Source organism: Heteronotia binoei, chromosome 13 (assembly GCF_032191835.1).
Source record: "Heteronotia binoei isolate CCM8104 ecotype False Entrance Well chromosome 13, APGP_CSIRO_Hbin_v1, whole genome shotgun sequence".
In the NCBI taxonomy this organism is placed as follows: domain Eukaryota; kingdom Metazoa; phylum Chordata; class Lepidosauria; order Squamata; family Gekkonidae; genus Heteronotia; species Heteronotia binoei.
Genome location: NC_083235.1, coordinates 12,357,905 through 12,464,704, shown reverse-complemented (window position 1 = coordinate 12,464,704; position 106,800 = coordinate 12,357,905). Strand labels below are relative to the sequence as shown.

At 50.5% G+C, this 106,800-nt stretch overlaps 2 protein-coding genes across 3 annotated transcripts; one reads left to right on the top strand and one right to left on the bottom strand.

The window, feature by feature from the left end:
- Positions 1-9,348: 9,348 nt before the first annotated feature.
- Positions 9,349-59,218, top strand: LOC132581369 (semaphorin-3F-like). Of its 2 annotated transcripts, none has more exons than XM_060252595.1 (17): positions 9,349-9,469; positions 27,236-27,396; positions 30,571-30,633; positions 31,109-31,228; positions 34,487-34,580; positions 35,698-35,817; positions 40,791-40,930; positions 43,511-43,625; positions 44,868-44,937; positions 45,045-45,189; positions 46,738-46,960; positions 48,949-49,037; positions 49,569-49,610; positions 51,455-51,612; positions 55,669-55,736; positions 56,817-56,947; positions 58,338-59,218. In XM_060252595.1, exons 1-17 carry the CDS (start codon positions 9,367-9,369, stop codon positions 58,773-58,775), a joined length of 2,280 nt encoding a protein of 759 aa, XP_060108578.1. In that variant the 5' UTR covers positions 9,349-9,366; the 3' UTR covers positions 58,776-59,218. The 2 variants fall into 2 exon arrangements, with proteins under 2 accessions (XP_060108578.1, XP_060108577.1); XM_060252594.1 differs by having other exon boundaries at positions 56,814-56,947.
- Positions 59,219-69,641: 10,423 nt separating this feature from the next.
- KDM5C (lysine demethylase 5C) lies at positions 69,642-102,040 on the bottom strand. The gene is made up of 28 exons (XM_060253259.1): positions 101,531-102,040; positions 97,830-97,907; positions 95,700-95,822; positions 95,283-95,453; positions 94,821-94,952; positions 93,131-93,199; positions 92,572-92,695; positions 92,305-92,486; positions 90,085-90,243; positions 88,250-88,369; positions 87,901-88,059; positions 87,576-87,757; positions 86,139-86,301; positions 85,900-86,019; positions 85,522-85,716; positions 84,522-84,703; positions 83,316-83,440; positions 82,207-82,354; positions 80,588-80,684; positions 80,074-80,432; positions 78,609-78,747; positions 78,318-78,497; positions 77,458-77,598; positions 76,062-76,598; positions 73,239-73,296; positions 72,816-73,015; positions 71,259-71,462; positions 69,642-70,534 (listed from the first exon to the last, which is right to left on the bottom strand). Exons 1-28 carry the CDS (start codon positions 102,038-102,040, stop codon positions 70,529-70,531), a joined length of 4,863 nt encoding a protein of 1,620 aa, XP_060109242.1. The 3' UTR covers positions 69,642-70,528.
- Positions 102,041-106,800: the final 4,760 nt, after the last annotated feature.

The following is a 106,800-nucleotide window of genomic DNA, read 5'->3' as shown; positions in this document are numbered from 1 at the left end:
ATGGCTGACCCAAGGCCATTCCAGTAGGTGCAAGTGGAGGAGTGGGGAATCAAACCCGGTTCTCCCAGATAAAAGTCAGCATACTTCACCACTACACCAAACTGGCTGTCTCCACTACACCAAACTAGCTCTCTTGATTGGCTGTGCAGGAACAGAAAAACCAGTTGTTATTCTGCTACTTGCAACAGAAGAAACTAACAAATCCCCCCCTTCCACTTTTATATAAGTTCACCCCTCTCCCCAGGACAGGACTCTATAGCAGGGGTGGCCAACGGTAGCTCTCCAGATTTTTTTTGCTTACAACTCCCATCAGCCCCAGCCAGAATGGCTGATGGCTGGGGCTGATGGGAGCTGTAGGCAAAAAACATCTGGAGAGCTACTGCTGGCCACCCCTGCTCTATAGATTCAAACAAAAGTTTGAAATCTGAACCCATGGCCACAAACTCGACTTTGCTCTGCGCCATGACTAGAAGACCTCCGTTTTCGCTCAGCAACCGACTTTTAAGGAATTCCGGTGAGCTCAACGTTTTTCTCACTGCTTTGTAGTAAAAAGTATTTTTTGACTGTTTCTTTTGGAATTTGTCTAGCAGATCCCTGCAGCTACATGCCCCTGAAACCTCCACTGTGTTACTCGGAAATCAACATCCTTTTATGTGTTAAAGAGAAAACATGATCACACAGGAATTGGAAGCTATTTGAGTGAACTAGCCTCCCATTATGTGTCAGTTAGCCAAACGCTTTTGGCGTGAACGATATTTATATCTCTCCAAACCGGATCCTGGGTGAAGGTCTGGCGTACTGTATTTTTACACACACGCACACCCCGCTACGTGCCTGTATTGTCCGCCACTAAATATATTTAATGGGAGTCTTAACGGGGCTTGGAAGGGCGACAGATTTGTGTTCAAACATCGGTTGAGGCTCAGGGTCACGAAACCTTATGCTGACTGAAAAACCTGATCCTCTTTAAGGCAGGGGTGTACGCCCTGCGGCTCAGGACAGAATCAAAGATATCACTTTGAAAAAAAGAACAAGAATTCTTTCCACAAAGGTACAGTGAAGAGGTAAGCGTGCAGCTGGAAGAAGCAGCGTGCGAAGGGAACAGGAAGCACCAATAAGGCTTTAAGGGATGCTTTACAGACAAAGAGGGAGAAACAGCTGCCAGCAATCCAAATAGATAGATCCAGGTGGGCAGCCGTGTTGGTTTGAAGCAGGGATGGCCAAACTGTGGCTTGTGAGCCACACGTGGCTCTTTCACACACGTTGTGTGGCTCTCGAAGCCCCCACTGCCCCATTGCCCGGCTCAGAGAAGGCATTGTTTCTTTAAAAATCACTTCTCCAAGCCAAACCAGCTGGCGGCTTGAAGAATGCATTTAAAATTAAAGTTGCTTTCTTTCCACTTCTCCCTCTCCTCCCTCCCGTCCTGTTTTCCTTCCTTCCTTCTTGCTCTCAAACACGACGCTCATGTCTTGTGGCTCTCAAACATCTGACATTTATTCTGCGTGGCTCTTACGTTAAGCAAGTTTGGCCACCCCCGGTCTGAAGCAATAGAACTAAGTTGGGAATCCAGGGGCACCTTTAAAACCAACAGAGTTTTATTTGCCATGTAAGCTTCCATGTGTTAAAAGATGCATTGTTCACTATTTTGCATACTAGTTCACTGCCCACTCTTTATATATGTAGGTCTGGTCTGCTAATTCCATCCCATACTGTTGTCTGATGTGAGTTTCTAGCACACGAAAGCTTACATTGTGAATAAAACTTTGTTGGTCTTAAAGGTGCCACTGGACTCCCAGCAGGAGGTGATGGGAAAGACTTTGGCCTGAGACCCTGGCTCAGTGGCAGAGCCTCTGCTTGGCATACAGAAGGTCCCAGGTTCAATCCCCGGCATCTCCGTTCAAAGGACCAGGCAGGAGGGGATGGGAAAGACCTCGACCTGAGATCCTGGCTCAGTGGCAGAGCCTCTGCTTGGCATACAGAAGGTCCCAGGTTCAAGCCCCGGCATCTCCGTTCAAAGGACCAGGCAGGAGGAGATGGGAAAGACCTCAGCCTGAGACCCTGGAAAGCTAAGGAGGGGGGCTGTGGCTCTGTGGTTGAGCATCTGTTTGGCATGCAGAAGGTCCCAGGTTCAATCCCTGGCATCTCCATTTAAAAGGACCAGGCAGGAGGTGATGAGAAAGACCTTGACCTGAGACTTTACTTAGTGGAAGAGCTTTTGCTTGGCACGCAGAAGGTCCCAGGTTCAATCCCTGGTATCTCAAGTTAAAAGGACCAGGCAGGAGGTGATGGGAAAGACCTTGGCCTGAGACCCTGGCTCAGTGGAAGAACCTCTGCTTGACATGCAGAAGGTCCCAGGTTCAAGCCCCGGCATCTCCTGTTAAAAGGACCAGACTGGAGGTGATGGGAAAGACCTCTGAGACCCTGGAGAGCTGCTTCCAGTCTGAGTAGACAAAACTGACCTTGATAAACTGAGGACAGTAGTGGCCTAACTTCCTTAATGTCAGAGTCACACAGAATAAATGTCAGATGTTTGAAAGCTGCAAGACATGAATGTCAGATGTTCAAGACTTGCAAGACAGCAAGGGAAGGAAGGAAGGAAGGAAGGAAGGAAGGAAGGAAGGAAGGAAGGAAGGAAGGAAGGAAGGAAGGAAGGAAGGAAATAGATGGGGGAGGAAAAGCTGGAAAGAAAGCAACTTTAACTTTAAATGCATTCTTCAAGCTGCCAGCAGGCTTGGCTGGGAGAAGTGATTTAAAGAGAGAAAAGCTTTCTCCAAGCCGGGCAGTAGGGTGGCGGGGCTTTGGGAGGCGCACAATATGTGTGAACAGGACATTTTTTTTGTAGGAAAAAGCCCAGCAGGAACTCATTTGCCTATTAGGCCACACCCCCTGACACCAAGCCAGCCAGAACTGTGTTCTTGTGCATTCCTGCTAAAAAAAAAAAAAGGCCGTTTGTGAAACAGCCACATGTGGCTTCCAAGCCACAATCTGGCCACCCCGAGCCAGGATCTGATTCAATAGAACAGGGATGGCCAACGGTAGCTCTCCAGATGTGTTTTGCCTACAACTCCCATCAGCCCCAGCCATTGGCCATGCTGGCTGGGGCTGATGGGAGTTGTAGGCAAAAAGCATCTGGAGAGCTACCGTTGGCCATCCCTGCAATAGAAGGCAGCTTTGTGTTCAGGTGGCGTGCCAAAGGAAGGGGGAAAGCCACTTCTGAGGCCAAACCTGTCAGCAGGACTGGCCCTAGACTATCTGGCACCCCGGGCAAGGCTAACTTCTACCCCTCCTCCCCCCACACTGATAACCGGCTTTCAAAAACAGGTGGAATTGTGGGGAAAATGAAAAGCAGAAAACTTGAAATTGCTCCCTGACCTGGACAGCCCGGGTCACTGAGTCATGGGAGGGGGGACGACACCCAATTTGGTGCCCCCAGAAGGCCGGTGCCCTAGACCATCACCTAGTTTGCCTAGTGGTAGGCCCTGCCTGTGACAAAGAGGCCAGTGTGCACCTGAGATTGCCCTAAATCAGGGGTGCCAAACATGCAGTTCAGGGGCCAGATGAGGCCCCCAGAGGCTCCTTTCAGGCTCTCGAGCAACTGGCTGTCATCTGCTTCCTTCTCCCTCTCTCTTGCTTCCTTCTCCCCCTCTCTTGCTTCCTTCTCCCTCTCTTGCTTCCTTCTCCCTCTCGCTTCCTTCTCCCTCTCTTGCTTCCTTCCCCCTCTTGCTTCCTTCTCCCCCTCTCTTGCTTCCTTCTCCCTCTCTCTTGCTTCCTTCTCCCTCTCGCTTGCTTCCTTCTGCATCTCAACTTGCTTTGCCAGGCTCTCTTAATCGCACAGCAGAGCTACTAGGCCAAGTCTCTCTTCCCTTTGTTGGCTGAGGCTCCTCCCCCTCCTGGTCCCCTGGGGAAGGAAGGAAAGAGCCAGAGCTTCCTTGGCCCAGTTCCCTGGATCCCATGGGAGAGATACAACGAAAGCACTTTTAAGAGTGCTAACGTTTTAACCATGTTTTTTTAAAATGTATTTGTGTTTGTGTTCTTTTTAAAATTTTTATCTCCGCTACTTAATCTTAAATAGGAAGACACATGGTCCTGCCCGACATGGCCTAGCCCACCAAAGTCTCATTTAAGTCAGATCCGGCCCTCATAACAAATGAGTTCGAACCAATGGGGTTGCAAACACAGAAGAAGACAGAAACAGGATACAGGATGACCTTGACAGGATGGAAAACTGGGCTAAAATCAATAAAATGAATTTTAACAGGGATAAACGTAGTGTTCTGCATTTAGGTAGGAAATATACCCTTACATGGTTATAGGATGGGGGAGACTTGTATTAGCGGTAGTTTGTGCGAAAAGGATCTAGGGGTCCTAGTGGACCATACGCTGAACATGAGTCAACAGTGTGATGCAGTGGTTAAAAAGGCAGATGCAATTTAGGGCTGTGTCAACAGAAGTATAGTGTCCAGATCACGCAATGCGATGGTATCACTTTACTCTGCTCTGGTAAGACCTCACCTGGAGTATTGTGTTCAGTTTTGGGCACCACATTTTAAGAAGGATATAGACAAGCTGGAACGGGTCCAGAGGAGGGTGACAAAGATGGTGAGAGGTCTGGAGACCAAGTCCTATGAGGAAAGATTGAAGGAGCTGGGGATGTTTAGCCTGGAGAGGAGGCGGCTGAGAGGTGATATGATCACCATCTTCAAGTATTTGAAGGGCTGTCATAGAGAGGATGGTGTGGAATTGTTTTCTGTGGCCCCAGAAGGTAGGACCAGCACCAATGGGTTGAAATTAAATCAAAAGAGTTTCCGGTTCAACATGAGGAAGAACTTCCTGACTGTTAGAGCGGTTCCTCAGTGGAACAGGCTTCCTCTGGAGGTGGTGGGCTCTGCTTCCTTGGAGGTTTTTCAACAGTGGCTAGATGACCCGCCCCCCCCCCCCCCCCCAGCCACCTGCGACAGATGCCCAAGCTGAGCTGGAATCCCTTGGCACTGCAGTTTCAGCTCCCAGGTGAGCGGAGCCAACTGGAACTGCGTCAAGGTGCCTTTCTCCCCACTTCCTGCTGCCGGATCTGCCCTGGGCGGGCACCACCACTTCACACCCTGCCTTCCCTGGCACGGCTGCCAGTGCCACCGACCCCCCCCCTCCTGGCCCCACCCCACAGGTGACGCCTTCCTCCCGCTCCTTGTTGGGGAAACTCCCAAGGTGCATTTGGTTGCTTGGTTGGCTGCAACAGTCACTTTCCACACACACACATATACACACCCGTGCCACCACCTTGGCTTCGGAGCGGCCCCTGCCCTGCTGCAGTCATGCCAACCTCCAGGGGAAGCCTGGAGATCTCCCAGAATTTCAACTGCTCTCCAGACTACACAAACCCTGAACTCCTGTCAAATCCCCAGGGGTTTCTCCACCTGGAGTTGGCATCCCTGTCTGAGCAATCCAGGATAATCCCCTCCCCAACACCAACCAGCCCCCCCCCCAGCCATGAAATCAAGAGCTTCTCTTCATCTTGCCTCCCAGCCTGTAATCTAGCTGCGCCGTGGGGCCACCCCGGGAGGCTAGCTCTGGCCCCAGGTATTTTCATACACAGACCTGACAACCCTACCCACCCTAGACATAAAGACATCAGAGAAGCCATGTTGGATCAGGTCAATGGCCCATCCATTCCAACACTCTGTGCCACAAAGTGGCAAAAAAAAAAAACCCAGGCGCCACCTGGAGGTCCATCAGTGGGGCCAGGACACTAGAAGCCCTCCCACTGTTGCCCCCCAAGCACCCAGAATACAGAGCATCACTGCCCCAGACATAAGAGAAGCCATGTTGGGTCAGGCCAATGGCCCATCCAGTCCAACCCTCTGTGTCACACTGTGGCCAAAAAACCCAAGTGCCAAGTGCCATCAGGAGGTCCATCAGTGGGGTCAGGACACTAGAAGCCCTTCCACTGTTGCCCGTCCCAAGCACCAAGAACACAGAGCATCACTTCCCCAGTCATAAGAACATCAGAGAAGCCATGTTGGATCAGGCCAATGGCCCATCCAGTCCAACAATCATAGAATCATAGAGTTGGAAGGGACCTCCAGGGTCATCTAGTCCAACCCCCTGCACAATGCAGAAAACTCACAGACACCTCCCCTTAAAATCATAGGATCTTAACAGATGGCCATCCAGCCTCTGTTTAAAAACCTCCAAGGAAGGAGAGCCCTTGGAGTGTTAAGGTTGCCAAGTCTAATTCAAGAAATATCTGGGGACTTTGGGGGTGGAGCCAGGAGACACTGGGGGTGGAGCTAGGAGCAAGGGTGTGACAAGCATAATTGAACTCCAAAGGGAGTTCTGGCCATCACATTTAAAGGGACCACATACCTTTTAAATGCTTTCCTTCCATAGGAAATAATGGATAGGGGCACCTTATTTTGGGGCTCATAGAATTGGACCCCCTGGTCCAATTTTTTTTGAAACTTGGGGGGTATTTTGGGAAGAGGCACTGGATGCTATGCTGAAAATTTGGTGCCTCTACCTCAAAAAACAGCCCCCCCCAACCCCAGATACCCGCGGATCAATTCTCCATTATTTTCTCTGAGAATAAGTCTCCTTAGGGAATAATAGAGTTCCCAGCAGACATTTCCCTCCCCGCCCGCCCCCCCCCCCGCTTTCTGATGACCCTGAAGGGGGGGGAGGGCCTCCAAACCGGGAGATCCCCTGCCCCCACCTGGGGATTGGCAACCCTAATCTGTGTCACACAGTGGCCAAAAAAAACCCAACCACCCAGGCGCCATCACGAGGTCCATCAGCGGGGCCAGGACACCAGAAGCCCTTCCACTGTGCCCCCACACCCTCCGAGCACCAAGAATATATGACAGCAAGAGCTAGGCTGCCTCTTAGCTCGTAATCCAGCGGCGAGCGGGGCGTCCCTTGGAGGCTAGCTCCGAGAAGCAGCGAAGGGGTTAAGCCGTCGCCGCACGTCTCGGGGGAGGCCGGCGCTGCTTATCTGCGGCAGGAGAGCCAGGGAGGAGGAGGAGGCGGCGGCACTCGCAAGCCGATTAACTTTTTTGCGCCTGGGGAAAGTTGGCCGCGCCCGCTGGCCCTTTCCAACCCCCCCCCCCCCCCAGGCACAAAACCAGAGCCGGGATCTTCTGGGCCGGTGGGGGGAGGAGACGAAGGCGATGTCCCTCCTCGCTCGTCGCCTGCGCTCGCCCTGGTGGAGGAAGAAGAAGCCCGCTGAGAGACGCTTCCCCCGGCCCCGACCCAGCGGCAGGGGCCGGCTCTAACCTCTCCCGGATCGCGCCCTGCCAGTTGCACCTCGCCGCAGGGTATGTCTGCTTGGCCGGGCTCCCTCCGGGCCCAAAAGCGCAGCTAGGATCTTGTCTTCCTTCCCCCCCAAGCCGACGATTGTGGGGGGGAGGCCTGGGGGGGGGTCGTCTCCTTTTCTCCACCTGCGCTTTGCTGAATCGCCCCTTCCCCCCGATTGCAACCCGGGGCGTCGTGCAACTTTGCAAAAGTCTCCAGTCCTCCTGTTTGCAAAAAAGCCTCCTTCTGTTTGCAACGTTCCCTCCGCCGCGCCTGTTGACTCGGAAGGAGCCCCGCTGACGTCCACGGGACGGGCTCCAAAAAGGTAAAAGCGGGCACGGGATCGCGGGTCCCGTTTGCCTTTTTTTGCAAGGCCCGGGGATAGCAGCCCGCTTTGGAGAGAGACGAGCGGCGCCCCGGGGAACCCCGGAGAGCCGCGCGCCCCGGAGCAGAAAAGACCCCGGGGGAAAAGAAAACAAATCCCGGGCAAAGCGGCGGCTTCCAGTTTGCATGCTCTTTGCAAGGAGCACCGATTGCTCCCGCCGCCGCCAGGCCCCCTCGGTGCAGTTGAGAGGTTTGCATGCAAAAAAAAAAGGGGGGGGGGGGGTCCCATACAGTATTCCTTTTAAGCTGAGTTAGTGTGAGTTGGCTCACTGGTTTTGGGCCTGCGACTCACACATTTTTGTCTTAGGAAAAAGGGCCCCAGAGCAAAGCAATTTATGCAGGAGCTCACAATCGGATTGCCGGTCGCTCGCAACTTTATTCCAGTAGCTCACAAAGCAGAATTTTTGCTCACAAGACTCCCAACAGCTTAGAGGGAACGCTGGTCCCCGACGAAGACACCCTGTGGAGTCTTGCGAGAGAAACTTTTAACTTTGTGAGCTCCTGGCATTAAAGTTGTGAGCTCCCGCATAGCTGACTTTGCCCCGGGGCCCTTTTTCCTGACCTAAGACGAAAAGGTGTGAGCTGGAGGCTAAAAAAACTGAGCTAGCGCGCGCGCGCTTTGGGGTTGTGAGCCGCCCTGAGCCTGTCTCGGCGGCGAGGGCGGGATAGAAAGCCAAGAAACTTAACATTTAAACCCTGCTCCGGACTCTCCCCAGTTTTTTTTTTTTTTTAATTTGCAGAGCCGGAGGGAAGAAAGGTGTGTGCGCGCGCGCCCCACACCTGGCTGGGGCCGTGCGGGGACTCCATGCCCCAGCATGCACCTCTTCCCCTTACCTGGTGCAGGTATGGAAGCGGCAGGTCGCGGCACGTTGCAGCGCCGGGGAAGGGAAACGGAGCAGAAAAAGGAGCCCGCAATGGGGGGGAGAGGGGGGGCAGTGTGGCAGGCGGGCAGATCAAAGAGGCCCGGGGGTCTTGTTGGCACCCAGTCTTGAGCCAGGCTGGTTTGTAAAGGGGGGGCTGGGCTGCTGCTGCTGGCATTGTCCCCTGGCACCTGTTTCTGTGGCATGGGGAAGATTAGAGCCAGGCTGGGGAGGGGGGGGAGAGAGATTGCTGCCGTGCCTACCCCCCCACTCCCACCTCCCTTGGCGGAGAGTGATGGCGGCAGGAGGCCAAGGCCCCTGGCCAGAAGGGTGGGCAGCGCCCTCTGCAAGAAACCTGGGGGGGGGGGGGGCAGAAGACCCTCCTCCTGTAGATCCAGGGGACCCCCAGCAGGGGGCGCCACAGCCAAGGGGCTTAAGGTCGGTGGGGTTGGAGACAGGAGCCCCCCCTCCCTGGGGACTCCCCCTCTCTGTCACCCCCTCAGCTTCAAAGTGCCGCTGGCCTGGGGGGGGGCAGTGGGGACCAAGGGGAGGAGGGAGCGTCTCAGGAGTTGGCAGCGCCTTTGAAGTGCCCATCAGCCGCTGAGTCCGCTCGGGTTACAGTGGCTTGGCCGGGTGCCCGGCGGGACGGGCCGAGGAAGCGGGCTTTGATCTCCGTTACTCCCTTGCAGCGCCTTCTTGCTAGCAGCCTGCAGTGGAGCGCCCGGCCGTGTACGTCTCCCCTGGCCTGTGCACCACGGCGTAAAGTATTCTGGGTGTTCCCCCACAAGTTCCCCCACATCTCTCTCTTCTCCTAGGTGTCTCCCGGACTCCTTTCGCCATGGTCCCTTGGGCAACTCTCTTCCTGCTGTGCTTGCCCGTCTTCTCTTGGTTGTGCCACGGCAGCCTCAGCGGTGCCCCCCGGGTCTACCTGTCCTACAAAGGTAAGGGAGGCTCGGCGACTCAGGTGAGTCCTTGGGAATGGGGGGAACAGATGCTGGCCAGGTGTCCAGGTCTCGGTCTGAAGAGTCTTCGGGACGTTTGGAAACTGACAAGGTGTTCTTTCGATGTAAAGGTTCGTGGACTGAAATAACGTCCTGGTCATTTTGGATTTGGTCCTTTTTTGATTTGGCTGCGATGAATTAGCATGGAATTAAAACTCTAGGACGGAAAAGCTGAGAAGTGGCGCATGAGTTATGCCTCTGTGTTTTGTGTACGCTAAAATTTGTGTCTTGCGGCGGAACGATAAGATTTTATTCTGACAAACGGACATGCCAATAAAACGGCAAACGTGCTAAAACTGTCCCTCCGTTGGATATGTTTTAGCTGATGAATTGCATGCTAGAACCGATTAAAGTGATGCAGATTTTCATATAAATAAAGCAGGAGTTCTGAAAGATGGTTTTTGGATTATGCGTATGTGACTCAACCTACACGCTCTCTAGAAGTAATTTCAGATGGGTAGCTTTGTCCGTCCACAGTAGAAGAGCTAGATTCGAATCTAGGAATATCGTCAGTCTTAAGAGACCAGCAAGATTTGGGCCAGGGGAGTGGGAATCTGAACTTTTGAGAGTCAGTGCTCCATAAATCAGACACCTGGACTCGAATCTAGCATCTTTGGAGAGGCGTTTCCTTTGGTATGAAAATCGAGGAAGACTGCCCCTTTGAAGATGGCACATCGTTTTCTAGAACTCACTATAAGCTTTATTGATTGTTTTGTAAACTTTTTAAACAATGGAAAAGCTGCCCCCAATGAATCATGCAAGAGATTTTTTTAAAAAATGTTGATTTAAAAAATAGTTTTATCAATAAAATACCTAACTAGACAGACGTATAATTGTTTTATTTAAAATTTTTCTGGGCAGCCTTATGAACAGGTGCTTGTGTGTATGTGAGAGAGTTTTATCCAGGGGTGGCCAAACTTGCTTAATGTATGAGCCACATAGAATAAATGTCAGAGAGCCACAAGACATGACGACAGATGTTTGAGAGCAGGAAGGAAAGAAAATAGATGGGGAGGAGGGAGGGAGAGGTGGAAAGAAAGCAACTTTAAGTGCATCTTCTAAGCTGCCAGCTGGCTTGGAGAAGTGGTTTAAAGTGACAGATGTTTTTTCCAAGGTGCCCGACAGGGCGGTGAGAGTTTCAAGAGCCACAGAATATGTGTGAAAGAGCCACATGTGGCTCCCGAGCCACAGTTTGGCCACCCCTGGTCTTATCCTATTTGCAGTTGCGATTGTCTGGATTATCTCTGGAGTACCCCAGCTGGTTTCTCTATAATGCTGATATGTATCCAGGTGGGCAGCCATGTTGGTCTGAAGTAAGAGAACAAAGTTAGTGCCACCTTTAAGATCAACATAGTTTTACAAAGCTCGTACCTTGGCCTTAAACAGCCAGTTTGGTGTAATAGTTAAGTGCGCGGACTTTTATCTGGGAGAACCAGGTTTGATTCCCCCCTCCTCCATTTGCACCTGCTGGGATGGCCTTGGGTCAGCCACAGCCCTTGCAGAGGTTGTCCCTGAAAGGGCAGCTGCTGTGGAGCCCTCTCCAGCCCCACCCACCTCACAGGGTGTCTGTTGTGAGGGGAGAAAATATAGGAGATTGTAAGCTGCTCTGAGACTCTGTCCTTGAAAGGGCAGCTGCTGGGAGAGCTCTCTCAGACCCACCCACCTCACAGGGTGTCTGTTGTGGGGAGAGAAGATATAGCAGATTGTGAGCCGCTCTGAGACTCTGATTCAGAGAGAAGGGCGGGGTATAAATCTGCAGTCTTCTTCTTCTGCTTCAGAGTGCCACTGGACTTTAACTTTGTTTCATGTATGTTTGTGAGCCAAACCAGGCTTCATTTTGGACAGGAGCTCACAGGAGCAGAGCTCTGGGACCTCTAAATGTTATTGTGCTCTTTCTTACCCCCACCCCAATTTTTTTTTAATTGTTTCTGGGCTCCACTGTTCAAACCCCTGTGAGAATTTTGCTGCACTCTAAGATTTGACAAACTTTCTATTAGTTCCCCCCCCCCCAAAAAAATGGGGAAATAACCAAAACGTATCAAGCAGACATGGAAATCTTCCTCATGCCACTGTGGCCACAGAGGAGAAAGTAATTTAAATAAGGAGAAAGGAGTAAGCTTTTATTACAACAATTATCGTTCAAGAAACATTTTAAGGTAGATGCTGAGCTGATATAATTTAGCACACCTTCTGGTGCTGCCAGGGATCTGCAGCATATGCAAATGAGTTGTGCTAATCAGCTTTGGCACCTCTTTTTCTACAAAATGACCCCTGAGCCAAACCAATAGCTGTTCAGTGACTGTTGATTTGTGAGCATTATTGTGTAGCCTGGTTTGCTCAGGCTAGCCAGACCTCAGCAACTTAATCAGGAATTGGAAGGATGACCTCCAAGGAATACCAGGGCCGTATGAAGCAGAGGCAGGCAATGGCAAACCACCTCTGAAACATCTCTTGTCTTAAAAAAAAAAAAAGTCAAGCTCGCCACCTAGTGGTGTGTAACGGTAACAAAGCTAGAACTTTCGGCTGCCGGACAATCTTTGGATCTCCCGACTATATTATATACAAGACTGTATGATAAATATTATTACTACTATGTAGTTGCACTGGGGAGGGGGCTGTTGGCCTTGCAATGAGTGGTTTATGTAGTTCAATGGCAACTTGGAAATAGGGGCCACGCTTTGTTGGACCTCGTGGAAACTTAGAATCATAGAGTTGGAAGAGACCTCCAGGGCCATCTAGTCCAACCCCCTGCACAATGCAGGAAACTCACAAATGCCTCCCCCTAAATTCACAGGATCTTCATTGCTGTCAGATGGCCATCTAGCCTCTGTTTAAAAGTCTCCATATTTGTTATCTATAGGTGGAGGCAAGGATCTCTAAGCCAGAGGTGTCAGGCTGATTTGTTGTGAGGGCTGGATCTAACGTATATGAGACCTTGTCAGGCCGTGTGTCATAAAATGCAATGCCAGGTAGCAGAGATATAAACTTTACAGGGCACGAACACAATTGAAAGATTTTTTTAAAACTTAAAACATGCTTGAAATATTAGCACTCTTGGCATATTTTGTTTATTTATCTCTTTTAACTCACCCTCTTGCTTTGAATTATTGCATCAAAATCCAGAGACAATGTCTGTGCTGTTGCAATCTTGAGTATGCTGTTCAGGTGTGTATCCGTAAGTTGCAACGCTCCTTTTAATTTACTGACATTCATTCCAGAAATCTCATGGGCAATGCTTTGAGCCTAAGACCCAGAGGAAAACATGAAACGGTTGGACATTGTGAACTTTTGTACATTAGGTGCTTCATGTGCTGGTCAGCCAATGGAGAAAATAGAGGCTTTGCTCTGTAGCTCCTGTGCGATTGAGCAAGCCTAGCAAAGCAAGCTGTGATGCAGAAGGAAGCAAGAGAGAGGGAGAAGGAAGCAGACGACAGCCAGTCGCTTGGGGACCTGTTAGGAGCCCTCCGGGGACCTGATATGGCCCATGGGCCTCATGTTTGACACCCATGGTCTAAGTGCTGACGCATACAAAGCTCGAAAACAATAATCTCGTACTTCTGGCTGAGCATACCTGTCCAAGCATATCCACGAAGCATTTGTGCATTTGAATCTGCCTATGTAGCTATATATACCTGTCCCAGAACCAACAGGCAGGTGTTCTGCAAAATATGCACATTTCCCGCCTACATACATTACACGTGCAGCGCTCGAGGCGGAGGGGAGACCATTTAGATGCGGCTGTGAGCGTGCTTGCTGAGAGTTGTCAGGTAGAACGCAGGAGTTTCCACGTCAGTTGGGGATGAGGTCAAAGTCTGCTTTGTCTGAACGAGCTGCCAGATGGCTCCAGGAGGTTTGGCGGCAACGGGAGATGAAACGCACCCGCCGTGACTCCTCGTACAGTCGCTGGTTTAACCGCGCAGGTTGAACATCTGCTCGCCAACAGCTAGTGGCCGCTGACAGCTCCTCGTTTCCCATATGTGCATTTAATCCCTTTTCCCCGAAAGCCTTTTATTTATACTAGCATACGTAAAACGGAATTGTTCGGGGCGGGGTGGGGGGGGGAGCATTTTTGTCGAGGAAATAGGGTATACGTCAGTCCTTATATAGGATTTCTCCTATATACAACTTTAAACCAGTATATACAACTGTCAGCGTCAATTCTGGAGGGAAGAAATTGGTGTTGATAGTTGTATATACTGGTTTAAAGTTGGATATAGGAAAAATCATATATAAAGACTGAAGTATACTCATTGTTTTTCAGTGGTATTCTATCTGCTTTGACTTTACACTGAGACCCTTTCTCCTGTGGTAGAGGAAATAGGGTGGCAGGGGGGAAAAGTGAAGTGTTAAGGGAAACGGAATTGTTCGAGAGGGCCCCTTTCAGAAGAGAAATGAGATGGCCATTTAGACGTCTGAACATTTTAGAAACCGCCCTCCTGGTGTTTGTTTGTTTGTATGTATTGTGTGCTTTTTTAGCTCATCGTTCTCTGGTTTTGTAATCTGCTCTTGTTGCATTATTCGCCGCGCAATTGATGCAGGTCTTTGTCGCCTCATTTTCAAATTCCGCCGTCCGCTTGGAGTCTCTGTGACAAAGGCAGGCTATGGAATGAAGTGAAGGACAGGTTCTATAGCAGGGGTGGCCAAACTTGCTTAATGTAAGAGCCACATAGAATAAATGTCAGATGTTTGAGAGCCGCAAGACAGGAATGTGAGAGGTTTGAGGGCAGGCAGGCAGGCAGGAAGGAAAATAGATGGGAGGAAGAGAGAGGTGGAAAGAAAGCAACTTTAAGTGCATCTTTCAAGTTGCTAGCAGGCTTGGAGAAGTGGTTTAAAGAGACAGGTGTCTTCTCCAGGGTGGCCTAAGGGCGGTGGGAGCTTCTAGAGCCACAGAATGTGTGTTAAAGAGCCACATGTGGCTCCTGAGCCACAGTTTGACCACCCCTAGATTGGGAGGGAAAAGAGAGGTGGGAAGAAAGCAACTTTAAACACATTCTTTAAGCCAGGGGCGGCCAAACTTGCTTAATGTAAGAGCCACATAGAATAAATATCAGATGTTTGAGGGCCACAAGACATGAACGTCAGATGTTTGAGAGCTAGAAGGAAGGAAAATAGATGGAGGAGAGAGGGAGAGGTGGGAATAAAGCAACTTTAACTTTAAACATATTCTTTAAGCATGGCTCGGCTTGGAGAAGTGATTTAAAGAGAGAAATGCCTTCTCCACGCTGGCTGACGGGGCGCTGGGGGCTCTGAGAGCCACACAGTTATGTGTGAAAGAGCCACAGTTTGGCAAAACCCCCCCCTGCGATCAGCGCTCCCAGTGCCGAGCAGTGTGCCTGTTGTTGGTGGTGTTTTGTTTGGTGTGCAGACCTCCGTTAGGGAACAAACAGTCACACCCAGTTCGTGTGCGAATGACATACACGCACTTTACGGTCAGCCGTTTCACGCCACGCCTCTGGTAAAGGGCAGGAAAGGATGCCTGGATTCTGTCCTTGCGGGGAGGGGGGTTGTGGCTTTGCACAGGTGTGGACGTGTGCGTTTGTTTCCCTCCCCCCCCCCCCCGAAGGCACGTGCCATCCGGCCTGCGGGTTCCCGTGCTGCTTCTCTCTCTCTCTCTCGCCCTCCCCCCACCCCCCCATATCTCTCCCGGTGACCTTGCCGGGTTCCCCCCTTTGCTTTCTGTTCTGGGGGATTCCAGGATCTGGTTACTTGCCAGCCACAAGGGGGAAGGATTTCCCAGAAGGGCTTAAAATACTCGAGATGCCATACAGTGTAGGGCCTGGAGCACGCTTGGACGGATTCCCCCTTTCAGAATACATTGTGGGGAAGGCAGAGGACTGGGGGGGGTGGGGAGAAGAGAAGAGACCATTTAATGTCCGGGGGGGCACACATGCCACTCCCTGGTTACGGACACCCTACCCACTTCGGTCATTGTAGCCGCTGTTCTATCCTTTCCTTGAACTGAGGCTGTTAGAGGATAGCGCGGCCCTTGAAGTTAGTTAGCTAGTGTGCGTGTGTGTGTTTGTGTGAGCGTGTTTCTTGGCCAAAGGACAATTCATTCCTTTTGGCAGTGGCAGGCTGGCTATAAAAGGCAAAGCCTGGGAAATCACTCCCCCCCCCTTCCATGCGTGTCGGTGCGCGCGCATGTGTGTGTCGGTTAATGTTTGTGTGAACACTTTGCAAACATAAGCCATCGTGCATGAGCAGGCACTGAGAATGAACGCCCTGAAAATTCATGGGGCGGAAGTGTTACTTGGGCCATGGGTTTTGTAGAACAGGGATCCCCAACCCCCGGTCCGTGGACCAGTACTGGTCCGTGACCTGTTAGCAACCAGGCCATGAGTTGTATAATTATTTTATTATATATTACAATGTAAGAAGATGATGATGATGACATTGGATTTATATCCCTCCCTTCACTCTGAATCTCAGAGTGGCTTACAACCTCCTTTATCTCCGTCCCCTACAACAGACACTCTGTAAGGCAGGTGGGGCTGAGAGAGCTCGGACAGAAGCTGCCCTTTCAAGGACAACTGTGTGAGAGCTATGGTTGACCCAAGGCCATTCCAGCATTCACGTGGAGGAGTGGGGAATCAAACCTAGTTCTCCCAGATAAAAGTCTGCACACTTAACTATTATACCAAACTAGCAGAAATAAAGTGCACAATTGTATCATCCCAAAACCATTGCCCCCCACCCCCCCCCAGTCCGTGGAAAAATTGTCTTCCACAAAATCAGTCCCTGGTGCCAAAAAGGTTGGGGACCGCTTTCGTAGCGGGAGAGCAGGGTAGCGCGAACCATGCGTGGTCAAATGTTCGCGTTGCAGCCCGTGAGAATGAATTTCTTGAAAATTCACGGGGAGGAGGTGTTCTTTGGGTCATGGGTTTCGGAGAGGGAGAGCAGGGTAGCGCAAACCATGTGTGGTCGGATGTTCGCGTTGCAGCCACTGAGAACGAATTTCTTGAAAATTCGCAGGGAGGAGGTTTCATGGGTTTCGTAGAGGGAGCACAGGGTAGCGCGAACCACGTGCGGTTGGATGTTCGTGTTGCAGCCACTGAAAACGAATTTCTTGAAAATTCACAGGGTGGAGGTGTTTGTGTCACACGTTTCACAGAGGGAGAACAGGGTAGCGTGAGCTGTGTGCGGTTGGACGTTTGTGTGGTGCGAAGCGTGTCTTCCCGCCGCTGCACGCGCACTGAAGTCTTTTGCATGTGTGGTTGTGTTGTGGACTTGGCCACGGGATGGCAAGGTGCTGTGTTCTGTGTGGCTCATCTGAAGAGCCAGTGTGGTGTCGTGCTTAGAGGGCTGGACTAGGGAGACTCGGGTTCGAATCCTGGCTTTGCCGGGGAAACTTGCTAGGTGTCTTGGGCCAGCTATGCAGTCCTACCCTTACCTACCTTGCAGGGTTGTTGCGATGATAAGAATTGAGGAGAGAAGAACAACGAAAGCTGCATTGGGTCTCCAGCAGGGAGAAAGGCAGGGTATAAATGAAGATGTTGGTATTAATCATATTAATAATAGTAGTAGTAGATTGGATTAGTAGTAGTAGATTATACCCCACCATTCACTCAGAGTCTGGAAGCATCTTACAGTCTCCTTCTCTTCCTCTCCCCATAACAGACACCGATTCCCTGTGAGACAGGTGGGGCTGAGAGAGCTCTGTGAGAGCTGCTCTTGAGAGAACAGCTCTGTGAGGACTGTGACTGACCCAAGGTCACCCAGCTGGCTGCATGTGGAGGAGGAGTGGGGAATCAAACCCGGTTCTCCCAGTTGCAGCTCTCCAGGGTCTCAGGCAGAGGTCTTTGTTATCACTTCTTGCCTGATCCTTTCAACTGGAGATGCCGGGGATTGAACCTGGGACCTTCTGCGTGCCAAGCTGAGCCATGGCCCTTCCCTCACAACATTTCTTGAAAAGTAATAGGGTTGTCCCCAAATTAGAGAGTGTGTGTGTATCTGTGTGTGTTGTGGTTGTGATGTAGTGACCTCTCAGGGGCCATCACCTGGTTAGTTTGGGTTAGTTTTGGAGTAGAACCTGTTTCCAGACAGAGGTTTTATTCCTTTGTTTCGGGGGTGTCCACGTGACGCCCTGTTTCTGTGCTTTCCCCCTGCTTTCTTGCAACGGTTCCTAAACCTGGTTCAGTACCAACTTTTTGGAAAGGTTGCAGTCAATGCAGATGAGACAGAGTACATTTTTTGAGGTCCTGCCCGCATCAGCACTGTTTTCCTTGCTAAGATCACAGCAATCCATTGCTGCAATCTGCTAGTTGTCACGTTCATTTGTTTAAAAAAAAACCCACCAGAACTGTGACCCTTTTTGTTGTGGAGATATAAAGGGAAATGTGCACCCTGTGCCTTTCCCCTTATAGTCTTTGGAACGAAATAGGAGTGGAGCTTTTCTGTTTTAAATGAAACCTGGAAACCATTAACTGTGGCAATATGACATCATGATGTTGTAACACTGCATTTATCTAGCAATTCCTAATTTCTTTTTTTTTTTTAAGAAGAGCTCCGTGGCGCAGAATGGTAACGCTGCAGTACTGCAGTTGGAGCCCTCTCTCATGACCTCAGTTTGATCCCAGCGGAAGCTGGGTTCAGGTCACTGGCTCATGGTTGACTCAGCCTTCCATCCTTCCGAGGTCGGTCAAATGAGGACCAAGCTTGCTGGGGGGAAAGTGTAAAAGACTGGGGAGGGCAATGGCAAACCACCCCGTAAAAAGTCTGCCGTGAAGACATTGCGATGTGACGTTACCCCAGAGTCGGAAACGACTGGTGCTTGCACAGGGGACTACCATGACCTTTTAAAATTTCTTTTTAGAAACCCCAGAGGAGGGGGGTGGGTGTCTTGAGACAAGGAAACTGCAGGGAAAACTTTTGTTGTGGATGTTTTCCGGCCATTACAAATCCCTCGACAGTCGCAACAGCAACAGGAGCTGTATATTGGATCATCCCTTTGTGGACATAGTCCCAAAAAGTCCTTCTGGCTCCACAGCCCAGTTGCTGATCCACTGGATTATCCTGGTTCCTGGCAATATACTTTATTGTTATAAATATTTTCATCTGTGGTGTGCAGCTAATGCTCCAGCTGATATACAGAACACAGTGAAGCCGGTAGCTAAAACGGGGAAAGGAGAGAGGTAGGGGAAGTGTCAGGGCTTTTTTTGTAGCAGGAACACCTTTGCATATTAGGCCACACACCCCCTGATGTAGCCAATCTTCCTGGAGCTTACCGTAGGCCCTGTACGAAGAGCCCTGTAAGCTCTCGGAGGATTGGCTGCATCAGGGGGGCGTGGCCTAATGTGCAAAGGGAGTTCCTGCTAAAAAAAAAAAAGCCCTGGAAGTGATAATGATGGGAAAGTGATAGGATCCATCACAAGTAAAGTTGGGAAATCCCTGGAGATTTGGGGGCGGAACCTGGGGTGGGTGGAGTTAGGGTTAGTTCGGGGCAGGGACACCTCAGAGGGGTATAATGGCATTGCATCCGCTCTCCAAAGCAGCCATTTTATCTAGGAGAATAGGTCTGATAAGAACATCAGAAGAGCCTTGCTATATTAGACCAATAGTCTATTTAGACCATCATCCCACCTCAACACAGCGGCCAACCAGTTCCTCTGGAGAGCCAGCAACAGGGCAAAGAGGCCGAGGCCTTCATAAGAACACAAGAAGAGCCCTGTTGGATCAGACCAGTGGTCCATCCAGTCCAGTATCCTGTCTCACACAGTGGCCAACCAGCTCCTCTGGAGAGCCAACTACAGGGCAGAGAGACGAAGGCCTTCCCTGATAAGAACATCAGAAGTGCCCTGCTGGATCATACCAGTGGTCCATCTAGTCCAGCATTCTGTCTCACACAGTGGCCAGCCAGTTCCTCTGGAGGGCCAGCAACAGGGCAGAGAGGCTAAGGCCTTCCCCCAACCCCCACAACAGGAACATAAGAAGAGCCCTGCTGGATCAGACCAGTGGTCCAGCTAGTCCAGGGTGACAAAACTTGCTTAATGTAAGAACCGCATAGAATAAATGCCAGATCTTTGAGAGCCACAAGACATGAGCATCAGATGTTTGAGAGGCGGGCAGGCAGGCAGGCAGGCAAGTGGATTGGGGAAGGGAGCAGTGAGGGAGAGATGGAAAGAAAGCAACTTCAAATGCATTCCCCAAGCCGGCTGACAGGTTGGTAGGGGTTTGAGAGCTACACGATTTGAGCTTCAATTTGGCCACCCCTGATCTAGTCCAACACCCTATCTCACCCACTGGCCAACCAATTCCTTTGGACAGCCAACAACAGGGCAGAGAGGCTGAGGCTTTCCCCTGAGGTTGCCTCTTGGCTTTGGGATTCAGAGGTTTAGTGCCTCAGAATGTGGGGGTTCCCTTAGTCACCGTGGCTTTTAGCCATTGACAGACTTGTCCTACATGAATCTATCTAATTGTGTTTGAAAGCTGAGAGAAACCTCTGGAGATTAGCCGTAATTTTGGGAGATCTCTAGGCCCCACCTGGTGGTTATTAACCCTAATCACAAGTGTGATGCCATTCTCTGGGCACCTTTTCCCATGGGACGTTTGTGTTCTGAGAGTGGCTGATCCTCCTTTGAAGGGTAACCGCCACCGGTGTTCCCTCTAAGCCGAGTTAGTGTGAGCCTGCTCACAGTATTTTTTTGCCTCTGGCTCACACGTTTTTGTCTTAGCTCAGGAAAAATGGCCCCAGAGCAAACTAATCGACGCAGCGGCTCACAACTTCAATGCCATATATCCAAGTAGGCAGCCATGTTGGTCTGAAGCAGTAGAACAAAATAGGAGTCAATTGCACCTTTAAGACCAACTTAGTTTCATTCAGAACGTAAGCTTTCGTGTGCATGCACACTTCTTCAGACGAGGAATGAGGTACATTTAATGCCAGTCAGTCACGAAACAGAATTTCTGCTCACTGGACTCCACAGCTTAGAGGGTGTATTGGTCACCACTCCAGAAGTGTCCTTTGAAAGGCACAGAGGCCGTTTCAAAGAGCGCTTCTTGCCAAGACTTGTCAACGGTCAAAGTTCTAGCCTTTCCTTTATACACGGTGAGCTCCTTCAACCGGAGGTCTTGAGTAGTTCGATAAAATCACGGTACAAAGATCAGTAACAACATACAGAATGATTAATGGAAGAAAATTAAGCCACTTGTAAAAGGGCGAGATTGTCACGTTCATGCTCATCAGGAGAGTGTGTCAGAGATATTATAACAGAAAAGAATTTGGCTACAGATTGTGTAACTGTGGGACTGTCACCAGCCAACGAAAAGGGAAGTACCTGAGGGATCGATCAGTGGCGAGTGTGAAAAATGGCGGGAAATCCAGAGTTCTTGCAGTGAAGACCAGTGGTCACCAAATAACAGAACTTGATCGATGCTCTCAGTCATGCCCAAGGCACAATGACAAAGGCATTCAGAGACTGGAATATTAGCATAATCTTACTGGGCCCTTTATTAGGTTTGGTGCATGGCCAGCCCCCTGCCACTAGGCAATAGTCTAGGGCAGGGGTGTCAAGCATGCAGCCTGGGGGCTGAATCAGGCCCTTGGAGGGCTCCTGTCAGGCCCCCGAGCAACTGGCTGTCATCTGCTTCCTTCTCCTTCTCTCTTGCTTCCTTCTGCATAACAGCTTGCTTTGCCAGGCTTGCTCAATCGCACAGGAGTTACAGAGCAAAGCCTCTATCTTCTCCATTGGCTGAGGCTCCTCCCTTGAGGAAGAAGGCGGGGAGGCAGAGCTTGCTTCGCCAGGCTCTCTCAATTGCACAGCAGAGCTACTGAGCCAAGCCTTTCTTCTTTCCGTTGGCTGAGGCCTGGGGAAGGAAGGAAAGAGCTTCGTTTGCCCAGTTCCCTGGAACCCATGGGAGAAATACAAAGAAAGCACCTTTAAGACTAGCAAGTGCTAATGTTTTAAGCATGTTTTAAGTCCCCCCCCCCAAATCTTTGATTTTGTCCTTTAGAAAGCTTATATCTCTGCTACCTAATCTTAACTGCACACATGGCCCAGCCTGACATGGCGTGGCCTGACAAGGTCTCATTTATGTCAGATTCGGCCTTCATAACAATATGAGCTCAACAACCCTAGTCTCGGGTGCCGGCCTTCCAGGGGGCGCCAATTTGGGCACTCTCCCCATGTGACTTGGTGACATTATCGGGGGGGGGGGAGCACCAGAATTTAGCCTTCTCTAGGGTGTCAGACAGTCTAGGGCCGGCCCTGGTTTGGTGACATTTTGGTACTTTCCCCGTGTGATATCTGGGCGCATACTTCAGGAAATCCTTCTATATCTGGCAAGATACCCGTTGACTGGCAGTGCAACACACTGCTGCCCTACAGAAGAAGACAGAAGATACTGGATTTATATCCCGCCCTATACTCTGAATCTCAGAGTCTCAGAGCGGCTCACAATCTCCTTTACCTTCCTCCCCGCTCCACACACACAACAGACACCCTGTGAGGTGGGTGGGCCTGAGAGTAGAGATGTGAAGGCATGGAAAAAAACCGGAAAAATTCAGGGGGAAAACAGTTTTTTTCCTGAAGCCTTTTTTGTTTTGTTTTTCTGAAAAATTGGAAACATTGAAAAAAGAAAAGAAAAGAAATTGATTAGGGAACATTTTATTTTAACATGGTGAATAAAATATTTTAAGACAAGGTGTTCAAATAGTAAAACAGTTCAGGAGATTGTTGCTCCATTTGTTACAATTACAAATAGATATTATTTAAAAAGTAAATTCTGTTTATAATATTTGGATACACTATATTTTTAATAAGCTAGTTGTGATAATTTCATGCCAAGTAAAATTGTTTGTAGTCATATTTTATGTTCCTAAAGCAAAAGAATGACTTTCAATCTGAAAAAGAAAAAAGAAGTGCTAACGTAGCATTTTTTTCAATTTTTCCGAAAATTTCCATTTTTTGAGGGGGGGGAATTCAGAATTTCCAGAAATTTTACAACTCTAGCTGAGAGAGCTCTCACAGAGAAGCAGCCCTTTCAAGGACAACTTTTGCGAGAGCTATGGCTGACCCAAGGCCATGCCAGCAGGTGCAAGTGGAGGAGTGGGGAATCAAACCCGGTTCTTCCAGATAAGAGTCCACACGCTTCTTCACCACTACAAACTGGCTCTCGGTGTACACTACTGAGACTAGTTGCCCACTCACCTTACGCCGGTCTCATGTTCCTTTTCAGCGGGGCTTCCTTCCGATTTCACACTATCTGCCCCGGGGCTGCAAGTAACATCGGCGTTTTCGCGCAGCAAACAGAAACTGGTTTTTAGAGGTTTCTGTTTGCTGTGCGAAACCACTGACGTCACTTGCAGCCCTGGGGCAGATAGCGTGAAATCGAAAGGAAGCCCTGCTAAGAAGGGGAACGTGAGAGCTGCGTAAGGTGAGTGGGAAATCGGTGTGTTTTTTGCTGATTGTGATTTTGTGGGCAGGTGGCAGAGTTCCTGACAAATGTACTCAGAGGACAAGAAAAAGTGGAAAGAAAAGAGGGAAGGGCAGGAAGAGTGAGTGAGAGAGATGGTGTATCTATGGTTCCTCTTTGGATGGTTAGGCTTTTTACTGTAACCGTTTTAAGTACTCTAATATTTGAGATTACTGTTCCAAACTTTTACCATTTTGTCGTGTTATTATTTTATTATTATATTTAACTGTGCCCCGTGGCTCAGAGTGTTAAAGCTGCGGTACTGCAGTCCTAAGCTCTGCTCACGACCTGAGTTTGATCCTCGGTGGAAGCTGGGTTTTCAGGTAGCCGGCTCGAGGATGACTCAGCCTTCCATCCTTCTGAGGTCAGTAAAATGAGTACCCAGCTTACTGGGGGGAAAGCATAGATGACTGGGGAAGGCAATGGCAAACCACCCTGTAAAAAGTCTGCTGTGAAACTTTGTGAAAGCAACGTCACCCCAGAGTCGGAAACAACTGGTGCTTGCACAGGGGACCTTTCCTTTCCTTCTTTTCCTATTATTATTACTGTACCTAATGTTACAAATTGTTGTACTTTGATTGCTTCTCCTTTTGTTGGCATATAGGCTGATTTGTACTGCTATTTTTTTAATTGTTATGCAAATAAAGGTTTTTGGAATTGGAATTGGATTCTGTGGGTATTGATGGTAAATGGCACTCTCACAAGATGAGGGCATGTTTCCCCAGCATTCCTTGTATTTTTGTGGTTATGTGCCAGATGCCATCAGTCTTCTGACGTGGGTGAAGTCGGGGAGCTAGGATAGAAGGGATCTGCCTGGCCTTTGACTATTTGAGCAGGCTTAACAGCTGGGACTAAGCCACACTTGAAAGTGAAAGCAGGGTCAGTTGTGGTTAATACTTGGATGGGAGACCACCAAGGAAGATCATGGTTGTGGAGGAAGGCAATAGCAAACCATCTCTGCTCATTGCTTGCAGCTAAGCAGGATCCGCCCTGGTTAGTACTTGGATGGGAGACCACCAAGGAAGTTCAGGGTTGCTATGCAGAGGTAGGAAATGGCAAACTATATTTGCTCATAACTTGCCTTGACCTCAGTGACCTAGGGACAGTGATTCTCTGTATTCTTGGTGCTGGAGGGAGGCAACAGTGGGAGGGCTTCTGGAGTTCTGGCCCTGCGGTTGGACCTCCTGATGGGTTTTGGCCACTGTGTGACACAGAGCATTGGACTGGATGGGCCATTGGCCTGATCCAACATGGCTTCTCTTACGTTCCTATGCCTGGGGCAGTGATGTTCTGTCTTCTTGGTGCTTGGGGGGCAACAGTGGGAGGGCTTCTGGAGTTCTGGCCCTGCTGGTGGACCTCCTGATGGCCCCTGGGTTTTGGCCACTGTGTGACACAAAGCATTGGACTGGATGGGCCATTGGCCTGATCCAACATGGCTTCTCTTACATTCTTATGCCTGGGGCAGTGATGTTCTGTCTTCTTGGTGCTTGGGGGGGGCAACAGTGAGAGGGCTTCTGGAGTTCTGGCCCCACTGGTGGACCTCCTGATGGCCCCTGGGTTTTGGCCACTGTGTGACAAGAGTGTTGGACTGGCCTGATCCAATATGGTTTCTCTTATGTTCTTATGTACCACCCCAGGGCATCTTACATGACTTTTATGGAGCAGTGGTTTAAGACAAAGAAACTCAGTGCACGGGCAGTAATTTAAAAGTATCTCAATGGGAAAAAAACACATTCTGGGGTGAGTTTTTTGTTTACAGATAGGAAATTGGGGGGGGGGGAGTAGAACCTGAAGGGGTGGAGTTTGGGGAGGGACATCAATGGACTACGAATACATAAGAACGTAAGAGAAGCCATGTTGGATCAGGTCATCAGGTTCAACACTCTGTGTCATACAGTGGCCAAAAACCCTCCAGGTGCCATCAGGAGGTCCATCAGTGGGGCCAGGACACTAGAAGCCCTCCCACTGTTGCCCCCCCCCCCCAGCACCAAGAATACAGAGCGTCACTGCCCCAGACAGAGTTCACTGTACTGCTTGTGTTCCGTGTATGTTGAATGCATGATTTCTGTTTAGTAAGAAATGAAGTCCTTCTTCACCCAAAGGGGTGATTCACACGTGGAATTCACTGCCGTAGGAAGTGGCAGCAGCTACAAGCACAGGCAGCTTCAAGAGGGGGTTGGATCAACATCTGGAGCAGAAGGTCCATCAGTGGTTATTTTTTGTTGTTATTATTTCAAATAAATGGGATTTGGCTAGGGGCAGAAATAGACCCCCCCAATGCAATAGAACAAAGTTCGTGTCCAGTGGCACCTTTAAGACCGACGAAGTTTAATTCTGGGTATATACGTGTGCATGCAATGTTAAGAAATGTGCATGCGCAAGAAAATTTACACCCAAAATTAAACAGTGGTTCTTAAAGTCGCCACTTGGACTCAAGGTTTGTTCTGTTGCTTCAGACCAACACGGCTGCCCTGGATCTACTCGAATGCAATACGTGTAAGGTCCCCCCCCCCCCCAAGGTTAGTTTGAAGTTAATTTGCATGTACGTTATCTTCCCCTTCTGATGGGCAGTTCTGTGTATGTCCGAACATGCAAAACCTCTTCCACGAATTCTCTGTAGTTGTTTAGACCGATAATCCCAGGTTGATCCGTCGCTTACACATTCCTGAAAGGGAGTTAGCAATTCAGCAGATGATATATCTTCGGTGTTATATGTTATATAATCATCATTTACATTCAGTCAGGGTATGCGGGATACACCCTTCTATTGGGCAGTCTGCCACGAAGCTGCCTACCATTTGGTATTTTTGGGGAGGGGTGAGTTTTGAGGGTCCCACCTGCTCGAGCGAAGTCTTGTGGAATTTCATCTGGTTTCCCCGAGTTCGGTACTCTCTCGTGGACAAGGGAGGTAGGGACCGAACCGGAGCAGAGCCCGCAGAACAGAAGCACGGTGCCTAGATACCTCAGCTCCAGTTCCTGGATTTCTTTTTTTAACGAGTCTCAATTCCCCTTTCGTCCGTTTGGACTAACTCGGCCCCCAACTGTTCTCAACGAAGATCCTCGGAAATCTACTCTTCTCCCAGGCTTTAGGCCACTTATCCGGAAGGATTAGGCCAATTTCGGTCGCCGGCCTCTGAATTCTTGCCCAGAGTTGTCTGCAGGGCTTTATAGGGCCTGACTGGGCCACAGCGCTGGTGCCCGCTGTCCTCTGGCCCCGTCCCAAGGTCACCACAGGTGGGAAACGCACCACGCAACTCTCTGATCTGGGCCCGAGGAATGTGGCCGAGGGGATTGCTCGGGATTTAGGCTCTTTGCTGTACCAGCCACCGAGGCCCCCCCCTCCACGCCCACGTCAGCTCCGCCTTGGCCACTTCATGGGACTAAAATACCCCTTGAGCTCAGCCCCAGCCGGCCCAACCCTGGCTGCTGCATGGATTAACATGCTCCAGCTGCTGCCCTTTTGGCAAGAAAAGAGGACGGTTAGGTCTTCTGGGCCTTCTCCTTTTGGAGAAGGCCAGCAGGCCAGGTTGCCAGTCTCCAGATGGTGGCTGGAGACCTCCCACTATCGCAGCTGATCTCTGGGGAACGAGAAGATCAGTTCCTCTGGAGAAAATGGCTACTTTGGAAGATGGACTCTGCCCCTCTCCAAACTCCATACCCCTCTTCCCAATTTTCAGGTATTTTCCAACCCCCAGAGCTGGCAAGACAACCTTCAGGTGACAGAGATCAGTTCCTTTGGAGAAAATGGCTGCTTTGGAAGGTGGACTCTATGACTTTGTAGCCCGTTGAAGTTCTTCCCCAAACTCTGCCCCCCTCAGGTTCTACCCCCCCCCCCCCTAATTTCCAGGTATTTCCCAACCTAGAGTTGGCAAAACTATCTCCAGGTAACAGAGATCAGTTCTCCTGGAGAAAATGGCTGCTCTAGAAGGGGGACTCTATGGATTTATGCCCCACTGGAGTCCTGCCCCTCCCCAAACTCTGTCCCCTCAGTCTCAACCTCTCCTCCAGTCTCCAGGTGTTTCCCAATCCAGAGCAAGCAAGACTATCTCCACATGAGAGAGATCAGTTCCCCTGGACAAAATGGCTGCTTTGGAAGGTGGGCTCTGTGGCATTGCGCCCCATCGAAGTCCCACCTCTCCCCAAACCCCGCCCTCGGGCTCCACCCCTAATCTCCAGGTCTTTCCCAGCCTGAAGCTGGTGACCCTGGTAGGTCAGAGGCGTGATGGAGGCAAGTAGGCCTCCCAGGCGAGAGGTCATGGCTTTGGGCCCTGACTCGGAGTGTCTCTTTCCTCTCAGAGCTGCTGGAGACGCGCACCGCTCGCCCTTTCAGCTTTGCCTTCAACACGAGCGACTATCGGATCTTGCTGATGGACCAGGACCAAGAGCGGCTCTACCTGGGTGCCCGAGACTACCTGGTGGCGTTGGACCTCCACAATATCAACAAGGAGCCCCTCATTGTAAGCGGCAAGGAGACGGAGAAGAATCCTGCCGGAGAATCTGCTCTTCGGTTTCAGCTGCAGCTAGTCACATGGCGTTGGGCTTGGGGAGAGGCTTCTGATACAGGGTTGCCAGCTTTCAGGTGGAGCGTGGGGATTTCCTGGAATGACGACTGATCTCCAAGCCACAGAGATTGGTTCCCCTGCAGGAAATGGCTGTTTGGGAGGTGGGGATGCCAGCCTCCAGGTGGGGCCTGGAGATCTCCCAGAATTCCAGCTCCTCTCCAGACTACAGAGATCAGTTCCCCTGAAGGAAATGGCTACTTTGGAGGGGGGACTCTGTGGCCTTGTGCCCCACTGAAGTTCAGGGATGCCAGCCTCCAGGTGGGACCTGGGGATCCCCCGGAATTCCAGCTCTTCTCCAGACTTCAGAGATCAGTTCCCCTGGAGGAAAGGGCTGCTTTGGAGGGGGGACTCTGTGGCCTTGTGCCCCACTGAGGTTCAGGGATGCCAGCCTCCAGGTGGGACCTGGGGATCCCCCGGAATTCCAGCTCTTCTCCAGACTTCAGAGATCAGTTCCCCTGGAGGAAAGGGCTGCTTTGGAGGGGGGGGGGGCTCTGTGGCCTTGTGGCCCACTGAGATTCAGGGATGCCAGCCTCCAGATGGGACCTGGGGATCCCCTGGAATTCCAGCTCTTCTCCAGACTGCAGAGATCAGTTCCCCTGGAGGAAAGGGTTGCTTTGGAGGGGGAACTCTGTGGCGTGCCCCACTGAGGTTCAGGGATGCCAGCCTCCAGGTGGGACCTGGGGATCCCCTGGAATTACAGCTCCTCCCCAGACTGCAGAGATCAGTTCCCCTGGAGGAAAGGGCTGCTTTGGAGGGGGGACTCATTGGCCTTGTGCCCCACTGAGGTTCAGGGATGCCAGTCTCCAGGTGGGACCTGGGGATCCCCCGGAATTCCAGCTCTTCTCCAGACTTCAGAGATCAGTTCCCCTGGAGGAAAGGGCTGCTTTGGAGGGGGGACTCATTGGCCTTGTGCCCCACTGAGGTTCAGGGATGCCAGTCTCCAGGTGGGACCTGGGGATCCCCCGGAATTCCAGCTCTTCTCCAGACTTCAGAGATCAGTTCCCCTGGAGGAAAGGGCTGCTTTGGAGGGGGGGGGGGCTCTGTGGCCTTGTGGCCCACTGAGGTTCAGGGATGCCAGTCTCCAGGTGGGACCTGGGGATCCCCTGGAATTCCAGCTCCTCTCCAGACTGCAGAGATCAGTTCCCCTGGAGGAAATGGCTGTTTTGGAGGGGACGTACTGTATGGCTTTGTAGCCTACTGAGGTCCCTTTCCTCCCCAGGCTCCATCCCCAAATCTCCAGGAGTTTCCCAGCATGCAACTGTACCTCCCATCCCCTGCTGGCAGCCAGGGGTCCTGCCAACCATATTTGGAGGACAGTCGGCAATGCTCCCTCTAAGCTGTGGAATCTAGTGAGCAAAAATTCGACTTCATCAGCTCCTGGCATTAAAGTTGTGAACTGTTGCATAACTTAGTTTGCTCTGGGGCCATTTTTCCTGAGCTGAGACAAAAATGTGCGAGCCAGAGGGCTAAAAAACTGTGAGCTAGCTCACACTCACTCAGCTTAAAGGGAACACTGGTGGCCGGTATGGCATTATAACCCGCTGAGGTCCCTCTTAGGGTTTCCAGCCTTCACGCGAGGCGAGAGAAGAGGGCGAGCACCGAAAGCTATACAACCGTCGGAATCGTGTAATAACAATTATAAATAATTTATTATATCCTTTGCAACTTTACTTTACTTTATTTGATTTATGTCCCACCCTCCCCGCTGAAGCAGGCTCAGGGCAGCTCACAGCAGTAAAACCACAACAATCCATTAAAATTTCACAGCATTAACACATCCATTTAAAAACAATCTGGTGCTAATATTATCTGTAATTGTTCCACTTCCGATGGCTTCAGTATTCTTACATTTTCTCCTACCATAATGGTAACTCTAATCAGTTAAAGGCCAACCAGAAGAGTGTGGTTTTACAGGCCTTGCAAAACTGGGCGAGGTCCCGCAAGGCCCTCACGTCCTCCGGCAGCTGGTTCCACCAGTCGGGGGCTGCTACCGAGAAGGCCCTCTCTCTGGTGGATTTTAGTTTTGCCTCCCTCGGCCCAGGGATCACTAATAAGTTTTGGGATCCAAATCTAAGTACTCTCTGGGGAACGTGTGGGGCGATACGGTCCCTAAGGACCACTGAAGCACATCCATCAAACATTCAAGTTCCTTAGTCATACTAATATCATGGAAATATTAACTTCATCTGTTTATATTTTTAAAAAGCATATAAATATAAATACTCAAAGGTGCTAATTTCAGTTATTAGCATTCATGAGCATTTATATACTTTTTAGATGTTATCTAGCTTGATTGACCGTGAGTTTTCTGTTCCACACATTTAATATTGGTGGAATTGATTGTAAACTGATGAAATTGTTAGCATTTCTGAGTAATGCTTTTTGGATGTGATACCATGAATTCTTTATAATAGGTGTTATATGATTTTGACGGTTGTATATTTTTCGTTGTTTACCTGCTTCTCTCATTGCTTTATTCACCGAGAAGCCCATCTAGTTTATTTCCCCCCAGCCTTCGCTTGGGGGCTGGGGATCTCCCAGAATTACAACTGAATTCCAAGACCGCATTGGTCGCTTGTTTATCTAAAATATTTATTCCACTTCTGAAGAATATGGTTGCTTTGGAAGGTGGACTGTATGACATTAAGCCCTACTGAATCCCCTCCAGGTATTTCTGAACCTGGAATTGGCAGCCCTAGTACCGCCCCAAGCTCCACCCCCAAATAGCCAGGAATTTCCTATTCTGAAGTTGGCAACCACATAGGGCAGGGGTGGCTAACGGTAGCTCTCCATATATTTTTTTTTGCCTACAACTGCCATCAGCCCCAGCCAGCATGGCCAATGGCTGGGGCTGATGGGAGTTGTAGGCAAAAAAACGTCTGGAGAGCTACCATTGGCCGCCCCTGATATAGGGTAAGATGGGAATGAAACACAGTGGGCCAGGGTCGGAGGTCAATCCTTGGGAGTCAGGGCTCCTTAGAAGGGGCAAGAAAAGGGAAGGAAGTTCTAGGGAAGGAAGGTGCAAAGGGGAACCGCTTTGGCTCTTCTAAGCCTGCCTTTCCTCTCCAGATCCATTGGCCTGCGCTGCCGACCCATCGGAACGAATGCCGCCTGGCTGGGAAGGGCCAGTGGGTGAGTGGCAGTCGCTTGAACCTCCTCGATCCGTAGACCTTGTTATGTATCTTCCAGGACTGTAAACTCTTGGGGTGGCTAAGCTGATGCTGCAGTTTGGTGTAGTGGTTAAGAGCAGTGGACTCTAATCTGGAGAACCAGGTTTGATTTCCCCACTCTTCCTCCACATGGAGCCAGCTGGGTGACATTGGGCAAGTCCCAGTTCTGTCAGAGCTGTTCTCTCAAGAGCAGTTCTCTCAGAGCTCTCTCAGCCCCAGCTGCGTCACAGGGCATCTGTTGTGGGGAGAGGAAGAGATTGTAAACTGCTCTGAGACTCCGAGTGAAAGGCAGGGTATAAATCCAGTCTCTTTGGTCGTGGCCTTCTCTCAGAGGTGGCTCTTGGGGGCGAAGGGCAGGGCAAGAAAGAAAAGGGTTGTATCCAAGATCTTTCTGAGAATTGGAACTCATCATAGCTTGCTTTCTCCCTCCTTTCCAGGGCGAATGTTTCAATTACATCCGGCTTATGCAACCCCTGAACCGCACGCATCTCTACGCCTGTGGAACCAGCGCCTACCATCCGGTCTGTGCCCTCATCAACCGCGGCTGGCGCTCTGAGGTAAACTGGGGCACCTGAGGATGGGTGGGGAACGGAGACTGGGAAGCAACTGTTGAGATTCGGGGGACAGAGGCAGGGGACGGTGGCATTTGGGGAGGGTAGGAGCCTCAGCAGGCACAATGCCATAGAGCAGGGGTGTCAAACATGCAGCCCAGGGGCCAAATCAGGCCCCTGGAGGGTTCCTATGAGGCCTCCAAGCAACTGGCTGCCATCTGCTTCCTTCTCCCTCTCTCTTGCTTCCTTCTGCATCACAGCTTGCTTTGGAGACTTGCACAGGAACTACAGAGCAGAGCCTCTATTTTCTCCATTGGCTGAGGCTCCTCCCTTGGGGAGGGATAGCTTGAAGACCACTATAGATTTATACCCCTCCCAGAGTCTCAGAGCAGCTTACAATCTCCTTTAACTTCTTCTCCCACAACAGACACCCTGTGAGCAATACTCAATCACACAGCAGAGCTACTGAGCCAAGCCTCTCTTCCTTCTATTGGCTGAGGCTCCTCTCCCTCCTCATCCCCTGAGGAAGGAAGGAAAGAGCCAGAGTTTCCTTTGTCCAGTTCCCTGGACCCCATGGGAGAAATACAAAGAAAGCAACTTTTAAGACCAACAAGTGCTAATGTTTTAAGCATGTTTAAAGGTTTTTTTTAAAAAAAACACCTTTAATTGTGGTTGTCTGTGTCCTTTATAAAGTTTTATCTCTGCTACCTAATCTTAAATAGGTACACATGTGGCCTGATCCAGCCCAATATGGCTTGGCCTGACCTGACAAGGTCTCATTTATGTCAGATCCAGCCCCAGTTTGACACCCTTGGCATGAACATATGAACGTATATGAACGTATGAAGCTGCCTTATACTGAATCAGACCCTCCTGGGTCCATCAAAGTCAGTATTGTCTTCTCAGACTGGCAGCGGCTCTCCAGGATCTCAAGCTGAAGTTTTTCACACCTACTTTCCTGGACCCTTTTTAGTTGGAGATGCTGGGGATTAAAACATAGGACCTTCTGCTTACCAAGCAGATGCTCTACCACTGAGCCACCATCCCTCCCCAAAGAGTCCACCCTCCAAAGCAGCCATTTCCTTCAGGTGAACCAATCTCTGCCACCTGGGAGATCTTCAGGCCCCACCAGGAGGTTATGACAAAGCGCCATGTACACTCAATAATAAACACTTTCTTGACAGACTCTGAATTATCTTAATTATCGTGCAAAAAGCAGTGCAACACAGTGTGCAAAATTGTATGGAATCTCACAGAATACGAATTTATATCAAGAATTTATATCAAGTTTCTATATATAGAAGAATATGGATCTCTCATTGCCTTGCAAGCTTCTTGTTTATTTTTGTTTTATCAAATTTATATCCCGCCCTCCCCTAATGGGCTCAGATACAGTTTAAAGAGATACAGTTGTGTTGTGATATTTGTAATAGAAACTTGATGTAGATTCTGTGGTACTGTGTATAAAAAGAAGACCACCATGGATTTATACCCCCTCCCAGAGTCTCAGAGCAGCTTACAATCTCCTTTAACTTCTTCTCCCACAACAGACAGTCTGTGAGCAATACTCCCTCTAAGCTGTGGAGTCTTGTGAGCAAAATTCTACTTTGTGAGCTACTGCATAAATTAGGCTGTTTTGAGACCATTTTTCCTGGAGCTAAGACAAAAATGTGTGAGCTGGAGGCTAAAAAAACTGAGCTAGCTCACACTAACTCAGCTTAGAGGGAACACTGCCTGTGAGCAGGGCTGGCTCTCCCACTAGGCAAACTAGGTGGTTGCCTAGGGCGCTGGGAGGGTGAGGGTGACAAATTGGGTTCCCACCCCCCTCGCGGTGCCCCAGGCAAGCACCTAGTTTGCCTGCCTCCCCCACCACCTGCTGCTACTGCCACCCATCACCACCGCTGCAGCCCCTTGCCCCTCTATTCTCCTCCATTTCCTTCGCCTCCCCCCTCCCTGCCGCGGCTTCGTGGCCTGCCACGCCTCCCCCCCTCCCCGCCATGCCTCCTCCTCCCTCCCTCTGAACCCTTTCCCATTCTGTGCCAATTTCAATGCCGGAACTGGCTCCAGTGCCACGTTCTGCCTCTCTAAAGCCCTCCCTCCCGGGCCAAACACTCGAAACGCGGCTAAAACCGCGCCACGGGGCCAGGGCGCACTCACCGTCCCTCAGGAAGAGCGTCCGGAAGGGCGACCCCTGCTGCCACTGACTCCTCTCCTCCCCACTTCCTAGATGGGAGAGGAGTCAGTGGCAGCAGGGGTTGCCCTTTCAGGACACTCTTCCTGAAGGACGGTGAGTGCACCCCTGCCCTGCGGGGTGTGGTTTTAGCCGCGTTTTGAGTGTTTGGCCTGGGAGGGGGGTCTTTAGAGAGCCAGTTTGGTGTAGTGGTTAAGTGTGCAGACTCTTATCTGGGAAAACCGGGTTTGATTCCCCTCTCCTCCACTTGCAGCTGCTAGCATGGCCTTGGGTCAGCCATAGCTCTGGCAGAGGTTGTCCTTGAAAAGGCAGCTGCTGTGAGAGCTCTCTCCAGCCCCACCCACCTCACAGGGTGTCTGTTGTGGGGGAGGAAGGTAAAGGAGATTGTGAGCCGCTCTGAGACTCTTCGGCGTGGAGGGCGGGATATAAATCCAATATCATCTTCATCATCTTTAGAGAGCCAGAATATGCTGCTAGAGCCGGTTCCAGCGTTGAAATTGGCACGGAGTGGGAAAGGGTCCTAAGGGAGGGGGGAGGCATGGGGGTGCTTGGGGGGCATCAGGCAGCTAGTCTGCCTAGGGCGCCATGGGGCGTCGGGTCGCCCCTGCCTGTGAGGTAGGTGGGGCTGAGAGAGCTCTCCCAGAAGCTACCCTTTCAAGGACAACCTCTGCGAGAACTATAGCTGACCCAAGGCCATTCCAGCAGGTGCAAGTGGAGGAGTGGGGAATCAAACCCGGTTCTCCCAGATAAGAGTCCGCGCACTTCACCACTGCACCAAACAAACAGGCTCAGTACGTTTACATATTGTGTCATGCCGTTTTTTCCTCAATAATTAAGATAAATCAAAGAGCCTTCATTCCAAGAAATTGTTTATTATTGACCGTACACAGTGCTTCAACATTTTTCATAGTTCTCTACACCATGATCTTTCTGTGGTTTTTTGCACTTGGAGGTTGGCAACCCTAGACTGGGATGAGGAGTGAAATAACGTGGGGCTGAGATAGAGCCTAGCAAACTCGAGCTCTGCGTTAAGTTTCCATGCTGATGCCCAAACTCTATTCTCTCCCTGCAAGGAGTACCTCTTCCGAATGGTGCCTCGATCGGTGGAACCGGGAAAGGGGAAATGCCCTTACGACCCACGACAACACAGCATGGCCATCCTTGTCAGTAAGTGCCCTCGTGGCAGTGCCCGTGGCCCTGAATGCAAATCCTCCGCTGTTCAGGACGTCTGCAGACGTGGGGCTGGTCCATGGTAACCGGTGCCGGATTAAACCTTGTGGAGGCCCTTGGGCGGTCACAATCTTGGGGGCCCCTCGCAAATTATCTCAGAGTTGGAGTGCCCACCCCACTGCTTGCAGCCCCAGCTGCAGCCTTCTCAAAAGCCCCTTTGACAAAGCTGCAGAGAGAGGCAAACTTGGCGATGACGCCCAGGGCTGGCTCCCCCGCTAGGCAAACTAGGTGGTTACCTAGGGCACTGACAGAGCAGGGGCAACAAATTCGGCCTTCTCCCCTAGACAAACGCCTAGTTTGCCTGCTCCCCAGCGGCCTCCCCCTCCCTTCCCCACCCCACATCGATTTCAATGCCGGGACGGGCTCTAGTGCCGCGTTCCCGGCTATCCAAAGGGGTGCCGCCCCCCCACACACAGATCAGGTGATCCGATCGGCGGGTAAAACTGCACCGCCTCATTCCATGTCCGTCAGGACTAGTGTCCTGAAAGGGCAGCCCCACTACCGCTGACTCCTCCCCTCCCCACTTCCTGGATGGGAGAGGAGTCAGCTGTAGTGGGGCCGTCCTTTCAGGACGCTGATCCTGACAGAAAGGAAGTGTGGCGGCGCTTCTGGAGTTCTGGCGCTGCAGGTGGACCTCTTGATGGCCCCTGGGTTTTGGCCGCTGTGCGACACAGTGTAGGACCGGATGGGCCATTGGCCTGATCTAACATGGTTTCTCTTACGTTTGGGGCAGTGATGCCCTGCATTTTTGGTGCTTGGGGACAACAGTGGAAGGACTTCTGGAGTTCTGGCCCTGCAGGTGGACCTCCTGATGCCCCTTGGGTTTTGGCCACTGTGTGAGAGAGAGTGTTGGACTGGATGGGCCATTGGCCTGATAAAACATGGCTTTTCTTATGTTCTTAATAGGAGAACTGCTATTGTTCTGAGCCATCTGACACCCACCCCCCTCCCATGGTGCTGTCAGCCCAGCCCAGTTGGCAAAGCGAGGCTACTTTTTGTGCCCATGTAACACTTGATTCAGGCTTTCAGTGACTCTCTTTTCCCCTCTCCTTAGATACCACTCTGTATGCCGGTGTGCACGTGGATTTCATGGGCACTGATGCCGCCTTATTTCGCACCATGGGGCCCCGACCAGCTGTGCGCACCGAGCAGCATGATTCCCGTTGGCTCTATGGTAAGACTCTTTGATGCATACCACCTGGTATCGAAGGGCAAGGTTGCTAACTGATGCAAAACTCTGTGAACATTAAAGCCACAATAGAGAATTCTGTGTGGAGAAACACCATTTTAGGCCTGTGCTTGTCTGGGAGTTGGCTAGAGGCGTCTATAAAACTCTAGGCAAGGCTTTGGCCTAGACTATTCCTCCTTCTCCCTCCCCTCCTGTCTGGAAGCAGCACTTCTGAGGAGGCCTCCTAGAGAGACAGGAAGTCTTTCAGGCTGGTCTCCCAGAAGGCTGCAGGAGGGAAAATTATATTAGAGGTTTTTGGAGGGTTTTATATTAGAGGTTTTTGGAGGGAAACAGGCAGTTAAAAGTTGTCAGGGGAAGCTGACAGTCAGTTGAGTTTTGATTTGAGTCTTGGTGACTGGTGAGTCGGTTCTGGATGGTATGGTCAGGGCCAGTTATATATTAGGGAAAGAAGGAGCGTTTATCCCTGCTTTCATTTATTGCTTCTGTTCACCCTGCATTTAAAAATTCCTGTAAATAGTTATAAATTTTAAATAAATATTTTGTCTGTTTAAAAAGGTAGTCCCTCTGTACCACAGGTTCCCCAACCACCTTAGGCCACGCTACTGCAAGAGGGGAGTCCAGGGAAGGGGGAAGGCACACAGTTGGCAAGGATACCAATCCTCCAGGGGTCTCCCAAAGAAGGACTTTGGTCTCTGTGTTAACCAGGTGCTGGGTTGGCAGAGGACTTTGAGGCCACAGAATTGGCAAGGGGGATTGGGAGTCCTGTTCCTCTCAGTCAGGAACCCCGAAATTGAACAGGTGGTGGCAGCGTGTCCTAGTGGTGGGAAGAAGAGCTTATCTTGAACAGGAGCTGGCGACTCAAAAGGGAGTTGACGGGACCGGGTCTGAAGGCAGAATCGGGCTGGTTCCATCACAGTCTGTTTAAGTAATTTTGAAGGAGTTCTTCAGTTACCTTTGAGACATGAGGTAATTTTATTGTGGTGCAAGCTTTCATGGGCTAGAGTCCATCAGAAGGCAAGAATTTGCCAACACTGGGCGATAGAAAGTGCTGTTGAGGGGCAGCCAGCTTATAGTGATCCTGCAGGGTTCTCGAGGTAAGAGACGTTCAGAGGTGGTTTCCCATTGCCTGCCTCTGCGTAGCAACCCTGGACTTCCCTGGTGGCCACTCATCCAAATACTATCGAGGGCCGCCCCTGCATAGCTTCCAAGATCTGACGAGATCAGGCTAACCTGGGCCGTCCAGGTCAAGGCAAGGGACCTTTCAGAGGTGGTTTGTGCCATTGCCTGCCTCTGCGTAGCAACCCTGGATGTCCTTGGTGGTCTCCCATCCAAATACTAGCCGGGGCCAACCCTGCTTAGCTTCTCAGATCTGATGGGATTGGGCTAGCCTGGGCCATCTAGATCAGGGCAGAGACGTTCAGAGGTGATTTGCCATCGCCTGCCTCTGCAGAGCAACCCTGGACTTCCTTGTGGGTCACCCATCCAAGTACTATATGGCCGAGGACCTGCCTACCTTAGGGACCGTCTCTCCCCGTATGAACCCCAGAGAGCACTGATGTTAGGGTAACTGCTCTCAAAATGAGATTGGGGAATTAGATTGAGAGACAGCTGGCCCAATAGGAATCTTTGTTATCTGTGTATACCAGGCTCAACCATTCAGATAGTCAATGCTCAATGAACTGGACTCTAATTTAATAAAATCAATTGTAATTTATTTGAAACAATAGTTCTTTCACACAAGGTACAAAAACAATCACACATTCACACAGGTCTAAAGAAATATAGAGAGATCGATAGGGGTACATAAAAGGATGGACATACAGGGTGATACTACCTCTCGCAGACTCCAAGGAAGACTCCGATGGCGACGAATGAGGGAATGGGGGATGGACCCGAAACTGATCAGGAATCGGGGATGGATCTATACAGCGGGATAAGGGGGTTGCTGAATAGAGAGCACACATGAGTGGAGTTGGGTCAGAGGTTAAATAGGCTCCCTCAGACCCTTCAGGGGCTGGGAGGTCTTGGGGAGGAGCAGGGGGAGGCTCTGCGATGACCAAGAAGGCTGGACATCCCTTGCTGACACCTAATTGGATGCCAGTTTTGACCAATGAACTTCACCTTAGTCTGGTGAACCTGGAAATTTCCAAGCTGCAATGCTGCCTGGGGCGGCTCCAAGGTATTAGACTGGGGTGAGAATGGGAATGGCTGGATACTTAAGGTTAAATGGGATTAGCTGGGAAGGTGACAATAGGGAATCAAATACATGGCCTAGGTACCACCCGGGTAAGACAAAAGACTTGATGAAGACAGGAGATGTCCTTCCTCTTATCTCATCTTCTGCTGGGCAAGATTTATTGTTCTGGTATTGCTGAGCAATTAGGATCAACAGTGGAGCTATTAATCCATTCATGAGGTAAATGAGTTGCTTGCAGGCTCAGGGTGTGTACGTGTGACTTTCCCACTAAGAAGGAATGAGTCCAGCCTGGCAGGGTATGCTTGGATCAGGAAAGCAAGATGGATTCTGCTGTTGTTAGCCTTAGGTCCATGGAGCCAGGCTGGAAACATGGTGGCCTGGCTTCTTCCACTGCAGTGGCCAAGACTGGGCACACAAGGAGCAGCTGGAGCATGTCTGTAGTTCTGGCTAACACTCTTCAGAGATGTAGAATGCAAAGCTGCCATATAAGCCTTAGAAACTGTAAGCAAAGTCCACTTCTTAGAGCAGATGTGTGAGAGTTAAATCTCCAGGCACCCTGGCAACCACACTGGCGATCACGATGTCCACATGTATGAAAAGTAGGGGGCTTTTCCTCACACTGAGGTCAGCAGGGAAGAACCTGCTGACTATCCCCGGGCCAAAGGAGGTAAGACTCCAGCGTACCCGTACTCGGGCTTTCTCTGTTATGGCTCCACAGCTGTGGAATCAGCTTCCAGAAGAAATGCAGGCCCTGCGGGACTTTGAACAGTTCCGCAGGGCCTGCAAGACCATCTTGTTCCAAACGGCCTTCACCAGCTGAAACTACTAAACTACCTAGTAAACTTGCCAGCGGTGATAGCACTAAATGCATTGATGTTTTTAGAATTTTAATGGATTTTAATTAATTGTAGTTAAATGTTATTTATTGTACAATGTATGTATTGAGTTTTTGCTGTTAGCCGCCCTGAGCCACTTTGGTTGGGGAGGGCGGGATACAAATAAAATGTGACTGACTGACTGACTGACTGACTGACTGACTGACTGACTGACTGACTGACTGACTGACTGACCAGGGCAGACCCTGCTTAGCTTCTGAGGTCATGGTTGACTGGCCTACTCAGGTCAAGGCCTCCAAAGGCAACGTTACAGTTAATTTGAGCATGCTTAAGATACCAGAAGACTCTGTCTTTCTCTTTCTCTCTCTTTTCTCTCTCGCTGCCTACCACTACCAGGGCCATCTTTCTGGAATTTCCTTTTTGTAAGTTGCTTTTTTAAAAGTGAAGAAAAAAATCTCATGTTGCAAAGATAAACGCCACGCCAGGTCCACAGACCCTATGGGGTGGCACCCGGGTATCGGGTGCATGGGCCTGGCTAGCTGAAACCACCCCTAGACGCAAGGGTGGGATACTGGGTATAGATTGGCTTAGGTCCACCAGGAATTTCTGCAAGCAGAAAGGATTTCCATCCAAAGAGCGAGACTTCCTGGCTTCCCACTGCAGTTAAGAATAACTTCCCTGTCAGCCACTTCAGGGAAAGGCTTTCCCAGGAACAGCGTTTACGTGGGGAAGTCAGGGATCTGAAGTGGGAAGAGGACATCCATGGGAATCATCCCCCACATCCATGGGAATCATCCAGTGGATCAAAGCCGCTGTTGGTAGTGGGGATGCCAGCAACCAGGCGGGACTTGGGGATCCCCTGGAATTACAGCGCATCTCCAGACTAGGGGAGACCAGTTCCCCTGGAGAAAATGGCTGCTTGTTTCAAACAATTTTATTAGTAACATATGGCAATATATTCAATTTCTTATATCATTAATAAGTACTTTTTTTTCTCTATCCCATATATTACTTTCTACCTCCCCCTCCCCCCATTACTTGACCCCCGCCGGTGTACTATGTTCAAAACATCATTATAAAAGGTACCCCTAATTAATAAGAACCAAAATTCATATGCTCCTCCCACTTACACTTAATCGTTATCAAAAATTGTCCAGTGTCCTTTTAAGAAAATGGCTGCTTTAGAGGGGGGACTCTGTGACATTGTACCCTGCTGAGTCCACCCCCCGTCTAGGGAGGCCTACTTCTCACTCCCTCCCCTTCTGTAGTTCCCCTCATAAGAACAGAAGAGAAGCCATGTTGGATCAGGCCAATGGCCCATCCAGTCCAACACTCTGTGTCACACAGTGGCCAAAAAAACCAGGGGCCATCAGTGGGGCTAAGACACTAGAAGCCCTCCCACTGCTGGCCCCCAAGCACCAAGAATATAGAGCATCAGTGCCCCAGACAGAGAGTTCCAACAATACCCTGCGGCTAAGAGCCACTGATGGACCTCTGCTCCATATGTTTATCCAATCGCCTCCCCTTCTAGGGATGCCAGCCTCCAGGTGGGACCTGGAGATCCTCTGGAATTACAGCTCATCTCCCGACTACAGTTCCCCTGGAGAAAATGGATGCTTTGGAGGGGGCGCTCTGTGGCACTGCACCCCACTGAGGTCTCCGTCTTCCCCAGGCTCCATCCCCAAATCTCCAGGAGTTTCCCAGCCTGAATATGGAAGCCATATCCCATGCTGGTAGCAGGGGGGAAACAGGCCAACCCTAGTTATTAGTGTACATTGAACTAGCCGCTTATTCATCCTTTTGGGCCTGGTTTGAGGGAGGGACCCTTCCAGAAACACTTGACCTTCGCTGCCCTGAAATTTTTCTACGGCGCCTCCAAATGGTGAACCAAAATAACACCCTCTCTTTCTCTCTGTGTGTCCTAGATCCCGTTTTCCTCCACGCCCAAGTCATTCCCGACAGCTCCGACCACAACGACGACAAGCTGTATTTCTTCTTCCGCGAGAAAGCGCTGGAGGGGGCCGTGGGGCCCGCTGTGCTCGCTCGGGTGGGGCGGGTTTGCCTGGTGAGCAACAAGCTTGCGAGGCGGGATACGTGGTCAGGTCTTTCCTTGAGGCAGGTCTCCCGGCTTGAGGAAGATGGCGACCGGGGTGATGCCAGTGCGTGTTAAGAGTTGCCAGGTCCCCCTTGGCCGCCGGCAGGGGATGAGGGGTTTATTTAAATTATCAAAAAATGACTGTCCTGTATAGGGCTGGCAAGTTCCTGCTGGAGGCAGGGGATCCCCTGGTTCAGCAGACCCCAGGCAGCTGACAGGGAGGAGGCTGCCAAGGGGATCCCCGCGCCCCCGAATCAGTCCCGTCTCCATGCCGGGAACGTGGGGACACTCTAGGAATTCAGGAGGAATTCTATGGCACCATAGAGTCCCCCCCCAAAAAAAATTGCTAGAGCGTCCCTGTGTGAAACCATAAGAGTTTCCCCGCAAATTCCTAGAGCGTCCCCACGCAACATGCCCTGCCTGATACGTCACTTCCAGGTGACATCAACGCCCAGGTGAAAAAAAGTCCACCACCAACAGTTGCAAGGGACTTGGCAACCCTAGTCTCATTTGGAATACTGTGTGCAATTCTGGTCACAGCACCTCAAAAAAGATATTATAGCATTGGAAAAAGTGCAGAAAAGGGCAACTAGAATGATTACAGGTTTGGAACACTTTCCCTATGAAGAAAGGTTAAAACGCTTGGTGCTCTTTAGCTTGGAGAAACGTCGACTGCTGGGTGACATGATAGAGGTTTACAAGATTATGCATGGGATGGAGAAAGCAGAGAAAGAAGTACTTTTCTCCCTTTCTCACAATACAAGAACTCGTGGGCGTTCAATGAAATTGCTGAGTAGTCAGGTTAGAACGAATAAAAGGAAGTCCTTCACCCAAAGGGTGATTAACACGTGGAATTCACTGCCACAGGAGGTGGTTGTGGCTACAACCATAGCCAGCTTCAAGAGGGGATTGGATAAAAATATGGAGCAGAGGTTTATCAGTGGCTATTAGCCACAGCATATTATTGGAACTGTCTGGGGCAGTGATATTCTGTATTCTTGGGGGCGGGTGGGCAAAGTGGAAGGGCTTCTAGCCCCACTTGTGAACTTCCTGATGGCACTTGGGGGTTTTTTTACCACTGTGTGACACAGAGTGTTGGACTGGATGGGCCAGTGGCCTGATCCAACATGGCTTCTCTTATGTTCTTATGTCCCCTGCTGAGTGACAACAGCAAACACAAGTAAGGTCACGGGGTGGATCCGATGGGAGAGTTTCAGCAATCACAAGGAGTTCTGCCTCTGGATGTCTCTTACCTTGAGAAGCCCACAAGTTGTCACGAGTTGGCTGTGGCTTGGTAGCAAAAAAAGGGGGGTGGGGGACTCTGTATGCCTTGCGAAGGCAGATGGAAGCACGACTTCAAGCAAAGACTGAACAGCCACCTAGCTTTGGAACTTTTGCATGGTGGAGCCCCAGAGGTAGGCCTCTTTTGGGGCAGGAGCTCACAGGAGCTCCGAAACCTCTACATTTTATTGTGCTCTTTCTTTCTTACACCCCCCCCCCCCAAAAAAAAAGAAAACTTGCTTCTGGGCTCCATTGTGCAGCCCCCCTGTGAGAATTGGGCTGAACTCTTAAGACCTGACAAACTTTCTAATATTTTTCTCCACAAAAAATGGGAAAATAACCAAAACCATACAAAGCAGATGGAAATCTTCCTCATGCCACTGTGGCCGCATAAGAGAAAGTAATTTTAAAAGTATGATGGGAATGTAAGGTTTTATGTTGACAGTTCGAATTCAAGAAGCATTTTAAGGTAGATGCTGAGCTGATGTAATTTAGTCCACCTTCCAGTGAAGGCAGGTGTGTGTGGCAGATGCAAATGAGTTGTGCTAATGAGTCCAGCGCCTCTTTTTCCATGAAATGACCCCTGCCTGGGATTAGGGCCTGCCCTAGGGCCCACAGCGCACCAGGCAGCCCTGCTGCCTGCCACCCCCCCACTGCCGCTGCCCCCTCCACTCTCTAATTGTGGCGGCAAGGTGGGGGGAAGACAGCAGCGATTCGGGGAGGGGAAGGAGGCGAGGAGAAGCGGCGGCAGTGGGTGGAAGACGGCAGCGCTTCGGGGAGGGGAAGGAGGCGAGGAGAAGCGGCGGCAGTGGGTGGAAGACGGCAGCGCTTCGGGGAGGGGAAGGAGGCGAGGAGAAGCGGCGGCAGTGGGTGGAAGACGGCAGCGCTTCGGGGAGGGGAAGGAGGCGAGGAGAAGCGGCGGCAGTGGGTTGAAAAAAGGTGGGGGCGTCTAATTTGGCTCATCCCCAGGGCCGGCGCCCTAGGCAGATGCCTAGTTTGCCTAATGGAAGAGCCGGCCCTGCCTGGGGGGGATAGAACAGATGACCCCCGAGACCACTCTCCAGCGCTAGGCCTCTGCGACTCTTCCTCTCCCCCTCTCCCCTGCTTCGATTGCCACGTTTCACACCAAGCGTTCTTTTGATGCTCCCTGCTCCTGGTTTGAAGAGGGAGAACTCTGTGCAGACAGCCGCTTTGCCTTCCCTATGCCCCGAAGTAGCACCACTTTTTATACGGACCCTTTGGGCGACGGAGCTCTTTGTCCCTTTTCAGAACGACGACGGGGGGCAACGTTCCCTGGTGAACAAGTGGACCACCTTCCTGAAAGCCCGGCTGGTCTGCTCTGTGGTGGGAGAAGACGGTGTGGAGACCTTCTTTGACGAGCTGCGTGAGTAGGGCTGCTGACTCAGAATTGGGAAATCTCTGGAGATTTTGGGGGTGGAGCCTTGGATTTGGAAAAGGGAGGGACCTCAGTGGGGTCTAATGCTACAGAGTCCACCCTCCAAAGTGGCCATTTTCCCCAGGGAAATTGATCTATGCAGGACTTCTTTTGTGGAAAAAGCCCAGCAGGAACTCGGTTGCATATCAGGCCACACCCCCTTATGTCTCCATTTTTTCACACAGGGCTTTTTGGTAGAAAAAGCCCAGAAGAAACTCATTTGCATATCAGGCCACACCCCCTTATGTCTCCATTGTTTCACACAGGGCTTTTTGGCAGAAAAAGCCCAGAAGGAACTCATTTGCATATCAGGCCACACCCCCTTATGTCTCCATTGTTTCACACAGGGCTTTTTTGGTAGAAAAAGCCCAGCAGGAACTCAGTTGCATATTAAGCTACATCCCTTGGCACCAAAAGAGCCCCGTGGCGCAGAGTGTTAAAGCTGCGGTACTGCAATCCTAAGCTCTGCTCATGACCTGAGTTCGATCCCCGGCGGAAGCTGGGTTTTCAGGTAGCCAGCTCGAGGTCGACTCAGCCTTCCATTTTTCCGAGGTCAGTCAAATGAGTCCCCAGCTTGCTGGGGGGGGGGGGGAAGCGTCGATGACTGGGGAAGGCCATGGCAAACCACCCCGTAAAAAGTCTGCCGCGAAAACATTGTGAAAGCACCGTCATCCCAGAGTCGGAAATAACTGGTGCTTGCACAGGGAACCTTTCCCTTTCCTTGACACCAAGCCATCTGGAACTGCGTTCCCGTGTGCTCCTGCTCAAAAATAGTCCTGGATCTATGTAGTCAGGAGACAGGGTTGCCACATCTAGGTTGGGAAACTCCTGGAGACTTGGGGGTGGAGCCTCAGGGGAACGGTGCTTGGAAAGGGGAGGGGTGGGACATTAGCAAGGGATGACACCATAGAATCTACCCTCCAGAGCAGCCATTCCCCCCCACCCAGGGAAATAATGTCTGTAGTCTGTTTGCTAGCTAGAGTCTTTGAAGGGGTTTGAATTGAATCTTTTAAGGGGAGGGGAGGAGTTTGGGGCCTGTCATTTGATTTCTGGCTTTCATTGAAAATGTTTTTAAATATTATTGTAAGCCGCCTTGAACCATGAGGAAAACCCAAGATACGAATGCTTTAATTAATGAACAAATAATAAATACGATCCTCGGTCTCCGTTGCTCCCCTGTTGTGTTCCCAGGTGATGTTTTCCTTCTGCCAACTCAGGACGAGAAACACCCCCTGCTTTATGGGGTGTTCTCCACCTTGGGGTGAGTGCATCTATGACAGTAACAGGGCTTCAGCAGCAGAGAACAGCCAGTGCTGTCTACCCCTGGTATAAACCTTCTTCCCAATTTCTCCATCTCTCTTCCCCAAGGTCAGTGTTCCGGGGTTCTGCCGTCTGTGTTTATTCCATGGCGGACATACGGACCGTCTTCAACGGGCCCTTTGCCCACAAGGAGGGGCACAACTACCAGTGGGGGCCGTACACGGGACGCGTGCCCTACCCTCGTCCCGGAGCGGTGAGTCACCAAAATATCTCTCCCCCTACCTTCTAGTTCCTGGATGCTTTAGTTCCCACTCCACTCACTTGGTTCCCCCAAATTATGGTGTGGCACGGTGGTTAGAGCAGGGATCCTCAGCTATTTTTCAGCCTGTTGCCCTCTTTGGAATTCTGACACAGCATGACGGGAGCCACCACAAAATGGGTGCCACAAAAATGGCTGCCATAAAAGGCGGAGCCAGCCACAAAATAGCTACCACAGCCTACATTTCATATAAGAACATAAGAGAAGCCATGTTGGATCAGGCCAATGGCCCATCCAGTCCAGCACTCTGTGTCACACAGTGGTCAGAAAAAACTAGGCGCCATCAGGAAGTCCATCAGTGGGGCCAGGACACTAGAAGCCCTCCCACTGTGCCCCCCAAGCACCAAGAATACAGAGCATCACTGCCCCAGACAGAGAGTTCCAACAATATGCTGTGGTTAATAGCCACTGATGGACCTCTGCTCCATATGTTTATCCAATCCCCTTTTGAAGCTGTCTGTGCTTGCAGCCGCCGCCACCTCTTGTGGCAGTGAATTCCACATGTTAATCACCCTTTGGGTGGAGAAGGGCTTCCTTTTATCCATTCTAACCTGACTGCTCAGCAATTTCATGAAGTGCCCACGAATTCTTGTATTGTGAGAAAGGGAGAAAAGGACTTCTTTCTCTACCTTCTCTATCCCATGCATAATATTGTCAACCTCTATCATGTCACCCCTCAGTCATCGTTTCTCCAAGCTAAAGAGCCCCAAGCGTTTTAACCTTTTCATCACATGGTGAAGGGCCTTGTGCTGTGGTGGCACCTGCTGCCAAAGGAATATTTTAAGAAATCTGTACGCCAATCAGATCCCTACAATTCTTCCTTGTTGACAGCCTCCTAGGCTCATTAGTCTCTAAAAACACTCGGTGGGCACCAGGAAGGGTATTGGCGGGTACCATGGTGACAATGAGTGCCACATTGGGGACCCCCATGTTAGAGTGTTGGACTGGGAACTGGGAGGCCCCAGGTTCGAGTTCTCACTCTGCCATGGATGCTTGCTGGGTGACTTTGGGCTGGCCACCTGTTCTCAGCCCAGCTTTCCTCGTAACTGGACTTAAGTGTGTGAAGCAGCAAATGATCATGAAAGTGCACTGAAAGGGGATTTAAAGAGCGCTGAAAGGGGATTTAAAGAGCGCTGAAAGGGGATTTAAAGAGCGCTGAAAGGGGATTTAAAGAGCGCTGAAAGGGGATTTAAAGTGCACTGAAAGGGGATTTAAAGTGCACTGAAAGGGGGTTTAAAGTGCACTGAAAGGGGGTTTAAAGAGCACTGAAAGGGGGTTTAAAGAGCACTGAAAGGGGGTTTAAAGAGCACTGAAAGGGGGTTTAAAGTGCACTGAAAGGGGGTTTAAAGTGCACTGAAAGGGGATTTAAAGTGCACTGAAAGGGGATTTAAAGAGTACTGAAAGGGGATTTAAAGTGCTGTATTCAGTTGCCTGAAAGTGTTTTTCTTAGCTCTGACCTTCTCTCCCGGCTCTCTTTTTCAGTGCCCGGGAGGCACCTTCACCCCAGGGCTTCGGTCCACGCGGGAATTCTCCGACGAGTTGGTGACCTTCGTGCGGAACCACCCTCTGATGTACAATTCCGTCTACCCGCTGCAGCGCCGCCCCCTGTTGGTGAGGACCAATGTCCCCTACAGCTTCACTACGCTGGCCGTCGACCTGGTGGACGCGGTGGACGGGCGTTACGAGGTGCTCTTTCTTGGCACGGGTATGCCCAGACTATTCGCTCTGGGAGGGCAGTAGCTGGGGATGCACAGGTTCCGTTTGCCAAAGCATCAGTCCTCAACATGTGATGGGGTTGCCGTTTTCTAGGTGAGGTTGAAACAAAGTAGGTTCCTCCAAAGTAACCACTAAATAAATAACTCGTAAACCACTTAGGTGTATCACAACTGCTTCAATAAAATGTCTATAAACATACAACATCAAATTCTCTTATAGAAGAAGATGAAGATGATACTGGATTTATATCCCGCCTTACACTCTGAATCTCAGAGTGGCTCACAATCTCCTTTACCTTCCTCCCCCACAACAGACACCCTGGGAAGTGGGTGGGGCTGAGAGAGCTCGGACAGAAGCTGCCCTTTCAGGGACAGCTGTGCGAGAGCTATGGCTGACCCAAGGCCATTCCAGCAGCTGCAGGTGGAGGAGTGGGGAATCAAACCCAGTTCTCCCAGATAAGAGTCCCTGCACTTAACCACTACACCAAACTAACTGGCTCAGTAAGTTTACATATTGTGTCATGCTGTTTTTTGCCCAATAATTAAGATAATTCAATGATAATTCAGTAGGCCACTGTGTGAGACAGGCTGCTGGACTAGATGGACCACTGGTTTTGTCCAACAGGGCTCTTCTGATGTTCTTATAAAGGCCTCAGCCTCTGTGCCCTGTTGTTGGCCCTCCAAAGGTCAGCCAGTGTATGGGACAGGATGCTGGGCTAGCTGGACCAGTGGTCTGGTCCAGCAGGGCTCTTCTGATGTTCTTATGAAGGCCTTGACCTCTCAGCCCTGTTGTTGGCCTTCCAGAGGAACTGGTCAGCCAGTGTATGAGACAGGATGCTGGACTAGGTGGACCACTGGTCTGACCCAGCAGGGCACTTCTGATGTTCTTATGAAGGCCTCAGCCTCTGTGCCCTGTTGTTGGCCCTCCAAAGGTCAGCCAGTGTATGGGACAGGATGGACCAATGTTCTTATCCTCCACGAATCTGTCTAATCTCTTCTTCAAGCCATCTATATGCCAAGGGCCATTGGTAGAAAATCCCACAATTTTATGAACTCATTGAGCAAAATGGCACTCTCTTTTATTTGTCTTGTGTTTCTTTTGCCTGTTGTTCTAATGACAGTATTGCAGCCTACCCTGGCTTGGGTGGCGCAGGCTAGCCCCATCTGATCAGTTTGGGGAAGCTCAGCAGGGCCAGTCCTGGTTAGTACTTGAATGGGAGACCACCGTGGCAGTCCAGTGTTGCCACAGGGAGGCAGGCAGTGACAAAGCCACCTCTGTTTGTCTCTCGCCTTGAAAACTGGGACCTGGCAGTGGCGCTTCTCTCCACACCGGTCACACAGCAGGGGCCTGCCAGCGAGGGCTTCTACTGGCTGCCACCACTCTGGTAACGGTCTGTATGGAGGGCCTTGTCTTCCGTATTAATAAATACCTCTTAACTGTGACCAAGGAGACGTGAGGACTCAGACGGTATAACAACAAAAACAAGTTTATTATTAGTGCTCTAAAACGATAAGTGGGTGATAAAGATTTAGTGCTAAAGTGAACATGAAAACAGTAAAGGTTGGTGCAAACAAACAAAAGCCCTGACGCGTTTAGCTGGACAGTCCCTACTCTAATACCAGAACTCAACCCCTTTGGATTAGGGATCCATCCTGCAGCCTTCTCTCCTGCAGCCTTTTCCATAAAGAACACCCCCTGTTTGTGTTTGGCCCTTTCTATGCTCTCTTCCCAGGTCCCACCCCTCTCTGGGCTAGTTTCCCTCCAAAACCTTGCCACCCAATCAGAGGGCATCCAGGGAAATGTAGGCTTCCTTCAGTAACTCCTAGGCAGGCTTCTCTGGAGCCTGTAGGCCTCACTAGGCCCAGGATCATGAGGACGCCTTACGAGTTGCCTGTGATACAAGGGGGTAGGGAGTGAGGAAGACGGTTTTATTTCCCATGGGGTGTTTCTGGCTGACGTCTGGTCATCTCCCTCCAGACCAGGGCACGGTGCAGAAGGTGATTGTGCTTCCCCAGGAGCACGGGGTCCTGGAAGAGCTGACCTTGGAAGAGGTGGAGGTGTTCAGGGTGAGTGAGAACTCCAAATGCAGACCAGCCTCCCTGGTGGGACCGCTCAGGGGTGTCAGACTTATTTGCTATGAGGGCCGGATCTGACATAAATGAGACCTAGCCGGGCCATGTGTACCTATTTAAGAGTAGGTAGCAGAGATTATAAAGGACACAGACAAACATGACTAAAGATTTTTTTTTTGAAACTTAAAACACGCTTAAAACATGAGCATGTGTTGGTCATAAAGGTGCTTTCTTTATCCCTCATGGGATCCAGGGAACTGGGCAAAGGAAGCTCTGGCTCTTTCCCTCCCTCCCCAGGGGACCAGGAGGGGGAGGAGCCTCAGCCAATGGAAAAAATAGAGGCTTTGCTCTGTAGCTCCTGTGTGTGTGATCAAGCCTTGCAAAGCAAGCTGAGATGCAGAAAAAGGCATGAGAAGGAGAAGGAAGCAGACAAGAGCCAGTTGCTTGAGGGCCTGATTTGGCCCCCGGGCTGCACGTTTGACACCCCTGGTCTAAAGTGGTGTTTTCCCCCTTCTCGCCCCACAGACTCCTGCTCCGGTGAAAACGCTGTGGATATCTTCTAAACGGGTAGGTTGGCGGTACGTGTTGCCAAGCGGTGAAGAAGAGCTTCAGCTTTAGAAAACTGAGGGGAATCTCCACATTCAGAGGTACTAAGCCTCTGAATCCCAGAGACAGGAAGCAACATCGGGGGAAGGCCTTGGCCTCTATGACCTGTTGTTGGCCCTCCAGAGAACTTGTTGGCCACTGTTTGAATCAGGATGCTGGACTAGATGGACAACTGGTCTGATCCAGAAGGGCTTTTCTGATGCTCTTTTGAGGGGAAGGCCTTGGACTCTCTGCCCTGTTGTTGGCCCTCCAGAGGAACTGGTTGAGGCCACTGTGTGAGACAGGATGCTGGACTAGATGGAATCTCACTGGTCTGATCCAGAAGGGCTTTTCTGATGCTCTTACGAACGCCTCAGCCTCTCTGCCCTGTTGTTGGCCCTCCAGAGGAACTGGTTGGCCACTGTGTGAGACAGAATGCTGGACTAGATGGACCCTCACTGGTCTGATCCAGCAGGGCTCTTCTGATGTTCTTATGAAGGCCTCAGCCTCTCTGCTCTGTTGTTGTCCCTCCAGAGGAACTGGTTGAGGCCACTGTGTGAGACAGGATGCTGGACTAGATGGAATCTCACTGGTCTGATCCAGAAGGGCTTTTCTGATGCTCTTACGAACGCCTCAGCCTCTCTGCCCTGTTGTTGGCCCTCCAGAGGAACTGGTTGGCCACTGTGTGAGACAGAATGCTGGACTAGATGGACCCTCACTGGTCTGATCCAGCAGGGCTCTTCTGATGTTCTTATGAAGGCCTCAGCCTCTCTGCTCTGTTGTTGGCCCTCCAGAGGAACTGGTTGGCTACTGAGTGAAACAGATGGACCACTGGTCTGATCTGGCAGGGCTCTTCTGATGTTTTTATGAAGGCCTTGGCCTCTTTGCCCTGTTGTTGGCCCTCCAGAGGAACTGGTTGGCTACTGAGTGAGACAGATGGACCACTGGTCTGATCCAGCAGGGCTCTTGTGATGTTCTTATGAAGGCCTTGGCCTCTTTGCCCTGTTGAACTTCCAGCGGAACTGGCTGGCCACTGTGTGAGAAAGGATGGACCACTGGTCTGATCCAGCAGGGCTTTTATGAATTTTGAATCCTAGAGACCAACCCTCTGACAACTGCACCACACTGGCTATGCTTTCCTGTGCTTGTGGATGAATTGTGAAAGAATCACAGTTTATTGGAAGTTAATCACTATCTTCCTTACAGAAGCCCTAAATCCTTCCAAAACAGAAAGTTCCCTCTTTTATTTTGTAAAGAACATCTTAAGAAAAATGTCAAGAATTAAAGTTAGTAGCAGCAGCCAGCATGATGGTTGATAAGTATTTGGAGATCATATTTGTTCAGCCAATGACTAAAAATGAGGTGCAGGAGCTTATCCAAATCCATCAGAAATTAAACAGAATATGATCACCTCTGATTGTACACATAATCAAATCATAATATTCTTGTATTGTATATTGTTTTGAGTTTTATTTGGTCAGATTTAAGATTTCTTTTTAAAATGTGCTTATGAACTGGGCTTTTTTGGAAGAAAAAGCCCAGCAGGGGCTCATTTGCATGTTAGGCCACACCCCCTGATGCCAAGCTATTCTTGCTAAACAAAAAAAAACAGCCCTGGCTATGAATATTAATGAAATTGGCTGAATTTTTAGAAATTTGGCTGAATTTTAGAAACTTTCCTGGGGAAGTTGTCTCACAATTGTGGGGCTGCCACTGAAAAGGCCCTGTCTCGTGTGCCCACCAAGTGAACTTTTTTGATTGGCGGAGCAGGCTTTCGAGTTCAGCTCTTAGCGTCTGTGCCTTACTTGGCCCACTCTCTTTTGCAGCAACAGCTGTACGTTTCCTCCGACGTGGGTGTCTCGCAGCTGAGCCTGCACCGGTGCCGTGAATATGGGGAAGCCTGCGCTGACTGCTGCCTGGCCCGAGATCCATACTGCGCTTGGGATGGGCAACGATGTGCTCGGTACAGCCACACAGCTAAAAGGTAAGTCTGTGTAATTTCTGATGGGACTTGCTCAGTTGTGTAAGCAAACCTGGTTGGGTTTTGCATAAAGGAAGAAGGCTGACTGGCGAACTCATAAGAACATAAGAGAAGCTATGCTGGACAGGCCAATGGCCCATCCAGTCCAACACTCTGTGGCCAAAAAACCCAGGTGCCTTCAGGAGGCTCATCAGTGGGGCCAGGACACCAGAAGCCCCACCACTGTGCCCCCCCCAAGCACCAAGAATACAGAGCATCACTTGCCCCAGACATAAGAACATAAGAGAAGCCATTTTGGATCAGGCCAATGGCCCATCCAGTCCAACACTCTGTGTCATAGGGGCCAAAAAACCCAGGGGCTATCAGGAGATCCATCAGTGGGGCCAGGACACCAGAAGCCCCCCCCACTGTGCCCCCCCAAGCACCAAGAATACAGAGCATCACTTGCCCCAGACATAAGAACATAAGAGAAGCCATTTTGGTTCAGGCCAATGGCCCATCCAGTCCAATACTCTGTGTCACACAGTGGCCAAAAAACCCAGGTGCCATCAGCAGGTTCATAAGAACATAAGAGAAGCCATGTTGGATCAGGCCATTGGTCCATCCAGTCCAACACTCTGTGTCACACAGTGGCCAAAAAACCCAGGGGCCATCAGGAGGTCCATCAGTGGGGCCAGGACACTAGAAGCCCTCCCACTGTTACCCCGCCCCCACACCCAAGAATACAGAGCATCACTGTCCCAGACAGGCTTTAAAGGTTATGACCAGCACCTTAGAGCAGGGGTGCCTACCAAGTGCTTTTAGAAAGTGAGTTCAGCCAGGCGGGGCTTTTCCCATCAAGGTTTCTGGTTGGCTACTCGATTTGGCAGCAGCTGCCACCCCATCACAAGGACCTTCACTGTATCGCTGAAGGTAGACTGTGGTGACAATTTTGAGGGTGGGTCCACTTCCTGTGGCAGCCATCTTGTAGCTGTGCCCCTTTATTTATTACTTGTTATTCATATTTCTGTTCTGCCCTCCCTGCAAGCGGGCTCAGGGGAGATCACAACATCGCGGTGGGTCAGAATTCTGGTGGTGCCCAAGGGCTCCAACAAGTTGGGGACGTGGAGCCAGCTGCGATGTCATGGTTAAGAGCGGCAGACTCTTAATCTGGGAGAACCGGCTTTGATTTCCCCTCCTCCTCCACATGCGGCCATGAATGTCGAAGGGAGGGAGGAAAATAGATGGTAGGAGGGAGGGAGAGGCAGAAAGAAAGCAACTTTAACTTTAAATGTATTCCTCAGGCCGCCAGGTGGCTTGGCTTGGCCTGATTCAGGTGACAGAGATCGGTTTCCCTGGAGAAAACGGCTTCCCTGGAGGATGGTCTCTATGGCATTGTACTCCGCTGAGGCCCCTCCCCTCCCTAAACCCCGCCCTCCCCAGGCGCCACCTCCCCAAATCTCCAGAGATTTCCGAAGGCTGGCAAACTGTACACATGAGGCCTCACGATAAGTACTAAAACACACTCAGGAGTTGCCTCAGGGCGTCTTCATGTCTGATAGTTTCATATCTTCTGATTGCCTCAGAACTCCAGGGTACATCTGAGCATGGTCTCTGGCTGTGAAGCATCTTTTACAAGCCTTTTAATCCCATATCTATTAGCAGTCCCTGGGCCAAAGGAGGCCAAATGAAAGACCGCTCGAAACAGGGCCTTCTCGATTGCGGCCCCCTACTGGTGGAATCAGCTACTAGAAGAAGCGAGGGCCTTGCGGGACCTTGCCCAGTTCCGCAAGGCCTGCAAGACCGCTCTCTTCCGGTTGGCTTTCAACTGACGCCGAGCTTTGTATCGTGGGCGAATTGCGGAAATACTGTCGCCATTGAAATTACACAACATCAAAGAGACTAGCACCAAATTATTCTGACTGTTTTAATTATCAAATGTGTCATTTTATAATACTTTGGCCGCCCAATGAGAAGGGAGCACTCTGTGGAGAAGACCCTGATGCTGGGAAAGACAGAAGGCAAAAGAAGAAGGAGCGGGGGGGAGGGCAAAAGATGAGATGGCTGGACAGCGTTACTAATGTAACAAACACGAATTTGAGCAGACTTCGGAGGATGGTGGAAGACAGGAGGGCCTGGCGTGACTTGGTCCATGGGGTCGCGAAGAGTCGGACTCGACTGTGCGACTGAATGACAACAAATTTTATAATATGTATGGATTTTGATTGTTTGTTGTGGTTTTGTACTGTGAGCCACACTGAGCCTGCTTTGGTGGGGAGGGCGGGATATAAATCGAATCAAATAAACAAACATAAAAACTAATACCTTCACATACTAGTTAGGTGGCATAAAAGAGCAAAAGTCCAGGAGGGCCTTCGAGACGAACAAAATTTGTGGCGGGGAAGAGCTTTCGGGAGTCACTGTGCTCACTCCAAATACAGCTGGGAAAAAATCTGGAAGTCACCTAGTCTTACTTCTAAAATCTTCGCAGTAAAACTGCAATCTATAAAGCTCATGACCAGATGGTACTTGCCGCCTACAACAATGGCCCAAAGAGATACCCAGTTTTCCTCCACGTGCAGGAAACGATGCGGAATGGAAGCAAAGTTCCTTCACTGCTGGTGGCACTGTCCACTAATCCAGATGTACTGGAAACAAATAATAAGAAAAACCAAAGACATAACAAAAGTAAACTTACCCAAAGTAAACTGGCGGCCTGCAGAATACATTTAAACTTAAAGTTGGACATATGAAGCTGCCTTATACTGAATCAGACGCTTGGTCCATCAAAGTCAGTATTGTCTACTCAGACTGGCAGCGGCTCTCCAGGGTCTCAAGCTGAGGTTTTTCACACCTATTTGCCTGGACCCTTTTTAGTTGGAGATGCCAGGGATTGAAACTGGGACCCTCTGCTTCCCAAGCAGATGCTCTACCACTGAGCCACCATCCCTCTTTCCACCTCTCACTCTCCCATCTATTTTCCTTCCTTCCTTCCTTCCTTCCTTCCTTCCTTCCTTCCTTCCTTCCTTCCTTCCTTCCTTCCTTCCTTCCTTCCTTCCTTCCTTCCTTCCTTCCTTCCTTCCTTCCTTCCTCAGAAGTTATTCTTTTAGAAAACTGGTCAAAATTAGACATTGACATTTGGAAACCTGAATTTATAGTAATATTATTGTCAGTCACAAAAAATGGTATTGCTACCAGATGGGTAGACGAAAAAACCACCCACGGTAAAGCAGTGGTTACAGAGAATATGGGATTATTTCATATTGACTAAATTGGCTTGTTCTAATGTTACTTTATCTCCTAGAAACAACGAAAAAAAATAGTAGCAATTCCTGTGGCTTCTTTCTGATGTGGTCGTTGAGTTAGATCAGGGGCCTGTAACTGGGGGCTCTAGAGCCAAATGTGGCTTGTTAAATAAAAGTACTAGAACTTGATTTGTAATTTAAATTTAAAGTGATGTACGTAGAGCATTTTTAACAACTTTGTCAGATGTATAACCTGACTGCAGTAGTTTGGCTAGTGTTGGTTTGTTAAAAAATTTTTTAAAATGTTAATTAAAAAAAAATACAACTGGAATATACCACAGCATTTCATCTGCCCTTCAGACATATCTCCATTTAAAGATGTGGTTTTCTTTTATTTAACAAGCCACATTTGGCTCTAGAGCCCCCACTCACAGCCCCCTGATCTAACTCAACATCCGCATCAGAAAGAAGCCGCAGGGAGCCGCTGGCCCTTGTGAGACATTAACCGAGGTGGGACGTGAACCGGTAAAAAGTCACTTCAGCCGTACAAAAGCCGATTTATAACTTTGTGAAAGAGGCCGGTTCTTTCGGATTCCCCTCAAGCGTCGTAATGGCTGTTGGCTGTTTTATGGAGCTCTCGAGGGTTTTTGTCTCTGTTTCTGTGTGGACTGCTGTGACGCACGCTGAGGCAATAAAAGGGGACGATGACCTCAGGGACCAAGTGGGTTGCTGTTAAACAACCCTCCCCTCCAAAAAAACCCCTTATTCACTTTGATACTCAGGAAGGGCCCCTCTGGAGGGAAAGTACTAAACTTGGGTCTCTTATTCTACGCAGGAGGAGTCGGCGCCAGGATATCAAACACGGAGACCCCCTGAGACAGTGCCGCGGCTTCAACGCCAAGGGTATGACTCTGTAGTCCATCTAATCCAGCATCCTGTCTCACACAGTGGCCAGCCAGTTCCTCTGGAGGGCCAATAACAGGGCAGAGAGGCCGAGGCCTTCATAGAACATCAGAAGAGCCCTGCTGGATCAGACCAGTGGTCCATCTAGCCCAGCCTCCTGTCTCACACAGTGGCCAACCAGTTCCTCTGAAGGGTCAACAACAGGCCAGAGAGGCTGAGGCCTTCATAAGAACATCAGAAGAGCCCTGCTGGATCAGACCAGTGGTCCATCTAGTCCAGCCTCCTGCCTCACAGAGTGGCCAGCCAGTTCCTCTGGAGGGCCAATAACAGGGCAGAGAGGCCGAGGCCTTCATAGAACATCAGAAGAGCCCTGCTGGATCAGACCAGTGGTCCATCTAGCCCAGCCTCCTGTCTCACACAGTGGCCAACCAGTTCCTCTGAAGGGTCAACAACAGGCCAGAGAGGCTGAGGCCTTCATAAGAACATCAGAAGAGCCCTGCTGGATCAGACCAGTGGTCCATCTAGTCCAGCCTCCTGCCTCACAGAGTGGCCAGCCAGTTCCTCTGGAGGGCCAATAACAGGGCAGAGAGGCTGAGGCCTTCATAGAACATCAGAAGAGCCCTGCTGGATCAGACCAGTGGTCCATCTAGCCCAGCCTCCTGTCTCACACAGTGGCCAGCCAGTTCCTCTGGACAGCCAATGACAGGGCAGAGACACTAAGGCTTTCCCCTGATGTTGCATCCTGGCTCTGGGATTCAGAGGCTTGGTTCCCCCAAATGTGGAGGTTCCCCTTAGCCAACACAACTCTTCCCACACAGAAGGGAACTCAACTTTTGGCGAGGAGTAGGACGTTGGCAAAGATGCATAGGAGAAAGTTTTGAGGCAGGAATGAGCACGTACGTACAAGTTGTCACTTCTGCCACACCACAAATTTGGTAGATGGACTTCTTGGGCTAAATAACCGCAAAGAAACAAACTTCTGTGTTGACCACAGTGCCATATGTTCAGTTGTATGGAGAACTGGGAGACCCCGTTTTTTATTCTCTACCTTATTCCACGCTTTTGTTTGGATCCTAGTAGAACAGCAGTTACCTGAACAGGTTCAATACGGATTGGAAGGCGGAAGCGTGTTTCTGGAGTGCGAACCGCGATCCCCTCATGCGTCCGTGAAGTGGCTTGTGCAGACAGACGGTTCTGATAAGCGCAAGGTGGTAAGTCCCTCTTCAGAAAGGATGTGGGCAGAACAGAACAGGGTGCAGAAGAAAGGGACGAGGAAGGGCTGTGGGACTTGGGAACGTTCAGTCAGGAGAAGAGGGGGGGACAGGATGGCTCTCTGGGAGAACTGGGTTTGATTCCCCACTCCTCCACTTGCAGCTGCTGGGATGGCCTTGGGTCAGCCATAGCTCTGGCAGAGCTGACCTTGAAAAGGCAGCTGCTGTAAGAGCTCTCTCAGCCCCGCCTACCTCACAGGCAATGTTCCCTCTAAGTTGCAGTCTTGTGAGCAAAATTCCTACTTTGTGAGCTCCTGGCATTAAAGTTGTGAGCTGGTTTATCCATTAGTGTGCTCTGGGGTCACCCTTCCTGAGCCACGACAAAAAATGTGTGAGCTTGAAAATGCTATGGCAGGGATGGCCAGCGGTAGCTCTCCGGATGGTTTTGCCTACAACTCCCATCAGCCCCAGACACCGTGGCCAATGGCTGGGGCTGATGGGAGTTGTAGGGAAAAAAACATCTGGAGAGCTACCGTTGGCCACCCTAGCTCTATGGGGTCACATAAGTCAGCTGGGACTTGACCGTAAAAAAAAAGGCATATTTACAGGCGTCGTTTCATAGAAAAACATCAATATTTACAGGCGCCGTTTCATAAGCATCTGCCGCCCACCTCTGACATCACTGGAAGGTGCACTAAATCATATCAGCTTAATCATATATCAGCTTAATCATAATAAAACCTTATTCCGATCATACCTCTTTACTTTCTCTTACGTGGCCACAGTGGCACAAGGAAAATTTCCATCTATCTGCTTTATATGTTTTGGTAATTTTCCCATTTTTTGTGAGGGGAAAATATTAGAAAGTTTGTCAAATCTTAAGAGAGTTCAGCAAAATACTCACAGGGGGCTTGAACAAGGGAGCCCAAAAGTGATTTTTTTTTTGTGGGGTGGGGTGGTGGTTAAGAAGAAACAACACAATAAAATGTAGAGGTTCCGGGGCTGTGCTCTTGTGAGCCCCGGCCCAAAATGAGGCCCTGCATATTTATAAGAACATCTGAAGAACTGTAAAGTGCATATTGAAAGTGGGCTAAAGTGAAAACGGAAACCAAAGTGGGTTCTACAAGCAAGGCTTTTTTGGTAGGAAAAGCCCATCAGGAACTCATTTGCATATTAGGCCACACCCCAACATCAGCATTGTTTCACAGGGCTTTTGTAGGAAAAAGCCCATCAGGAACTCATTTGCATATTAGGCCACACACCCCTGACACCACGCCAGTCGGAACTGCGTTCCTGCTTAAAAAAAAACAAGAGAACGCTGCTTAAGGGGATGAATGCAGCAGTGTCCCAAACTGAACTCTTAACCTTGTGCTTTTTGTTCCCTTCACAGTTGCCCCGAGACCGCGTGCTCCTGCGCACACCTCAGGGTGTGCTTTTGGGCCCAGCGACTCCCTCCGACGGCGGGCTTTACCAGTGCGTCGCCACCGAGAACCGTTTCCGCCACACTCTGCGCCGCCTGCGCCTGCACGTTTTGCCTCGCGCCTTGCTCGAGGGGGCCCTCGCCCAACAGGCCCCGTCCACCCTAGGCATCTGCGAGAGCTACAGGCACCAGCTCAACAGCGACCGAGACGCCCGCCGTGGGCGGAGCGGCCGTCAGTCCCCTTGGGACTCCAAGCAGCAGGCAGGCTCGTCCGGAGCCAACCACCGCGCGCTGAACTGGACCAGAAGCAGCTCCCAGCACTCCCAAAGCAGCAACGGCCGCCAGCAGCGGCACCACCACCACCGCACTAAGCCATGGACGGGCCACCATTCCCCTCCTCGGAGCTGAGAGCTTTTGTTGCACCGTTGGGTGTTCGAGAATGACATTCCAAGTGGACTCCTTGTGAGAGATGGGGAAAGCCCTCCCCCTCCCCCAGGGGAAAGGGTCAACGCTATTGCTTAACAGGGTTGTGTGTTGTGTTGTGTGTCCAGGCTAATTCCAGGGTTTCGCAGGACCAGGGCTCACTGGCTCTTTTCCACGGATGTATATAGTGAGACCAGCGCTGAATTCCAGGGGCTTTGGCTTAAAAGTCTATTTTTTACAGTGCTAATTCTCTCCCCCCCCCTCCCCTAACATGGCTGACTTTTTTTTTCCCTACCCCAGTAGGGAACCGGTGGGGTTTCTTTTTCAGCATTAAATCCCCGTGATTTATTGTTATTATTATTATTAACCCTGTGTTGCAAGAACGGATTGCAGAGAATAAAAGTGGCAGGTTTATTTTCTAAACAAAATGCAAACGGGGAAGGGCGCGTGGTGGATTTTGTGAAAAAGGAGGAATGTTTCAGTGCGTGCGGGTATGCTAACTTTATAGGGAAGGTGTGCACCAAGACCCCCATACTGCTAGGTAAAGGTAGTCCCCTGTGCAAGCCCCAGTCGCTTCCGACTCTGGGGTGACATCGCATCACGACGGGTGGTTTGCCATGGCCTTCCCCAGTCATCTACACTTTCCCCCCCAACAAGCTGGGTCCTCATTTGACCGACCTCGGAAGGATGGAAGGCTGAGAACCTCGAGCCAGCTACCTGAGCCCAGCTTCCACCGGGATCGAACTCAGGTCATGAGCAGAGCTCAGACTGCATACTGCAGCTTTACCACTCTGCGCCATGCTACTCTGCGCAAATCAGCAAAGAATACCAAAACAACATTCCAGCCCGTTTGGATTCTCACCCACAACACACAAATTAATTTGGACATCTAGTTTCAAATGGTAGCAGAGAACAAGAGCCCTGCTGGATCGGACTAGTAGTCAGGGGCGTCGCCAGGATTTTAAAAAGGGGTGGCCCCCTTTCCCATCCACTGCAGGGCTTGTGTCTTCTCAGCAGCTTTCTGGATTAGGGGCAAAAAAGCCAGAGGCTCTGAAAGTGGTCAAGTTGAGGCAGCCAACCCTGAACCGTTGGGAGTCAAGAAGGGACTGCATGTTGCATGCAAGGGGGGTGGGATTTCCTTCCACCTCCCTCGCCCCCAACTCAGCACTTTGCAGCCAGCAGCACTGTCTGTCTCCCCCCCCCCCCACCGGCCCATTCAACATGGCTTCCTCCACCTCCCTCCGCTTTGCCTGTTTTTGCTGCTGCAGTGCACTGTGCCCTGCTCAGCTCCAGCTGCTGATGCTTCGCCAGTTCAGCCGTGGCAAGAGAGATAGAGAAAGCAGGCCGTGCCCTAGCGTAGTAGTCCCCAACCTTTTTTGGCACCAAGGACCAGTTTTGTGGAAGACAAATTTTCCACGGACCGGGGGCAGTGGAGGTTTCAGGATGATACAATTGTGCACTTTATTTCTAAAGTGTGTGGTGTGGTGAAATGTGTGGACTCTTCTCTGGGAGAACCGGGTTTGATTCCCCACTCCTCCACTTATGGCCTTAGGTCAGCCATAGTTCTCGCAGAGCTGTCCTTGAAAGGGCAGCTTCTAGGGAGAGCTCTCTCTCAGCCCCACCCACTTCACAGGGTGTCTGTTGTGGCAGAGGGAGATAAAAGAGATTGTGAGCCGCTCTGAGACCCTGATATATATATATACACACATACACACACTGTAGCTAACTGCTGGACCTCTGCTCCATATTTTTATCTAACCCCCTCTTGAAGCTGGCTATGCTTGTAGCCACCACCACCTCCTGTGGCGGTGAATTCCACATGTTAATCACCCTTTGGGTGAAGAAGTACTTCTATCCCTTTTAACCTGCTCAGCAATTTCATCGAAATCCCACGAGTTCTTGTATTGTGAGAAAGGGAGAAAAGTACTTCTTTCTCTACTTTCTCCATCCCATGCATAATCTTGTAAACCTCTATCATGTCACCCCACATTCGACGTTTCTCCAAGCTAAAGAGCCCCAAGCATTTTAACCTTTCTTCATAGGGAAAGTGTTCCAAACCTTTAATCATTGTGGTTGCCCTTTTCTGCACTTTTTCCAATGCTATAGTATCCTTTTTGAGGTGCAGTGACCAGAATTGTACACAGTATTCCAAATGAGACCGCATCATCGATTTCTGCAGGGGCATTATGATACTGGCTGATTTGTTTTCAGTTCCCTTCCTAATAATTCCCAGCATGGCATTGGCCTTTTTTATTGCAATCACACACTCTCTTGACATTTTCAGTGAGTTATCTACCACGACCCCAAGATCTCTCTCTTGGTCACTCTCTACCAGATCTTCTTCGTGGTCTCTGTGCATCACACTGATGGGATAAGGCGCCAGCGCCGATCTCGATCGGTAAACTTCAAAGCTGTGGATTTCCGCGCTGACGTCCCAGTGCGCATGCCCAGAAGCCCCACTGTGCATGCTCACTGAGACGGGGGCGGACATCCCGCCAGTTCTCTTCTGACCGCCGCACTGATCAGTCAATCTTTTTTGCTATGGTCGGTGAACTTCATTTCTAAAAAGATTTATTTGTATAGTTAGTTATAGTATTAGTGTAGTAGTTATAGTAGTTATATAATATAGTAGTTATTAGTAGTTAGTTAGATAGCTGTTAGTTGCGGGAGAGTGGGGTTAGTAACTTTCCTGCCCTTCGGGGCCCCCCCCCTCCCTGCTTCCCAACCGTCTTTCCCGCTCCCTTGCATGGAAAGACGGGATTTTTCAGAAGGTGCTCCAAGTGTGGGAGTAAAATTGCCGCTTTGGACGGAGATTCACTGTGCCTGCTGTGCTTAGGAGAACAGCATAGATCGGAATCCTGTGTGCATTGCACCAAGTTCTCAAAGCAGACCAAGAAGAACAGAGCAGCAAGGCTTGCAGCAGCTCTCATGGAGCAGGCACTCTCCCCTCGAAGAATGTCTTCGGAGCAGGCTGAGCACCCTGTTGGCCCCGCAGACCCATCGACATCGAGATCCGCCGACAACGATTGGCCCCCTTCCGATGCTGATCGCCCTAGTAAGCGCACAAGCTCGGCTGTTGTGTCGGAATCCTTGGCGCCTGCAAAGCGGCATAAGGAGGATAAGGGGATGCACATGGAGAAGGGGAAGAAAGCCAAGAGAGCGGAGAAGCCGAAAACCAGCAAATCCGCATCTAAACTTCTCCGACGTCACCATCGGACCCGACGGCACCGGTCGTTCCACCATTGAAGCTTTTCGCTTCGCCCACCCATCGGCCAAGTCCTCCGATCGCCCCGCTAGTCATCTCTGATTCGGACTCAGAGATTGATCCAGCTCAACGCTCCAGCACCGAGAGAAGCCCACCGGGTCGACTTACACCGGTGCCGGAGACCCCTCACTCTCGAAGCCCACCTTTTTTAGGTCAATGGCAGGAACCTCATCGGGATCGATCCCCGAGAAGTCGCTCCCCTCAGTACCGAGAGGTGGATCGCTCTCCTCACCGCCCAGTGGCTCAGATTCCGTGGGATCAACGTCAATGGCAGTATTTATATGGGGCATACCCCATGCAGCCATCCTTCCCATGGCTCCCCCTGAGGCAGCTGGACTGGGACCAATTGTCCGAGACTTCCTATCGGTCCTGAACGTCGTACAGACCCCCGCGATGCGCCCCGTCGGTGTCAAAACCACCCAAGGTCGAACATCTCGGTCGTCCGCGAGAGCCTGCACAGTGAGCCTCTTCGGAAAGAGCAAAAGCTGCACCCACAAACCCTGGGTCACCACCGCTTCACCCATCAGAGCATTCAGATTCCCTGGGGCGTCGCCTAGGTCCCTGGAAGGATCATCCCCCGAAGAGCATGAAGCCTCTTCACCGGGGCAACCCTCCCCACCACTGAAGACTACAGAAGAGCAGCCCATCTCGCCCTCTGAGGATTTTAAATCATACGGAGACCTCATAAAAAGCATGGCTCAGACGTTATCTCTCCCTACGGTACAGCCACAACCAGTTGCCACAGATAATGTCTTTGACATTGTCCAAAGGGACACGTCTACGGCGGTTGCTCTACCACTCACCAATGTGATTGCTGCACACAGCAAAGTCTTCGTGGGACAAGCCAGCGTCCACGCCTGTTTCTTCACGTTGGCTGGACCACATGTATCACATCCAGGAATCCACTGCAGATTTTCTCTACACCCATCCTAAGCCAAATTCGGTCGTGGTGTCATCGTCCTCCAAGGCGAAGACGACACACTCTACGCCGCCTGATAAGGAAGGCAGGAAATTGGACTCTATGGGACGGAGACTCTACTCAGCGGGCTCCTTAGGGGTCAAGATTGCCAATTACACAGCGTGCATGGGCCGCTATCAATATGCCCTTTGGGATCAGGTCTCGACCATCTTGAATACCCTTCCAGAGCAGAGCAGGAATGCCCTCAAGAAAATCCCAAAAGAGGGAATGACCCTGGCTAAACAGCAGCTGAACTCAGCCAAGCACTCGGGGGATACCTGTGCTAAGACCCTGACCACAGCCATTTCGTTAAGACGCCATTCCTGGTTGAGATCTACGGCCCTTCAACCTGACACACAAGCCTACATCGAAGACCTCCCATTTGACTGTACTGGTCTTTTCAGCTCGAACACAGATTCTGTCTTGCAAGAAATGGACAAAAGTATCAAAACGTCCAGAAACCTGGGGGGCTCTGCATCTCGCCCTCAAGCGAAGCGACAATGGCCAAAGCCGTGGCAGAAAAAGCCTTATTCCAAATCCCCGGATCTACCATGGCGTCCAAAATCTGCAGCAACGTTTTCAAGGCCACCATACCCAGCCAAGCCGAAATACTCACTGCTTTCTTCCCAGTTGTCTCGACAGAAGGGCCCCAAACAACACAACCAGGGTCCTTGACTCCCTACCGTCTTTACGCCTCCCTGCCTATTTGAACCTTACCCGCCTTTCCCGCTTTTTCCCAGCATGGTCCCAAATTACATCGGACCAATGGGTCTTATCCATAATCCGGCTGGGTTATGTGATAGAGTTCAGTCAGAACCCGCCTACTCCGAAGTTCGTCTACACCAGGCCTTCAAGAACTCTACAGGAAGAGGTACAGTCCCTCCTCCTCAAACAGGCCATCGAAAAGGTCCCCACGAACCAAAAGGGCCTCGGCTTCGACTCCCGCTATTTTGCAGTCCCAAAACGGGACGGAGGCCTTCGGCCTATTATGTACCTTCGGGCTCTGAATGTGTTCATCAAGTACCACAAATTCCGGATGACCTCGCTGCCCTACATTCTCTCTCTTCTTGGTCACGGGGATTGGATGGCTACGCTGGATCTGAAAGACGCATATTTCCATATCTCCATCCATCTCCTCCACCGGAAGTTCCTACGCTTTACGATTGGAGACGATCACTTCCAGTACAGGGCTCTACCCTTTGGCCTCTGCACAGCCCCCAGGGTTTTTACCAAAACGATGGTAGTCATTGCCGCCCATCTGAGATTGAAGGGGATAACCCTGTTCCCGTATATCGACAACTGGCTTCTAGCAGCAGGGTCAAGGGAGGTTCTACTGCAACATATCGACATCACTCTCGCCCTTCTGGACAAGCTGGGTCTTCAGATCAACCAGAAGAAGTCGCATCTCCAGCCCTCTCAGAGGGTGCAATTCATAGGTGCTATTCTGGATACCCATGTTTGCAAGGCATTCCTCCCCCCAGATCGTGCAGACGACATCATACATATGGTCCGCTCTTTTCACCGCAATCCCAGTCTCAGCCCATCAGGTACAGCGGCTCCTAGGGCTCAAGGCGGCCACAACTTCGGTCTTAGTCTTTGCGAGGCTTCGCATGCGGACCCTGCAGCTTTGGTTCCTCAGGCACTTCAGGTGCAACCTCGACTCTCCTTCTCACCTGTTGACTGCTCCTCCAGAGGTCCTGTCGTCTCTCACCTGGTGGGAACAGAAACATCACCTGACGGAGGGTGCGCCCTTTCACAGACGGTCCCCATCCGTCACAATCACAATGGATACGTCCCTCTGGGGCTGGGGAGCTCACATGAGGGGCCTTTGCGTAGGGGACCGATGGCCCAGCCATCATGCCCACCACCATATAAACTTTTTGGAGCTCCTAGCCATTTTCCATGCCATCCAGTCCTTCCAGACCCTTCTAAGGGGCGAGACGGTAGCAGTCATGACAGACAACACAACAGCCATGGCATACATAAACAGCCAGGGGAGTACAGTATCCCGCAGACTCTGCAAGCTTGCCATGATCATCTGGGAGATGTGCAGGTCATTGGGGGTGTCGTTGCTGGCAACTCACCTCCTGGGGGACCTAAATGTCTGTGCAGACTTCCTCAGCCGAGGGGGAGCTTCGCTTCACGCGTGGGAGCTCAACTGGGAGTTCCTGCAACCCGTCTTCCATCGATGGGGGACTCCTGCACTGGATGTCTTTGCCACACGCAGCAACAGAAAATGCGAACTATTCTGCTGCAGGGGAGGAGTGGACCCCATGTCCCTCGGGGATGGTCTCCTCATCCCGTGGAAATATCACCAGGTGTACCTGTTCCCCACCCATTCCCGATTACCAGGGTGGTGCAGAAGATCTTGAGGGAAAGGCCAGTGGGCATCCTAGTAACGCCGTGGTGGCCGAGGCAGCACTGGTTCTCCCTGGTTCTGCGTCTCACCAATGGAAGGTTTCACCACTTCCCTCAGGTTCCAAACCTCCTGCTCTCTCATCAGGGGCAGGTTGTGCACCAAAATGTTCCACATCTAAAGCTGACTGCGTGGCGCCTGTAGACTCTCAGCTATCTGAGAGAGCTCAGTTCATCATACTAAACAGCAGAAAACCCTCTACCCGGAAATCGTATTTGTACAAGTGGTCGAAATTCGTCCAATTTTCCGCGGACTATGCCTTAGAGTGGGTGGCAGGCTTGCCTATAGTTTTTGACTTTATGCTTTCTTTGCTGGATAAAGGGTTAACAGTGTCCTCGGTACGTGTTTACTTCGCAGCCATCTCGGCTGAGCATTCCCAGATTGATGGACATTCCGTCTTCACCCACCCTGATACCAAGAGGTTTCTCAAGTGCATTGCTAGACTGTATCCTGCAGCGCGGGAACCTGCCCCAGCTTGGGACTTGTCCCTGGTTCTTCGGGCTTTAGCAGGGAAGCCTTTCGAACCGATGGCCACCTGTTCTCTCCAGCTACTGGCTTGGAAGACAGCCTTCTTGGTAGCTGTTACATCTGCCAGACGCGTAGGCGAGCTGGCGCCACTTCGATGCGATGCCCCTTATTTGTGCTTCACTGCTGAGGGTGTGGTACTTCGTCCTGATATCACCTTTTTACCCAAGGTGATCTCGTCCTTTCACCTTAATACATAGATCTATTTGCCGGTTTACTTCCCCAATCCGACTAATGAGTCTGAGCGTAGGTTGCATGCCTTGGACATGAAGAGGGCGCTGTCCTTCTATCTGCACCGCACTAATCCCTCTTGGAGGGACTCCAGACTTTTCGTTTCTTATGCATCATCCTCTTTAGGGCAGAGGATATCGTCTCAGAGGCTGTCCAAGTGGATTACGGAAACCATCCGGCTTTGTTATCTATGGAGTAAAACGCCTCTCCCAGGACCGATCCGAGCCCATTCCACACGGGCGATGGCAACCTCGGCAGCGTTTATGAAGGGTGTTCCTCTTCAGGACATTTGCAAGGATGCCACCTGGTCTTCCGCGCATACCTTCGTGAATCACTATGTGCTGGACTTGCGGCTACACCAAGACTCTTCGGTGGGCTGTGCTGTTCTTCAGTCCGTCTCCTGCTGATGGACCGTCGCACCCTCCTCCAGGTAGGATTTGAGCTTGTTAGTCTCCCATCAGTGTGATGCACAGAGACGACAAAGAAGATAAACAGGTTTCTTACCTGTAACTGATGATCTTCAAGTGGTCTGTGCAGTCACACTACCCGCCCTCCTTCCCCTCTGCTGCCGGTCCATCTGGATGTCCATCTAGAGGGTCCGCTGGATGTCAGGGGCACTTCCCCCACAGCCTCCCCCCTCCCCCGGCTGCAGGCAGGGCGACAGTCCATCCAGTCTGGTATCTTTTCTCACACCGTTGCCAACCAGTTCTTGTGCATGAGGCCCAAGACCTTCCCCCTGATCTCACTTCCTGGCTCTGGGATTCAGAGCCTCGGAGCGTGAAGGCTCCCCCCTCAGTCACCATGGCTAGTAGACCTGCATGAATCTAACTCCCCCTTTAAAGCTGTCTACACCTGTGGCCATAGTGGCATCCTCTGGCAGCAAATTTCGTATTTTAATCACTCTCTCTGCAAGGATTTCCTTTTGTCAACTTCATCGCATGACCCTGAGCTGGGAGTTATTTTGGAAGAGGGAGGAAAATTTTAGTCAGCTCTTTCCACCTCTGCTTACATGTCTCTTTTTCAGAATGCAAAAGCTTGAGACACCTTCCAGCCTTTCCTCACAGGGAAGGTGCTTCAAGCCTCCTAACTATCTTGGTTTCCTTCTGTGCGGAATAGGGTTCAGGGCTCAATAAGGACATAGGATTCTTAAACCTCAGTGAAAACTGCCTTTATACTGATCAGCCCCCTTGGTCCATCAAGGACTGTATTGTCTACAGACGCTGGCAGCAGCTCTCCAGGGTCTTAGGCTGACAACTTTCACATCACTGGTCTTTTTAACTGGAGATGCCGGGGGTTGAACCTGGGACCTTCTGCCTGCCAAGCAGAGGCAGGGTCTTAGGTCAAGGTCTTTCCCATCCCCTCCTACCTGGTCCTTTCAAACTGGAGATGTCAGGGATTGAACCTGGGACTTTCTACATGCCAAGCAAAGGCTCTGCCACTGAGCCAGGGTCTCAGGCCAAGGTCTTTCCCATCCCCTCCTACCTGGTCCTTTCAACTGGAGATGCCGGGGATTGAACCTGGGACCTTCTGCATGCAAAGCAGAGGCTCTGCCACTAAGCCATAGCTCCTCCCCTCTCACTACAGATATTACCTTTTCTGCCCCGAAGCACTTCCCCCCCCCCCGCCCCCTGCTCTAAATCAAGCCAATTACAGTAGGCAGTGAATCTTTTTGTGTTTTGCAAGCATTCTTTACAACAGGGGTCCCCAACCTCTGGGCCGTGGACAGGTTACAGTCCATGGCCTGTTAGCAACCGGGCCATGAGTTGTATAATTATTTCATTATATATTACAATGTAGCAATAATAAGACGACATTGGATTTAGATCCTGCCCTCTGAATTTTAGAGTTTCAGAGCAGCTCATAAGCTCCTTTACCTTCCTCCCGCACAACAAACACCCTGAGGTGGGTGAGGCTGAAAGAGCTCTCCCAGAAGCTGTCTTTTCAAGGACAACTGCGAGAGCTATGATTGACCCATGGCCTTGCCAGCAGCTGCAAGTAGAGGAGTGGGGAATCAAACCCAGTTCTCCCAGATAAGAGTCTGCACACTTCACCACCACGCCGAACTAATAGAAATAAAGTGCACAATTGTATCATCCTGAAACCATCGCCTGCCCCCCCCCCCGCCCCAGTCCGTAGAAAAATATATCTGGTGCCAAAAAGGCTTGGGACTGCTGCTTTACAACACCCCCTTCCACCTTCTGACAAGATAGATGAGTTCGGATCTCTCATTTCTACTCATAACTGATGAAGGGAGCTTTGACTTTTGGAATTGTAGACCCTGAAACTCCTGTTGGTCTACCACCACTCTAGTTAGTTTCCTACCTCTGGCACATTCAAAGAAATTCTTAGGAAGTGGCTGTGAACCCTTAACAATTGTGTTCATTTGTCTGTGGCCGCCTGGCATTCGCTTTGTCGGTCTGTTTGCTTAAAGACTCCGCTTTTGTTCAAATGTTATGAACCCTGCAGCTGGAGCAGAAAGCTGTAGATATGACTTTTTGAGGCTTTTCAATGAATGCTGTTGAACTCAGAAGACTAGTAAAAAAAAAAGAGCTTAGAAATTGTGTTGAAGAAACCTGAATGAAGCGGGAAGCACCGTCTTGGGTTGCTTACTGCTACACATCAGCAAAAGCTACGAGAGAGAGTAGTCACACAATACATACATCCCCAGTTTCTGTGATGGTATCGCTTTGCTCTGGTTAGACTTCACCTAGAGTTTTGTGTTCAGTTTTGGGCACCACAATTTAAGGAGGAAACAGACAAGCTGGAATGTGTCTAGAGGACGGCGAAGATGGTGAGGGGTCTGGAGACCAAATCCTATGGGGTAAGGCTGAAGGCGCTGGGCATGTTTAACTGGAAAGGAGATGACTGAGAGGTGATAGGATCACCATCTTCAAGTACTTGAAGGGCTGTCATATAGAGGATGGTGTGTGGAGTTCTTTTCTGTGCCCCAGAAAGTCAGACCACAACCAGCAGGTTGAAATTAAATCAAAAAAGTTTCTGGCTAAAGATAAGGAAGAACTTCTTGAGCGGTTCCTCAGTGCAAGGTTTTTTTGTGAGGTGGTGTCCTCTCTCTTTCGGGTGGTTTTAAACACAGGCTAGATGCCCATCTTAGGGGGAGGCATTAGTGAGTTTCCTTCATTGTGCAAGGGGTTGGGGCTAGATGACTCTGGAGGACCCTTCCAACTCTATGGTTCTAACCACACAAAGCTGCCTTCTACTGAATCAGACCCTTGGTCCATCACAGTCGATACTGTTCATTCAGAATAGCAGCAGTTCTCTAAGGCCTTTTGCATCACCTACCATCTTTGTCTTTTTAACTGGAGTTGCCAGGGATTGAACATAAGACTTTCTGTGTGCCAAGCAGAGGCTCTGATTCATACCCCCCACCCCGTACCTCCGACAGACCTGGCTGCCAAATAGCAATCCTGCCCCGCCTTTCCCCAAATCACAGCGTAGTTCTGTAACCTCCAAAGTTTAATAATAATAAAAAATCATAATACAATAAAATAACACACCCTGCCCTACCCCCAACAGCCCACCCTCCCCCTGCTGGAGAAAAATAAAGGAAAAAACACTAAAAAGAGAGACAAAAGACTTTAGTGTCAGAGCCTGAGGCAGCCTTGGGGGGGGGCACAGTTTGGGGGTGGGAAGGTGAGGGCGGATGAGAGGCTGGAGTGGGACTAGAAGATCCTTTGCCCCTTTCCGCCACCCCCTCCCCAAAAAAGAACAAAGTGGTTACCCCAATTCCTATAAAACCCAACAGGTAACGGGGGTTCAAGGTGTGTTTCGGGACAGCTGCCCCTCTGTCCAACAGGGGGCGCCGTTCCCATCTGTGTCCAGGGAATGCTGGTATGAGGAGCAGGATGCTGCCCTCCCTCCGGAGGGGGCCCGGCTCCTTTCGCTGCCCGAAGAGAGGAGCTTGGGGCACCCCGCTGGCAGTCCCCTTGCAAGGCTCTAGTCCTCACTGCAGCAGGGAGGGCGGCGCTCTCGACTGCTTCCGCCTAGACGGAAAGGGGTGGGCCCTGCGCCGGCAACCGTGGTGACCCCTTCTCTCCCCCCCCCGCCGCCACGCCTTTCCCCCTGCCGAGGTATCAACAGTACAAAAGGAGGAGGGGGGAAAGAAAAAATGAAAATATTACATCGTCTGAAAAGAGTCTGGTGCAGGGCCAGTGCGGAGTCCCAGAGGAGGGGTGGGGGGAAGCTGCAGCCCGCCCCCCCAGCTTCCGGGGCTGGGTGCCCCCCATGCAGAGTGCGAGTCAAACCGACGGGTTGACATGGGGCTGCCAGAGTCCCTTGCAGTGCAGTACAGTCCAGGAAGGAGAAATCCAGGCGTCTTCCAGCCGTCACAACTACTAGGAAAGAGGCAGGCAATCACTAAGTACAACCAGAGGTTTCATTTTTTAAAAAATAAATGAGCACGCGCCCCCCCCCCCAAAAAAACCCTGTGAAGATATTGCATTTTTTATCCCACCCTATACTCTGAATCACAGAGCGGTCACAATCTCCTTTACCTTCCCCGCACCCCCCCCCAACAGACACCCTGTGAGGCAGGTGGGGCTGAAAGAGCTCTTACAGCAGCTGCCTTTTCAAGGACAGCTCTGTGAGAGCCATGGCTGACCCAAGGCCATTCCAGCAGCTGCAAGTGGAGGAGTGGGGGAATCAAACCCGGTTCTCCCAGATAACAGTCTGCACTCTTAACCACTACACCAACTGGCTCATACTGGATTTCCACCCCACCCTTCACTCTGAATCTCAGAGCAGCTCACAATCACCTTTATCTTCCTCCCCCACAACAGACACCCAGTGAGGTGGATGGGGCTGAGAGAGCTGACAGAAGCTGCCCTTTCAAGGACAGCTCTGCGAAAACTATGGCCGACCCAAGGCTACCCCAGCAGGTGCAAGTGGAGGAGTGGGGAATCAAACCCGGTTCTCCCAGATAAGAGTCCACGCACTTCACCACTACACCAAACTGGATACTCTCTTTCCTCTCATCTCTGCCTCTAGACACCCTCCATTCCTCCCCAAATCTCTGCCTCTGGATATCTGCTCTTTCCCGTCCCACCCCGGCCTTACCCCAACTCCATTGTGGCCGCAATCTGTGCCCGCTGCGGGGGGAGCCCCACCCTGGGGCAGCGCTGAGTCTGTCCCCCGGATCTTCTTTGGCTCTAGTTCCTCCTTGGGCAGGGTCGGGTAGTCGCTGCGCTCAGTCTTGCGTTTCCGCCGCCGCTCCATGTCTCGGCCTCGCGCACGGGTGGCGCGTCGTTCAGCTTGCTCCAGCTGAGAACAAAACGAGGAACTGGTGACCCACACCCTCTGTCCACTGCACAATTTGGAGAACATTTGGGACTCTGCCTCTACAGGTATTGTTAAGAAACTTGGAGAAAGACAGGTGTCATGGAGGGAATTCTGCAGAAAGTTCAAGAAATCAAAAGTACTTTCTGTGAGAGTTCCGAGACTGCATCCTTTTTCCTGGGAAGGGCCCCATCTTCAAACCAACATCTCCCCCATTTTCCTCAATTGTTTGCTAAATTCCCTCACCCAAAGCCTTGCTGAAACATTTCAATCTATCGAACACTGTAAAAATCTACCATGCATGAAGTGGACGAGAAAGTAGACTCTCAGTGCAAGACGACGACGACTGCAGATTTATACCCCACCCTTCTCTCTGAATCAGAGACTCAGAGCGGCTTACAATCTCCTGTATCTTCTCCCTCCACAACAGACTCTCTGTGAAGTGGGTGGGACTGAGAGAACTCTCACAACAGGTGCCCTTTCAAGGACAACCTCTGCGAGAGCTATGGCTGACCCAAGGCCATTCCAGCAAGTGCAAGTGGAGGAGGGGGAATCAAATCCGGTTCTCCCAGATAAGAGTCCGCACACTTAACCACTACACCAAACTGGCAACTGCATAACCACTGTCTAAATTTCCGAAGACAGTCATAAATTGTAGTTTCAGAGAGTAGCCATTTTTGTTTGTAGTAGAACAGCCAGATCTGAGTCTAGCCATTGCCCTCCTTTGCACAGCCTTCCCTGGTGGTCTCCTTTCCCAAGTACTGACTTTGCTTAGTTTCCCAGATCTGAAGAGACCCAGCTATACCCTGCCCCCTTCCATCCCTGCCCTCAGGGCCACCAGAAATGGCACTAGGAATGAATAGCGGGTACTCAGTTTCTGAAATATACCAAGGTCTACACAAAGACACCCCCTCCTCAGGGGTCAGGACTTAACACTGCTGTTATTGGATACGGGTTAAAACTAAAACAGCCAAAGAACACACACAGGGGTGGCCAAACGTGCTTAAATTAAGAGCCACACAGAATAAAATGTCAAATGTTTAAAAGTCACAAGGCACGAACATCAGATGTCTGAGAGCTGGGAGGGAGGAAGAGGTGGAAAGAAAGCAACTTAAATGCATTCCCCAAGCCACTGGCTGGCTTGGCAAAGTGATTTAGAGAGAGCCACAGGTTGGCCACCTCTGAACTAGAACAGGAGGCACAGATGCTACAGTGGGAAGTCCGACTCCAGTGTCTGGGTTAGAGAGGGTGCCGCTACGCGTTCACGGAGCCACGTGTGGATAGAAATGCACGGACCAAGCCGTCCACCGATCACCGGGGTCTGTCCTGAACACTCACATCAAGCAGCTGGCGGAATTTGTCGAGGTGGGGGGCGCAGGCGGCCTGCAGCAAGCGCCACATGGTCTGGCTCTCATCCAGCGTCACCTCCAGAAGGTCCCCCTCCATTAGCAGCTCCTTCACGGAGAGACAGGCGGCCTCCGGCAGCTCCAACACGGGACCCTGCAGCTGCGGCAGGTATGAGCAGAGCGTCTCCAGGTCTGTGCACAGGGAAAGGGGGGGGGGGTTTAGAGTGTGAAACAAGCAGAATCAAATGGCCCTCCCCAGCTCCAACACAAGGGAAGGCCTCATCTTCCCCAAGGGGGGGGGGAGATACAATGGGCCTCCATGCCCCCAGGAACTCGCTTGTTCCCTCCATCTCCCAAGATAATCATAAGGGTAACAGCGAAGCCAGAATCCGGCCAGGTTGTCCGACAGTAATACCTGAGGCACAGGAGCTGTTCTTCTCTGGGGCCGTAGAGTCTCCGTTCTCCAAGGAAACCTGGATGAGGAGATGAAAGGTACTCTTGAATCACAAATTACAGTCCCAACATGGAGCCCTGCAATTCCACAGCTTGCAGTAATAGGCTTAAATTATGGGGGGGGGGGGGGGAAGGAATCAGCTAGATACTAGAGTGGGAGTGGCCAAACTTGCTTAATGTAAGAGCCACATAGTAGAACAGCAGATGTCTGAGAGCCACAAGACATAAAAGTCGAATGTTTGAGAGGGAGGGAAATTATAATGATGGATGATAGAGAGGGAGAGATGTGGAAAGAAAGCAACTTTAACTTTAAATGCCTTCAAGCCAGCTGACAGGGTGGTGCGTCTTCAAGAGCCACATAACCTGTGTGAAAGAACCACTTGTGGCTCCTGAGCCGCAATTTGGCCACCCCTGTACTAGGGTTTTTTGAGGGGGCTTTAGTAAGAGTAGTTCAGCAACGGAATCAGCTGCCTAGGGAGGTGGTGAATAGGGAAGGATTAAAAAGTTCATGATGAATTTTAGCCTGTCTGTGGTTCCCACACAGATGTTCGTGGCAGGTCAACCAACACAAACTTTCAGGCAGTTGGTGAATTGATATATTTCCAGACAGACAGCTACCACTCAAACAAAGCGTTTATCCAACTTCAAGGCAAAAGGGGGAGGGGGAAGGTGAATACTCCAGCCTTGGAAACACCAGTAGGTAGGCACCTTGTACGTTTTATGTGTGTAGCTCGCGCTTCTGAACCCGCACCTGACATTTTCCCCAAAAGTACTTTCCTGGGGGCAGGGGCCTAACTCAGGCCCCTTAAATCAGGGGTGTCAAACATGCAGCCTGGGGGCCAAATCAGGCCTTTGGAGGGCTCCCATCAGACCCCCCCAAGCAACTGGTTGTCATCTGCTTCCTTCTCCCTCTCTTGCTTCCTTCTGCACCTCAGCTTGCTTTACAAGGCTTGCTCAGTCACACAGCAGAGCTACAGGGCAAAACCTCGATTTTCTCCATTGGCTGAGGCTCCTCCCCCTCCTGGGCCCCTGGGGAAGGAAGGAAAGAGCCAGAGCTTCCTTCAGCCAGGTTCCTGGATCCCATGGGAGAAATGCAAAGAAAGTACCTTTAAGACCAACGAGTGCTAACATTTTAAGCATGTTTTTTTAAAGGGTTTTTTAAAAAAATCTTTAACAGTGTTTGTCTGTGTCCTTTACCAGATCTTAAATAGGTACACACATGGCCCAGCCCGACATAGCCCGGCCTGAAAAAGTCTCAATTATGTCAGATCCGGCCCTCGTAACAACACTCCTGTCTTAAATCCAATCTGCACAGAACTTGGAAGGGCATGCAGAGAGTAGCATCGGGGGGAGCTCCCTTGCGAGTTTGACGTCTGTCGCTTGCACAGGGTTTGCCTATACATTCCCACATCTGTCATTTCCTCAGAAAGCACTTTCCTGGGAGGACTTTCTTTGAGGGGCCATAACTCAGACCCCATAAAAGCCAATTCTCACCTAACATGGAGAACAAGTAGAGGAGAGTCAAGCCAGAGATCCCCTGTGAATTTGGTGTCTCTAGTACCCTAGGGGCCTTCTACTGCACCCACAAGCCTCACAAACCAGACACACCACAAACTGAACCACATTTTCCTGGATTGTACCCATCCCTACTGATGAGCTCCTCCCCACGTGGACAGCTTTCAAGCAGCAGCTGAATGAATAATCACAAAGGAGGAAAAAAAAAACCCTGAGTGAAATGCACAGGAAGGAGAAAAGACCAAAAGGCAAGCCGCTGTGCAAAATGCCCCCCAAACCCCACACACTCCGGAAACTAGAACAGCTTATCTAATCTTACAAACCATGACAAAAATATTTTCCTTTTACACAACAAAACTTCTTATGGAAACAGAAGAGACAAACACAGGCAGGATAAACTCTCCGATACCAATCCAGACTCTCCTAAATCAGGGGTCCCCAGCCCCCGGGCCGGGGACCGGTACCAGGCCGCGGCCTGTTTGCAATGGGCCGTGCAGCCTTGCTCCCCCCTCTACGGCACCTCCTTTCCCCCACCACCCCATTTTCACCATTTTAAGGCCGGGAAAGGGGCAGTGAAGTGCCTCCCAGGCCGACCCCTCCGCCAATCAGCTGATCGTCCAGGGAAAACCGCAGCAGCGAGGGTCACTGCCCATGCCTCCTTCCTGGGAAGGGAGGGGGTCAGCCTGGCTTCACAGCCCCTTCCCCATCCTTAAAATGGTGAAAATGGGGGGGGGGGAAGCGGCGAGGCTGCACGGGGGGGCAAAGGAGGGAGGAGGAAATGGGGGAAGGAAAAGAGGGGGAGGAGGATAAATCCAAGAGGGCAGCTGTGTTGGTCTGAAGCAATAGAACAAAGTAGGAGTCAAGTGGCACCTTTAAGAAGTGGCAAGGATGCGCGGGGGGGTGAAGGAGGGAGGAGAAAACAGGGAGGAAATCCGGGGGGGGGAGGAGGTACCATGGGGGGGGAAGCCAAATTGGGTGCCTCCACCCTGCAGGTTCTGGGGCCGCGGTCGACAGGCCAGCCCTGGGGCCATAAAGGCTGGGGACCACTGTCCTAAAGGACCAGTCCTTTTCTTGAAATTCTTGTCTCGGTGTTTATTCCTCCTTGGCTGTATACCATATGAAGAAGCTGGACCTCCTCCAATAGCTTGAAACATGCTGGAGCTAGTCCCAAGATTCTTTGATGTGCGGTCTGGGTTGTCCCACGTAAGAGTCGGCACACTTAACCACTACGCCAAACTGGAGGGGACGAACCTCCTCCTCCTCCACTCACCTTGGTCTGTTCATTGCAGCTGCTCTCTTTGAGGGCTCCCGCCTCCTTGACTGAGTCCCCGAGCAGCCGCTGCCGCAACTCTGCCAAGCGCTCCAGAGCGGCTGCTATTTCGGAGGAGGCGAGGAGCTGGCGGGCCCGGTCCTGCCACGTGATGGCTCGTTCCGTCAGGCACTGCAGGGCTTCTCCCTCGGGCAGGCGCACGGGCAGCTTCTGCAGAGCCACGAGCAGTGCCAGGATGGTCTCTAGGCGGGGCCGGCGGGAGCGCTGGCACAGCGGGCACAGGAACTTGGCTTCCCATTCCCACCACGCGGGAGAGGGGCGGGGGGTGCCCAGGTGGGGCCAAGCCACACAAGCGGTGTGGAACCAGTCCTGACACAGTTCGCACTGCAGCATGGCGGGGCTCGGGGGCTGGCAACACACGCAGTACTGGCCCCCGGGAGGGCTGTGGGCTGACGGCACGGGCTTCTGAGCGTTGGACTGGCGAAGGCGGAGGATCCCCGCTTTCTCCTTCTGCTCTCCTTCTTTGAAGGCCAGGATCTGCTGGTGCAAGACAAGACCACTGAGAATGGGCGCAATGAGAAGACTCCCCCTCGTTTCTAACACAGCTGTTCCGCGTCACCATCGACAGCCACGGAGCAGAACAAATCTGGATGTTCCAGCCGCAACCCAAACCCCCACAGTTCTCCACAAAACCTTCTGAAGTCAGAGGTGGCCAAACTTGCTTGAGCCACAAGACGTGAACACAAGGCAACTTTGAATGCATTCACCAAGCCACCAGCTAGCTTGACTTGGAGAATGATTTAAAAAGAGAAAAACCTTCTCTAAGCCAGCTGATGGGGCAGTGGGGGCTTCAAGAGCCACAAAATACGCGTGAAAGAGCCACACGTGGTTCCTGCGCTGCAGTTTCGCCACCCTGTAGCAGAATACCTACAGATCTTACCCAGATCAAGTACCAAAGGGTGGGGTTTTTTAGTTCTAGGTTTTTAAATAATAATAAGACTGCCGATTTATACCCTGCCCTTCTCTCTGAACCAGAGTCTCAGAGAGGCTTACAATTGCCTGTATCTTCTTCCCCCACAACAGACACCCTGTGAGGGGGGTGGGGCTGAGAGGGCTCTCTCAGAAGCTGCCCTTTCAAGGACAACCTCTGCCAGAGCGATGGCTGACCCAAGGCCATTCCGGCAGCTGCAAGTGGAGGAGTGGGGAATCAAACCCAGTTCTCCCAGATAAGAATCCGCACACTGAACCACTACACCGAACAGACCTGCCCAGGGACTGGCCTGCCTCTGATGCCCCCTGAAGCCCCAGTTCTGGGCCTGTACTTAGAGCCAGGAATCTTCACAGGCCCTGGGCCCCAAACCTCAACTGCGCACAAAGACACTCTCCTGTCACTCACCACAGAACCGGGGTCTCTGAGGTCTTGGGCCGAGAGGCCCAGGCTTTCCGTGTCGGATTTGTACAGGCCCGGCTCCTTCTCCCGCTGCCATTTGGTGCGCTTGACGCTGTCCGAGTCGGCGTCGGCACACGGGCACAGCACCTGGAAGAAGAAGAAGAGGATATTGGATTTATATCCCGCCCTCCACTCTGAATTTCAGAGTGGCTCACAATCTCCTTTACCTTCCTCCCCCACAACAGATACCCTGTGAGGTGGGTGAGGCTGAGAGAGCTCTCCCAGAAGCTGCCCTTTCAAGGACAACTCCTGCAACAGCTAAGGGTAAGTCAAGCCATTCCAGCAGCTGCAAGTGGAGGAAGAAGAAAAAGACTGCAGCTTTATACCCTGCCCTTCTCTCTGAATCAGAGACTCAGAGTGACTTATGATCTCCTATATCCTCCTCCCCCACAATGGACACCCTGGAAGGTGGATGGGGCTGAGAGGGCTCTCACAGCAGCTGCCCTTTTCAAGGACAACCTCTGCCAGAGCTATGGCTGACCCAAGGCCATTCCAGCAGCTGCAAGTGGAGGAGTGGGGAATCAAACCCTGTGAGGTGGGTGGGGCTGAGAGAGCTCTCACAGCAGCTGCCCTTTCAAGGACAACTCCTGTGATAGCTATGGCTGACCCAAGGCCATGGCAGCAGGTACAAGTGGAGAAGTGGGGAATCAAACCCGGTTCTCCCAGATAAGAGTCCACACACTTAACCACTATACCAAACTGGCTCTCTGGCCGAGGAATAAAAAGGCCAGGCTCTGCTGGGCTTGCCCCACCCCACCTCGTCCCCTGGGGTGATCTACCCTGCAAGCTCACGAGAGGAGACTAACCTCTAGCAACGTGTAGCAGGAGTTTTTCTTGAGGAAAGTCTTGGAGGCTTTTTCCCGCCAGGAGTGCGCGGTGGCCACTTGCACCTCGAGGTGACGCAGCTCCTCCAAGCGGACCGGCAAGTCCCTGCCCACAGCCACGAGCCCCTCCAGGTCGTCCAAGCAGGGGTAATGGTCCCCGTTCTGTGAGGAGGAGCAGCAGAGAGGGGGCACGGGTTGGCGAAGCCTTTGAAACGCCAGAAGGGAGCCCCACGCCCCATCAGCCAGCCCTCCGTCCTCGCCGCCCCGGCACACCTGAATCTCCTCCACATCGGCGATCCAAGCTTGTGCTTTGGAGAGCGCCTCCTTGAGGGACAGGATGTTGGGCAGGTGCACGGGAATGTTTTCGGCTTCCTTGATGATGGCCTCCAGGGTGGCAGGCGGGTGCTTCTGCCTATCAGGACAGAAGGGGGGAGAGGGGAAGCTATCAGACAGGAATCTTCATGGGCATCTCGCTTCCCATCCCAAAGGGCCATCAAGAAGCTGTGGAGGCGCAACCGGAACTAGGGTTGCCAATCCCCAAGTAGGGAGCAGGAAAACACCGTGACGCAGTAACGAATCCAATGAATACCAAATACAACAGATTTTACAAATTTTGAATAAAGTGATATTGACACACCGCATACGTATCCTATTTCAGAGGAAGGAATTGTTTGTACTTGTATGAGTTCCTGTTTACTCTCATGATGTGAAAGGTTTGGAAGGACTTTGCACAGCAAACCACCAGCCGGCTCCGGGCTCCGTCATTAGAGGTGGATTTTGTGGAGTCTTCTGAAAATGGACTTTGGAATTAAGCAATGGCACTTCAATATGCAAGCACTTTTTTGCACTTAGCACTTTATTGACTGAATCAATTTTCAAATAAGGTTTTATACGTGCTAAGTTTGTTATGAATTATCTCACCCTATGATATAGGATTAAGAGCCCTGTGGCGCAGAGTGTTAAAGCTGCAGTACTGCAGCCCTAAGCTCTGCTCACGACCTGAGTTTGATCCCCGGCGGAAGCTGGGTTTTCAGGTAGCCGGCTCGAGGTTGACTCAGCCTTCCATCCTTCAGAGGTCAGTAAAATGAGTACCCAGCTTGCTGGGGGGAAGTGCAGATGACTGGGGAAGGCAATGGCAAACCACCCCGTAAAAAGTCTGCCGTGAAAACGTTGTGAAAGCAACGTCACCCCAGAGTCGGAAATGACTGGTGCTTGCACAGGGGTGATATATTATATGTATGCGGTGCTTTATATCACTTTATTTCAAAATTTGTAAAATCTGTTGTATTTGGTATTCACTGGATTCGTTATTGTGTCACGGTGTTTTCCTGCTCTCAACCTCTCCGTGATTCTTCCCATTAACACTGAATCCCCAGGTGGGGGCAGGGGATCCCCGGTTTGGAGGCCCTCCCCCCGCTTCAGGGTTATCAGAAAGCAGGGGAGGGGAGAGGGAAATGTCTGCTGGGCACTCCATTATTCTCTGTGGAGACTGATTGCACTAGGGGGTCCAATTCTATGCGCCCCCAAAGAAGGTGCCCCTCTCCTTCATTATTTCCAATGGCGGAGAGGCATTTAAAAGGCATGTGGTCTCTTTAAATGGTGGCCAGAACTCCCTTTGGAGTTCCATGATGCTTGTCACAACCTGGCTCCACTCCCAAAGTCTCCTGGCTCCACCCCCCAAAGTCTCCAGATATTTCTCGAATTGGACTCGGCAACCCTAACCGGACCCGAGCCTCACCGTGCTTCCAAGCACATCTGGGCCTTCTCCTCCCAGCGCTCGGCGATGGTCAGCAGCTCCTGCAGCTCAGCCATGGCCTTGTCCACGGCGGGACTGGGGGCCACCCCACGGCCCGAGGTGATGAGGGCCCGCATGACGGAGAGGGCAACTTTCTCCTGGGGGGAGCGCAGCGTCTGCTTCACCTCCTCCAGCCAGACCGCCTGCTGCACCTGCCTCTCCAGCAGCTCCATCTCGGGCACTTCCACCCCGAGCCGTGTTCCCTGGGCCAGCAGCTTGTGAAGCTCCGGGGAGTTGCCGGGCAGATCCTGCAGGGCCTCCTGGACGTCTGCTTGGAAGGCCTCCACTTTCTCCAGCACGCCCTAGGAGGGGACACGTGTCAAGGCCGAGCCACGCCCGGCTTCGCGGACAGCATTTCGCGGCGGAACTGTCCCGGCTAGAGTCCGGTTCAGCGCTCCCAACCGACAGTTCGGGTCTCTCTAGCTGGGAGGCTGCCTTACGGCTTTGCTTTGACTACCTGGACTTCCTCGATCTGGTGCATGACGCAGGGCAGGTTGCTCATTTGCTCCAGGAAGACACGCAGTTCCTCCACCGTCATATGGACTGCCGCTTCCCTGGAAAAGCAAGTAAGAGAAGGGGAGGGGGGGAGAGGTGTCTTTTAGTATGAACTGGCAGACTGACCAAGAGAGAGATCTTGGGGTCATGGTAGAAAACTCACTGAAAATGGATCCAAGCAGGCAGCCGTGTTGGTCTGAAGTATTAGAACAAAATAGGAGTCGATTGCACCTTTAAGACCAACTTAGTTTTATTCAGGACGTAAGCTTTCGTGTGCTCTAAGCACACTTCATCAGACGAGGAATCCGGCACAGTGAGCAGAGCCACACATAGCTGGCAGGCAATGGCTCAGGATGTAAATTGGTACAGATTTAAGATCCAATGACAGAATAGTAACACTGGATCTTATACTTGTACCATTTTACATTCTAAACCACTGCCTACCAGATAATTTTACTATTCTGTGCCAGATTCCTCATCTGATGAAGTGTGCTTAGAGCACACGAAAGCTTATGTTCTAGATAAAACTGTTGGTCTTAAAGGTGCAACTGACTCACTGAAAATGTCAAGACAGTGTGCGATTGCAATAAAATAGGCCAACGCCATGCTGGGAATTATTAGGAAGGGAACAAAACAAATCAGCCAGTATCATAATGCCCCTAAAATAAATCGATGGTGCGGCCTCATTTGGAGTACTGTGTACAATTCTGGTCACCGCACCTCAAAAAAGATATTATAGCATTAGAAAAAGTGCAGAAAAGGGCAACTAGAATGATTCAAGGGTTGGAACACTTTCCCTATGAAGAAAGGTTAAAACGCTTGGGGCTCTTTAGCTTGGAGAAACATCGATTGCAGGGTGACAGGATAGAGGTTTACAAGATTATGCATGGGACAGAGAAGGCAGAGAAAGAAGTTCCTTCCTTCCTTCCTTCCTTCCTTCCTCACAATAAGAGAACTCGTGGGCATTCAATGAAATTGCTGAGCAGTCAGGTTAGAACTAATAAAAGGAAATATTTCTTCACCCAAAGGGTGATTAACACTTGGAATTCACTGTCACAGGAGGTGGCGGTGGCTACAAGCATAGACAGCTTCAAGAGGGGATTAGATAAGCATACCGGCTATTAGCCGCAGCCTATTCTTGGAACTCTCTGTCTGAGGCAGTGATGCTCTGTATTCTTGGTGCTTGGGGGAGGGGGGCACAGTTGGAGGGCTTCTAGCCCCACTGGTGGACCTCCTGATGGCACCTGGGTTTTTTGGCCACTGTGTGACACAGAGTGTTGGATTGGATGGGCCATTGGCCTGACCCAACATGGCTTCTCTTATGTTCTTAGTGGCCTGGCGAACATGACACCATCCTCCAGAACCTCCCAAAAAAGATATACATGCAGACTCTTGGCATAGTACTTCTGGAGCACTGCCAAGGCTTTCTGCAACAGAACTGCTCAGTGGAGTGGGATGCATAGAAAAGGGCTGTTCCTCAGCCCCACTGGACGGAGGGCCACTGAACGGAGGGGCATACTTGCCTGCCAACACTGTTCTCTGGGACAGAATTGTTACCTGTAGAGCAGTGCCTCCACTCACCCGGTTTCTTGGCTGCTTAACAGGCCCAGGGCCTCCGACACACACTTCTCAGCTTCACTCAGGCAGCACTTGAGCCGGTGGAGCAGCTCGTTCTCGGGGAACTTCCTCTCTCGCGCCTCTGACTCCAAGGCACGCAGCTCTTCCAAGGCTGCAAAGGACCAGATAACTCAGTGGGGCTTCAGCACCAATTCCCACCTTAGCCTCATGCCCTGGCAGAGTTAGCAGGCAAAGAGGACGGGGGTCAAGAGCTGCAGCAAGGCTTCAGCAAGGTGTGGGACTCACTCCCTCGCTGTATGGAAATAAGTTGCGAGGGACGTTGGCTCAGCGGTAGAGCATCTGCTTGGTAAGCAGAAGGTCCCAGGTTCAATCCCTGGGATCTCCAACTAAAAAAAAAGGGTCCAGGCAAGTAGGCATGAAAAACCTCAGCTGGAAACCCTGGAGAGCAGGGGAGGGACAGTGGTTCAGCGGCAGAGCATCTGCTTGGTAAGCAGAAGGTCCCAGGTTCAATCCCTGGGATCTCCAACTAAAAAAAAAGGGTCCAGGCAAGTAGGCATGAAAAACCTCAGCTGGAAACCCTGGAGAACGGGGGAGGGACAGTGGCTCAGCGGTAGAGCATCTGCTTGGTAAGCAGAAGGTCCCAGGTTCAATCTCCAACTAAAAAGGGTCCAGACAAGTAGGTGTGAAAAACCTCAGTTCAAGACCCTGGAGAGCCGCTGCCATTCTGAGTAGACAATACCGACTTTGATGGACCGAGGGTCTGATTCAGTAGAAGGCAGCTTCATATGTTCATAGAAATTACTAAACCTGCCATCTGACTGTGCTGTCTCCCCGTTTCCCCTGACCGGTCCCAGCAGTATTTCAGTTTCCACACTGCCTCCTCCCCACCCCCATTAACCTTCTCTGCAAGGGTATATTCCATTTTACAAAAAGGAAGTCCAACACTGACAGATAGGGGGAGTTTCTGCTCACACCGTGCTTGTTATTGCGGAGACAGAAAGTGGAGGGCCTTGAGGGAACATGGCGTTCTTCCCACTCAGGCCACACCAGAAACTAAGCCAAACTTTGGGACATGCCGGTGCCGTAAAAAGGGATCAGCTCAGGCGACTTACTTCTCTTGCGTCCATCTTCGACTTCCAGAGCAATCCGGACCTTGTTAGCCCATGTATCGAAGCACTCCGCTCGAACTTTCAACTTGTGTAACATGGTTGGGAGTTCGTCCAGGGTGTACCGATACCTTCAGAGTGGGGATGCAAGGCAAAGGAGAGTTAGTCTCATCTCATCGTTGCAGAAGCCCGTCTGCTGGACTCCAACGTCCACTCGGAAAACCTTGTCGCTGAACGACAGACCTCTCGTAAAGTTATGCCCCATCTTTAAAACAGCAGCAGTAGTTCTGAACACAGATGCATCCAAACCCTTTGTAACTTAACTGAGGGAAAAATTTCTCTGACTCTGGGGCGCAACTAAAACGTAGGCTGGAAGTCTGTAACTCACTTTTAAAAAAAAAATCAGTTGGAAGTAGTGTTCCCTCTAAGCTGTAGGGTCTTGTGAGTAAAAATTTTACTTTGTGAGCTACTGGGATTAAAGTCGTGAGCTACAATTGCACAGCAGAGCTACTGAGCCAAGCCTCTCTTCCTTCCATTGTCTGAGGCTCCTCCCCCTCCTCATTACCCTGGAGAAGGAAAAAAAAGAGCCAGAGCTTCCTTTGCCCAGTTCCCTGGATCCCATGGGAGGAATACAAAGAAAGCGCCTTTAAGACCAACGAGTGCTAATGTTTTAAGCATGTTTAAGTTTCAGAAAAAATCTTTAGTGTTTGTGTCCTTTATAAAGTTTATATCTCAGCTACCTAATAGGTACACACATGGCCCAGTTTGACATGGCCCGGCCCAACAAGGTCTCATTTATGGCCCTCATAACAAGTCAGTTTGACACCCCTGCTATAGCGTTCCCAGAGCTCCTTTCTAAATCTCTCAGTTTAGCATTTACTAGGGGGATGGGAAGCAGGAGGACACACTTAATTCAATACTGACATTTTTAGAAGACAAACAGGACAGCTCAGACCCACACTTGGCACTAACAGGACCCCCACCCCAGTTTAAAAACAAGTCAACCACTCTCAAGGGGCACTGTCAAAACCGCAGTCTTGAAAGACATAAGAGACCAGACAAAATTCTCAGAAGTCATGTAGACGTGCGGATTTCAATGTTCTCCAGCCAACGTTCTTCCCTGCCCTTTCCTCCAGAGAAGGGAGAATCAGTCAGCCAACTCTTTACAAGCACAGATCAAGAAGCAGGTAGAGCCCCCCCCTTCCCTCCCACCTGAGATACTGCCTGCTGCTGGGGCACTTGCACAGGTCGTCGATGTGGTAGAGGCAGACGAGGCAATCCGGGCAATCGTAGCAGGCCAGCGCGGAGAGGAAGCAGGTTGTCTTGCATTTGTCGCACTGGCGCTCGTCATCCGGGAGCAGCTCAAAGGCCTCCCGCTCCGCCTCCGTGATACCCTGGGACAGAAGGAAAAGTGAGAATGCAGATCAGCCACTGGGCCACCTGTAGCAAGCCCAAAACTGGTCTGTGCCCTCTCAGTTGGCTGGCTGGCAAATAAGAACGTAAGAGAAGCCATGCTGGATTACACCAATGGCTTATCAAGTCCCACACTGTGTCACACGGTAGCCAAAAAACCCAGGTGCCATCAGGAGGTCCATCAGTGGAGCCGGGACACTAGAAGCCCTCCCACTGTTCCCCCACCCAGCACCAAGAATACAGAGCATCACTGCCCCAGACAGAGTGTTCCATCTATACCCTGTGGCTAATAGCCACTGATGGACCTCTGCTCCATAACTTTATCCAATCCCCTCTTGAAGCTGGCTATGCTCGTAGCTGCCGCCACCTTCTGTAGCAGTGAATTCCATGTGTTAATCCCCCTTTGAGTGAAGAAGGACCTCCTTTTATCTATTCTAACTCGCCTACTCAGCAATTTCACTAAGCACCCACGAGTTCTTGTATTGTGAGAAAGGGAGAAAAATCCTTTCTCTACCTTCTCAATCCAATGTGTAATCCTGTGCATCTTAATTGATCAGGCACCTCTCTGATCATTTAACAGTTAACCCGAAGCTGTCCAGGAGACTGCAGGGCCCTTCCAGAGGAGTCATGAGCACAGGACCTTTCTACATGGACAGTCAACCATGCCACTGGATGCCGGCGAACAGCAGCACCGTTGTGCACACTTCCATTTTCCGACTCACTTTGAGTCGGAATAAGAAAGGATTAGGTTTCCAAAGGGAAATACGTGCGGACATCCGCTCACGCCTCCACCCCCCACCTTGTCAAGGAGAGCCTTCCGCAGTTTGCGCTCCTCTTGCACCAAGATGAACATCTCCTTATGCACAGCAGCTGCCAAGTTCAAGTCCAGCTTCTCAGGGCAGGCGGCCATCTTGCAGATAAGCTCCTCATGCGAGAAGACGCAGTAGCGGCGGAGACGGCGGTAGTGTTCGATGCACTGGCGACCAGCTGGCAACTGAAATGGAGGAGGAGGGCTGGTAAGCAACCGGCAAAGGACTCGGGCTCCCACGGACAGCAGAAGTGTCTCAGGGGTGTGCGCACCTCAATGACACACACCACAGCCCGAGCTTATGCTCACTCCTGTCCAGTAGCTCATGGCAACAGAAGGTGTGCATGTGCCGGCTGATTCTCTACTCACCCAATCCGCAGTGCAGAAGTTGACGGCTTCTGCAAAGTTGTAGCCCTGGTTGAAACCGCTGTGATAGGCTCTAGGGAAGGTGATGACAAACTCTCCGGCGCACTGATTGGTCCGGACCACCTGCAGGAGGAGGAAGATGTGACGGGGACAGCCGGATCCATGACGGACAGATTTAAGGGCGGGAACACAGCTCTTGATGGATGGATAAAAGGGCGGGGAAAGGAAGTGGAACTACTCACTGGGACTCCGTGAGCCATAAGCGTGTTGGGATTCATGAGCGTCACTAACTGGTGCAACAAGTCTGGCTGGCTCTCAAACAGTTCGGGGGTTAGTTTCTTCATGACGTCTTCCAGATGTTCGGCCGCAAAGGATGGGACCCCATACCAGGTCTTGGGCTCGCCCCTGAGAAGCAGAAATATGAGTCAGATGTAAAGATGTGGAAGCCTGGAAAAAATTAGACACCTCCCCCCCCCCCAAAAAAAAGAACAGCAAATTCCAACCTTCCACCTGTTTTTCTTTCCCTCTTCAGTTTTTTCAAATGAAAAAAGTCCTGTGAAATCTTCTATCTTATGGATTTAGCAAAATAGTTAAGGACTTTACTCACTCACAATGAGAGCCCCAAAAGAGCCCTGCTGGGTTAGACCAGTGGTCCATCTAGTCCAGCATCCTGTCTCACACAGTGGCCAGCCAGCCAGTTCCTCTAGAGGGCTAACAACAGGGCATACAGGCCAAGGCCTTCCACTGATAATGTTTTCCAGCACTGGGATTCAGAGGCTGACTGCCACTGAATGTTCAGGTTCCCTTTAGTCACCATGGCTAGTAAGCTCTGACAGATTTATAGGAAGAGGTCTATCTAACCCCCTTTTAAAAACCCCTATTCCTGTAGCTATCACTACATACTCTGGCAGTGAATTCCATGTTTTAATCTGCCTCCATTCTACCTCACAACCCTGTGAAGTAGGTTAGGATGAGAGAATGTGACTGGTCCACCTGACAGTTTCCACAGCAACCAGTGAGAATTTGAACCTAGGTCTCCTGGATCCTTGTCCAACACTATTAACCCCCACACCGGTCTGTGAAGCCCAGCCTTGAAGATAACGACTGCAGATTTATATCTCGCCCTTCTCTCTGAATCAGAGTCTAAGAGCAGCATACAATCTCCTATATCTTCTCCCCCCACAACAGACACCCTGTCAGGTGGGTGGGGCTGAGAGGGCTCTCACAGCAGCTGCCCTTTCAAGGACAACTCCTGCGATAGCTATGGCTGACCCAAAGCCATTCCAGCAGCTGCAAGTGGAGGAGTGGGGAATCAAACCCTGTGAGGTGGGTGGGGCTGAGAGAGCTCTTCCAGAAGCCGCCCTTTCAAGGACAACTCCTGAAGGTGCAAGTGGAGGAGTGGGGAAACAAACCTGGTTCTCCCAGATAAGAGTCCGCACAGTTAACCACTACACCAAACTGGTTCTTGCCTCGCCACTGTTTTCAGATCTACCTAGTAATGCCAGAATATATCCATATCAGATCTACCTAGTAATGCCTGAAAACTAGGATGCTAACCCAGAAAAATACCAGGTAAGGTATTCTGGGGGCAGATTTTTGGCTCAGGAAGCCTAGACAAGGCAGCCCTGCTTCTCCGCCCACCCCCCTACACACGCATCCCATGCCCCCAGACAGCTCACCAATGGAGGTAGTTAATGGAGTAACTCCAATGATCTTCGATGTGCCAGCAGAAAGCAGAGAAGACCATGCCCACGTAAAGCCAGGGCACCTTCATGCCTGAGATGTCGGCGTTGATGTGGCACAACACCGACTGCTTCAGCACGGGCATCACGTTGAGGTTCCAGCCGCTGGCCGCATATTCCTGCAATTACAAGGACTGGGCTGAGTCAGATGGCACAGCCAGGGATGCAGACTGAGCCTCAAGAGGAAGTGTGCAGGAGAAGAGGCTTCAAATCATTTAGGATGGAGGGCGCCGGCTGTCTGTCCTGCAAGGGCATAACGCACCTCCTCCTCGGGGGAGAGCTTCCTCTTGCCGTCGTTGATGGGGAAGCCGCTTCCAAACTCCTTGGAATGGATGTCGGCCCCGTACTCCACTGTCACGTCCTCTTCTATGCTGTTCACCAAGCGCCAGAACTCCTTTTCCACAAATTCCGTTGGCACCATCTGGAGAATAGGGCAAAGGAGAGAGGTGGGATGAGGGAGGTTACAATGTAGAAATTCACAAGAGCTGGCAGCTGTGGGGCAAAGCCATGCATTGGGGTCGGAGAAGCGGCTACAGGTTCTCCCTTGCTTTCGGCACCTGGCGGGCCGTTCCCTTCCTAGAAAGTATCACTGGCCCAGGACCAGAACTCACATGTACAGGCATGTTGAAGTAGTCGGCCTTGAAGGAATCGGCCATCTCTCCAAAGCTCTGCAGCGTGTACTCCCGAGTGGCCTGCTCAAAGCCAAAAGCCTCCGGGGGCCGCTTGCATTCCTGCGAGGAATCGAGGAAGGGGAAATTAAGAAGATATTGGATTTGTATCCCACCCTCCACTCCGAATCTCAGAGTGGCTCACAATCTCCTTTATCTTCCTCCCCCACAACAGACACCCTGTGAAGTGGGTGGGGTTGAGAGAGCTCTCCTGGAAGCTGCCCTTTCAAGGACAGCTCTGCGAGAGTCACGGCTGACCCAAGGCCATTCCAGCAGATGCAAGTGGAGAAGTGGGGAATCAAACCTGGTTCTCCCAGATAAGAGTCCACGCACTTAACCGCTACACCAAACTAGCTCTTAAGCAGGAGAGTCCAGGGACAAAGAATTGCTGGACAATTATCATCAGCCTTGTGTTAGCCTTCTTAAGATGTCTGATTGGGAGAATCCCAACATACCGTAAACATTTCAATAAAATTTCTGACAATCCTCAATAGTACTGTGTACTCCTTAAATGAGGTCATCAACAATGCAATATAACTATTATAGTAACGGAATTATTTTTTTATTTATTTATTTAGGATTTATATCCCGCCCTTCCCAAAAGTGGCTCAGGGCGGCTTCCAAAAATTGGTCAACATAAAATTAAACACTTTTAAATATAGGCAATTAAATATTTAAAACAGTTAAAACCTTAAAACCAATAAACATTCCAGTTACATATAAAACAGACATCTGGTAAGCTACATTGAGTTCTCATCTTAGCTAGGTGTAGGCTAACCGGAAGAGGGTCGTCTTACAGGCCCTGCGGAACTGAACAAGGTCCCGCAGGGCCCTCACCTCCTCCGGCAGCTGGTTCCACCATGTAGGGGCCATAACGGAGAAGGCCCTTTCTCTGGTGGATTTCAAGCGGGCTTCTTTTGGCCCAGGGATAGTGAGGAGGTTTTGTGTTCCCGACCTCAGTGCTCTCTGGGGAACATGTGGGGAGAGAAGGTCCTTCAAACTGTTTAAGAAAAATTAAAGAGTCAGAAGAGAGGACTTGTAATGTTATAAGAATTGAATGAATTGCTAGTGTTTGTATGAATTGCTTTGAAATTGTAAATGTAGAGGGGGGATCTTTATCTACTTATACTTTGTTATTTTGAATTTTCTATATATTTCTTTTTTATTTCTCTGTCTTTAAAAATCAAATAAAAACCTTCGAAACACAAAACAATGCAACTCAATAAATAAAAATATCAGTAACATTAGAGAAACAGGTAAGCATCAAAGATCCACGAAATACAATGTCTCAGTCAATGGAGTATGTTACTTCCCAAGAAGGTAAAGAAAAGTAAAGAAAAGTGGTTGATGACAGTAGCCACTTTTCCACTCCTAACAAATCAACCACAATGACCTGTGACTTCAAAACTCCAGAAAAAGACACTCCCCTAAAATCATTCTCAGATCAGGTAAACTTACCTGCCTCTCTAACATCATTTATATTTTGTATTTACTGACTTACATTGTTGCTGAAATAATTTAAGAAACACACAATCAATATGATTGAGTTTTGCCAGGAACTTTACTGATTTACATTTCATTGATATTTTATTTCGTAAAGGAAGTTTGCATTAATTGATCTTTACACGGGTGTTTTTATGTTTGCGCAATACTCTGCACACCGTGTTCTCTTCTACCTTTGTTGATTGAGAATCCCGGTGTCTAACCACAGGGCAAAACCTATGGACCTAGCCAGGCAAGGAATGCCAACGTACTGCCAGAGGCATGGGCCCTCTTACCGCCATGACACATTTGGGACACCTCCAGACGCCTTTGGGGATCTCGGGCAAGGGTGGCAAGAGGCAGAAGATGTGGTAGTTGTCATCGCAGCCGTCGCACAGCAGCAGCTTGTCATCCTCGTCCCCCCGCGCGCAGATCCGACAAACGTAAGACTCAATCTGGAAGACCAAATCTCAGAATCACTAAATGACAATTATGATTGTCTTATACAGGAGTGTCAAACTCATTTGTTATGAAAGCTGTCTGACATAAATTAGACCTTGTTGGGCTGGGCCATGCATGTATTTAAGATTAGGTAGCAGAGATACAAATTTTATAAAGAACACAAACAAACACAAATATATACTTTAAAAAACTTCAAACATTCTTAAAACATTACCACTTATTGGTCTTAAAGATACTTTCTTTGTATTTCTCCCACGGGATCCAGGGAACTGGGCAAAGGAAGCTCTCTGGCTCTTTCCTGCCTTCCCCGGTGGACTGAGAGGGAGGAGCCTCAGTCAACAGAAGGAAGAGATGATTGGCCCAGCAGCTCTGCTGCGCAATTGAGAGAGCCTGGCAAAGCAAACTATTCCTCCCCCCCTTCCTCCCCAAGGGAGGAGCCTCAGCCAATGAAGAAAATAGAGGCTTTGCTCTGTAGATCCTGTGCAATTGAGCAAGTCTTGCAAAGCAAGCTGTTATGCAGAAGGAATTGAGAGAGGGAGAAGGAAGCAGCTGGCAGCCAGTTGCTCGGGGGCCTCATAATAGCCCTCTGGGGGCCTGATTTGGCCCCTGGACTACATGTCTGACACACCTAGTCTAATACATCTGCAGTCAGTGCTCCTTCTTGGACAGCTGCTGGCACTGGGTCCTTCAAAGGAAGAGGAAACCGCAGAGCCACAGGGACACATCAATCCCTCTTCACTCCAGCAGGCAGAGGAGCATGAGCAATATCTGCAGCAATTCCCCAGTATTTAGCAATGTGGATGTATCACCAATATGGGGGGGGAAAAAATAGAGGAGCTCGAGAACTTTGGCAGATATGCCAGCTTCAGTTCAGTGCCTGCTCAAGGAATTAGTTAGCTGAGGCAGAACAGCCTTGAAAGCTTTACACTGGTTGGGACTAAGAGATCCGAATCGGAGAGTTGGAAGGGTCATCTAGTCCAACCCTCTGCACAATGCAGGAAATTCACAAACGCCTCCCTGCACACACTTCCGGTGAGGCTTGCTCCACAGCCAGAAGATGGCCAAAACCCCCCAAAACTCCTCCAGGATCCCTGGCAAAACTGGCCTGGGAAAAAAACGCTGCCTTACCCCAAAGTGGCGTGTAAGAAAGGGCCAAGAGAACTAACCCTTCCTGCCCTCCTTCTCATTATCTACCTCAGTTCACACAATCAGCACTGCTGTCAGATGGCTATTTAGCCTATGCTTAAAAACCTCCAAAGGAGGGCTTCACCACATCCCAAGGAAGCCTGTTCCACTGAGGAACCACTCTGACAGGAAGTTCTTCCTAATGTTTTGTCGGAAATTCTTCCAGTTTAATTGTAACCTGTTGGTTCTTGTCCTTCTGGACCAAATAAAGCCACCCTGCACCACCATCCTCTATATGACAGCCCTTCAAGTATCTGAAGAACTGTCTTCCCCCACATATGAAGCTGCCTTCTACTGAATCAGACCCTCGGTCCATCAAAGTCAGTATTGTCTACTCAGACTGGCAACAGCTCTCTAGAGTCTCAAGCTGAGGTTTTTCATGCCTATTTGCCAAGACCCTTTTTAGCTGGATTGAACCTGGAACCTTCTGCTTACCAAGCAGATGCTCTACCACTGAGCCACAGATTCCCACCAGGGAATTAAGATCACAGAAAGAGGCCCTCAAACAAACAAAGACGCTTGTTTGATGGGCATATGAGAGAGGGCTTTTTTCAGTGACAGCCCAAAGTTCATGCAACAGCCTCCCCAGGAAGATGTGTCTGGTCCCCTCACTTTCCACCTTCAGGAGGCAGCTGAAGACAGTTCTCTTTAGGACCACATCTGGTTTACTAGGAGCCCTGAGCTTGATTTAACATTTTGTTTTTAATGTATTTTAGGTATACTACTCCACTTTGCAAACCACCGTGAAGCCTTTATGGAAGAAAGGCAGCTAATAAATACTTTAAGCAAATAAAGGGAAATAAAACAAAGTGCAGAGGGCGCGCAGTAAGGACCCACTCAACCGAGGAGGGGGGGTGGATTTAACTTACAAACTGAGTGTTGTGGTTGCGACGCAGGCGCATCGTCATCTTGGTGCAAGGCTCCGGGCTGTGCCTCAGCTCCTCCTTCATACTTGCATAGCCGCGGGGAGAGATAGGCTCCAGCTTCGTCTCAGGAACGGGGGCCTCCTCTTTCACGATGACCGTAGGAGGACACTCCGGCATCTCCTTGTCTGCGGCGGAGAGAATGGAGGTCGTGATGTCGAGGGCTCCTATTCCTCTAGGATCCTAACTGCGCGACTGGATTCCCATTCCTACCTTTTTTGCGCATATTCTTGTCTTTGGCCACAAGTCCCAAGCCCATCATTTTGGGGCCAGCGCCGTAGATCTGCAGCTTCTTCAGCTCCGGGTTCTTTTCGATGTCTTCTTCTGTCGGCTCTGGCTAGAAGGAGGACAGAATTGGAAACCGATGTGAAGCTGTCGGCTGCTAAAGCGTGCTGCCGAGACCCATGACAAAACAGTCGCAAAGGAAAGCAACAGCAACTACGTAGTCGGGCGTGAGAAGAAGAGGAGAAAACTGTTTTACAAAGGCAGGCGATAAATGCCAGGATAGCGTCAGCTCAGGTCTTAGGAAAGGAAATTGTTCTCGTTGTGGAACAGAGCTCCTAGCTAGATACATCTCAACTGTGAGACATGCCCAGAATGCACTGCAAACAGAAGCAAAGTGAAGCAGGGTTAAGTTAGGAGACTGAGTTGCCTCAAGCCGCAGCTCCCTTTTGTCGTGTGGCCCCCCCTGGACTTCCAGCCACGAAGCAGGGTGAGTAAACAGAGCAAAGAGAGACAGAGGCAGGAGGGACGGACAGAACAGGAACAGTACCCATGCTCGAGGCGCCTGCTCAGGTAACAGAGGTGGGGCGCTGACAGATTCAGGACACGATTCGGCTTCCTGTAGGAGGACGACAAAATGCGCGGGGAGCAGGGGGTCAACAGCTGGACTCCCAACAACTGCAGCCAAGGTGTCAACGTGAGGCACAAAACGGGGGAGGCATTGTTGGATCACACTGAAGGAGACAAACGCTACTCCTTCTGAGTCCACATCTAGAAATGAAAGTCACTAAAAAGCCGATAGCTGGGGAACTCTGTTAACTGGGGGAAATGTAGCCTGCTTGGGAAGACCTCATGGGAGGAACTAGGAAATCATTCCGGATCCTACTTTTCAGAGAGCATAGGGCTTAAGTGGTACTAAAACATCTTTAAAGCATACTGCCATTTTGAACACATATGTGATAAAAGGGGGAAAGCTGGATTTGGGAGGGGAGGGATGTCCCCCTTTCTACAGTGAATATATACAAGCAAAGTGGGGATTCCAACCCATTGCAGTTTAATCCAGAAAGAGTAATAGCTGGAGACTAATGAATGTCAAGGACAAAGAAGGTGAGCTGGTTTTTATACCCCGCTTGTCCCTACCCGAAAAAGTCACAAAGCAGCTCACAATCTCCTTCCTTTCCTCTCTCCACAACAGGCACCTTGTGAGGTAGGTGAGGCTGACAAGAGCTCTGAGAGAACGGTGACTGGCCCAAGGTCACCCAGCAGGCTCCATGTGGTGGAGGGATGGAGAATCAACCTTGTTCTCCAGATTAGAGTCCGTCACTCTTAACCACGCTGGTTCTGCGAGGAGCACTGAGCCGTTACCTTCACTTGGAGGTGTGGGCCTAGCTCCCTTCTTCCCTTACTAAGCTTTCAGGAAGGAAAAGAGAACCTATTGTGCCACTTAGAAGTAAAAAACCATTGGGGGGGGGGGGGGGGACAAACAATTGAGAAGGAGCTCCTAAGCGCCCTCACTCTTAAGGAGCAGGTATGACCCAAGTGGAAGAGGTGCAGGGACCTCTGGAAGGGAAAGATTAGAACAGATCTGCTGTTAATGAGTGATTTCTTCTGATACAGACCCACAAACAGAACCCAGGAGATTAAGCTCTTACTACATATGCTGAGACATCAGAGAGACAGCACCAGAGTGGTACAGTAGGCTGTTGGGCTAGGATCAAGGAGACCACATTTGAATCCCCACTTGTGCTATGGAATAACCACCATATTCTATTTTTCCTCAGCTTACAAGAGACAGATAGCTAAATTCTGGTGTCCTTTAATAACCGCAACTGTCCACAAACCCCCCCTTCCCCCCCAAAAAAAGCTTTCAGAGAATCAAAACTGACCAACAAGATCTCAAAATAAACTGTTATCGCGTAAGAGGGAGAAAAGGCGAAGCAAAATCCACTTGGCGGAAAGGGTAGAATACCACAATTCCAGGCTCTGGTCCATCTCAGTCCAATCACTTCTGCAGCCACTGGGTGCTTTGCTCCAGAGAGGTCAGGGGAAAGGCCGAAACAACTCTGGCCTTCTAAGCTCATGAGGACAAGATGGCTTTGTGAGGGAGGGAGGGACGTACTAAAGCAGGGCTGGAAAGACATATGGCTTTTTGCAGAGTCAGAGAGGGGTGTGTGTGCACCATAGTCCTGGAAGTCACAACAAAAGCAGTGATTACAGCAAGAGACGCACGTTTCACTCACCTCCTGCTGCAGACGCTTGGCCCGGCGCCCATAGCTGTTGAACTTCGAGGGCTGCACTGACTGGCGCAAGGGGATGCTGTGGGGCTTATACTCCTTGTCCTTCTCTTCGTTGTCAAATGGGTGGGTGTTGCACTGCTGGGAGAGAGCGGCGTTAAAACTGAGTGAACATCCTGAGTGCACTCGCCACGAGCGGAAACCAGAAAGTGAGGAACGAGGTGTGGCTCCCTGCCAGAGAAGCAGCGGAACCATGACTGCAAAAGAAGACCCAGCACCTTTGGGCATCCTATCCCATCCCCTCCGCCAAGAACTGCCTTCCCAGAATGCCAAGGGAGCTGGTAGCTCAAGAAAGCTCTGAGATTTCCCTTTCAGGCTCCAGAGTCACCAAAGGAGAAAATGGAAGACAAAATGAAGCTAAAAGAGAAACGTTCATGAGGGCACTCCCACAGTAAGCTTGCCACTTACCACCAGGTTGGCCCCCGACTGGTACATTTCGTAAGGGTAAATGATGCGCTCATAGTGGGAACGAAGAAGAGAGCCAATGTTCTTTCCCGACGGATAGGAAAGGCGCTGGGCCACTCGTGCCCACCGGCGATCTTTGCAGATGGCTTCGTATCCACCTTCCTCCATCACGATCTGAAACGTGAAACAGAGAAATAGCAACCCTTCCAAACTCTGTGGGTATCACTCAGTCACAGCAAATCTACTTTCCCATACACTGGGCTAGTATCATCATGGTCTGCCTCAAAACCCACCTCCAAATCATAAACCACATTTCACCTAGTCCCAGATTTGGCCTTCCAATTACCCCTGCTGACACCTAGCCGTGAAACTAATTAGTTCTACTAGCCCCCCTCAGGGAGGAATTCTGTTCCAACTTACTTTGCTCAGGCTGTACAAATCAAGGATTCGCCTCTCTACGTTGGGGATTTTCAGTGAGGAGCCTTGGATCTCCCAAAACTTTGCAATCTGGTCCAGATAGTTAAGTTTCACCCTGGTCTGTGCCTGGCAACGTGAATACAAGCCACAGTCAGAATATCTCTCAAATCAATGGCTTATTTAACAAGAATCACTCCGAGAAATGGCACCTTTCATCCACCAACTGTCGCATTTTTGGTATGCCTGCATGGTGCCAAGATGCCGCCAATTTTGACATAAATAAAAGAGTGTACACATACACCTGGACTGGCACTTGCCCTGAGTTTTGAAGCACCAGATGCAAGGCAGAGAAGAACTCTTCCACTCTTGTTCACCCCCCCCCCACCATCTAGCTTGAGCACTCCAACCAGAAGGGTTCACTCAAGAACCACAATTTTAATTGACAGCTTTGTCAGTGATACTGCCAACTTCCAGGCTAGTTACATAGGAAAAACAATCCTCGAGTTCAAAGAGTTTCGCCTTTGTTCAAACTCATAGCCAAGACTACAACGTTGTTTGTTTTCTTAAAACAAACTTTAGAGCCCAGTCAATCTCCCATTTTCACAACCACAGCAAGCTTCTTCTTAGCCTTATACAAATTCACTCATTCTCTAGTGCAAAGGTGGCCAAACTTCCTTAACATCAGAGCCACGTAGAATAAACACCAGATGTTTGAGGCAAGAGAGTGGTGGAAAGAAAGCAACTTTAAATACCTTCTCCAAGCTGCCGGCTGGCTTGGCTTGAAGAAGTGATTTAAAGAGAGAATTGCCTTCTCCAAGCTGGCTAACAGGGCAGAGCGGTGGGGGCTTCGAGAGCCACACAATATGTGCGAAAGAGTCACATGTGGCTCCCGAGCTGCAGTTTGGCCACCCCTGCTCTAGTGCAACCTTTTTAGCACCAGGGACCGGTTTCATGGAAGACAGTTTTTCCACGTACCGGGGTGTGGGGGGGGGGGCGCGGTTTTTGATGGTTTCGGGATGATACAATTGTGCACTTCCATTTCTATTATTACACTGTAATCAATGCTCCCTGTAAGCTGAGGAGTCTTGTGAGCAAAGAAATTCTACTTTGTGAGCTACTGGCATAAAAGTTGTGAGCTACTGCATAAATTAGTTTGTTCTGGGGCCATTTCTCCTGAGCCAAGACAAAAATGTATGAGCCAGAGGCTAAAAAACTGTGAGCTAGCTCACACTAACTCAGCTTAAGAGGGAATGCTGATATAATGAAATAATTATACAGCTCACAGCCCGGTTGCTAGGGGTTGGGGACCCCTGCTCTAGTGGAACTAGAGTCTCCTTAGTTGCCCATAAAAACAAACTCCCAGGATATGCAAAATACTGACATACACAAGAGAGACGGGCTTTGACATAGGAGATGGACTGATTCATTAAAGGAAGCCACAACCTCCGTTTACAAGACTTGAGCAAGGCTGCTCACAAGAAGACTCTTTGGAGGTCATTAATTCATTGGGGCACCATAAACTGAAAGGGACTTGATGGCACTTAACACAAATGCTACAGGACACCCCAAACTGTAAACTGAAGATGAGGACAAATCCTCACAATATTATACACCAATGTACTGTCATATTACATACAACAGCAGCTTAAATGCGAGCATTCGAAAACAGCTCCAAAGCCACATATACTGTAATCCCCCATAAGCAGTTTATCTTCATAACGCCATATCAGGCTGCCACTGATTGGTTAGACTGTTTGAACACTGCACCACACTGAAGTTAATAAGCTGTACTCCAAAAACAGCAATTCATCTTGGCTTCTGGAATTGATTCTACGGTTCAATACTGTTCGATGTCCAGATCATTAACTGTAGCTTGATACAGTCTTAAGATGGCGCAGTTTGCTGATGACAAGTTACGGTGTCAAACCGATTGAGGAAAATTTACCAACCATTTTTTAGAAGTTTGAGATTTGTGCTTAATTTTTTGCACAAAAATACTGCAGGTTTGCTTGGTATGCAGTTCCCGTGCTTTGCTGTTCCCCCTCATCTTCTTGCTTTGGAACTCCCCCACCCACCTGCTTGAAGTAGCCCTTTAGTTTTTTTAGAAATATACCCAATATCATCACATCTCACCTCCAATTCATTGAGCCTCTGTATCCGTGGGGTAAACCGGAAGTTATCCACTTCCACAGCAAAGGGAGGCTGCCAGTCCTGGGGAAGAGGCAGAAGGGCAGTATTGATTAGGATCACAACGCACTCTGCATGCACAACACAAAGCACCCTAACCATTCCCAGCAAGAATATGAAACACTCTCAGCCCCATCATCTGTGTGCGCTCTAACATAAAGTGCTGAGGCCAAAAATAAAAACCAGAAGCAGAACCTCACATGATCTCAATTCAAATTTCTAAGCCCGCTTGCGGGATAGGGCAGGGTATAAATTGAAAAATTAAACTAAAAAGAAGAGGTCAGACATATTGACACACAAAACCTTGGCAAACAGGAAAAGACCCTTGGTTTTACTTTCTTGAAACCTAGACGCACACTGAGCTGACATCTGAAATAGACCTGTGTTTACACATGGATGCACACTAGTGAAGCATACACAGATTATGCACTGTACAGTGTCCTCTGTGCATGTGTGTCTATCTTTCTGTCTGTGTTTCTCCTTCGTTGCTAGGGTCAGGCGGACCAACTGAAGCACAGGACACAGTCTGTTCATCTTTAACCAATCTGCAAATATCCTTCCTCAAGCCACTGGATGGGCAAGAACTGCTCTCCTGATGCTGTGGCACAGACATTTCCAGGGTGGGGCAACTGCTTATCATCATTAGTTGCTGAGGACAGGAAGACAAGGGAAGGCCAGGGGGAGGGAGATCCAAGGCCTCCTAACAAAAGCTTTTTGAAAATGAGTCAAAATGATGGTTTAAGCACATTTCCTTCCCTCTCCCACAAGTCGCACGAACATAACCATTTCTTGCATTTGTAACAGTAATGAAATTAAGAGAAATATTTTATTAGTTTCCGAGAGCACAGCAAACTAGGCAAAAGTGTTTGAGAAAAGGAGGCAGGTTAAACTGGGAAATTCCTAACTTCTCTTTTGTGATGTGCTTTATCACACTGAGTTATTTTTCTGAATTAAAACCTCTGAGTGAGAAGACCGAATGAGACGACAGGAGATATTAACAATGCCTTAGGTTCTCCTAAATGTTGCATATTTTAAATGCGAAAGGACTTATAAAATAGTGTATCCCAATAATTTCCAAAATCCAGACATTAGAAAGAGAAAACAACTACTCCAACAAGGTATCACTGTCCACAATCGCACCGGCAGAAAGACAGGTTCCTAAATCTCCACTAAGCTGAGCTATGGGTTTGCTGGCTTTAGCTAAAGGTACTGAATATCCAGAACAACAGTCAGGGCCAAAGTTTACAGTACAGAAACCTACAGAGGAAATAACATTTAACAAAACAGGCCCTTCTCTCACACAAAGCCCTTCACGGGATGAATGGGCACTGATAACACTACTGGTTTTTTTTTTTTGAAAATCACAATGACTCTTCAGTGAAGACAGGGGAAGAGGAAAGAAAAGCTGCACTCTGTCCCAAATGCTTTCATGGGACCAGAGAGCAAGAGATGCTGGAGTTTAGAGAGAGACCCTTCCTGTCGTGCCTGAGTCTGTTTCAGCATCTCTTGCAGTCTGGGCCGGCAAACTGTTGTGAGCCTCAACTGTTGTGAGCCTCAAACTCTATTAGGGAAATAAAGTTGATCTAATACTTCCAGGCTTCCCCCTCCCACCCCCACCCTCTCCTGCTACTTCCTAGACAAAGGCTCTGCCACTGGCAGCCATGTTGGCCATGCCACTGTTGTTATTATTTAAAAAAAAACAAACAGGCATAAGACGCAGCTTTAGAATTTGCTTTGACAGCTGGAGGTTTCCTGTATTAAAATAACTCATCAGGATAAGTGTAAGTAGCACATCAAAAACAGAGAGGGAGAGAAAGGAAGGATATAATTTAAAGCCCATTCTTGGGAAATGACACATTGGCAGTACCAGAGATGTTGTTCCAATGTACTTTACAGATGAGGCTTAGCAGCAGAAAAAGTAGGGTGCAGGGAAGAGCATCTTTAATAGACTGTGGCACATGATAGGCTGTGGCACTGTTGTAGGACTTGACCCGACCTACAACCCAGAAAAAGACCAGCTTCCTCAGAATAGCAGCTACATCCTACCACCCCCCATGGGTATAACCAATCCATGAGTCCATAAAAGTCACAAGAATCTCTCTGGGTCTCAACTGTCAAACTAGAAGTTCAGGTCTTTTATCAGGCCTACTCCTACATTTTGCCTGTACCTACCCATGTGGCGTGTAGGCAAGGAATCAGCATTTCCTGTCCATTCCAGCATCACACCCAACTACATCACGCCATTTACCTTTGGTTATGCCCCAAGTGGAATGCCCACAGCTGTGTGCTGGGTATTGCTACCTCCAATACCTCTTTCCAGCCATTCAATCACAGTCACAAGTAAGACACATCCCCACCGTGATAGACCTAAGGTGTCTCCTACCGCAAGAGCCTCTCAAAACCATATACCTTCTACCACCTACTCACAGGGCTGTAAGCAGGATTTCATGTTTAATGGGGCCCACAGCAGGATTTGTTATTTTGGGAGGGCAGGGGGTCACCCTGTTTAGTGGCCCTGTCCTCTAGGCAGGGTAAGCTGCCTTGAGTTTCACAAGCTAACTCCCCCCCCCCCCTTTTGCTCTGCAAGCTGTGTTAGGGAAGAGGAGTGGAAAAAAGTGAAAAAAACAGCAGCAATACTACTACTTGTTCAGAGTGGCGGTGAGCAAAGGGGACATATTGGGGACCCTCCAATGGAGGGGCCATACAGCTGGAGGGAGGGTTGAAAGGACGGGCCTGGCCCCCTGTACCTACAGGCATGCCTACTCAGCTCTTCCCATGAATCACTGCTGCCCTTGATAATGTTCTTCCGGTATGGAGCATCCCTGCCCACCACCTGTTTCACTTACCATCGCCACCGTCTCCACTAATGTGAGTTTGTGCTCCCCATTTCCCAGTCAAAGCTCAACTCCATGTCCCACCTGAAAGATGAACCTGCTTCCCCACCCAAAAAACTCATCAATGGCTACCTACAGCAAGATATTACCAATTTTGAGCATCCATATCACCCAAAAGTGAATTAAAGCCTTTGATATGAATTAAGATGATGATGATACTGGATTTATATCCTGCCCTCCACTCCGAATCTCAGAGTGGCTCACAATCTCCTATATCTTCTTCCCCCACAACAGACACCCTGTGAGGTGGGTGGGGGATGAGAGAGCTCTGACAGAAGCTGCCCTTTCATGGACAACTCCTGTGAGAGTTTTGGCTGACCCAAGGCCATTCCAGCAGGTGCAAGTGGAGGAGTGGGAAATCAAACCCTATGGGGTGGGTGGGGCTGAGAGGGTTCTCCCAGAAGCTGCCCTTTCAAGGACAACTCCTGCGAGAGCTATGGCTGACCCAAGGCCATTCCAGCAGCTGCAAGTGGAGGAGTGGGGGAATCAAACCCTGCGAGGAAGATGGGGTTGCGTGAGCTCTGATAGAAGCTGCCCTTTCAAGGACAAGTCCTCCGAGAGCTATGGCTGACCCAAGCTCATTCCAGCAGGTGCAGGAGTGGGGAATCAAACCCGGTTCTCCCAGATAAGAGTCCGCCCACTTCAACACTACACCAAACTGGCTCTCACGTTGACCAATGCCAGCTCCATCCTTCCTTATAAAACAGGAAACCACCCCACTCCTGTCCCCCCTGCCCCCACCCCTATACTTACAGCAGGCGGGCGGATCTTGCAGATGCCACTTTTCTCCGCGATGGGCCGTATCTTGGCGATGTAACCCAGGGGGTCGCTGAATTCGGCCCAGCTGGGCTCAAAGACGGGGCACTCGGGGGGCGGCAGGAAGTCCTCGGGGGGCAACGGGGGGTCGGAGTCCCCGGCCCAGGGCGGCCCGCGCTCCCCCCACTCGCCCGCCTCGGCCCCCCACGAGCCCCGGTCCGCCTCGCGAAGCGCCCGCAGGCCCCGCGGCGCTGCTCCATCCCCGCCCGGCTCGGCCTTGTCGCCTCGCGCCTTGGAGGAGGAGGAAGAAGCAGCAGCCCGGGAAGGGCCGCGGGGCGGAGGCGGCGGCTGCTGCTCCCCTCCCCCCCACTCGGCGTTCTCGGCGCCCCGCAGGCCTCGGGAAGGACCCTTCTCGCCCCGGCCGCCCCACTCGCCCGGCTCCCCCTTCTCCCCCCAGTCGCCGCCTTCGCCCGGCTCGCCCGCCGCCGCCTCCTCTCGGGGCTCCATGCCCGGCCTCGTCTCCCCCGGGGGTCCCCTCAGGGGGCCATGCCCGGCCCCTCCCCCTCACTCGAGTCGCAGGCCTGGCGGGCGGAGATGGCCGGGCCCCTCAGCCGTGCGGTCCCCCTCGGCCTCCCCTCTCCCGGGCCTCCCCTGCCCGCTCCCGGCCTGGCCGCCGCCTCCCCGGGCCCGACGCCCCGCGCTCGTCCTCCTTCCCCCCTCCCCGAGCCGCGCTCAAGGCCTGCCGGGTCCCCTCGGCCTAGCAGCCGCCGCCATCTTGGACTTTCTCAATCTCCTCCACACACAGAGGCTCTCCGTCCACAACAAAGCGTCTCCCTCCGCCAGCCCCCCCACTTCAGGGGCTAAAGGCACCTCCGCTAGGCGGTATCGCAGCCTGCCAGAAAAATCTTTCTCCTCTAGGAAGACCCCACAAAAATAGGATCGGAGAGGCCCGGGTCGTCTAAGCCGCTGCAAGGGAGAAAGAAAGAAGAGAAGAAAGTCCCAACCCCCAAAGCAGAGGCGGAAGGATTCAAGCAGCAAGGGGATGAGGTTGCTGGGACTTCTTGCGCACGTTTAAAGGGCCGCATTGCGCCTGCGCCAAAGGACAGAAAACAGGAAGAGGGGGAGAGGAGGAGGGCGTGGGTGGGGCTAGACGGGGCCCCGCCTACCTAGTTGTCAGAACAGTCCCGAGCCCGGCGGCTGTCAATGGGATTCCCTGCAGTTGCATTGGAGGTCTCTTCTGTGGTGGATCGCTCCGCCTACCTTGGTCCTAGGGTTGCCAACCTCTAGGTGGAAGACTAGGAGAAAATCGTGTTAAGAGTGTTAAATCTACCAACGCTGAATACTGTTACTCTCAAGTAATACTGATTTTGCAATAATGCTTATAATTAATTATTCCTGGAAAGAATCGATTTACATTTATGTCATGAACGTACATGATTAGAAGCATACACTCCACATTTGAAAACCCATACAATTTACGACAATTTCATGCATAGTCCACTGGTACAGAAAAAAAAAAACAATTTATATATGAGAAATTATAGCTAAAGGTGCCAGAGTTTCTGATCCAGAAAAACGAATTGTTTGTGACACGTTTCCGGTAAAATTTCATGTTTGGAATGCGATTCTTCCTCCGACAAAAAAGATTAATTTTTCTGGAACCACGGCTCAATTCTTAGTATGTGTAGGTCAATTTCACAAGGCACAGTTCTCATTAGCGGCCATTGCCACAAGCTGATAATAATTGTTCTGGAACCAGCGCTCTGTGGCTACTAACACAAGTGTTACTGGTCGGTTACTTGAAGCAGGCACCAGCAGATTCCTGGAGAAAATGGCCACTTTGGAAAGCGGGCTGTATGGCAACGTTTATGGAAAATGAATGTAAAAAACATCAGAAGAGCTCTGCTGGATCAGACCAGTGGTCCAGCTCATCCAGCATCCTGCCTCACACAGCAGCCAACCAGTTTCTCTGGAGGGACAATAACAGGGCAGAGAGGCTGAGGCCTTCATAAGTACATCAGAAGAGCCCTGCTGGATCAGACCAGTGGTCCATCTAAGAACATAAGAGAAACCATGTTGGATCAGGCCAATGGCCCATCCAGTCCAACACTCTGTGTCACACAGTGGCCAAGAAAAAAAACAGGTGCCATCAGGAGGTCCATCAGTGGGGCCAGGACACTAGAAGCCCTCCCACTGTGCCCCCCCCCAAGCACCAAGAATACAGAGCATCACTGCCCCAGACAGAGTTCCTACAATACACTGTGGCTAACAGCTGCTGATAGACCTCTGCGCCATATGTTTATCCAATTCCCTCTTGAAGCTGGCTATGCTTGCAGCTGCCGCCACCTCCTGTGGCAGTTAATTTCATCTAGTCCAGTATCCTGCCTCGTGCAGTGGCCAGCCAGTTCCTCTGGAGAGCTATAGGACCGAGAGGCTGAGGCCTTCCCCTGACGTTGCCTGCTGGTTTTGGGATTCAATGTTAGAGGACAACTAAAGTGGGTCGACGTCCAAGTTGCCGATATGGAAATAGGCATAATTTGCCTTCCTGCTGTTATAAAGCATCTTGCTCTGCATACAGAGCCATCTTGTATGGTTCTGACATAATAAGACAACTCCTTCAGTCTGCCCAATACTACTGAGATATCTGCTTGTGCGTCTCTGTTTTTACCTGTTTCTTACTCAGTCTGGCTGACAGCTAGACTCATTCCAGAACAACTAGATAGTACCCTGGTAGATAAATGTGTGTCCTTTTGGTGTTTATTTATTTTATTAATTCAATTTTTATTGTTCCCCATCCCCCAGAATGGGGCTTGGGGCAGCAAGAATACAATAATAAACCCATCATTTCAATAAAATCCAATTAAAAGCTCAACACACAGCAAACTAACACTTTGGGCATAAACATCAACAGCGTTAATGGTAGATTCCACCAACATTACAGTGGTAAAATAACTCTGTCTTACAAGCCCTGTAGAACATAGACCAGGGGTGGCCAAACTTGTTTAATGTAAGAGTCACATAGAATAACACTGCAATCCTAAGGAGAGTTACTCCATTCTAAGCCCATTTAAATGAATGGGCTTAGACTGGAGTAACTCTTCTTAGGATTGAACTGTAAATGTCAGATGTCTGAGAGCCACAAGACAAGGGAGGGAGGGAGGAAGGAGTGGGGGAGAGAGAGGTGGAAAGAAAGCAACTTTGACATTAAGTGCATTCTCCAAGCTGCCGGCTGGCTTGGCTTGGAGAAGTGATTCAGAAAGAGAAATGCCTTCTCCAAGCTGGCCAAGTGGAGGCTTCAAGAGCCACACAATATGTGTGAAAGAACCACATGTGGCTCCCGAGCCACAGTTTGGCCACCCCTGACATAGTCACATTCCACAGGGTAGGGGCCACGATGGAAAAGACCCTTGTTGCCCTCAAATGGGCAAATTGAGGTCCATGTGCCACCCCAAGTCCACGTGCAGCCAAACCAAAATACAACACTGTGCAATTCAGGAACAGCTCCCAGAAATTCCTATAAAAATGAACACAACATGAAGATGTGTAAACTCTTTACATCAGCATGTAGGCATAATGGATCCAAACTTATAAAAGGACATAAAAGCCTGGCAGACTAGCTAAGGCTTTCTGGCAAGACAACAGAGAAAAAGGATGGGTGTGTGAGAAAGGATGCCAAACCGTGGGCCAGGTTTGTCAAGCCATCCGATGCTTTGTGGATTAGATCAGGAAGACGCTTGTAGCCCTCTCTCTTCTAATAACAAGGATGAGTTTCCGCGTTGCACCCTTCTGGGTCTGCAAAACTCACTTACGTATTGCTGGAGGTTCTATTCTGGCTGCTGCAGGCTGTATTTAGTTATTCTTCAATAAGCTCCCTTTCTCAAAATACAAGAACTCATGGGCATTCAATTAAATTGCTGAGCAGTCGAGTTAGAATGGATAAAAGGAGGTACTTCTTCACCCAAAGGGTGATTAACATGTGGAATTCACTGCCACAGGAGGTGGTGGTGGCAGCTACAAGCAAAGCCAGCTTCAAGAGGGGGTTAGATAAAAATATGGAGCCTGACCCTTTTATAACTGGAAATTCTAAGAATAGAACCTGGAATCTTCTGCATGCAGAACAGAGGCTTTTCCATAAGAACACAAAAGAAGCCATGTTGGATCAGGCCAATGGCCCATCCAGTCCAACGCTCTGTGTCACACAGTGGCCAAAAAAACCCAAGTGCCATCAGGAGGCCCATCAGTGGAGCCAGGACACTAGAAGCCCTCACACTGTGCCCCCCCAAGCACCAAGAATACAGAGCATCACTGCCTCAGATATAAGAATGTAAGAGAAGCCATGCTAGATCAGGCCAAAGGCCCATCCAGTCCAACACTCTGTGCCACACAGTGGCCAAAAAAACCAGGTGCCGTCAGGAGATCCACCAGCGGGGCCAGGACACTAGAAGTCCTCACACTGTTGCCCCTTCCAAGCCCCAAGAATACAAAGCATCACTTGCCCCAGTTTCCACAATACGCTGTGGCTAATAACCACTAATGGACTTCTGCTCCATATGTTTATTCAATCCTCTCTTGAAGCTGGCTATGCTTGTAGCCACCACCACCTCCTGCAGCAGTGAATTCCACATGATAATCGACCTTTGGGTGAAGAAAGACTTCCTTCTAACCTGACTGCTCAGCAATTTCATTCAGTGCCCATGAGTTCTCATACTGTGAGAAAGGGCGAAAAGGACTTCTTTATCTACCTTCTTTGTCCTGTGCATAATCTTGTAAACCTCCATCATGTCACCCCTCAGTCGACGTTTCTCCAAGCTAAAGAGCCCACTGAGCCACGGTTCTTCCACTAGGGCTCCCTACATCCAAGTGGTGGTTTGAGGTCTACCGCCATCACAGCTGATCTCTAGGTGACAGAGATCAATTCACCTGGAGAAAATGGCCGCTTTGGAAGGTGGACTCTATGGCATTTTGCCCCAAATCCCCACCTTCTTCAGACTCCACTCCCCCATCCCAAATCTCCAGGTATATCCTGATCTGGAGCTGGCAACACTACCTTCTGTACATTCTCTGAGGCTTACTCAGAGTAAAAAGTTCTTAAGGTTTCACTGTATATCATGAACAAACCTCCAATATGGGAACCCGCAAACACACTGCAAAAAGTACACCTAATTTCGGTCTCCTCATAAGGAAATAAGAGAAGCCATGTTGGATCAGGCCAGTGGTCCATCCAGTCCAACACTCTGTGTCACACAGTGGCCCAAAAAAAAAAGGTG

What these genes read in the sequence shown, in the direction of transcription:
- KDM5C (XM_060253259.1), bottom strand. Translation starts at nt 102,040, where the DNA reads ATGGAGCCCCGAGAGGAGGCGGCGGCGGGCGAGCCGGGCGAAGGCGGC. An exon ending in CAAGAATATGCGCAAAAAAG is followed by an intron (nt 92,487 to 92,571) that starts GTAGGAATGGGA and finishes TCTCCGCCGCAG; the next exon opens with ACAAGGAGATGCCGGAGTGT. An exon ending in GTCCCAAATGTGTCATGGCG is followed by an intron (nt 88,370 to 90,084) that starts GTAAGAGGGCCC and finishes GATTCCTCGCAG; the next exon opens with GAATGCAAGCGGCCCCCGGA.
- LOC132581369 (XM_060252594.1), top strand. Translation starts at nt 9,367, where the DNA reads ATGGTCCCTTGGGCAACTCTCTTCCTGCTGTGCTTGCCCGTCTTCTCT. An exon ending in CAGCATGGCCATCCTTGTCA is followed by an intron (nt 34,581 to 35,697) that starts GTAAGTGCCCTC and finishes CCCTCTCCTTAG; the next exon opens with ATACCACTCTGTATGCCGGT. An exon ending in GGGTGGGGCGGGTTTGCCTG is followed by an intron (nt 40,931 to 43,510) that starts GTGAGCAACAAG and finishes GTCCCTTTTCAG; the next exon opens with AACGACGACGGGGGGCAACG.